Source organism: Rhinoderma darwinii, chromosome 12 (assembly GCF_050947455.1).
Source record: "Rhinoderma darwinii isolate aRhiDar2 chromosome 12, aRhiDar2.hap1, whole genome shotgun sequence".
Classification (NCBI taxonomy): Eukaryota; Metazoa; Chordata; class Amphibia; order Anura; family Rhinodermatidae; genus Rhinoderma; species Rhinoderma darwinii.
In genome coordinates this window covers 81,141,514-81,285,692 of record NC_134698.1, presented here as the reverse complement: position 1 = coordinate 81,285,692, position 144,179 = coordinate 81,141,514, and the positions used below count along the sequence as shown (strand labels likewise).

Genomic DNA, 144,179 nt, shown 5'->3' with positions numbered 1-144,179 from the left:
CCCTTATCATAGAGCACCCCCTTATCATAGAGAATTCTCCTTATCATAGAGCACCCCCTTATCATAGAGTATCCCCCTTATCATAGAGAATTCTTCTTATCATAGAGCACCCCCTTATCATAGATCATCCCCTTATCATAGAGTATCCCGCTTATCATTGAGAATTCTCCTTATCATAGATCATCCCCTTATCATAGAGCACCCCCTTATCATAGATCATCTCCTTATCATAGAGCACCCCCTTATCATAGAGAATCCCCCTTATCATAGATCACCCCCTTATCATAGAGAATCCCCCTTATCATAGATCATCCCCTTATCATAGATCATCCCCCTTATCATAGATCATCCCCCTTATCATAGAGCACCCCCTTATCATAGAGAATCCCCCTTATCATAGAGAATCCCCCTTATCATAGATCATCCCCTTATCATAGAGAATTCTCCTTATCATAGAGTATCCCCTTATCATAGAGTATCCCCCTTATCATAGATCATCCCCTTATCATAGATCATCCTCCTTATCATAGATCATCCCCTTATCATAGAGCACCCCCTTATCATAGAGAATCCCCCTTATCATAGAGAATCCCCCTTATCATAGATCATCCTCCTTATCATAGATCATCCCCTTATCATAGAGAATCCCTCTTATCATAGAGCACCCCCTTATCATAGATCATCCCCTTATCATAGATTATCCCCCTTATCATAGATCATCCCCTTATCATAGATCATCCCCTTATCATAGATCATCCCCCTTATCATAGAGCACCCCCTTATCATAGAGCACCCCCTTATCATAGAGAATTCTCCTTATCATAGAGCACCCCCTTATCATAGAGTATCCCCCTTATCATAGAGCACCCCCTTATCATAGAGCACCCCCTTATCATAGAGAATTCTCCTTATCATAGAGCACCCCCTTATCATAGAGTATCCCGCTTATCATTGAGAATTCTCCTTATCATAGATCATCCCCTTATCATAGAGCACCCCCTTATCATAGATCATCTCCTTATCATAGAGCACCCCCTTATCATAGAGAATCCCCCTTATCATAGATCACCCCCTTATCATAGAGAATCCCCCTTATCATAGATCATCCCCTTATCATAGAGAATCCCCCTTATCATAGAGAATCCCCCTTATCATAGATCATCCCCTTATCATAGAGAATTCTCCTTATCATAGAGTATCCCCTTATCATAGAGAATCCCCCTTATCATAGATCACCCCCTTATCATAGAGAATCCCCCTTATCATAGATCATCCCCTTATCATAGATCATCCTCCTTATCAGAGAATTCTCCTTATCATAGAGTATCCCCCTTATCATAGATCATCCCCTCCAATACTTGTGAGCTATGAAATTCGTTAGCTCAGTCCATTACATGCAATCTACTAGACAGTATGGTTCGGTTAGCTGCCGATCAGGTAGCAGAGGACCCCTTTACCTGCTGGGCCCCTGTGCTGCTGTATAGGTCGCACATATGGCATATCCACCCCTGCTCTGTATAGCAGGATGACGATCTTAGTGCAAATATAACAACTTACACCCTGGTGTTCCTTCTTATGGTTGTGATTTCCTAGGCACCTGGGTGGACTCTAGGTGTTGGGTCCAGTTGGAAGCCAAATATTGTTCCAATTTGTCAAGCATTTCAATAGGTTCACTCCCCCCCCCCCCCCCACGTTCAATCAATGGGTGAAGCTCGTCTGTACCATAGCGGAATTTTAAGTCTTTGTCCCTGTTTGGCTTTGCAGTTGTTTTCGCTGCTTAGTAATCACCAGGATCTGACTATTAGGGAAGGAGGAATCAAACTAATTAGCAGCAAACGACTTAGAAACCCATTATTACAATCTGCAGCATATCTAAATAATCAGGAATGAAACCAGCGCACGGAGTACACAGCGCCCAGCAAAGCGAGGAAAAAACCGGCGAGAGCAAAGTAAATAAAGGAGACACCGACATTATCATCCCCTGGGGAGCTCAAAGATCTCACATATTAACAGAATCTAATGAAATTCTGATACTGCTCAGTGATTTATCCAGAAACGTCTCAGCGGAATATTACATCTAATCACAAACTAAAGAGTGTAACAGTTATATTCTAAACATAGGGGGCAGTATTATAGTAATTATACTCTTGTACATAGGGGCAGTATTATAGTAGTTATATTCTTGTACATAGGGGCAGTATTATAGTAGTTATATTCTTGTATATAGGGGGCAGTATTATAGTAATTATATTCTTGTATATAGGGGCAGTATTATAGTAGTTATATTCTTGTATATAGGGGCAGTATTATAGTAGTTATATTCTTGTATATAGGAGGCAGTATTATAGTAGTTATACTCTTGTACATAGGGGCAGTATTATAGTAGTTATATTCTTGTACATAGGGGCAGTATTATAGTAGTTATATTCTTGTATATAGGAGGCAGTATTATAGTAGTTATACTCTTGTACATAGGGGCAGTATTATAGTAGTTATATTCTTGTACATAGGGGCAGTATTATAGTAGTTATATTCTTGTATATAGGGGGCAGTATTATAGTAATTATATTCTTGTATATAGGGGCAGTATTATAGTAGTTATATTCTTGTATATAGGAGGCAGTATTATAGTAGTTATACTCTTGTACATAGGGGCAGTATTATAGTAGTTATATTCTTGTACATAGGGGCAGTATTATAGTAGTTATATTCTTGTATATAGGGGGCAGTATTATAGTAATTATATTCTTGTATATAGGGGCAGTATTATAGTAGTTATATTCTTGTATATAGGGGCAGTATTATAGTAGTTATATTCTTGTATATAGGGGCAGTATTACAGTAGTTATATTCTTGTATATAGGAGCAGTATTATAATAGTTATATTCTTGTATATAGGGGGCAGTATTATAGTAGTTATATTCTTGTATATAGAGGGCAGTATTATAGTAGTTATATTCTTGTATATAGAGGGCAGTATTATAGTAGTTATATTCTTGTATATAGGGAGCAGTATTATAGTAGTTATATTTTTGTATATAGGAGCAGTATTATAGTAGTTATATTCTTGTATATAGGAGGCAGTATTATAGTAGTTATATTCTTGTATATAGGGGCAGTATTATAGTAGTTATATTCTTGTATATAGGAGGCAGTATTATAGTAGTTATATTCTTGTATATAGGGGGCACTATTATAGTAGTTATATTCTTGTATATAGGAGCAGTATTATAGTAGTTATATTCTTGTATATAGTGGGCAGTATTATAGTAGTTATATTCTTGTATATAGGAGCAGTATTATAGTAGTTATATTCTTGTATATAGGAGGCAGTATTATAGTAGTTATATTCTTGTATATAGGGGGCAGTATTATAGTAGTTATATTCTTGTATATAGGGAGCAGTATTATAGTTGTTATATTCTTGTACATAGGGGGTAGTATTACAGTAGTTATATTCTTGTATATAGGAGCAGTATTACAGTAGTTATATTCTTGTATATAGGGGCAGTGTTAAAGTAGTTATATTCTTGTATATAGGGGCAGTATTATAGTAGTTATATTCTTGTATATAGGGGGCAGTATTATAGTAGTTATATTCTTGTATATAGAGGCAGTATTATAGTTGTTATATTCTTGTATATAGGGGGCAGTATTATAGTAGTTATATTCTTGTATATAGGGGGCAGTATTATAGTAGTTATATTCTTGTATATAGGAGCAGTATTATAGTAGTTATATTCTTGTATATAGGGGGCAGTATTATAGTAGTTATATTCTTGTATATAGGGAGCAGTATTATAGTTGTTATATTCTTGTATATAGGGGGCAGTATTATAGTAGTTATAGTCTTGTATATAGGGAGCAGTATTATAGTAGTTATATTCTTGTATATAGGAGCAGTATTGTAGTAGTTATATTCTTGTATATAGGAGCAGTATTATAGTGGTTATATTCTTGTATATAGAGGCAGTATTATAGTTGTTATATTCTTGTATATAGGGGGCAGTATTATAGTAGTTATATTCTTGTATATAGGGGGCAGTATTATAGTAGTTATATTCTTGTATATAGGGGGCAGTATTATAGTAGTTATATTCTTGTATATAGGGGGCAGTATTATAGTAGTTATATTCTTGTATATAGGAACAGTATTATAGTTGTTATATTCTTGTATATAGGGGGCAGTATTATAGTAGTTATATTCTTGTATATAGGGGGCAGTATTATAGTAGTTATATTCTTGTATATAGGGGGCAGTATTATAGTAGTTATATTCTTGTATATAGGGGCAGTATTATAGTAGTTATATTCTTGTATAGAAGGGGCAGTATTATAGTAGTTATATTCTTGTATATAGGGGGCAGTATTATAGTAGTTATATTCTTGTATATAGGGGCAGTATTATAGTAGTTATATTCTTGTATATAGGGGCAGTATTATAGTAGTTATATTCTTGTATATAGGAGGCAGTATTATAGTAGTTATATTCTTGTATATAGAGGCGATTTTTATTAGTAAAAAAACAAACAAATTTAACATTCCATTAAAATTCCAAAGCAAATGATCATTTAACAGAACTCATACATGACGATGAAAAATAAACTAGAAAATAACTTTAACTTAACAAGAGTCCATTGCTGTTAAAAAGGAAGGAGGGAGAAAAACCAACAAGTTTGCATTATACAGAGAACTAGCATTATTCCATATATACATTCCTCCATAATGCTGTGTTTTTCTCATTTTTCCTAATTTCTAGGGATTTGATCCACCTTAGTTCTGACATGATCAGGTTCACGGCTGACATATGGTGAAATGGCTCGTTATAAATGGACATTCTGGTTCTTGTATGCCACTGGTAATATTTGACTACATTAATTATCAGATACAAGGTCCCCCGGTCAATGTTATTTACATTAGCTGGTACTCCATAAATAATTTCTGGGTATTTTAGAGACTAGTCTTGGGATTTTTAACTTGTAGGATATTTCTTGCCATATATTTTGTCCTCCCCAGCACTCGGTTATAAAATGCTCCATTGTCTCCTCCTGTTGACAACCCAAGGGACACTTCCGATCTGACACACTCAAATATTTTAGATTCCCTTTAACATAAAGTTTCCCATACAGTGACAGCCATGCAATGTCAAAAAGTTTACCCGGGAGTCTTGCTCCATTGAGAAACCTCAGACTCTCCTGTAAGGTTGCTGTTGTGCAATCTTTAAGTGCCGGCTGTAAAGAAAAGAAAGTCCTACATACGGTGAAATATAGATCTCTCCTGGTCTTACTCTCAATATAGGACTTGTCTATTCCCCATCTCCTCAGACATCTAAGACCATAATCCAGATACTGGGAAGGAAGTCTCGTGTCAATCGCCCCCTTTTGAGACTGCCGCCCCGTATCCAAGACTCTGCAAAAGGCAATATCCAATCCCTGATACTGTTTACCCACAGGGCACTGTTATTTACGTCCAGGTTGCCAAAATTTGTTTTAAGAAACAAGGAGTAAAAAAAAAAACCTTGGATTCAACATACCCAACCCACCCTCTCTCCTCTGTAGGTAAGTAATCCCTCTTTTTACTGGGTTCAACCTGTTCCCCCAAAAAAGTTGGAAGAACAGGCTAAAGAGCCTAGCGGAGAAAGATTCTGGCAAAGGAAAAATGACAGAAACATACAAGAAGACGGGGACCAGGTAAGTCTTCAACATTTTAACCCTCTCACTATAGGTCAGCCTCCAATTTCTCCATCGCTGAACCTTTGCATTTCCGGCTTCCAATTTAGTTTGGCATTATCATCCCTCCCAAATTTAATTCCCAGAATCTTAATATCGGTGGAGGCTTTCGCAAATTGTGGCAGATCAAAGTCTGGATCACTGTGCAATACCCAGAAAGCTTCACTCTTCTCAAAGTTGACCAGAGACCCAGAGGCCTCAGAGTAGCTTCTGATGGCTGCAGACAACATCTGCACCTCACTAGGCTCAGATATCACTACCGTCACATCATCCGCGTAGGCGACAACACTCAGGGGTGAGCAAAGCGGGATCGGTACGCCTCGAAAATCACACTGCTGCAGTAACCGCAGAAATGGGTCTATGGCAAAAACATACAGAAGTGGACTCAACGGGCAACCCTGTCTCACCCCCGACTCAACCCCGAAATTGTCGCCCTGCCAGCCATTGATCAAAGGAAAGCTCTCTGCCTCACAATACAAAGTTTTAAGCCAATCAATAAATTGTCCCGGAACACCGTACTTTAACAAAGTGGCCCATAGATAATCCTGATCTACTCTGTCGAAGGCTTTAGCCTGGTCTAGAGCAACAACATATCTCCCACACCCAAGAGCTTTACATCTCTCAAACATTTCCCTGATGGAGATAACGGCCCCAGAGATGTTCCGCCCTTTTACTGTGCCGAACTGGGAGCCTGCCAACAGTGCTGGGGACAGACAGACCAATCTAGAAAACAGAATTTTTGCCAAAATCTTTCTGTCAACATTCAAGAGGGCAATTGGCCTCCAGTTCTTGATCTCACCAGGGTCTTTACCCTTGGACAGCAAAATCAACGAAGACACTCTCATGGAGGAAGGCATCAGGTGGTTTTCTAGGCAGCTTTTGTACACATTCACCAGAATTGGTGCTAAAAGGTTTTTAAATTTCTTATAAAATTCGGCTGTTATACCGTCCGGACCTGGTGCCTTCTTTTGATGCAAGTTGTTGATGGCCTCAATAACTTCCTCCACTGTCAATTCTGCTGTCAAGGGTGAAAAATCCACATTAGCAGTATCAGGGCTTGGAGTTGCCCTTAAAAATTGAGTCATTTTCTCTTTATCCAATATCTTCTTCTGAAACACGACAGAATAGTAGGATTTCACCACACCCAGAATGCCCTCCCGAGATTCCTGAAGAACACCCTGGGAATCCACCAAACCTGTGACCACTCTGTTTTTTACCTGGTCTTGGCAACTTTCAAACGGATCAGGCTTCCCTAAACGCCCATAATCCCTCTCCAGAAGCAGGGACGTGTACCTACTATACTGATACTGCTTGATCTCAGATTTCAGCCGATCAATCTTTGCTCTGTCATCCTTATCCTCTGAACAAAGTGACTCCAGTTCCCTACGCAGCTTCAGATACTGGCTGTACTTACCCCTGCCTCTATTAATGGACAGTCTCTTTAAGAGCGATGCAATGTTCTTCTTGACATCCTCCCACCAGTCAGCAGCACCATCGTAAAAATCTACTCTCTCCAATTGACTTTGCAAAAGGGAGACAACACAACTCTGCACATGACTATCGTCCAAGAGACTAGAGTTAAGTTTCCATAGCCCCCTACCAATGTCTGGCCGTTTAGTGGCTCCTAAGCAGAAACACAGTGCCATATGGTCTGAATAAGGCACCACTTTTTCACTTATCCCAGTAACCATCTCTGTAGCGTTGACAAAAGCCAAATCGATCCTACTGTTCCTGTCCGCACAACAATATGTGAATTTTGGCTTCCTACCACCCTGTGTGAAGACATCACTCAAGCCTGCCTGTAAGATCATTTTATTTAGGACATTCGAGTCCCTGGTCACTGCTCTGCCAGAGGATCTGTCACCTGATGTCCTCGTGACATTGAAATCCCCAGCCATCACCACAGGAACAGAGGTAAAGACATATGGTTTCACATCATTAAAAAGCTGGACCCTGTCGGTCACTGTCTGTGGGCCATATATATTAATGAGTCGGAGCCTTACATAGTTACATAGTTACATAGTTAGTACGGCTGAAAAAAGACACATGTCCATCAAGTTCAACCAAGGGAAGGGAAAAGGGAAGGAAAAATTTCTACACATAGGAGCTAATATTTTTTTGTTCTAGGAAATTATCTAACCCTTTTTTAAAGCCATCTACTGTCCCTGCTGCGACCAGCTCCTGCGGTAGGCTATTCCATAAATTCACAGTTCTCACTGTAAAGAAGCCTTGTCGCCTCTGCAGCTTGAACCTTTTTTTCTCCAGACGGAGGGAGTGCCCCCTTGTTTTTTGAGGGGGTTTTACAAGGAACAGGATTTCACCATATTTTTTGTATGTGCCATTAATATATTTATATAAGTTAATCATGTCCCCCCTTAGTCTTCTTTTTTCAAGGCTAAATAGGTTTAATTCTTTCAATCTTTCCTCATAACTTAAATTCTCCATGCCCCTTATTAGCTTCGTTGCTCTTCTTTGTATTTTTTTCCAACTCCAGGGCATCCTTTCTATGAACTGGAGCCCAGAACTGAACTGCATATTCTAGATGAGGCCTCACTAATGCTTTGTAAAGTGGCATTATTACATCCCTGTCCCGCGAGTCCATGCCTCTTTTAATACACGACAATATCCTGCTGGCCTTTGAAGCAGCTGATTGACACTGCATGCTGTTATTGAGTTTATGATTTACAAGAACACCCAGATCCTTCTCAACAAGTGAATCCGCCAGTGTAGCTTCTACCGTGGATTGTAACTTCTAGGACCAGACACCGTCCAATACACACCTCCGTTAACCTATGTACAGTCACATCATTGGTGTTAAACAGTATAGCGACCCCGGCATAAGGCTCCACAGCCAGTGACCAGAAAGAAGGACCGGACCTCCACTCTCTCTCCGCCTCACGTATAAGCCCTATTGTGGTTAAACGAGTCTCTTGTAAGAAGATGACATCTGCATCCAGATATCGGAGATTATCATAGACTGTAAACCTCGTCTTCCTCACTTTAATACTGTTTACATTGCTAGAAGCAACTTTTAAGGAAAACCCGGCCATCAGAGCACAACACAAAAAGAAAAGCAAATAAATGACCCCCATCATAATGGCTAAGAATTGGGGTCACTCTGCCGACCACCTGTTTCCATATCTAACGGTCCTGGGGTTTCTACAGTGCAAGGTTTCTTTTTTATTAAGGGATGGTCCCTTGTGTCTTCTTCGTATTCACCATCTATTTTTAATAACTCTCGTTCAAAATCCCCATCTGACTCTGACAGGACACTGAATCTATTAGATACGACCATTACTTCTGGTCTGGTCCCTTTCTTCCTGCCTCTTTCCTCCTCTCCCTCAGGCTTACGAGAGGACGTGTCTTTTTTTTTCCTCTTATTCTGCATACCCCTCCTTTCCTCAGATGGTAATGCAGAAGAAGAGGCTGCCGGTGGCTGGTCACGAGGGACAACTTCCATGGTCTCCTGTGTACTGTCCGACTGCTGGTGTTCTGGACCTGGATGACCTGACTCCTGCTGGACCTCCTGTCTGGTCATTATTGACCCTGACATTAGAGCCTCCTCCTCTACAGCGTCCGTCTCAGTCATAAACTCCTCAACCGGAATCTGTTTACAGATATTGTGCCAGGCGTCAGGACAGTCCCTGTGCGGGTGACCTACCCTCCCACACAGATTACATCGGACATTCTGACAGTTGGAACTTAGATGGCCAACTTCACCGCACAGGTTACACTTTACCACGGTGCAGATGTTTGCCAGGTGACCGGTCTCACCACACTTGAAGCACTTTCTGGGTTGACCAGGATAAAAGCAAACACCCTTTTCTCTCCCAATGAAGAAGGAATTGGATAAATGTAAAGTCACATTGTTATGCTGGCGCAGTTTTACCAGAACCCTCCACCCTCCAGTCCAGATACCATCAGCGTCTCTGTTCTTGGTCAGGTTAGACACCAGGTCACAGTGTCGCCTGAGCCAGACCACAATATCCTGGGGAGGAACAGCTTCATTCCAAAAAATGATGTTGACACCAACGGTATCTGGCTTGGACACTGGAATAAAGCTAAATTTGTCCCAACCGGTTTTGTCCCTGAACTTGGAAAAATGTGCCCAGAATCTATCCAAGTCAGGCGTAAGCTTAAAGCTGACATCGTAGCCCTGTCTGTCTGGTAGATTTATTACTGCCATGACCTGCCTAGGTAGAGTCGTGTGTTAACCTTAGACCATACTATCCCCCACCCCCATTTAGTAACGACACATGACACCGAGGTTGGATGTGAAATGGCCACAGCAGCCGTTTATTAATTTCACAGTTTTATAAAAACAATTTAAATCCGAAACATTCGGATAACTAGTTAGGAATCCACCCGAGAATTCCTCCTAATAATTCACATGACCCAACATGGGTCAGAATCATAAATAACAATTAAACGTTAACATTAACCCGAGCAGAGGAAGTCCTTGAAGCCCCTTCAGATGTTCCTTTCAAGAACACACCGAATTAGCCATCTGCAAACCACTAATTACCTCCAGCCGTAAACCAGCTCGGAAGCACCGTTCACCTCTGCAGATGGCTCCAACCACTAGAAGTCCACTTCAAGGGGATAACACCCGATGAAGCCCTCAAGTGATATACCGACCACTAGAAGTCCACTTCAAAGGGATAACACCCGATGAAGCCTTCAAGTGACATACCTTCTACCAGAAGACCACTTCAAAGGGATAACACCCGATGAAGTCTTCAACCATGTACCTTTTTTGGGGGACGCATACCCCCGATGCGACCCCCCCACCATTTTGTACTGACTGGCCTCAAGGACTCCCCCCGCCAGATGCCATGACAACAGAACCTACTCCGGAAAAAAGAAAAACATGTTAAATAAGCACACAAAATAACACACAACGCTCATAGACGGACGTACATAAGACCTAAGGAGTAACAAAACAAGGGTGGGAGGGTGGGAGCTTTGCTTAGTGTGTGTTACTCCTCCCGCTGCTTCCGGCTCAATGCCGAGAAACAGCGGGAAGCGCAGTAACGGCCCCCCCGTCCCCCTTAACTCCTCCCCGTCCCTCCTTCAGCTCCTTCAACTTTCCCTCACCTCATAACATTAACCCTTTCCCTACCAGGACGGTCATGTCGGCTTCCCTTAAGCCTGCAGCTGCGTCCAGCCTCTTCTTGACCTGCCTAGGTAGAGTCGTGTGTTAACCTTAGACCATACTATCCCCCACCCCCATTTAGTAACGACACATGACACCGAGGTTGGATGTGAAATGGCCACAGCAGCCATTTATTAATTTCACAGTTTTATAAAAACAATTTAAATCCGAAACATTCGGATAACTAGTTAGGAATCCACCCGAGAATTCCTCCTAATAATTCACATGACCCAACATGGGTCAGAATCATAAATAACAATTAAACGTTAACATTAACCCGAGCAGAGGAAGTCCTTGAAGCCCCTTCAGATGTTCCTTTCAAGAACACACCGAATTAGCCATCTGCAAACCACTAATTACCTCCAGCCGTAAACCAGCTCGGAAGCACCGTTCACCTCTGCAGATGGCTCCAACCACTAGAAGTCCACTTCAAGGGGATAACACCCGATGAAGCCCTCAAGTGATATACCGACCACTAGAAGTCCACTTCAAAGGGATAACACCCGATGAAGCCTTCAAGTGACATACCTTCTACCAGAAGACCACTTCAAAGGGATAACACCCGATGAAGTCTTCAACCATGTACCTTTTTTGGGGGACGCATACCCCCGATGCGACCCCCCCACCATTTTGTACTGACTGGCCTCAAGGACTCCCCCCGCCACCGCGAAACAGGCCTTGACCACCTTAAGCCTGTGAGTTCCTCCACACCACCACCGCCCTTTCTATGCCTTCTGCTATAGCCAAGCTCCAAATATCAATGCCAACCTCGGTCAGATGAACCCCGTCACTTCTCCAGAAATTCCCCAATCCTGACTCCAAATCCCTATGCCTCACGCAAATGCCCCCGTTCTTCGCCACAAAACGGGACACCGCCCGGTTAACTTTTATCCGAGCCTTATTGACTCTCTCCACCGATCTAGCTAACCGCCAATGCTTCCTTGGGACTATGTCCGACCACACTACCACCAACTTGGGATAAGATACCCACAAACACAACAAATCATGTTTGATATCCCGCACCAACTCACGAAAAGGGCGGACTCCTAAGTCATTCCCACCCACGTGCAACACTAAAACCTCCGGAACCCTATCAAGCCGCACATATGTCTGGAATTCCGCCAACACCCTGTTCCACGACATACCTCTAAACCCCAGCCAATGCACAACCGCATCCTGTCGCGGAATGCGCAACTGGCGACCATCCGGGCGGACGTCCGCCCTCAAAGCCCCCCAGTGCACGTACGAATGACCCATCAACCACACCAGACAAGGAGGCGAATCTGAAACGGAAAACACAGTTAGGCACCACCATAACATTCGCAAGCATAAACAACAAAATTACAACATATGGGGGCGGACATAGGACTTAAACCTTTTAGACTCCCAACGACCAATACGCCTCACCCCCTCATCATCCAACCCCCAGCGCCCTGCTTCCGTTGCTGCGCCAATCCGGAAGAAATGAGATGAATATGAGCCTGCCGCAACCCCCACCGCCGTCAAACATTTTTTAAAAACAGCTCCAAACTGAAACCTGGACAAGAACGACCCGTCCACATGACGTAACAAAGGCAAATCTGGAGACCCCCTGTTTTTTGTAAAACCCCGCATGCACTCTACTGGGCACATGACCGACCCCGGGAGAGCGAACAAAACTATCAGTTTTCCCTTCCCTAATTGGTCAGTTTTTGATCTACGCAACCATACCTCCAGCCGATCTGCAAAAAGGCTCACCTCCCCAGATCTCAGCCCCCCTGCCTGTTTAGTACTTGGCGACACCAACTCACCTATTCTAAATGCTCCGAAGAACGCCAACGAAAAAGCCAACCGAAACAAATCCCTTTCATCTGAAGAACGACATACCGATGCTAATGAACCGCCCAACAAGCCAAGCAAAGCAAACGACACCGGCCTTCTACTATCCGCCTCCAACCTACCTCTGCGCAACCCCTTCAAAGCCTGCGATACCAGAAATTCCTTCGATACATCCCGCAAGCCCCGCAACTTAAGCCCAAACGCCACCGCGGATATGAACCGGTTCACCTTCGCTACTGAAAACCCCACCTCCCAGGCATCCCCTAACCAATACAAAAGTGCCACCAACCTGTCTCTATCCGTATTGACATCACCCAACTCTCTTACCCACTCCTCCCACTGCCTCCAACAAGCAGCATAAGCACTCCACGTCGTGCGCGCCAAAGACCTTTGTAACAGCTGCTCTACGGGACCGATACCAGATCCCATAGATGATCCGGACAAGCCAAACCGAGACGTTCCGCTCCCGGGGCCAATTGCCGAAACCGGTCCCACTGCGAGCGAGAAAGAGCATCAGCAACACAATTCCGTACACCCGGGACATGCACCGCCACCACCCACGCGTTCAACGACAAACACACCAACACTAAATGTCGCAACAATTGAACTACCGGAGGAGAGGACGCCGTGATGTTATTAATGGCAAGCACCACCCCCATGTTGTCGCAGTAAAAACGGACCTTCTTATCCCTGAGCCTGTCCCCCCAAATGGTAGCTGCCACCACGATGGGAAACAGCTCGAGCAGGGCCAGATTCCGCGTCAATCCACTGGACACCCAGCTAGCCGGCCATTGACCTGCGCACCACGGACCTCCCCCGTAAGCTCCAAAGCCACCCGCCCCAGCCGCATCCGTGAAAATATTCAGATCACTCGTATCCTGCGCTGGGGCCATCCATAGCGAGCGACCATTGTACTGGCCCAAGAAGTCATCCCAAACCTGAAGATCAGCTCGGTGCTCCTCCTTGAGCCGCACAAAATGATGCGGCGCCCGCACTCCCGCCGTTGCCGCCGCCAACCTTCTACCAAACACCCTCCCCATCGGCATAATCCGGCATGCGAAATTCAACTTCCCCAGCAGCGACTGAAGCTCCCGCAGCGACATTTTCTTCCTTCTACAAGCCCGTCGCACCTCCAGCCTCAAAGCACCCAACTTATCCGCCGGGAGCCGACACTCCATTGCCACCGAGTCAATTTCGATTCCCAAGAAACAAATCGTCGCTACCGGGCCCTCCGTTTTTTCCGGCGCCAAAGGGATCCCAAAATCCCTCGCCACCTTCTGCAGGGCATGAAGCAAGTTACCGCAAACCGGCGAACCCCCCGGGCCAACGCACAAAAAATCATCTAAGTAATGGATCAACGAATCGACCCCGGATACTCCCCTCGTAACCCACTCCACGAAGCTACTAAACGCCTCGAAGTATGCACAAGAAAGAGAACACCCCATCGGAAGGCACCGATCCACGTAAAAGGCCCCATTCCAAAAACAACCCAACAGCCGTTGGCTTTCTGGATGGACCGGCAACAACCTGAACGCCGCCTCGATGTCGGTTTTTGCTAGCAGCGCCCCCTGACCCGCAGCCCGCACTAACTCCACCGCCTTATCGAATGAGGTATAAACTACGGAACACAACTCGTGATCAATCCCGTCATTTACCGACGAACCTTTGGGATACGATAAATGTTGAATCAAACAAAACTTTCCGGGCTCGCGTTTAGGGACAATACCCAAAGGGGACACAACTAAATCTTTCACCGGCGCCTCCCCAAATGGCCCCGACATGCGCCCCAACGAAACTTCTTTTAACAACTTTTCCGACACGACTTCCGCCTGCAAGTAAGCCGATTTTAAATTTCTCCGCGTAACCGGAACCTCATAAGGAGGCGGAGGAATAACAAAACCAACACTAAACCCTTCATAAAGCAACTTAGCTGCCGCCCTATCCGGATACTCACTTAGATAAGGGGCCATCCTTTCCACCCTCACCGGCGACACCCCCTTGACCAGCCCCGTGCTGGTTCCCTGACCTCTTTTTTCGCAGACATTTTGCCGCCCCGTGTGATGCACCATTACACTCGGAGCACACGTGCTTGAACTTGCACGTGGCCCCGAACTTGCACTGGCCTTCATTGAATTGCCAGCAAAACCCCGCCTTTCCCCCGCCGCTTTGTCCACTCTAACTAGACTGGCCTCCCTGGCCACCGCTCCCGGGAAAGGGCTGCCTAACCGGAGCCGTAACCCGTAACCAGAGAGCAATATCCTTCTGGTCCCACCGAATCGCCGGCCGAACCGCCTTCCGCTGACGGAATTGCTCATCATATCGCAGCCACGCCTGACCCCCATACGCCCTATGAGCCTCCCCAATAGCATCAAAATAACAAAATAACGCCGAACAATTTTCCGGCGCCTTTTCCCCTATCACACTAGCCAATATGGCGAACGCCTGCGACCAATTAACGAACGTCTGCGGGATAAGCCTATACCGCCGCCGTTCCTCCTCGTCCTTTTTACTCTCATCCCGCTTGCTCTTATCCAAATTAAATTTAGCCAGCGGCAAGAGAGAAAAAATTTCAACATATTCATCTTTCCAGATCCGATCACGCACCTCCTGCTTTAAATGCGCCCCCAACGGACCCTCAAAACAAACATACACCTCCCCCCGAGCACGATCATCCATGCGCACTCGATCGCCGTCCTTCTGTGCCTCAGTCTGTACCGACACCGCGACCGCCTCTCTAACCGCCACCACAGGACGCGCCTGCAACGATCCCACGTCCCTGGGGCCTTCCCAAACTACCGCAGGGGACACTTCCGTTACTACCGGCGCCGCGGCCCTATCCAGGCGCCCCACCAGCTCCCGTAAGCAACCCACTAAATCTGCCAAACCCGCTCCGTCGCGTCCGCCCGCGCCACTACCGGCCCCCGATGCTATGCTAGCAGCCCCCCCGCCGACACCCGACATAAAAATCGCTGGATAAGACAATAATGGAGTTATACACTCACCGGGCTGCACAGGCGCTGTGTTCCCGTCAGCCGGACCATCCTGACCTCGACGATACACGTCCAGTTCACCTTCCTCCAATTCTTCTCTCGCCGACGACTGTCCCTCCCAACGACATCTTCGGAAAGGGGATGAGGACGCGCTGACCGATGGGCCGGCAACCTGCCGCCCGACCGCCGGGACCCAGACTTCCGACCGGACCTGTTGCCTCGACGTCGCTGCAGATCTAGTCGCCCGTCTAGACGATCCTGACGAAGCCTGCCCCCTGGCCGGAACATCACCATGCGGGGCGGCCGTACCTTGCTCTCGACATCTTCCATCTGATGGGGGAGGGGTGACAGGGAGCCCAGCCTGCGACTCCCTGCTTACCGCCGGACCCCGTCGCGGCCTGGGATTCCTGCCAGGACGCAGGGCCTGGGAAGGGGCGGTCCTCCCAGCTGCCTGGCCTGCAGCGTCCGGGATCGGGCTCCCTCTGCGACGCCGTGTCCGCGGGACTACCTCCGGACTAAGGCGCTCTGGAGGTCGGGACCGCCGAGAGGGACGGGTCGACACAGCCTGCATCGCCGTCACCCCTGGCACCGCTCTCTGCCTGCCCAGCGCAGGAGCGGTTGTTGCCGACTCCCCCCCCGCCGCCATAGCCATGCTCGTAAGGGGGCCGGGGGAGGGGAGCCTGTCCCTTACAACAGACCCCGAACGCCGTGCCCGGCGTGGCGAAACGGCGTCCGGGATCCGCGTTAATGCAGCCACGGTCTCCTCCAGCCATCCGGGACCGTGGTGCACAGCAGCGGCACGCAGCCGCTCTAAAATCAGGGCCTCTGCCATTACTAAAAAACCGGGCAACGGGGAGCTTTGCTTAGTGTGTGTTACTCCTCCCGCTGCTTCCGGCTCAATGCCGAGAAACAGCGGGAAGCGCAGTAACGGCCCCCCCGTCCCCCTTAACTCCTCCCCGTCCCTCCTTCAGCTCCTTCAACTTTCCCTCACCTCATAACATTAACCCTTTCCCTACCAGGACGGTCATGTCGGCTTCCCTTAAGCCTGCAGCTGCGTCCAGCCTCTTCTAGATATTTGCTGGCACAAAACCCATCTGGTGACACAGAAGTTCTCGGACCACAAACCTCCTATCTGGAAGGTCCTCCTTGGCGCCCTTGTGCTTGAACCTCACCACATTCCTCCTTTTAAAGGCCTGGCCTGTATAGCTAGCGCCAGAGGTAAAAGATGGAGCACCGCGGCTCCAGGCATTTCTGGGAGGAGGGTGGCGGGTCTCACTGTCCTGACTTATAGGGCGAGTGTCTGCTCTAGAGGGGTCTGTCACACCTTGTGTACTTACAATTAGAGGGGGAAAATCAAGCACATTATTCTGAACATCTTCTGACCCATCAACCTCTATGTCATCATCAGATAAACCTACATCATACACAAGCCGTGCGTTCCCTCCAACCAACAACCCTTCAGGTACATTCCCACTCCCCCCAGTCTGTGCCCCAGCAGTACAGCTCTGCTGTGTCAGCGCATCATCCTGACCCATGGATGAACGTCCACTGTCCTGTTGTGCTGAGCATCCTGGGACTTGTGGTGCCTGTGCTAGTATCCGACTTCCATGCCCCTGTTCAGACACAGCTGCAGATTTTTGCCGTTTTTCTTTCTCCTCTTTCTGTGCGTCCGCTTCTAGAAATGAGAACCTTGCAGGTTGCAGCACTAGTCTGGTCTCTGGCCGGGGATCATCTGGGAAAATATCTGACCCCGAGTCCGCATCAGAGAATCTGAACTCTGGATCAAAGTTCTGTCTGTCGGTCATAGTAGAAAAGCGTTCCTTGTTTTTATAGGATTCTGCGAGTGGCCCCATCCTCTCCAGGACACCGTCCATCTCCCCCACCACTTGTGCGAGTTGCATCCCGAGTGAGTAAAGCTGAGCAGCATATACGGCTTCATTCTTAGGATTGGCGTTCTTCAGTTTATATTCACAGTCAATTTGTATTTGCAGCATTTGTTTTTGGCTCTGTAACTCTCCCATCCTCCTCACCAGAGCAGGGATTTCCTCCGCCAGTTGCAGCTCAGGCGCACGCTCTGTCTCTTTAGACTGTGGGCTCTGCTGGTGCAGGATCTCAGGCTGTCTGAATGCCGCTGACCCCTCCAGATTAACCGTCCCAGCTCCACTGGTCTCACACCCTGCTGGATCACACTCTCCAAGGCTTGTAACAGTTGTAGAAACACCTTGAGTATTCCTTGCAGGTTTTGCCTCCACAGACTTTTCAATGTTTTTACTGCTGCTAGACCTTGTGCGGTCTGAGCACGCCACGCTGGCCACCCATTCACTCTGCTGCAATGTCAGTCTCTCCAGGGATGTTCTCCGCTGTCTGGATGCTGGAGGGGTGAGCTGCACCACAGGTGCCTGTAATGTGCTCTGCCCCACCAGTGCTTCACTCTCACAAGTACTTCTTACTGCTGCAACATTAGCTTTACTCACTTTACATTCTTCATCTTCCTTCCTTGTGCCGCTGGTGCTTCCATCCTGAGTGTTACAATGCTCAACATTCACTTTGGGACTTGTATCCACATTAGAAAGAGCCTGGGAGTTTTCTCCCAGTAGAGGCCTGGAAGCCTGGGCCTTGCGTGGGGAGAGTCCCCGCCCGGGGTGGCCCCGCCCTGGGCTATCTCCAGACATGAGGAGAGCTACAGACACACAACCTCACAGCAAGGAGGCAGTACTATAGTAGTTATATTCTTGTATATAGGGAGCAGTATTATAGTAGTTATATTCTTGTATATAGGAGCAGTATTATAGTAGTTATATTCTTATATATAGGGGCAGTATTATAGTAGTTATATTCTTGTATATAGGGGGCAGTATTATAGTAGTTATATTCTTGTATATAGGAGCAGTATTATAGTAGTTATATTCCGGTATATACGTGGCAGTATTATAGTAGCTATATTCTTGTTTATAGGAGCAGTATTATAGTAGTTATATTCTTGTATATAGGGGGCAGTATTATAGTAGTTATATTCTTGTATATAGGAGCAGTATTATAGTAGTTATATTCTTGTATATAGGAGCAGTATTATAGTAGTTATATTATTGTATATAGGGAGCAGTATTATAGTAGTTATATTCTTGTATATAGGAGGCAGTATTATAGTAGTTATATTCTTGTATATAGGGGGCAGTATTATAGTAGTTATAGTCTTGTATATAGGAGCAGTATTATAGTAGTTATATTCTTATATATAGGAGCAGTATTATAGTAGTTATATTCTTGTATATAGGAGGCAGTATTATAGTAGTTATATTCTTGTATATAGAGAGCAGTATTATAGTAGTTATATTCTTGTATATAAGGGGCAGTATTATAGTAGTTATATTCCTGTATATAGGGGCAGTATTATAGTAGTTATATTCTTGTATATAGGGGCAGTATTATAGTAGTTATATTCTTGTATATAGGGGGCAGTATTATAGTAGTTATATTCTTGTATATAGGAGGCGGTATTATAGTAGTTATATTCTTGTATATAGGAGGCGGTATTATAGTAGTTATATTCTTGTATATAGGGGGCAGTATTATAGTAGTTATATTCTTGTATATAGGGGCAGTATTATAGTAGTTATAGTCTTGTATATAGGAGCAGTATTATAGTAGTTATATTCTTGTATATAGGAGGCAGTATTATAGTAGTTATATTCTTGTATATAGGAGCCGTATTATAGTAGTTATATTCTTGTATATAGGGAGCAGTATTATAGTAGTTATATTCTTGTATATAGGAGCAGTATTATAGTAGTTATATTTTTAGCTACGCTTTGCTCCTGGTTTTGGAACAATTTTCCCTTAATCCAGTACATTTAGCATAATACAATTGTGTCATATCCTTGGTCAATGGAAATAAATCAACTGTATAATATGATATTAGTCCAAAGCTTAATATCACAGGAAGATTCTGGAATGAAAAATCTATTTAATATAAAACGTGTCATGCAGCATTTATGATTTAGCCATGAAAGATATTTTCTGCTGAAACAAATTTATAATCTTAGAGACATTCATGGACAAGTCACAACCTCACTGGCCTTTTTCATTGCTGCTTTCTATGGCAGATGTATGCAAAAGAGAGAGACACACGGTAGCAAACCTCACAAAATTTATAATTTGTAGGCGCAACCGAGGCTACAATGTTTTCAGCACAGAGTATTTAAGAAAAGGTGTTTGCTGTTTGTAGTGAAGACAGGGCTGCATGTGACAGAAGCAGTGTCATTATGTGAGAAGTGTTATAAAGACAAGCAGCAGATCACAGACAGAGTTAATTATTAAGCCTATGCAGTAGAATGAGAATGGTTTTCCAGGATCACAGAGTATTTCAGGAGAGGAGTGCGCTAAACTTTCAGGTCACAGACTGAGAGTTACACAGTGAAAGGAGAAGAGTCCACAGCAGCACAGAGTGTTTCAGGAGTGGAAATGGCAGATCATTTGGGAGGTCTATGGTGGAAAGTGTCAGGTCTTACAGTACAATAAACTTTAATATTTCAATTTCATTTAACCTTTTAATGGGAGTCAGAGATAAATCACATTTTAATCTTTATAACATTGTTACATTTTTATTATAATTATTTACATAGAAATTAAATAATCAACAAACAATAAAATGATCAATTCATTAATGTTTATTAAAAGTTACACAGTAGTCAGTCTCATGCAGCACCAGTCTGAGGCATTAAAATGTGCTACGTTTTCTAATCTAGTCGGGTAAAAAATCCATGATCATTTGGGCTCTGTTGGGGGTAGTTGTCATAGTAGAGTCACAACTGTGCAGCTCGAACAATGGACATAATAAAATCTGCTACATCGACTGGGTCATAGATACAATTCAACACACAAATGCTGGTAATCTCAGGGGTTCATAGAGATGAGGGGGACCAGTAACAACTAACAGGGGTGCCCCTTTCCGGTTCTGGTTTATCTGATTGCACCCTCAATTAAAGGACAAGAGGGCCCGATATAATTCTTCGCCTCCCTTGTAGGAGAACCGAAATGACTGACCATTAGTTGATTCCCTAATTTCTTTATTAATGCATCTGCTCAAATTCACATCATCCATTTGGAAGGGGACCTGATTTAGGGAACCCACTATCATTAGTCCCCACAGCAGCACCCACTCTCATTAGTCCCCACAGCAGCACCCACTCTCTAGTCCCCACAGCAGCACCCACTCATTAGTCCCCACAGCAGCACCCACTCTCATTAGTCCCCACAGCAGCACCCACACTCATTAGTCCCCACAGCAGCACCCACTCTCATTAGTCCCCACAGCAGCACCCACTCTCATTAGTCCCCACAGCAGCACCCACTCTCATTTGTTCCCACAGCAGCACCCACTCTCATTAGTCCCCACAGCAGCACCCACTCTCATTAGTCCCCACAGCAGCACCCACTCTCATTAGTCCCCACAGCAGCACCCACACTCATTGGTCCCCACAGCAGCACCCACTCTCATTAGTCCCCACAGCAGCACCCACTCTCATTTGTCCCCACAGCAGCACCCACTCTCATTAGTCCCAGCAGCAGCACCCACTCTCATTAGTCTCCACAGCAGCACCCACTCTCATTAGTCCCCGCAGCAGCACCCACACTCATTAGTCCCCGCAGCAGCATCCACACTCATTAGACCCCGCAGCAGCACCCACTCTCATTTGTCCCCACAGCAGAACCCACTCTCATTAGTCCCCACAGCAGCACCCACTCTCATTAGTCCCCACAGCAGCACCCACTCTCATTTGTCCCCACAGCAGAACCCACTCTCATTAGTCCCCACAGCAGCACCCACTCTCATTAGTCCCCACAGCAGCACCCACTCTCATTAGTCCCCACAGCAGCACCCACACTCATTGGTCCCCACAGCAGCACCCACTCTCATTAGTCCCCACAGCAGCACCCACTCTCATTAGTCCCCACAGCAGCACCCACTCTCATTAGTCCCCACAGCAGCACCCACTCTCATTAGTCCCCACAGCAGCACCCACTCTCATTAGTCCCCACAGCAGCACCCACTCTCATTAGTCCCCACAGCAGCACCCACTCTCATTAGTCCCCACAGCAGCACCCACTCTCATTAGTCCCCACAGCAGCACCCACTCTCATTAGTCCCCACAGCAGCACCCACTCTCATTGGTCCCCACAGCAGCACCCACTCTCATTAGTCCCCACAGCAGCACCCACACTCATTGGTCCCCACAGCAGCACCCACTCTCATTAGTCCCCACAGCAGCACCCACTCTCATTTGTCCCCACAGCAGCACCCACTCTCATTAGTCCCAGCAGCAGCACCCACTCTCATTAGTCTCCACAGCAGCACCCACTCTCATTAGTCCCCGCAGCAGCACCCACACTCATTAGTCCCCACAGCAGCATCCACACTCATTAGACCCCGCAGCAGCACCCACACTCATTAGTCCCCACAGCAGCACCCACACTCATTAGTCTCCACAGCAGCACCCACTCTCATTAGTCTCCACAGCAGCACCCACTCTCATTAGTCCCCACAGCAGCACCCACTCTCATTAGTCCCCACAGCAGCACCCACTATGATACATTAATAAAGCAGGACAGATACAATATAACTATAAAAACATAAATTCTTACAAATTAATTAGAAAACATGAAACCCACGATTAAGATGATTACAGCGACCTCTGGAGAGAAGGAGCACTCCCCTATGGTATGTGGTGGAATGACAACCATTAATATTCGCATCGTCCGCTCATCTACTTAATGTAAGAGCTCTCAAATCCTAGGAGAAGGTAAAGTCCATTATAAAAGCCATCTGTGAGCCGGCCATGTCTGAGGGCGAACATAAGCAGCGCTAATGGACAGCGCAGCCTCAGTGACCCCAATATAATTCCAGCAGTTTAGTGATATCTGACTACAACTCTCATCAGACTGGGGGAAATCTAGTTGTCTATTGCCAACTTAGCCAAAAATAGACACCAGAAAACAATAGACGGCAATGAGGTAGATAACAGTGAGAAGTGGTTCTTAGAAGTGGTTCTTTTTGCTTTGTGGTATTAGCCCTCCTGCAAGTTTTACTGCACATATTATATTACTAGGAGTTTTCCAAATTCTGTTTATCGGTTTCTTAGATATATCTGCTTCTGGGAAAGCTGGGTGACAACAATTTTGTAATCTGTTAGATCATAAGAATCATCACTCAGCCTTCCTAGTTTCCTGGGCAGTAATGTATCCAGGATCAAGGGATACATTACTGTATAACCAGGTTAGATGTGAAAATCAGGAACCTGGAAAAGCTGGGTGACAACAATCATGCCAGATGTTACAACTTACACAGGGCCAGAGTTTAGTCTGGCAAACCAGCCCAGGGAATGTGTTACTGCATAACATGCCTTATCAGGAGCCTGGAAAAGCAGGGTGACAAAACGTATGGAAGTTTAGAGTGGTTGTCACCCAGCTTTTCTAGGCTCCTGATGGGTATATAAGCTTTCCCATGTACTGAATATCTACATAGAACTACAGATAAAAGGATAATACAGGATCATGTGCAGAAAAAGTTACAATAAGGTGAAAACAACACAAACATTGACACAAAGTCACCTGGAAGTTTCCTTAAAGGGACACGTTACATTCCTTGATACTTGGAGTATTTGTATCCCAGGGTAGATGAGCTGCAAAGAAAATCCTTGTTCCTGTAACAGGGAAAGTAGGGGGTGGCGCATTCATCGGGACCTTGTCCCAGCTCATCATTTTCTGGGTAGTCGTTGGGGGTCCCGTTATATCTCTGCAGCCACTCTTCAAATATCCTGCAAGACGATAGTTACACTTCAATGCATTGTTGCAAATATTACACGTGGGCTTCATATAGTGTCTCCAGTAAAGTCTAGTCTAATGTATATAAAGCTGAATCATTCAGCTTTCTAATATACTTTATGTTTATGCATCACTATCTCTGCTTGCTGTCAGTGAATGTAACCTTTCAAACCCCTTTTTTTTTTTTTACCTTGTCCTGATCACACAACTTCAGTTAGTTACAATGTATCAGTGCAGGTAAGAGCCCTGGAGCCTAGAAAGATTTCTACTGATGATGTGTTTAGCTCACTAAGGATTGACTGCTCCGATACAATGTAACAAACTGCAGCTGTGAGAGCAGGACCAGGTTATTAAGTATATATTTTTTTCTCTGTAACCACAGTAGCCAGGCAAACCGTTAAGGTTTACAGTATTAGATGGTGGTTACATTCTGCCCCTTTATCTGTTTCTGGGTAAGATGGGTGACAACCTCTATGGCTGCCATCACAGCTTGCGCCAGGGTTGTCAGACAGCTTTCCCAAGTTCCTGAATGGCAAATCTGCCTAGTTGTGCGGGTATACAGGAGCAAGGGATTTATCACTGCATAACAAGATAGGATTGACGTTCAGGATTCTAGAAAAGATGGATGACCAGTCCTCTGCGGAGGGCAATGAGAGTCATATTGGTTTTTAAAAGTGATTTTGAAATGTTTAATTTTAATAATTTTATAAATAAAATGGAAACAAAGGAACTTACTTGTCAATAAAGCCGTGATGCAGCAGGAAGATGGGGTCATTGCTGGAGATGGGGACCTGGGACATTGTTCCCCCAAAGTAAATGTGAACCAAGTTGTGCATATTACGCTCCAGTGTCATCCCATCTGACGACCTCAGAAATCCTGAAAAACGGATCAAACACCCGGAGACTTAGTGATCACACATATAATAAGCCCTTAGCAGATGGGAGCCCAGGAACGGATTTTAGGGTCCAGGATCTTCCCTTATCCACAATATCCCCATCCCCCCCCCCCCCCCATACATCATATTACTGTGGGCCAGGAATCCTACATACATACTGCTGTTTGCTGTGCTGCTTTAGTGGCCCCATGACCTGCACCACCAGGAAGCTCAGCAAACAGCACCCCAAATCTTAGCTTCCCTTTTAGTACAACATGAAGAAGATACATTGATTGTGACCTGTATAACCCACCTTCTAAAGCATTCCGGAAGCTCCTCCGGGATGTCACATTGTACGGGGGTCTATCAAAGTCTTTCCATTTGAGGGTGTTCTCCACATCTTGGAAGGAGGGGAGTGCTTTGACCCGGGGGTCTGCGCCAGGCTTCCTGTGCAGTCTCTCCATCTGGCACTCGTCACCAGCAGTTTGGCAAATGGCGTCAGCATAATTGAACCCACTGCAAATAGACTGATGCAGGGGAATAGAGTATTAGCCTTACCACAGTAATGGGGGGCACCAGGGGATGAAAGGGAGTTGGGGGCTCTCCAGTTGTAGGAGCTTCTACTATGTCTATGAATTGTGACGTTTGCATTATGCATTGCTCCTGGACCTTCCCTTTAAATCAACACATCAGGTTTATTACTTTTGGATTTTTTTTTGCTAATCCCGATTTGCATCATATGTTATACTCCAGTCACATCCGGAGCTGCATTTACAATACCAATGCTTACCACTAAGAGTGTCGCAACTTAAATATACAGATACGCGTTCTGCAGCAGGTCATTATGGCATGTTTTTTTTTTTTTTTTTTTTAAATAAGACTCTTGTATCTGGGGTCTGGTTTAAAACCTACATCACCCACAATGCAATACAGCAGTGCATTTTCTAAGCAGATACTGAACCATTAGGGCGGGTTCACACATGGCGGAATTTCACTTAAATTCCGCTGCGGACACTCCGCAGCGTTATTCCGCAGCGGAGCCGTTTCTCCATTGACTTTCACTTTAATTTAGCAGTGTTCGTTTACACGATGCGTACAATTCCGCTGCGGAGCATAGGCTGCGGAGCGGAATTTGGTGTCCGCAGCATGCTCTGTCTGTTGCGGAGCAGTGGCGGACTCATGGCGGAATTTCTCCATTGACTTCAATGGAGATTCAAAGTTCCGCAATGAAGTCCGCAGCTGTCATGCACATGTTATGTGTGCTGCGGATGCGTCTTGCTTTTTTAACTTGACATTTCTTCATTCTGGCTGGACCTATGTATTTCTAGGTCTACAGCCAGACTGAGGAAGTCAATGGGGCTCCCGTAATGACGGGAGCGTTGCTAGGAGACGTCAGTAAATAGTCACTGTCCAGGGTGCTGAAAGAGTTAAGCGATCGGCAGTAACTGTTTCTGCACCCGGGACAGTGACTACCGATCCCAATATACATGTATCTGTAAAAAAAAATGAAGTTCGTACTTACCGAGAACTCCCTGTTTCTGTCTCCAGTCCGGCCTCCCAGGATGACGTTTCAGTGTAAGTGACGGCTGCAGCCAATCACAGGCCAAGCACAGGCTGCAGCGGTCACATGGACTGCCGCGTCATCCAGGGAGGTCGGGCTGGATGCCGAAGGAGGGACGCGTCATAAAGACAACGGGCGGTAAGTATGAATTTCTTTTACTATCACTAGGGAAAGTGCTGTCCCTTCTCTCTATCCTGCACTGATAGGGAGAAGGGAAGCACTTTTCCCGCAGTCCGCAGCAGCTAGTCCGCATCAATTTTCTGCACATTTTGTGCAGATCCGCAGCCGTAATCCGCAACCCGGATTAGGTGCGGCATTGATGCGGACAGTTGCGGAGGAATTCCGCCATGTGTGGTCATGCCCTTAGGGAGCAACAGGGAGGTATGAACCTGAATTGTTAAAAGAAAACCTGCGGAATTATGAATGCAGCTCTGGATGTGACTAGAGGAGGATGAAATTAAAGATGATAAGCAAAGCAAAGGGTTTACAAAGACGCCACTCATGGATACTCACTTTCCAAAAAGCAAAGTGGGAGTTGTCATCCAGGAAGCCCTGTTCATTACTCGCTCCCAGGAATTCATTGGTGCAGATGGAGCAGTTTTTTTCTCCCCTCCAGTCATAATAAGGAATAGCGAAGTCTTCGTCTCCCGTCAGGAGCTGGATTTGCCTCTCCAAGAACATGAGACCCAGACGATGCCAACCAGGGAAGGCCGGACCCTGGTGAGCGTAGTTTTTGGAATTATCAAATGTGCCATTGATCAGAATGGGCTTCATGGAGTAATAATGGATCCAAGAAAAAACGTCAAAGATGGAGGCGTCCACAAAGCGGTACGTGTCCCTGTGGTGTCTGTCCCCCGTGGTCAGGATCACAAAATCCACACTTTTTGTGACTTTGGCCAAAGCCAAGTAACTGAAGAATCTCTTCCTTTCCAAAAACGAGAGCTGGCGAATCTCCTTCCGGACCACGGTATTCTGGCGATCGCACTTGTCTCCATAGTAACCGTATTTGCACCGGCCACAATTGTAGCCGCTGTAGTTTCCAAAGCATTTGCAAGTGTTGTCGAAATAATAGCGCGGCCAGTCCAGACGATCATCATAAGACTGGCGAACTTTTCCCACAGCCAGTGACGTAAAAACAACATCGTTCTTGCACCCGCCACGTCCGGATAGTGACCCGCATGGGCTGCCATCCTCCCATAGTGGGCAGCACGTTTTTGTCCGAAATGCTGCAGTTGTGGTACAGGATCTGGGGAACTGACTGTGGACCGCACCAAGGAAAAGAGCAAATAATGTACACAGTGTAAACATGGTGCCCAGCAGATGTACCCCCTATGGGAAAAACGAAAAGAATCACAATATTACATAACAGTAACAATGTATCAGAGATAAAGATAAGGAAAAAGTTCTAACAAAAATGCCCTAACACTTTATATTCTTATATATAGGGGGAACTATTATAGTAGTTATATTCTTATATATAGGGGGAACTATTATAGTAGTTATATTCTTATATATAGGGGGCAGTATTAGGCTGGGTTCACACGTGGCGGAATTTCACTAAAATTCCGCTGCGGACACTCCGCAGCGTTAATCCGCAGCGGAGCCGTTTGTCCATTGACTTACACTTTAATTTAGCAGTGTTCGTTTAGACGAGGCGTAAAATTCCGCTGCGGAGCATAGGCTGCGGAGCGGAATTTGGTGTCCGCAGCATGCTCTGTCTGTTGCGGAGCAGTGGCGGACTCATGGCGGAATTTCTCCATTGACTTCAATGGAGATTCTAATTTCCGCAATGAAGTCCGCAGCTGTCATGCACATGTTATGTGTGCTGCGGATCCGTCTTGCTTTTTTAACTTGACATTTCTTCATTCTGGCTGGACCTATGTATTTCTAGGTCTACAGCCAGACTGAGGAAGTCAATGGGGCTCCCGTAATTACGGGAGCGTTGCTAGGAGACGTCAGTAAATAGTCACTGTCCAGGGTGCTGAAAGAGTTAAGCGATCGGCAGTAACTGTTTCTGCACCCGGGACAGTGACTACCGATCTCAATATACATGTATCTGTAAAAAAAAATTAAGTTCATACTTACCGAGAACTCCCTGCTTCTGTCTCCAGTCCGGCTTCCCAGGATGACGTTTCAGTCTAAGTGACGGCTGCAGCCAATCACAGGCTGCAGCGGTCACATGGACTGCCGCGTCATCCAGGGAGGTCGGGCTGGATGCCGAAAGAGGGACGCGTCACCAAGACAACGGCCGGTAAGTATGAAATTCGTTTACTTTCACTAGGGAAAGTGCTGTCCCTTCTCTCTATCCTGCACTGATAGGGAGAAGGGAAGCACTTTTCCCGCAGTCCGCAGCAGCTAGTCCGCATCAATTTACTGCACATTTTGTAGGGGCAGTATTATAGTAGTTATATTCTTGTATATAGGGGCAGTATTATAGTAGTTATATTCTTGTATATAGGTGCAGTATTATAGTAGTTATATTCTTGTGTATAGGAGCAGTAATATAGTAGTTATATTCTTGTATATAGGAGCAGTATTATAATAGTTATATTCTTGTATATAGGGGCAGTATTATAGTAGTAATATTCTTGTATATAGGAGCAGTATTATAGTAGTTATATTCTTGTATGTAGGGGCAGTATTATGGTAGTTATATTCTTGTATGTAGGGGCAGTATTATAGTAGTTATATTCTTGTATATAGGAGCAGTATTATAGTAGTTATATTCCTGTATATAGGGACAGTATTATAGTAGTTATATTCTTGTATACAGGAGTAGTATTAGGCTGGGTTCACATGAGCACATTAACGTCCGTAATGGACGGACGTATTTCGGCCGGAAGTCCCGGACCGAACACAGTCCAGGGAGCCGGGCTCCTAGCATCATAGTTATGTACGATGCTAAGAGTCCCTGCCCCTCCGTGGAACTACTGTCCCGTACTGAAAACATGATTACAGTACGGGACAGTTGTCCTGCAGCGAGGCAGGGACTCCTAGCATTGTACATAAGTATGATGCTAGGAGCCCGGCTCCCTGCACTGTGTTCGGTCCGGCACTTGCGGCCGAAACTCGTCCGTCAATTACGGACGTAATGTGGTCGTGTGAACATACCCTCATAGTAGTTATATTCTTGTATACAGGAGTAGTATTATAGTAGTTATATTCTTATATATAGGGAGCAGCACTATAGTAGTTATATTCTTATATATAGGGTGTAGTATTATAGTAGTTATATTCTTGTATATAGGGGGCAGTATTATAGTAGTTATATTCTTGTATATAGGGGCAGTATTATAGTAGTTATATTCTTGTATATAGGAGCAGTATTATAGTAGTTATATTCTTGTATATAGGGGCAGTATTATAGTAGTTATATTCTTGTATATAGGAGCAGTGTTATAGTAGTTATATTCTTGTATATAGGGGCAGTATTATAGTAGTTATATTCTTGTATATAGGAGCAGTATTATAGTAGTTATATTCTTGTATATAGGAGCAGTATTACAGTAGTTATATTCTTGTATATAGGAGCAGTATTATAGTAGTTATATTCTTGTATATAGGGGGCAGTATTATAGTAGTTATATTCTTGTATATAGGAGCAGTATTATAGTAGTTATATTCTTGTATATAGGGGCAGTATTATAGTAGTTATATTCTTGTATATAGGGGGCAGTATTATAGTAGTTATATTCTTGTATATAGGAGCAGTATTATAGTAGTTATATTCTTGTATATAGGGGCAGTATTATAGTAGTTATATTCTTGTATATAGGAGGCAGTATTATAGTAGTTATATTCTTGTATATAGGGAGCAGTAGTATAGTAGTTATATTCTTGTATATAGGGAGCAGTAGTATAGTAGTTATATTCTTGTATATAGGGAGCAGTAGTATAGTAGCTATATTCTTGTATATAGGGGAAGTTTTAGGGCATGACCACACGTGGCGGATTTCCACCGCAACTGTCCGCATCAATGCCGCACAGAATCTGCGTTGCAGATTCTGCTGCGGATCTGCACAAAATGTGCAGTAAATTGATGCGGACTAGCTGCTGCGGACTGCTGGAAAAGTGCTTCCCTTCTCCCTATTCAGTGCAGGATAGAGAGAAGGGACAGCACTTTCCCTAGTGAAAGTAAACGAATTTCATACTTACCGGCCGTTGTCTTGGTGACGCGTCCCTCTTTCGGCATCCAGCCCGACCTCCCTGGATGACGCGCCAGTCCATGTGACCGCTGCAGCCTGTGCTTGGCCTGTGATTGGCTGCAGCCGTCACTTAGACTGAAACGTCATCCTGGGAGGCCGGACTGGAGACAGAAGCAGGGAGTTCTCGGTAAGTATGAACTTATATTTTTTGACAGGTTGCTGTATATTGGGATCGGTAGTCACTGTCCAGGGTGCAGAAACAGTTACTGCCGATCGCTTAACTCTTTCAGCACCCTGGACAGTGACTATTTACAGACGTCTCCTAGCAACGCTCCCTTCATTACGGGAGCCCCATTGACTTCCTCAGTCTGGCTGTAGACCTAGAAATACATAGGTCCAGCCAGAATGAAGAAATGTCATGGCAAAAAAGCAAGACGTATCCGCAGCACACATAACATGTGCATGACAGCTGCGGACTTCATTGCGGAATTTAGAATCTCCATTGAAGTCAATGGAGAAATTCCGCCATGAGTCCGCCACTGCTCCGCAACAGACAGAGCATGCTGCGGACACCAAATTCCGCTCCGCAGCCTATGCTCCGCAGCGGAATGTTACGCATCGTCTAAACGAACACTTCTAAATAGAAGTGGAAGTCAATGCAGAAACGGCTCCGCTGCGGATTAACGCTGCGGAGTGTCCGCAGCGGAATTTAAGTGAAATTCCGCCACGTGTGAACCCAGCCTTATAGTAGTTATATTCTTGTATATAGGGGCAGTATTATAGTAGTTATATTCTTGTAATGTAGGGGCAGTATTATAGTAGTTATATTCTTGTATATAGGGGGCAGTATTATAGTAGTTATATTCTTGTATATAGGAGCAGTATTATAGTAGTTATATTCTTTTCTATAGGGGCAGTATTATAGTAGTTATATTCTTGTATATAGGGCAGTATTATAGTAGTTATATTCTTGTATATAGGGGCAGTATTATAGTAGTTATATTCTTGTATATAGGAGCAGTATTATAGTAATTATATTCTTGTATATAGGGGCAGTATTACAGTAGTTATATTCTTGTATATAGGGCCAGTATTACAGTAGTTATATTCTTGTATATATGGGCAGTATTATAGTAGTTATATTCTTGTATATAATGGGGCAGTATTATAGTAATTATATTCTTGTATATAGAGCAGTATTATAGTAATTATATTCTTGTATATAGGGGCAGTATTACAGTAGTTATATTCTTGTATATAGGGCCAGTATTACAGTAGTTATATTCTTGTATATATGGGCAGTATTATAGTAGTTATATTCTTGTATATAGGGGCAGTATTATAGTTGTTATATTCTTGTATATAGGATGTAATGATGGGGTAGGAAAACAGACAAGTGAGCCCTAATCTACCCGCCACTCAGTCCCTGCCTACTTGCAATGACCCGCCCTTGGCGACGGGGTACAACTGGGCGACAGTCCCTACGCTCAATAAGTGCACGACAGACAAACAGACAAGGGAACACAGAAGCTAAGGGAAATGGGGCAGTTGCCCACGGCAACACCGTGAGCAACAAGAGTAGTGAACGAGCCGAGTCAAACCAGGAGTGTACGAGGTACCAAACGCAGAGCAGGAGAGTAGTCAGTAAGCCAGGGTCAATATGAAGCAGGGACAAATAGTTCAAGAAGCTGCAGCAGGGCCAGGAAACCAACAGAGAAGAATCACAAGCAAAGGAGGAACAGGAAAGGCAGGTATAAATATACAGAGGGCGGGAGCTAGCTCCGTCTGGCCAGGCTGTGATAGGCTCTCCCACTCCTAAGCCTGCCATCCTGAGTGGTGGAAGATGGAGTCAGTCTCACAGACATAGAAGCAGGTGCAGCCTGATTACCTATGGGCGTTGACAAAGAAGATGTGCCTGACAGATTCTTTACATAGGAGCAGTATTATAGTAGTTATATCTTGTATATAGGGGCAGTATTATAGTAGTTATATCTTATATATAGGGAGCAGTATTATAGTAGTTATATTCTTGTATATAGGGGCAGTATTATAGTAGTTATAATCTTGTATATAGGGGGCAGTATTATAGTAGTCATATTCTTGTATATAGGAGCAGTATTATAGTAGTTATATTCTTGTATATAGGAGGCAGTATTATATTTGTTATATTCTTGTATATAGGGGGCAGTATTATAGTAGTTATATTCTTGTATATAGGGGGCAGTATTATAGTAGTTATATTCTTGTATATAGGGTCAGTATTATAGTAGGTATATTCTTGTATATAGAGGCAGTATTATAGTAGTTACATTTTTGTATATAGGAGCAGTATTATAGTAGTTATATTCTTGTATATAGGAGAAGTATTATAGTAGTTATATTCTTGTATATAGGGGCAGTATTATAGTAGTTATATTCTTGTATATAGGGGGGCAGTATTATAGTAGTTACATTCTTGTATATAGGGGCAGTATTATAGTAGTTATATTCTTGCATATAGGAGAAGTATTATAGTAGTTATATTATTGTATATAGGGGGCAGTATTATAGTAGTTATATTCTTGTACATAGGGGGCAGTATTATAGTAGTTATAGCCCTGTATATAGGAGCAGTATTATAGTAGTTATATTCTTGTATACAGGGGCAGTATTATAGTAGTTATATTCCTGTATATAGGAGGCCGTATTATAGTAGTTATATTCTTGTATATAGGGGGAAGTATTATAGTAGTAATATTCTTGTATATAGGGGGCAGTATTATAGTAGTTATATTCTTGTATATAGGAGGCAGTATTATAGTAGTTATATTCTTGTATATAGGGGGCAGTATTATAGTAGTTATATTCTTGTATATAGGGAGCAGTATTATAGTAGTTATGTTCCTGTATATAGGAGGAAGTATTATAGTAGTTATATACTTGTATATAGGAGCAGTATTATAGTAGCTATATTCTTGTATATAGGGGGCAGTATTATAGTAGTTATATTCTTGTGTATAGGAGGCAGTATTATAGTAGTTATATTCTTGTATATAGGGAGCAGTATTATAGTAGTTATATTCTTGTATATAGGGGGCAGTATTATAGTAGTTATATTCTTGTATATAGGGGCAGTATTATAGTAGTTATATTCTTGTATATAGGGGGCAGTATTATAGTAGTTATGTTCCTGTATATAGGAGGAAGTATTATAGTAGTTATATACTTGTATATAGGAGCAGTATTATAGTAGCTATATTCTTGTATATAGGGGGCAGTATTATAGTAGTTATATTCTTGTGTATAGGAGGCAGTATTATAGTAGTTATATTCTTGTATATAGGGAGCAGTATTATAGTAGTTATATTCTTGTATATAGGGGGCAGTATTATAGTAGTTATATTCTTGTATATAGGGGCAGTATTATAGTAGTTATATTCTTGTATATAGGGGGCAGTATTATAGTAGTTATATTCTTGTATATAGAGGCAGTATTATAGTAGTTATATTCTTGTATATAGGGGCAGTATTATAGTAGTTATATTCTTGTATATAGTGGGCAGTATTATAGTAGTTATATTCTTGTATATAGAGGCAGTATTATAGTTGTTATATTCTTGTATATAGGGGGCAGTATTATAGTAGTTATATTCTTGTATATAGGGGGCAGTATTATAGTAGTTATATTCTTGTATATAGGGAGCAGTATTATAGTTGTTATATTCTTGTATATAGGGGGCAGTATTATAGTAGTTATATTCTTGTATATAGGGGGCAGTATTATAGAAGTTATATTCTTGTATATAGGAGGCAGTATTATAGTAGTTATATTCTTGTATATAGAGGCATTATTATAGTAGTTATATTCTTGTATATGGGGGTAGTATTATAGTAGTTATATTCTTGTATACAGGGGGCAGTATTATAGTAGTTATATTCTTGTATATAGGGGCAGTATTATAGTAGTTATATTCTTGTATATAAGGGGAGTATTATAGTAGTTATATTCTTGTATATAGGAGGCAGTATTATAGTAGTTATATTCTTGTATATAGGGGCAGTATTATAGTAGTTATATTCTTGTATATAGGAGGCAGTATTATAGTAGTTATATTCTTGTATATAGGGGCAGTATTATAGTAGTTATATTCTTGTATATAGGGGCAGTATTATAGTAGTTATATTCTTGTATATAGGAGGCAGTATTATAGTAGTTATATTCTTGTATATAGGGGCAGTATTATAGTAGTTATATTCTTGTATATAGGGGCAGTATTATAGTAGTTATATTCTTGTATATAGGAGGCAGTATTATAGTAGTTATATTCTTGTATATAGGGGCAGTATTATAGTAGTTATATTCTTGTATATAGGGGCAGTATTATAGTAGTTATATTCTTGTATATAGGGGTAGTATTATTATAGTAGTTATATTCTTGTATATAGGGGCAGTATTATAGTAGTTATATTCTTGTATATAGGGGCAGTATTATAGTAGTTATATTCTTGTATATAGGGGCAGTATTATAGTAGTTACATTCTTGTATATAGGGGCAGTATTATAATAGTTATATTCTTGTATATAGGGGCAGTATTATAGTAGTTATATTCCTGTATATAAGGGTAGTAATATAGTAGTTATATTCTTGTATATAGGGGCAGTATTCTAGTAGTTATATTCTTGCATATAGGAGCAGTATTATAGTAGTTATATTCTTGTATACAGGGGGCAGTATTATAGTAGTTATATTCTTGTATATAGGGGGCAGTATTATAGTAGTTATATTCTTGTATATAGGGGCAGTATTATAATAGTTATATTCTTGTATATAGGGGCAGTATTATAGTAGTTATATTCTTGCATATAGGAGCAGTATTATAGTAGTTATATTCTTGTATACAGGGGGCAGTATTATAGTAGTTATATTCTTGTATATAGGGGGCAGTATTATAGTAGTTATATTTTTGTATATAGGGGGCAGTATTCTAGTAGTTATATTCTTGCATATAGGAGCAGTATTATAGTAGTTATATTCTTGTATACAGGGGGCAGTATTATAGTAGTTATATTCTTGTATATAGGGGGCAGTATTATAGTAGTTATATTTTTGTATATAGGGGGCAGTATTCTAGTAGTTATATTCTTGTATATAGGGGCAGTATTATAGTAGTTATATTCTTGTACATAGGGGGTAGTATTATAGTAGTTATATTCTTGTATATAGGGAGCAGTATTATAGTAGTTATATTCTTGTATACAGGGGCAGTATTATAGTAGTTATATTCCTGTATATAGGAGGCCGTATTATAGTAGTTATATTCTTGTATATAGGGGGGCAGTATTATAGTAGTTATATTCTTGTATATAGGGGGCAGTATTATAGTAGTTATATTCTTGTATATAGGGGGCAGTATTATAGTAGTTATATTCTTGTATATAGGGGGCAGTATTATAGTAGTTATATTCTTGTATATAGGGAGAAGTATTATAGTAGTTATGTTCCTTTATATAGGAGGAAGTATTATAGTAGTTATATTCTTGTATATAGGAGCAGTATTATAGTAGTTATATTCTTGTATATAGGGGGCAGTATTATAGTAGTTATATTCTTGTATATAGGGAGCAGTATTATAGTAGTTATATTCTTGTATATAGGGGGCAGTATTATAGTAGTTATATTCTTGTATATAGGGGCAGTATTATAGTAGTTATATTCTTGTATATAGTGGGCAGTATTATAGTAGTTATATGCTTGTATATAGGAGCAGTATTATAGTAGTTATATTCTTGTATATAGAGGCAGTATTATAGTAGTTATATTCTTGTATATAGGGAGCAGTATTAGGGCGGGTTCACACATAGCGGAATTTCACTTAAATTCCGCTGCGGACACTCCGCAGCGTTAATCCGCAGCGGAGCCGTTTCTCCATTGACTTTCACTTTAATTTAGCAGTATTCGTTTACACGATGCGTACAATTCCGCTGCGGAGCATAGGCTGCGGAGCGGAATTTGGTGTCCGCAGCATGCTCTGTCTGTTGCGGAGCAGTGGCGGACTGGTTGCGGACTCATGGCGGAATTTCTCCATTGACTTCAATGGAGAGTCAAAATTCCGCAATGAAGTCCGCAGATCTTATGTGTGCTGCGGAGCGTATTGTTTTTACTACCATGACATTTCTTCATTCTGGCTGGACCTATGTATTTCTAGGTCTACAGCCAGACTGAGGAAGTCAATGGGGCTCCCGTAATGACGGGAGCGTTGCTAGGAGACGTCTGTAAATAGTCACTGTCCAGGGTGCTGAAAGAGTTACGCGATCAGCAGTAACTGTTTCTGCACCCGGGACAGTGACTACCGATCTCAATATACATGTATCTGTAAAAAAAAATATAAGTTCATACTTACCGAGAACTCCCTGCGTCTGTCTCCAGTCCGGCCTCCCAGGATGACGTTTCAGTGTAAGTGACGGCTGCAGCCAATCACAGGCCAAGCACAGGCTGCAGCGGTCACATGGACTGGAGCGTCATCCAGGGAGGTCGGGCCGGATGCCGAAAGAGGGACGCGTCACCAAGACAACGGGCGGTAAGTATGAAATTCTTTGACTTTCACTAGGGAAAGTGCTGTCTCTTCTCTCTATCCTGCACTGAATAGGGAGAAGAGAAGCACTTTTCCTGCAGTCCGCAGCGGCCAGTCCGCATCAATTTTCTGCACATTTTGTGCAGATCCGCTGCAGAATCTGCAACGCAGATTCTGTGCGGCATTGATGCGGACAGTTGCGGAGGAATTCCGCCATGTGTGGTCATGCCCTTATAGTAGTTATATTCTTGTATATAGGGGGCAGTATTATAGTAGTTATATTCTTGTATATAGGGGCAGTATTATAGTAGTTATATTCTTGTATATAAGGGGCAGTATTATAGTAGTTATATTCTTGTATATAGGAGGCAGTATTATAGTAGTTATATTCTTGTATATAGAGGCATTATTATAGTAGTTATATTCTTGTATATGGGGGTAGTATTATAGTAGTTATATTCTTGTATACAGGGGGCAGTATTATAGTAGTTATATTCTTGTATATAGGGGCAGTATTATAGTAGTTATATTCTTGTATATAGAGAGCAGTATTATAGTAGTTATATTCTTGTATATAGGAGCAGTATTATAGTAGTTATATTCTTGTATATAAGGGGAGTATTTTAGTAGTTATATTCTTGTATATAGGAGGCAGTATTATAGTAGTTATATTCTTGTGTATAGGGGCAGTATTATAGTAGTTATATTCTTGTATATAGGGGCAGTATTATAGTAGTTATATTCTTGTATATAGGAGGCAGTATTATAGTAGTTATATTCTTGTATATAGGGGCAGTATTATAGTAGTTATATTCTTGTATATAGGGGCAGTATTATAGTAGTTATATTCTTGTATATAGGGGTAGTATTATTATAGTAGGTATATTCTTGTATATAGGGGCAGTATTATAGTAGTTATATTCTTGTATATAGGGGCAGTATTATAGTAGTTATATTCTTGTATATAGGGGCAGTATTATAGTAGTTATATTCTTGTATATAGGGGCAGTATTATAATAGTTATATTCTTGTATATAGGGGCAGTATTATAGTAGTTATATTCCTGTATATAAGGGTAGTAATATAGTAGTTATATTCTTGTATATAGGGGCAGTATTATAGTAGTTATATTCTTGTATATAGGAGCAGTTCTATAGCAGTTATATTCTTGTATATAGGGGGCAGTATTATAGTAGTTATATTCTTGTATATAGGGGGCAGTATTATAGTAGTTATATTCTTGTACATAGGGGTAATATTATACTAGTTATATTCTTGTATATAGGGGCAGTATTATAGTAGTTATATTCTTGTACATAGGGGTAATATTATACTAGTTATATTCTTGTATATAGGAGCAGTATTATAGTCGTTATATTCTTGTATATAGGAGCAGTATTATAGTAGTTATATTATTTTATATAGGAGGCAGTATTATAGTAGTTATATTCTTGTATATAGGAGCAGTATTATAGTAGTTATAGTCTTGTATATAGGGGGCAGTATTCTAGTAGTTATATTCTTGTATATAGGGGCAGTATTATAGTAGTTATATTCTTGTACATAGGGGGTAGTATTATAGTAGTTATATTCTTGTATATAGGGAGCAGTATTATAGTAGTTATATTCTTGTATACAGGGGCAGTATTATAGTAGTTATATTCCTGTATATAGGAGGCCGTATTATAGTAGTTATATTCTTGTATATAGGGGGCAGTATTATAGTAGTTATATTCTTGTATATAGGGGGCAGTATTATAGTAGTTATATTCTTGTATATAGGGGGCAGTATTATAGTAGTTATATTCTTGTATATAGGGGGCAGTATTATAGTAGTTATATTCTTGTATATAGGGAGCAGTATTATAGTAGTTATGTTCCTGTATATAGGAAGAGGTATTATGGTAGTTATATTCTTGTATATAGGAGCAGTATTATAGTAGTTATATTCTTGTATATAGGGGGCAGTATTATAATAGTTATATTCTTGTATATAGGAGGCAGTATTATAGTAGTTATATTCTTGTATATAGGGAGCAGTATTATAGTAGTTATATTCTTGTATATAGGGGGCAGTATTATAGTAGTTATATTCTTGTATATAGGGGCAGTATTATAGTAGTTATATTCTTGTATATAGGGGGCAGTATTATAGTAGTTATATTCTTGTATATAGAGGCAGTATTATAGTAGTTATATTCTTGTATATAGGGGCAGTATTATAGTAGTTATATTCTTGTATATAGGGGGCAGTATTATAGTAGTTATATTCTTGTATATAGAGGCAGTATTATAGTTGTTATATTCTTGTATATAGGGGGCAGTATTATAGTAATTATATTCTTGTATATAGGGGGCAGTATTATAGTAGTTATATTCTTGTATATAGGGAGCAGTATTATAGTTGTTATATTCTTGTATATAGGGGGCAGTATTATAGTAGTTATATTCTTGTATATAGGGGGCAGTATTATAGTAGTTATATTCTTGTATACAGGAGGCAGTATTATAGTAGTTATATTCTTGTATATAGAGGCATTATTATAGTAGTTATATTCTTGTATATGGGGGTAGTATTATAGTAGTTATATTCTTGTATACAGGGGGCAGTATTATAGTAGTTATATTCTTGTATATAGGGGCAGTATTATAGTAGTTATATTCTTGTATATAGGGAGCAGTATTATAGTAGTTATATTCTTGTATATAGGAGCAGTATTATAGTAGTTATATTCTTGTATATAAGGGGAGTATTATAGTAGTTATATTCTTGTATATAGGGGCAGTATTATAGTAGTTCTATTCTTGTATATAGGGGCAGTATTATAGTAGTTATATTCTTGTATATAGGGGCAGTATTATAGTAGTTATATTCTTGTATATAGGGGCAGTATTATACCAGTTATATTCTTGTATATAGGGGCAGTATTATAGTAGTTATATTCTTGTATATAGGGGCAGTATTATAGTAGTTATATTCTTGTATATAGGAGCAGTATTATAGTAGCTATATTCTTGTATATAGGAGGCAGTATTATAGTAGTTATATTCTTGTATATAGGGGTAGTATTATTATAGTAGTTATATTCTTGTATATAGGGGCAGTATTATAGTAGTTATATTCTTGTATATAGGGGCAGTATTATAGTAGTTATATTCTTGTATATAGGGGCAGTATTATAGTAGTTATATTCTTGTATATAGGGGCAGTATTATAGTAGTTATATTCTTGTATATAGGGGCAGTATTATAGTAGTTATATTCTTGTATATAGGAGCAGTATTATAGTTGTTATATTCTTGTATATAGGGGGCAGTATTATAGTAGTTATATTCTTGTATATAGAGGCATTATTATAGTAGTTATATTCTTGTATATGGGGGTAGTATTATAGTAGTTATATTCTTGTATACAGGGGGCAGTATTATAGTAGTTATATTCTTGTATATAGGGGCAGTATTATAGTAGTTATATTCTTGTATATAGGGAGCAGTATTATAGTAGTTATATTCTTGTATATAGGAGCAGTATTATAGTAGTTATATTCTTGTATATAAGGGGAGTATTATAGTAGTTATATTCTTGTATATAGGGGCAGTATTATAGTAGTTATATTCTTGTATATAGGGGCAGTATTATAGTAGTTATATTCTTGTATATAGGGGCAGTATTATAGTAGTTATATTCTTGTATATAGGGGCAGTATTATACCAGTTATATTCTTGTATATAGGGGCAGTATTATAGTAGTTATATTCTTGTATATAGGGGCAGTATTATAGTAGTTATATTCTTGTATATAGGAGCAGTATTATAGTAGTTATATTCTTGTATATAGGAGGCAGTATTATAGTAGTTATATTCTTGTATATAGGGGTAGTATTATTATAGTAGTTATATTCTTGTATATAGGGGCAGTATTATAGTAGTTATATTCTTGTATATAGGGGCAGTATTATAGTAGTTATATTCTTGTATATAGGGGCAGTATTATAGTAGTTATATTCTTGTATATAGGGGCAGTATTATAGTAGTTATATTCTTGTATATAGGGGCAGTATTATAGTAGTTATATTCTTGTATATAGGAGCAGTATTATAGTAGTTATATTCTTGTATATAGGGGGCAGTATTATAGTAGTTATATTCTTGTATATAGGGGGCAGTATTATAGTAGTTATATTCTTGTATATAGGGAGCAGTATTATAGTAGTTATATTCTTGTATATAGGAGCAGTATTATAGTAGTTATATTCTTGTATATAGGGGCAGTATTATAGTAGTTATATTCTTGTATATAGGAGCAGTATTATAGTAGTTATATTCTTGTATATAGGGGCAGTATTATAGTAGTCATATTCTTGTATATAGAGGGCAGTATTATAGTAGTTATATTCTTGTATATAGGAGCAGTATTATAGTAGTTATATTCTTGTATATAGGGGGCAGTATTATAGTAGTTATATTCTTGTATATAGGAGGCAGTATTATAGTAGTTATATTCTTGTATTCTAGTAGTCATTTTCTTGTTGGGTAGGTAGAAGGCATTGGAGCTTCAGATTGTAGATCAGACTTCCTACATTAAGGCCGGATTCACACGAGCGTGTTCAGTCCGTGATATACTGTCCGTAGGTCGGCCGCATTTCCTGGACTGAGCACAATGCAGGGAGCCGGGCTCCTAGCATCATCGTTATCTATGACGCTAGGAGTCGCTGCCTCGCTGCGGGAAAACGGTCACGTACTGAAAACATGTTTTCAGTACAGGACAGTAGTTCCGCTGAGAGTCCGGAAGAGTGCTTAGTCCGGGAAATGTGGCCAACCTGCGGACCGTATATCACGGACTGAACACGCTTGTGTGAATCCGGCCTTAGTCTTCTATAACAGCCTATTATGTGTTTCTAGCAGTACGGGGCACAGTTGCACCTAGGTCTTCCCCTCTGTCTACCTCATAACAGCAGTAATATAAATGCCATTTATCAGTTATGGGGGCCCTGGTAAAGATTTTACATTGTGGCCTAGAAGCTTCAGGGCACATTCAGACGTCGTGGACAGTCCGCAGTGGAATTCTGCAGCGGCCGTTTTTTTACATTTCTTTCTATATATTTTTAGGAAACTTAGTTCAGACGTTGCAGAAAATAACTGTGCGGAAATCAGGCTGCGGTGCAGAATTTTCCCTCCGCAGCAGCTCATGACGTTGCGGAGAAGAAGCGGAATTTCACTGCGGATTTCAGCCTTTGAATTGCAAAAACTGAAATCTGTGGCAAGTCCGCTGTGATATCTGCAACATCTGAATTACCTGTCAAATATGCAAATGTTGGTGCAGATTCGCAAAAAATCTGCGGCAACATTTTCAGCTGAAAAATTGTGCCACGTCTGAACATGGTCTGATACTTCCTCTCTGCTATTGAGTAGATGAGTGTCCTGGGAAGAAATAAACTTATCAGCCTAGTAGAGTAGAAGTCGGGTGTGGGATTGTTACCTCTCAGGTCAGGACGTCTTTTGCTTTTCTTGGAGTCCCTGTGAGATGTAATGATGTTTGGCTGCCGCTCGGCTCGATGCTCTAGGACTGGCACCTATATATACACCTATATATATATACACCTGCTATTTATGTCACACAGGAATGTCTGCCTATTATTACTATTCGGGTGGCATCTTCTATAATCATTTTCCTGGTATGACTTAAGACTGTGAGTGACTTCTTAGTAATGTAAAATTCATTGCTAGAAAAATTAATCTGTGATGCAATGCCATGATGTGATTAATGTCGTAAGAATGGCCACACTGGCATAAGGAACGCTGCGGGGAAACTCATCAGCAATTAGTTCTCATTTGGCACAAGAGCTTACTCTCTGATCTGGCATTAGAACAACAATAACTTTGCATTTTCAGTGTCCTTTCTATTCATGGTGGAATCGATCACCAGGCTCAAGATCTACAGCAAATCATTGGAACATGGTCCAATAATGGATTTATTTTGTGCAGATCCGTAATACGGCGCCCGCAGCCTCCTCTCACCCCTCACTATGGATCTCAGTGGGATTTTGATCAGGATTCACATCTGGTATTCAATGCAGGAATATAAGTTATTCAGAGTCTATAAAAAGATCACATCAAGAAATCTTCTTTTTTTGATTGGCGCCAGCTCAGGGATCAGTCGTTTGCAGCCAATTATACAATATCCCTGTAGGAGACGTGTGATATTACATGACAAATGAATAATACGCATAATAATGTAGGGGTAAGGCCACACGGTGCGTCGTTGACGCGGTTTTGTTGCGTTTGAAAACCTCATGCGTTTTTGTCTCTGTAATGCTGCAGTTCTGTTGCATTTTTAAAGGAAATAGTTTATGGACAGTTTTCACTGGTGTTGAAGTTTGTTAGGTGCTTCCTGTATATAGTTCATTACAATACGTTGCAGAACTGTTAGGCTGGGTTCACACGTGGCGGAATTTCACTTAAATTCCGCTGCGGACACTCCGCAGCGTTAATCCGCAGCGGAGCCGTTTGTCCATTGACTTCCACTTCTATTTAGCAGTGTTCGTTTAGACGATGCGTAACATTCCGCTGCGGAGCATAGGCTGCGGAGCGGAATTTGGTGTCCGCAGCATGCTCTGTCTGTTGCGGAGCAGTGGCGGACTCATGGCGGAATTTCTCCATTGACTTCAATGGAGATTCTAAGTTCCGCAATGAAGTCCGCAGCTGTCATGCACATGTTATGTGTGCTGCGGATGCGTCTTGCTTTTTTGCCATGACATTTCTTCATTCTGGCTGGACCTATGTATTTCTAGGTCTACAGCCAGACTGAGGAAGTCAATGGGGCTCCCGTAATGACGGGAGCGTTGCTAGGAGACGTCTGTAAATAGTCACTGTCCAGGGTGCTGAAAGAGTTAAGCGATCGGCAGTAACTGTTTCTGCACCCGGGACAGTGACTACCGATCCCAATATACATGTATCTGTAAAAAAACATATAAGTTCATACTTACCGAGAACTCCCTGCGTCTGTCTCCAGTCCGGCCTCCCAGGATGACGTTTCAGTCTAAGTGACGGCTGCAGCCAATCACAGGCCAATCACAGGCTGCAGCGGTCACATGGACTGCCGCGTCATCCAGGGAGGTCGGGCTGGATGCCGAAAGAGGGACGCGTCACCAAGACAACGGCCGGTAAGTATGAAATTCGTTTACTTTCACTAGGGAAAGTGCTGTCCCTTCTCTCTATCCTGCACTGATAGAGAGAAGGGAAGCGCTTTTACCACAGTCCGCAGCAGCTAGTCCGCATCAATTTACTGCACATTTTGGGCAGATCCGCCGCAGAATCTGCAACGCAGATTGTGTGCGGCATTGATGCGGTCAGTTGCGGAGGAAATCCGCCACGTGTGGTCATGCCCTTAGGGCATGCCCAGACGTGGCGTATTTCTTCCGCCACTGTCCGCATCAATGCCGCACAGAATCTGCGTTGCAGATTCTGCGGCGGATCTGCCCAAAATGTGCAGTAAATTGATGCGGACTAGCTGCTGCGTATTGAGGTGAAAGTAAAAGAATTTCATACTTACCGGCCGTTGTCTTGGTGACGCGTCCCTCTTTCGGCATCCAGCCCGACCTCCCTGGATGACGCGGCAGTCCATGTGACCGCTGCAGCCTGTGATTTGCCTGTGATTGGCTGCAGCCTGTGATTGGCCTGTGATTGGCTGCAGCCTGTGATTGGCCTGTGATTGGCTGCAGCCTGTGATTGGCCTGTGATTGGCTGCAGCTTGTGATTGGCCTGTGATTGGCTGCAGCCTGTGATTGGCCTGTGATTGGCTGCAGCCGCCACTTAGACTGAAACGTCATCCTGGGAAACCGGACTGGAGACAGAAGCAGGGAGTTCTCGGTAAGTATGAACTTCTATTTTTTTACAGTTTGCTGTATATTGGGATCGGTAGTCACTGTCCCGGGTGCAGAAACAGTTACTGCCGATCGCTTAACTCTTTCAGCACCCTGGACAGTGACTATTTACTGACGTCGCCTAGCAACACTCCCGTAATTACCGGTGCACACACATAGTCACCCGTAATTACGGGAGCCCCATTGACTTCCTCAGTCTGGCTGTAGACCTAGAAATACATAGGTCCAGCCAGAATGAAGAAATATCATGTTAAAAAAGCAAGACGCATCCGCAGCACACATAACATGTACATGACATCTGCGGACTTCATTGCGGAATTTTGAATCTCCATTGAAGTCAATGGAGAAATTCCGCAATGAGTCCGCAACAAGTCCGCAACAACCATTGTATGCTGCGGACACCAAATTCCGCACCGCAGCCTATGCTCCGCAGCAGAATTGTCCGCAATGTGTAAACGAACACTACTAAGAAGCTGTGGAAGGCAATGGAGAAACGTCTGGCCATGCCCTTGGACTTTATTGACATGAAACCCTGTAAGTTCTGTATAATGAGACACTTTGAGTCTTCTTGGTTTTGAGCAGAAACTCACATCATATTTAAGTCATTAAATCAGAAACATTTCATCTCGTTCACTTCTCCTGTATGAGGAAATTCAGCATGTAGAAATCCAAGAGCGCGGTCACCATTGTAAGTATTAGGAAGTAGGTCACCGAAACTCGACCTGTCAATATAATGTTCAATATCCTGTAGAAACTTCACAATCCCATCATAGATATATTTATAGGACATTCCAGGCGGAGAATGAACGGAGAGGAGGCCGTACACGGCTCTGTCCAGTGTATGATGGGAGTTATAGTACAAAACTGAGCAAGAATGCTCAACTATTTCAGTAACTCCCATAGAAGTGAATGGGCAGAGCGTGTACGGTGATCTCTCCGCTCATTCTCCGCCTGGATGCAGCAGACACCTCACCGGGTGGGACAGAGGTCGGGGGGACCTCAGTGCTCGACATGGGTGTGGGTCACAGTGGTCAGACCCACATCTTTTAAACTTCTATGGCATATCTTGTGGATATGCCATTATCGTATGTGAGGGGAATACCCCTTTAAGAGAACTCAATATACAAGTTTTACTTTTACATGACTGTTACTTTTCTTATTAGTTGTATATAAAATATAAAATTGCAGATATAAATCAGCTCTTCTTAACAGGGGTTTCTTGTTCTGCAGCTTCTTAATATAATTTGCGTTTCAAATCCTCACCATTTTAAAGATCTCTGCTCGCTGTCAGTGAATAACAATATTGTTTACATCTAGAGGCTGAAAACCTGCCCTGATTTTATATTTCTAATAGATGAGGGTTTGTTACAATGTATCCAGTCAGCTCAACATCCTGGACTGCACACTGATACATTTTACTGCACTGATACATTTTACTGCACTGATACATTGTAACAAACTATCAGGACAGGAAAGATATTTGTGTTGGTGATGTATTTAGCTCACAAAGGATTGTCTAGACCGGATACTAATGTAGCAAACCCTCAGCAGTGAGAAATATTAGGTCAGGGATTTAAATATTGAACTCCTCCATCACCAAGTAAGGGGGCACCACCCTAGACCACCAAGGATAAGAGCATAAACCCTTCCATCTATGACCCTATACCACTAGGTAAGCAAATATTAACCCCTTAAAGAGGCTCTGTCACCAGATTCTCAAATCCCTATCTCCTATTGCATGTGATCGGCGCTGCAATGTAGAGAACAGTAACGTTTTTGTTTTTTTAAAACATTCATTTTTGGCCAAGTTATGAGCAATTTTATATATATGCAAATGAGCTTTGAAATGGACAACTGGGCGTGTTTACGTGTATGACGCTGACCAATCAGTGATCAATCAGCGTCATACACTCCTCTCCATTCATTTACACAGCAGCATCACGTTCTTACTAGAATGATGTGCAGCCACATACACAAGTGTCCTGATAATGAATACACATGACTTCCAGCCTGGACGTCATGTGTACTCAGAATCCTGACACTTCTGAATCTTTTCTGTGAGATTCCAGCAAGCCACGCGTAATCTCGCGAGATTACGAGGTAAACGAGATTTCGCTTCCCTTGCTAGAATCTCACAGAAAAGATTCAGAAATGTCAGGATTCTGAGTACACATGACGTCCAGGCTGGAGGTCATGTATATTCATTATCAGGACACTTGTGTATGTGACTGCACATCGTTCTAGTAAGAACACTATGTGCTGTGTAAATGAATGGAGAGGAGTGTATGACGCTGACTGGTCACTGATTGGTCAGCGTAATACACGTAAACACGCGCAGTTGTCCATTTCAAAGCTCATTTGCATATATATAAAATTGCTCATAACTTGGCCAAAAATGAATGTTTTAAAAAAACAAAAACGTTACTGTTCTCTACATTGCAGCGCCGATCACATGCAATAGGAGATAGGGATTTGAGAATCTGGTGACAGAGCCTCTTTAACTACCCTAAACCACCAAGGGAGGGGGCATTAACCCCCTCCACTATCTTAAACCACCAGATAAATCGACATTAACCCTTCATCTACGCTGGCTAGTGGAATTAATCTCTTCACAACCTAAATTAGTCTGTATTTTCTGTTGTCTAAGCCTGGGAATTTCTTACAGTATAAAAAAAATACAATATCTATTAGTCTGAAGCGGAAATGCAACAATGTAACAAACATTCACAACCTTCTTGCTATGTCATAATAAACTTCCCAGCAGCGTTACATCGTCGTCTTACAAGACAAACTGGAATTTTCAAGGAACGAAGATAACAAATATTTAATAATTACGTCTAATTATAGACTCTCGGACGAGTGACTAATATGATTACGCGTCTGTGTCATCTTGTTTTACACGTCTATGCCGTACATTTTATGTGGATTTCCCCTTAGGGCAAGAGTAGTAGTTTCACATTCTCATGAGCTGCCATTATCACGTTCTGACCCCATGTGGCTTGTCCAGCTGCCGAGCTAAGAAATAAAAGGTTGAAAGCAAAAGCTGATATCATACGGCTCAACCCAAGCACCTACAGACCAACTATAGAGATTCCATATACTAAAGTATTAGTTATAGGTGTTAGCAGAGCTGAGGGGGTCACATGGAGAAGAGAAAAGCTCATCCAATGAAGCAGAACTCATTTTGTTAAATGTAGCACAACTGAGTTTGTTTGATGTAATAATGTTGTTTGTCCTGTGCAGAACAGATGAGTTTGACTGCACCGTAACACAGGATGTAACTCAGGATCAGTAAAGGATAAGTAATGTAATGTATGTACACAGTGACTCCACCAGCAGAATAGTGAGTGCAGCTCTGGAGTATAATACAGGATGTAACTCAGGATCAGTACAGGATAAGTAATGTAATGTATATACACAGTGACCACCAGCAGAATAGTGAGTGCAGCTCTGGAGTATAATACAGGATGTAACCCAGGATCAGTACAGGATAAGTAATGTAATGTATGTACACAGTGACTCCACCAGCAGAATAGTGAGTGCAGCTCTGGAGTATAATACAGGATGTAACTCAGGATCAGTACAGGATAAGTAATGTATGTACACAGTGACTCCACCAGCAGAATAGTGAGTGCAGCTCTGGAGTATAATACAGGATATAACTCAGGATCTGTACAGTATAAGTAATGTAATGTATGTACACAGTGACTCCACCAGCAGAATAGTGAGTGCAGCTCTGGAGTATAATACAGGATGTAACTCAGGATCAGTACAGGATAAGTAATGTAATGTATGTACACAGTGACTCCACCAGCAGAATAGAGAGTGCAGCTCTGGAGTAAAATACAGGATGTAACTCCGGATCAGTAAAGGAAAAGTAATGTAATGTATGTACACAGTGACTTCACCAGCAGAATAGTGAGTGCAGCTCTGGAATATAATACAGGATGAAACTCAGGATCAGTACAGGATAAGTAATGTAATGTATGTACACAGTGACTCCACAAGCAGAATAGTGAGTGCAGCTCTGGAGTATAATACAGGATGTAACTCAGGATCAGTATAGGATAAGTAATGTCATGTATGTACACAGTGACTCCACCAGCAGAATAGTGAGTGCAGCTCTGGAGTATAATACAGGATGTAACTCCGGATCAGTACAGGATAAGTAATGTAATGTATGTACACAGTGACTCCACCAGCAGAATAGTGAGTGCAGCTCTGGAGTATAATACAGGATGTAACTCAGGATCAGTACAGGATAAGTAATGTAATGTATGTACACAGTGACTCCACCAGCAGAATAGTGAGTGCAGCTCTGGAGTATAATACAGGATGTAACTCAGGATCAGTACAGGATAAGTAATGTATGTACACAGTGACTCCACCAGCAGAAAAGTGACGGCAGCTCTGGAGTATAATACAGGATGTAACTCAGGATCAGTACAGGATAAGTAATGTAATGTATGTACACAGTAACTCCGCAAGCAGAATAGTGAGTGCAGCTCTGGCGTATAATACAGGATGCAACTCAGGATCAGTACAGGATAAGTAATGTAATGTATGTACACAGTGACTCCACAAGCAGAATAGTGAGTGCAGCTCTGGAGTATAATACAGGATATAACTCAGGATCAGTACAGGATCAGTAATGTAATGTATGTACACAGTGACTTCACCAGCAGAATAGTGAGTGCAGCTCTGGAGTATAATACAGGATATAACTCAGGATCAGTACAGGATCAGTAATGTAATGTATGTACACAGTGACTTCACCAGCAGAATAGTGAGTGCAGCTCTGGAGTATAATACAAGATGTAACTCAGGATCAGTACAGGATAAGTAATGTAATGTATGTACACAGTGACTTCACCAGCAGAATAGTGAGTGCACCTCTGGAATATAATACAGGATGTAACTCAGGATCAGTACAGGATAAGTAATGTAATGTATGTACACAGTGACTCCACCAGCAGAATAGTGAGTGCAGCTCTGGAGTATAATACAGTATCAGTACAGGATAAGTAATGTAATGTATATACACAGTGACTCCACCAGCAGAATAGTGAGTGCAGCTCTGGAGTATAATACAGGATGTAACTCAGGATCAGTACAGGATAAGTAATGTATGTACACAGTGACTCCACCAGCAGAAAAGTTAGTGCAGCTCTGGAGTATAATACAGGATGTAACTCAGGAACAAGGCAGGATAAGTAATGTAATGTATGTACACAGTGACTACAGTGAATGCAGCTCCGGAGTATAATGCAGGATGTAACTCAGGAACAAGGCAGGATAAGTAATGTAATGTATGTCACTTTATTTTGACTCAACTGTTGATATGGGTCATGGGTTTTGAGGTGCCAAAATCTATAGGTATGAAGATTTAGCCCTATGGACATATTTTCCCCTAACAGGATGCTGGAAACAGTTTTTACTGTAACAAATACCATTCCTGCAGTATTTTTTGGCCATTCTGTGGCAGTATTATATGGGTATCGGATGGTTGTATTTTTGGGTACTATATAGCAGCATTATGTGAGCACAGTATTGCAGTATTATATGAGCACTGTATGGCACCATTATTGGGCACTGTATAGCAGCATTATGCGCACCCTCACTAAATGTTTTGATCATAGAATCAGTAACTCAAAATTTGCAGCTAAACATGTGAACCTCGTTTCTAAGCACGGCATAGGCTTTACTGCAAAAGTGTGAACATATCAGTGTAGCAGGTGCCAATCTCTCCATCCTGCTTCTCCCCTGATATACACAGCCTTGGTTATAGCAGGACAGAAGGGGCAATGACCTGGGGTCTCAATCATCCCAACCCCACCATGTATGGCCAATTCAAACTTTCTCCATTGCTGCTTTATTATGTGGGAAAGATATGGCCCAATGATCTGGACAGTAGGGGCCCTTTTACAGGGGCCATTATGGGCCATGAAAATGAGCGCCGATCAATGAGACAGTTTGTTCATTGACGCTTGTTTGCTCCTTTCATTGCCTATGTATGGGGACGAGTGATAGTTATTCCGATCGCTCGTCCCCATACATTTCTATCATGTCGGCAGAACATCTCCTTGTTTACACAGGGCAATGATCGGGAACAATCATTCATATGACCGCTCATTTGCCCAGTAATTGGCCCATGTAAAAGGGCCTTAAGAATAAGCAGTAGGCATTTTCCAGGCACTGTGTAGAATTATGTGAGCACTGTATGGCAGCTGTTTCCATAGATCCAGCAGAGGTAAATTGGATTTACGGAAGTCAGGGAAGTCCTATGCAGCAGGAGAGATCGGTATACAATCACTCCTATCACCGATCCCTCCGCAGCTGCACCTCACCAATAAGTGGGGAGGGGGGTCCCCACAATTTCAGAAGAAATTATTTATATCTACACTCTTATGGAACAGGGTGGTTATTTCATCTTATTTTCACAAAAGCAATCAAATGTTTTCCTACAAGCTGCTCAGACCAACAATAAATAAATAAAAAGTGAAAATATTATGTTCTGTTTTTGTTATTGGATTCATTGTGCAACATTTACTCACAGGCAGCTGGGAACTAACAGTAATTGATACATATTCTGTTCTTTGGCTCCACCCTGTGGTCATCTTGAGTATAGGCTGTAAACTGGAAATTAGTCTCCCAGTAGAGCCTGCAGCTGAGATAAACAACCCCCACACAGCACCGTTTAAAAAAAAAAAAGTGACTGATCCTGAGCTACATCCTGTATTATACTCCAGAACTGTACTCACTATTCTGCTGGTGGAGTCACTGTACATACATTACATTACTTATCCTGTACTGATCCTGTATTATACTCCAGAGCTGCACTCACTATTCTGCTGGTGGAATCACTGTGTACAGACATTACATTACTTATCCTGTACTAATCCTCAGTTACATCCTGTATTATACTCCAGAGCTGCACTCACTATTCTGCTGGTAGAGTCACTGTGTACATACATTACTTATATCCTGTATTATACTCCAGAGCTGCACTCACTATTCTGCTGGTGGAGTCACTGTGTACATACATTACATTACTTATCCTGTACTGATCCTGAGTTACATCCTGTATTATACTCCAGAGCTGCACTCACTATTCTGCCGGTGGAGTCACTGTGTACATACATTACATTACTTATCCTGTACTGATCCTGAGTTACATCCTGTATTATACTCCACAGCTGCACTCACTATTCTGCTGGTGGAGTCACTGTGTACATACATTACATTACTTATCCTATACTGATCCTGAGTTACATCCTGTATTATACTCCAGAGCTGCACTCACTATTCTGCTGGTGGAGTCACTGTACATACATTACATTACTTATCTTGTACTGATCCTGTATTATACTCCAGAGCTGCACTCACTATTCTGCTGGTGGAATCACTGTGTACAGACATTACATTACTTATCCTGTACTAATCCTCAGTTACATCCTGTATTATACTCCAGAGCTGCACTCACTATTCTGCTTGTGGAGTCACTGTGTACAGAAATTACATTACTTATCCTGTACTGATCCTGAGTTACATCCTGTATTATACTCCAGAGCTGTACTCACTATTCTGCTTTTGGCATCACTGTGTACATACATTACATTACTTATCCTGTACTGATACTGTATTATACTCCAGAGCTGCACTCACTATTCTGCTAGTGCAGTCACTGTGTACATACATTACTTATCCTTTACTGATCCTAAGTTATATCCTGTATTATACTCCAGAGCTGCACTCACTATTCTGCTGGTGGAGTCACTGTGTACATACATTACATTACTTATCCTGTACTGATCCTGAGTTACATCCTGTATTATACTCCAGAGCTGTACTCACTATTCTGCTGGTGCAGTCACTGTGTACATACATTACATTACTTATCCTGCACTGATCCTGAGTTACATCCTGTATTATACTCCAGAGCTGCACTCACTATTCTGCTGGTGGAATACAACATATCTTTTTAGTTTTGTTGCTTTCAACCACTAGAATATGGAGCACATGATCCTTTGTCTGTTTGCTCACCTTTATTTGTAGTGCCTTTTCTAGATTTCCTAATGACAAATCTGCCATATTTAATAGATTCACACAGGAGCACGGGTTGGATCTACGGTACATATTGCAGTATAAGCAACAGATTTGCATTCAGGAGTTCAGGAAACAGATATAACTGCAGACTAGAATCTTCAATAAATGAAGGACTTATATTTACTGGTGATTTTTTTTATTTGAGGGGAATTGTTCTGTAGGAGGGAGAGTGGAGGCGCTGATGGAAAGTATTTCTCTCTTTTACCGTAAACGCCATGTTTCTATCTACCGCCGAATGACATGATTTATTTTTTATCAGCCGTGCCACCATAACTATGGATATAGATCCAAGTCAACGAAGATGTTTGGCCTCTAGGGACAAGATTCACACAGGTTTAGTTAACTATTAATCCGGCTGCAGCAGAGCAGACCTCAGTGAAATAACCTGCAGCGAAGCAGATCCAACCGTCATTCCTGCTGCGCAGATTTCTCCATGTGGATCAGTTATGGCAGAGCTGAGGGCGCTGGTAACTCTGGCGGTATTATTATTTACACAGATTCATAGCCAGAAGATTCTGTCAGACAGGAAAAAATGTGGGGACCCCCAGTGCGAAAGTAAGTGTACCCCATGACAAACTCTTCTATAGACTACAGACTCAGGGACAAGGATGTGATCAGATGACAGTTCCAGTATGTATCCATTATCAGAATCTCCACGTATAACTCGCGTTACGTACATACATGGATAATGGGAAAGTTGTTCCAATCGTAGTCAACGTTAATGTAATCCCTGAGCCTGGAATGTATGGGCCACACGCGATTGTTATGTCCCTAAAGATCTACTAGTTATAAGTATAGGCGCCCCTGTCACTCATTATATCATTGAGACTGATATTTTATATTACACTGTATGAGAACTTCTAGTGGTTTTATGTTGTCGGGATAGAGGCTTTTCTGCAGGTGAAGGACGCAGCGGAGGGGACAAAGGTCGCGCCGTGTGTTTATGGCAGGTGACAGATAATGGAGTAAACTGAGGACTCCACGCCTGGAAGGATTAGTAACGGCTTAAAGGGAATGTCCACTCATGCAACCTCTTTCCATATGTCCGGGCAGGTATATGTATCTGGTTCAGGTATAAATAAAGGACATAGGTATAGGACCTAATACTTGTCACATCTGGTTTTCTACAAGTCCTTTCCACATTCTGCCTCCTTCAGCTCAAAAACATTTCTGAAACCCGCTCTTTCACCATAATGCTTGAACGTGCCCTCATCATCTCCCCCCTAGACTACTGCAACATACATTTCTCTAGCCTCCCCTCTTGCACTCCTCCACACCATCCTCCGCTCCGCAGCCCAGTTAATCTATCTATCCCCTCACTCCTATCTGACAGTCCCTTCATTGGATCCTTATCGCACAGGTTAATGTGGCCCCTTGGGCAACATAAACTTAGGAGGCCCCTTTGCGGGGGAACTCACGGTGGCAGTAAAATGGCAGAAAACTGCATATTGTGCCCCCGTATAGAAGTTAGGCCCCCAGTTTGTGCCCCCATATATACAGTGCCCCCTGTAGGTAATGCCCCAGTGCCCTCTGTAGATAGTGCCACACACACACACACACACACACACACACACACACACACACACACACACACACTCCCTGCAGATAGTGCCACACACCCCTTGTAGATAATGCCACACAACCCTTGTAGATAGTGTCACACACACCTGTAGATAGTGCCACACACACCCCATTGTAGATAATACCACACACCCCATTGTAGTGCCACCCAGGGACGGACTGGCCATCTGGTAGTTCTGGCAAATGCCAGATGGGCCCGTGAACAGTGGGCCACCTGCTGGCCGCCCAAACAATAAGTGCCGACGTCCTACTGCCTCTCTGAGTGGGCGGCGGTGCCACTGAAACCAGCCGCCGCCACCCCCTCCTGCCCTAATTGTACCAGCCTTATGACGCTGATTGGCAGGACAGAATGACTTGCCCCGCCAATCAGTGCCTTTCAACGATGCTAGCGGCGTGATGATGTCATCGCACCGCTTCCGTTGTTGAAAGGCGCTGATTGGCGGGGCAAGTCACTCTGCCCTGCCAATCAGCGCCGTTGTTCAGCCGCAGTAGACCTGCTCAGAAGAGAGCAGGCCTGAATTGACACAGGACGGCGCGGGAACGGGATGAAAGTGAGTATGTAAAGTTTTGTTTTCTTTCCACTTAAAAGTGTGAGTGGCATTATCTACAGGGGGGGCTATATATGGGACACTATAGACAGGGGAGGCTATGTGTGGCAGAGTCTACAGGGGAGGCTATATGTGGGAGACTAAGAGGGGGCTATATGTGGGGCACTGTCTATAGGGGAGGCTATATGGGGCCTTATCTACAGGGGAGGCTATATGTGGGACACAACCTACAGGGGAGGCTTTATATGGGGCCTTATCTACAGGGGAGGCTATATGTGGGACAGTCTACAGGGTAGGCTATGTGTGGGGCAGAGTCTACAGGGGAGGCTATATGTGGAATACTATCTACAGGGGGGCTATATGTGGGGCACTATATACAGGGGAGTTTATATGTGGGACACAATCTACAGGTGGGCTACATGTGGGGCACTATCTACAGGGGGGCTATATGTGGGCCCCATACACTGTGTGTGTGGGAAACAGTGTATGGTGCTATTATAATCAGGGACACAGTGCATGGTGCAATTATAATTAGAGGTGCAGTGTATGGAACTATTATATTTAGGGGTGTGTTTCACATTTACAGTGTGTGTCACCATGAGAATTTTATCTTCGTTTAAAGGTGCAGAAATGTTTAAATAGTGAGAAGCTGAAGACATCTGAGTGGCAAACTGCAGAAATGGGTCGTGGCCGGGAGAAGTCATCATAGAGGTCTGGACCCCATTGGAGAAGAAAAGAGAAAAAGAACAATTAGAATCTGTGATGTCACCGGTGAGTCACTTAATGTAAATGTTTATTCTGCCTCTAATCAGCACTGTAGTCACTGTATGATCTGCAGTGAGAGGATGGGTGGTATAAGATTTTTTTGGTGAAACAGCAACTCCCAGCATATCCTTACCATTGTTCGATCCATGCTAGGAGCTGTAGTTTTACGCTGTACAAACCTATACGGCAGGTGTTGCACTAAATTGAGCTGTATTTGTGCTGGTGCTGTATTTATGTACTGAGCTTGGTTCTGGTGCTGTATTTATGTACTGAGCTTGGTTCTGGAGCTGTATTTATGTACTGAGCTTGGTTCTGGAGCTGTATTTATGTACTGAGCTTAGTTCTGGCACTATATGTACTGAGCTCAGTTCTGGTGCTGTATATATGTAATGAGCTCAGTTCTGGTGCTGTATATATGTACTGAGCTTGGTTCTGGCACTATATGTAATGAGCTTTGTTCTGGTGTTGTATATATGTACTGAGCTTGGTTCTGGCACTATATGTAATGAGCTTGGTTCTGGTGTTGTATATATGTACTGAGCTTGGTTCAGGTGTTGCATATATGTACTGAGCTTTATTCTTGCACTGTATATATGTACTGAGCTTTGTTCTGGTGCTGTATATATGTAGTGAGCTTTGTTCTGGTGCTGTAAATGTCAGAGTTTGGTTCTGATGCTGTAATTAGTTAGAATATATTAATAATAACAAAATTGCAGGGCAGATGGAGTTGATTTCAATTCATTGTATATTTAATGGAAACCTGCCTGGTAGTTTTAAAGGGAACCTGTCACCAGCATTTCACCTATTCAACTCTACTCACCCCTCACTGGCCGCTGCTGTCAAAAGTTCATTGCCGATATCCCCTTTCCTAAAAACTTCCTCCGACTGTAAATAATGGTATGCAAACATTCTGCGCCGTGTATGGTAATAATCCGGTGTCCCTTTGTGCGCACACCAGAAGAGGACATCAATGCACAAGCGTAGGATTTTGTGTGTGCTGGGGGAGATGTGAGGAGCCTTCTCGGAAAGACTTGAGGAATGAAGACGTGCTTCATTAGCATACGGTGTGGGAACACTAAAAACGGAATACTAAAGGTACAGAGCTACTTAGAAGATAAAGATAGGTTACATAGAAATGATTTTTTTACCCACTTCCACCAGGTATTGATGGTTTAATAGGTGAAATGCTGGGGACAGGTTCCCTTTAACCCCTTGAACCGCCACCATGCGGTAATACATGACCTGACAATATTTCCAAACATTCCCCTGTATGTTTTTTTCAGATGCAGAAAAATCTATAAAATCAACTTTTAAACCAGCGCACACTATATGCTAATTACTTAAAGGGTCATGGGGCGGTGCCGCTATCCTGAAGAGTCAGAGTTCTGCCACCAAACCCACCTTTCCATGCTTGATTGACATCCCCCCGGCTGTTATTCATCACTTCCAGTCTCCTCCAACTTTCTCGGATGCGCCATTGCCTTGTACTACTTGGGCCCGCACCGTGCAGCGAGGTGTACTCTGCCCGGCTGCACCGCGCATGCCAGTACAAGGCAACGGCGCATCCGCAAGAGTTGGAGGAGGCTGGTAGTGATGTATAACAGCCAGGGGGATGTCAATTAAAATCTGGGGGGTGCCATTTCAATTTTCGCCTCAGGCAGCAGGAAAGCTGGAATCGGCCCTGCGGACAGTGGTGAACACGAGCATCAACATTACAATAACTGCTGCCTCCCGGTGTTTATAACCACATCTCTCCGGTGATTTATTGCTGTGTACTCTGCAATGATGGGAAGGAGCGCTGCAGAAATGAAGTACAGCGCTTGTTGGCCGAGCCGCATCTAATCAGCTCTAGATGTGCTTTCTGCACTGACGCCGCGCCCATTAGCGCACGTCTCTGGCGCCGCAGAGGAAAAGGAGAATCAGTACCTGCCCGTTCTGCATGTACAAATCAAACCTAACGCTGGTTGGCTGAGCATCAGCCAATCAGTGATGGGCTTGCTATTATCACTGAGATGATAAATCGGAGCACTGAGATGATAAATCGGAGCACTGAGGTGATAAATCGGAGCACTGAGGTGATAAATCGGAGCACTGAGGTGATAAATCGGAGCACTGAGGTGATAAATCGGAGCACTGAGGTGATAAGTCGGAGCACTGAGATGATAAATCGGAGCACTGAGATGATAAATCGGAGCACTGAGATGATAAGTCGGAGCACTGAGATGATAAATCGGAGCTCTGAGATGATAAATCGGAGCACTGAGATGATAAATCGGAGCACTGAGATGATAAATCGGAGCACTGAGATGATAAATCGGAGCACTGAGGTGATAAATCGGAGCTCTGAGGTGATAAATCGGAGCTCTGAGATGATAAATCGGAGCACTGAGGTGATAAGTCGGAGCACTGAGATGATAAATCGGAGCACTGAGATGATAAATCGGAGCACTGAGGTGATAAATCGGAGCACTGAGATGATAAATCGGAGCTCTGAGATGATAAATCGGAGCACTGAGGTGATAAGTCGGAGCACTGAGATGATAAATCGGAGCACTGAGATGATAAGTCGGAGCACTGAGATGATAAATCGGAGCACTGAGATGATAAGTCGGAGCACTGAGATGATAAATCGGAGCACTGAGATGATAAGTCGGAGCACTGAGATGATAAATCGGAGCTCTGAGGTGATAAGTCGGAGCACTGAGATGATAAATCGGAGCACTGAGATGATAAGTCGGAGCTCTGAGATGATAAGTCGGAGCACTGAGATGATAAATCGGAGCACTGAGATGATAAGTCGGAGCACTGAGATGATAAATCGGAGCACTGAGATGATAAGTCGGAGCACTGAGATGATAAATCGGAGCACTGAGATGATAAATCGGAGCACTGAGATGATAAATCGGAGCACTGAGATGATAAATCGGAGCACTGAGGTGATAAATCGGAGCTCTGAGATGATAAATCGGAGCACTGAGATGATAAGTCGGAGCACTGAGGTGATAAGTCGGAGCACTGAGATGATAAATCGGAGCACTGAGATGATAAATCGGAGCACTGAGGTGATAAATCGGAGCTCTGAGGTGATAAATCGGAGCTCTAAGGTGATAAATCGGAGCTCTGAGGTGATAAATCGGAGCTCTGAGGTGATAAATCGGAGCTCTGAGGTGATAAATCGGAGCTCTGAGATAAGTCGGAGCTCTGAGATGATAAATCGGAGCTCTGAGATGATAAATCGGAGCACTGAGATGATAAGTCGGAGCACTGAGATGATAAATCGGAGCTCTGAGATGATAAATCGGAGCTCTGAGATGATAAATCGGAGCACTGAGATGATAAATAGGAGCACTGAGATGATAAGTCGGAGCACTGAGGTGATAAGTCGGAGCTCTGAGATGATAAGTCGGAGCTCTGAGATGATAAATCGGAGCTCTGAGATGATAAATCGGAGCTCTGAGATGATAAGTCGGAGCTCTGAGATGATAAGGGGGTGCCAGTGCTCTTCTGTAGGATATTACATTGTGTCACATACTCCTCCTTTCTCTTTAAGGTATGATGATGAGAGTTTCAGCAAAACAAGATTACTCCGGCCCCGACTGCAGATTCTTAACTTTTAAACCAGGAGATGAAATTAATGTTTATTATAAACTGACTGGAAGGAGAGAAGACCTGTGGCAAGGAAGCGTAAGTTACCCAGTGTGATCCCTACCAGCCCTGCCCCAGGGCACAGCGGGTAGTTACTGACTGGTGCCCAATTTGACTGATTTCCGACCACCTTCTATGGCCAGCTTCAAGGAGAACAATTAAAAGGTCTATATTACAATCCCTTTAAAGAGCTTCCCTACCTGTGACCCCATGATAACACTTCCTGCCCCTGTATTTTTTCAGGTCAATATAGAAAGAATTGGCCTCATAGCAGCCAATCAGATCATAGCTTTTTATTAGTAAGCACTTCCCACCGGACACTTGTAAATGTAACCAGCAGCAAATAAATATATTTTTTAATAGTCATTTTTATAATTATATTGTATCACAAGGAAATCATCTGAATGTGATAATAATTAATAGTTGTTCATTATTACTGTGATGTTTGTGTTTATATAACACTTTATTTCATATATTTCAGAAAGGAAAAGCGTACGGCTTCTTTCCCAAAGACACAGTCATCATTGAGGAGGTTTTTCTAAGTGAGGAAATAGAGATCCCTGCGCAGGTAACAATATTTATCTACTAAAAAACTTTGCCGCTTTTTAGCTCTTCTCCATTAGGACATGGCTATGACTAGTGACTCCAGCTTAGCTGCATTGTCTATTGGAGTCTAAAGTAGTCCAAAATCCACCTCTACCTGTCTCATCAGAAGCTCAGGCTGCTACTTTGTACCTCCCACATGCTTTACACTGCAGCACTGCTACATAAGGGCAAAGTTATGATCAGTGACTCCATTTTAGCTGCATTGTCTATTGGAATCTGAGGTAGTATAAAATTCACCTCCTATCTCATCAGAGGCTCAGGGTGCTTTTCTGTACCTCCCGCATGCTTTACACTGCAGCTCTGCTCCAATCAGGCACAGCTATGATTAGTGGCACCAGTTTAGCTGCATTGTCTATTGGTAGTAAAAAATTCACCACCTATCTAATCAGAGGCTCAGGTTTCTGCTTTGTACGCCCCTCATGCTTTACACTGCAGCTCTGATCCTTTAAGGCACGGTTATGATCACAGTTTAGCTACATTGTCTATTGGGGCCTAGATAAGAGACAGCCAGCTGTAAACTTCCTTCCTGGTAGAATCTCTCAAACTTGTGCTCTTTAGACGCTGTATGGCGCTGCTTCCCTGTATGGTGCTATGTAAAGTCCTTGGCACTATATGGTAGAATTACATGGCACTACTATTTCTTTCCATTTCCTTCCTTGATAAAACATGGGAAGAGGACATTTCCTAATTTTCATATATTCATAATCCTTGCAAAATACATTTCTCCCCAGGAAATTGACTTTGTGTGTCTGGACGGCGGTGAATATTTTTTTGAAAATGAAGACAGTGTTTTGAATAATATTAAGAAAAAAAAACCTTCAGACCATATCCTACCGGAAGATACGAGTACAGGAGGTAAATAAGGCCATTGTAATGTATATGGAACGATTAGGAAAAAGCGTCTATTATTTTTTCCAGAAACAGCGCCATCTTCTCCATGGGTTGTGTCTGGTATTGCAGTTTAGTCTCATTCATTTGAAACAGGATAAGCTGCAATACCAGAGACAGCCCATAGACAAGGGTAGCGCTGTTTTGGGGAAATAATAAAACAACCTTTTTTTTTTTTTTTTTTTTTAGGATCCGGGAGAATCCCTTTAAGAGATTACATTTATAGTAATTCCCAAATATTATTTGAATTAATCTCTTTACAAGCAGGATTGGTCCCATAAACCCTCCAGGGAAACAGCAAATTTTCAATGTTTCCCTCGCAGCCCATTACAATTGGCTGTTTTATGATGACCTGTATATGCAGGGCCATACACATCCATACAGGCTGCCATAAACTGCTGATCCATTTGCAGGGCACTGGCAGAAAATATGAATGTCGCAGATCTAGAAACTTATTACATGGGTGGTAGATTGAATAAATCCAATGATAAGGGAGGATTCTAATACATTAACATGGGTTTGTCATGTTCATATACAATATATAATATCAGAGATACATTGTTTCATTCAACAGGTGGACATCTTCCTGAAGAGTCTCCAGACGTCACCGTCCAGGAGACACCAGATCCAGAAGCCCCAGACAAAGAATCTTGGGGTCCCTCAGGCATTGCAGGGTGGTTTGGTCTGGGAAAAACCAATGAAAAGAAAGAGACGGAAACTGATGCTGAAAACATAAACAAAGAAACTGTCAATGAAGAAGCTGAATCTGAAAAACAACCGGGGAAAAGTCCCCCAGAAAAGTCCGGCTGGCTTGGAGGCCGACTCAAAAAGTTCCTGCCCTTTGGAGAACAAAGAGATGAACCACAATCAATGGATAATGAGGCCAATGGAGAAAAAGCTTCCACTCCTACCCAACAGACTGACCAAGACCAAAGAAACCTAAATAAGGACGGTGAAGACTCCAAGTCAAAGTGGTTTAACTTTGGAATTAAAGATGTTTTAGGTTTTGGGGTCAAAAACGAGAAGAAAGAAGAAACAATCGAGAATGTGGATGAAATAGACAATGAGATGACACCAGAGAATCCGAGTCCATCTCAGGACAGACCAGTGGATAGTAATCCGGTGCCCGACCAATCAGACATCTCAGGAACGGAGAAAGTGGACAAGACAAAGGACATTGATGTAGAAGATACAACTGTAACCAACGCACCAGAGAAAGGTGGGTCTGATGATTCTACAAAACAAAGGATAGACGTGAGATTGAGTCTTAGGGACCAAGAGATAATAAGTAGAATATCTCAAAAAGAAAATACCAAAAGTCCCAAGAGTTCCAAAAATCAAGAGTCTTCCCCAAGTCAAGGAACAACATTATGGTTCAAGTCCGTTGTGTCAAATGTTCTAAATTTAGGCAACAGTCATGATAGTGTCCAGACACAAGGGAAGGGAGAGATAGAATTTGGGGGGGCAGAACTTTCCATACAAATGTTTAGACATAAATTAGTAAGCAATGACTTCAATAGAGACCTTGATACATTGTCACAGCAGAGTCAACTAAATGGACTTGGTTCTATTGTAGATGTCCATGCTAAGGTTGAATTCAATAATCTTAAAGAGGTCCATCAACCAAACATTGAGACATTTCAAGACAAAGGAGGTGAATATGAAGAGAAACCAAGACTTGAAGAAGAAGAAGGGCAATCTGGAAAGACCTCAGAGTCAACCCAGGCTGATGACTCCAAGGAACATGTAGACAAGAACATTGATGTCAATGAATATTCTGACACATTGTCACGAGAGACTGAGGTAAATGGACTCCTACCTGAAGTCAGATCTGTTGTAGTTGATCAAGCTAAGGCTGAAGCCCATTATCTTAAAGAGATTCATCAACTAGAGGTTCATCCTGAAAATACATTGACAGAGGACAGGACATTTCGAGATGAAGGAGGTGTATATGTAAAGATATCTAGACTTAAAGAAGGAGAACAGTCCACACAGTGCTCTGATTTGGGTCAAGTAGATGATTCCAGAGAAACTATAGCGAGGAACATTGACATAAATGAATATTCTGATACATTGTCACAAGGGATTGTAAATGGACTCAAACATGGAGGTGGTTCTGTCATCATAGGGGAGGCTGAAAGCATAAATCTTGAAGAGATAAATCAGCCAAAGATTTTTCTTGAAGATAAATGGACAATGGAAGAAATCTTCAACACAACGAAGGTTGAAGAACAAGATGAAGACCAATTTCCTACAGAACAATTGTCTACCATGAGCGATACACAAAATCTTGATGATCATAATCAGAAAAGTCCAAACACAAAGACTGGAGAAGATCCAGTGGAAGAGACAAGTGAAGAACTTACGATAGAGACAATGGGGTCAATGGAAAGGAAAGACAAACCTGTGTGCACCACAAATGTGGATCATGAAGAATCAGATGAACGTCATCGCCTTACAACCGGATCTGTCTCCACACCCGATGATGAGTCCACCAATGCACCAGCCCACCATGAATCCACCATTGCACCAGCCCACCATGAATCCACCATTGCACCAGCCCACCATGAATCCACCATTACACCAGCCCACCATGAATCCACCATTGCACCAGCCCACCATGAATCCACCATTGCACCAGCCCACCATGAATCCACCATTACACCAGCCCACCATGAATCCACCATTGCACCAGCCCACCATGAATCCACCATTGCACCAGCCCACCATGAATCCACCATTGCAACAGCCCACAATGAATCCACCATTACACCAGCCCACCATGAATCCAGCATTACACCAGCCCACCATGAATCCACCATTGCACCAGCCCACCATGAATCCACCATTGCACCAGTCCACCATGAATCCACCATTGCACCAGTCCACCATGAATCCACCATTGTTAGGGAGCAGAGAAGCGTTGTGAGTGCATCAATGGGACCTGAAGTCAATGGGGAGGAAAAAGATGCTCAAGGACAAGGTGATACGTTGGGTTCTGCAGATCAAGTCAAGGGACCTACAAGTCCCCAACCCAAGAGCCAAGAGAACAGAGAGAATATTGGGAGTGGGACTGATACCCCTGAATCAAGTGAAGGTGATAATGATGAAAAGGAGTCTTACTAAAGTATTATAAGGAAGGGAAGAAAAACATCTACTTCAGCTGAGACAACATAAAAAGGCTTAAGAACATAACAAAAATTCTCTTCAGTCGTTTCCTAGTTATAGTTGTTCCTGGGAAAGCTGAGTGACAACCAATATGGTTGCCCTTACAGTTCTCAAAGGTGTTGTCACCCAGCTTTACCAGGCTCCTGAACAACAAGAAGCCTTCCAAGATATGGGATGAATCACAGCATAACCCTTCTTGCACATGACCGAGTGCCGCTTCATGGCATCCGAGTGACATGTCATCAGTGGGTGAATCGGGTCCGGAGATGAGGACAGTGCAGAATTTAGGATTGCCCCTGTGAACCAAGGACACTTGTAAGACATCACTGAAGGGGGACTTGACCCTGCACCCACCTTTTCTTGCCCCGACCCCAATATCTTTGCTCCAGTCCTACTCCCCCCTTTGTACCAAGGTCAATGTCGTTGTATTTGTATATCTACCGATCCTCATAAATGATAAAACCCGTTCAACTTACTTTTTAGAGGAATTATCTCCACACTGTGACGCCGAGGAGGCCGGGACCGGAGGACGCTGCGCAATCACGAAATCTCCGCACCGGCCCTGGAAGCGACCACAAGAATCAGAGGAGAACCCTAGGGCCAATGTACCCATACAACCCAATCCTGGGGGGCTGCCATTCACAGGTGACCTATATAGACAATTTTCTCAAAAACACCCAACTTTCCCAGATTCCTGAATAGCAAATCTGTCTCGTTAGACAGCAATAGAGTTATTGCTTATCACCCAGCTTTCCCAGAATCTGATATAACTCAATTTTAACAATCTGACGGGATTTTTGGGGATTGTAGAGTAATTTCATGTAAGGTATATATATATATATATATATATATATTGTAACTACAGCGCTGAATGTGCAGGAATATCGTTACAATGTATCATGTCTTTATTATAACAGTGATGCTGAGGAAGATATCTTCAAGATACACTGAAGTCTACTCCAACTATCTCACTGCTGTCAGGTCCCTGGTTACAAGAACAATCAGCAAGGTACAGTACAAAGCAGTCTGCCCTCTCTTCACTTGCTGGGCACTTGAATGTCTCTATTTCTCCCTGTTATCAGCCATTCTATAAATTGCCTGTAGTGTTCTTCAATGGAATGACTGATGGGGAGTGTTGAAATCTCCCTGCTCCTGTGATCATTATTTTATATCACTACTCCAGTGCTGAGAACCTCCAGGAACATTTACATCCCTAGAGATGTAGCAGAGCTGACTTTGTCAATGCAGAAGATCTGAGATTATCATTTGGGTTGATAAACAAGGGAACCCCTCTTCCCCTCCCCCTCTATGATGTCCATAGGCCCTAATAGGTTGTCTACAGAGGGGTTGTTGTCGTTGTGAGATAACTCCTTTTAATTCTTCTTTTGTCTTTCTTCTCCTGCACTGCTTGTGTGTCAGTCTTTTCTGTAGCTCCCACATTTTATTCATGAACCAGGAAGATCCAAATGAACAGACTATAAATCTTTTCTAGAATTTAAAAGTGAATATTTGCCATTCGGTGGTAAATTCAGCTCTGCTACATCTGCGCTGTAAGTAAATAAGAAAACAAACATTAAATGTAACAGGCGCCATTTAGAATCTGTTTGCAGGAACAGATAAGGGTCTGTGTCAGAGGCGTAGCTAGCAGGGGGCAGAGGGGGTGGTGGCCCCGGGCCCACTGAGATGGTGGGGCCCAGGGCCGGTCCCCCAGCGATGGCATGTCTCAGTTTCAACTGTATCTGTGTTCTCAGGATGCAGATAGGCTCTGATCACACGCTTAACAAAAAACATCTGAAAATACCGCGCTGTCTTCAAGGGAAAACAGGCCCTGATTTTCAGCCGTTTTTTAAGCAACTCGCGTTTTTTGCTGCGTTTTTGGAGTTGTTTTTCTATTGAGTCAATGAAAAACGGCTCCAAAAACGGCTCAACAAGTGACATGCACTTCTTTTTAGGAAGCGTTTTTTTTACGTGGCTGCCTAAAAAACGCCCTGTGGGAACGGGACGCCATTTTTCCCATTGAAATGTATGGGCAGATGTTTGTAGGTGTTCAGCCCCCGCATTTTCAGCCGTTTTTATGGTGTTTACGGCCCGAGAAACAGCTGAAAATAGCCTGTGTGAACATACCCATACAGTTGAATCCAATGCTGGAGCAGGGAGCTGACAGCTCCTTGCTCCAGCATTCACTATGTAATGGCCGCAGTGAGCAGCTCGACACAGAAAGGTGCGATGTAGTGACGTCATCTATCTGGGCCGAGCCACACACTGCACAGAGCGGAAGAGCAGAGGGATCTCCTACACTCGTTGTGGGAACAGGGCTAGGTGAGTATTTATTTTATTATTTTTTTATTAGGCACTATGGGGGGCATTATACTGGGTATGGGGGGCCGCAAAGGGGAAATATACTGTGTAGGGGCAGCTGTGGCAGGAAGGGCAGCTATGGGGCATTATACTGTGTTGGGGAAACTATAAGGCATTATACTATGTGGGGCACTAAGGGGTCTTTATACTGTGTGGGGGCCACTAAGGGGTCATTATACTATGTGGGGGCACTAAGGGGTTTTTATACTGTGTGGGGGCACTAGGGGGGGTCATTATACTATGTGAGAGCCACTAAGGGGTCATTATACTATGTGGGGCACTAAGGGGTCTTTATACTGTTTGGGGGCTACTAAGGGGTTTTTATACTGTGTGGGGGCACTAGGGGGGTCATTATACTATGAGGGGCACTAAGGGGTCTTTATACTGTGTGGGGGCAATAGGGGGGTCATTATACTGTGTGGGGGCACTAGGGGGGTCATTATACTATGTGGGGCACTAAGGGGTTATTATACTGTGTGTGGGGGCAAACAATAGCGGCATCATCCTGTATCGGGGCAGCTATAAGGGCATTATCCTGTGTGGGGGCCACCAAGGGCTCATTATACTGGGGGGATCGCTGGGTTGGGGCCCACTCAGATGCCCCTCCCCCTGTGCTAAACCCCTAGCTACGCCTCTCGTCTGTGTTGTTTGTCATTAAACCCCCTGTGACACCCCCGGCATCGCACAGGTGTCCAGCAGGATCACTTTACAGCAGGGTGTAATTTGCAGCAGTGACCCCCCCCCCCTGTGTACGCAGCCATGTCCGTCATGTCCCAGCTGCTACCGTGAACCCCGAAACCTGTCAGCAGGGTGTAATTTGCAGCAGTGACCCCCCCCCCCCCTGTGTACGCAGCCATGTCCGTCATGTCCCAGCTGCTACCGTGAACCCCGAAACCTGTCATTCTATATTGTTCCGATGGAGCCTTCAGTCGCCGTAGAGGAGGAGGAGGAGGTAGGTGCAATGAGACGAAATTACCGTACAGACCATTTATAATCAATATCTATGGACGCTTCGCTACTAATAGAAGGGCGCGGCCACAGGTGATATGGGGCAAGAAGTTCCCATACAGCTCTGCTACATGTGGGTCACCGGTCTAGTATTTATTTTAGGGTATGTTCACACGGCGGGGGTCCGTAACGGCTGAAATTACGGGGATGTTTCAGCCTGAAAACATCCCCGTAATTTCAGCCGTACCGGCATGTGCAGGCGCTTGAACGCCGCGTCAATTACGGGCGTAATTAGCGCCGCTATTCATTGGAGTCAATGAATAGCGGCTCCAATTACGGCCAAAGAAGTGACAGGTCACTTCTTCTACGCGGGCGTCTATTTACGCGCCGTCATTTGACAGCGGCGCGTAAATATACGCCTCGTGTGAACAGACAAACGTCTGCCCATTGCTTTCAATGGGCAGATGTTTGTCAGCGCTATTGAGGCGCTATTTTCAGACGTAATTCGGGGCAAAAACGCCCGAATTACGTCCGTAAATAGGCCGTGTGAACATACCCTGAGGGTATGTTCACACGGCCTATTTACGGACGTAATTCGGGCGTTTTTGCCCCGAATTACGTCTGAAAATAGCGCCTCAATAGCGCTGACAAACATCTGCCCATTGAAAGCAATGGGCAGACGTTTGTCTGTTCACACGAGGCGTATATTTACGCGCCGCTGTCAAATGACGGCGCGTAAATAGACGCCCGCGTAGAAGAAGTGACCTGTCACTTCTTTGGCCGTAATTGGAGCCGCTATTCATTGACTCCAATGAATAGCGGCGCTAATTACGCCCGTAATTGACGCGGCGTTCAAGCGCCTGCACATGCCGGTACGGCTGAAATTACGGGGATGTTTTCAGGCTGAAACATCCCCGTAATTTCAGCCGTTACGGACCCCCGCCGTGTGAACATACCCTGAGGGTTTGCTACAATTGTTTCCATTACATCAATCCTATACATTTTACCTGCACTGATACATTGTAACAAACCATCAGGTCTGGAGAGAGATTTGTGTGCAGAGGATTGGTAGAAATGTATCCATAATGAAAGTGATGCGGCTTTCTGATATGCTTTGCGCTTCAATTCCTCTCCATTTTCAAGATCTCTGCTAGCTGACAGTGAAACGTTGCTGTTTATTTCCTGTTGAAAACTGCTCCTGACCTAGTCCTGCGCTCACAGCTACCGGGTGTGTTACAATTTATCGGTGCAGGCAATAATCTGCAGTGCAAAACACATCAGCGGCACATATCTCTTTCCTGTCCTGATCGTTTGTTACAATGTATCGGTGCAGGTAAATGTATCAGTTTGGAGTCCGGGCTGATTAGCCGCTGATCAGACAGTTTGGCGACATTCAGACATTGCGAGTCCGCACCGAAAATCTGCATCAAAGTACAATGTATGTGAATAGGGATTTTTCATGTATGGCATTTAGCGCGGAGGGTTCGCAGTAAGTCTATTATTTTGTGAATTTTCGTGGATTTCACAAATCTGGAGTCCAAGGCGTAAAATATCAGTTGCGTCCAAACGCCATTCAAGTCAATATGTAAAATAAATCTATAGAATAAATCAATGATTCACCCTTAAGACATGTTCACACAGCGCTCAAAAAATACGACATGTAAACGTGACAAATGCGCTAGCGTTTCTTGTAAAGCGCTTTTTAAAATACAGGCGTATTGACGCGTTTTCAGCATTTTTTTTTCACGTTTTATGTGCACTTTTTGCGAGTTTTTAGGCGCGTAAGTATGACTCCCATTGACTATGGGAAAACTTGGCGCATTTCGGTGTCAAAGAATTGATCTGACGCTTTTTCTTTACACGACGCGTTTTATAAAATACGTTTGCGTAAAAAAATGCATTGTATGCACTAAGGGCATGTTCACATGGCGCTCAAAAAATACGACGTGTAAAAGTGTCAAGTACTCTGGCGTTTTTGTAAAGCGCTTTTTAAAATACAGGCGTTTTTGATGCGTTTTCCGTGCCTTTTTTGGCGTGTAATTAAGACTCCCATTCACTATGGGACTATACGGCGTGTTTTTGGGACATTTTACGCCCCAATGAATTGACCTGATGCATTTTTTTATGCGACGCGTTTTTAAATACGCCTGCATAGAAAGACGTGTTGTTTGTCCTAACGGCGCACTTTCTCATTACATTGAATGGGAAGCTTAATTAAGCGTTTTTTGGCGCATATTTCGGCATGTAAATTACGTCAAATACACGCCGTGTGAACCGGGCCGTAGTGAACCCTTCCTTGTATATTAGGGGACTGTATACACAGCAATTCACAGCTCTGCTACAAACAGCACCTCATATCTCAGCTTCCTGCACCAGTGCGTCTAATATTGGGGGGTTGGGTACTGGGGTAATGTGCTGCAGTTTGGGGTTTGGATGGATTTGGTTGTGACTTATGGGTTTAATGATTAATAACTCACTTGCAGTAAGGAGTGGAAATCGCTTTTGTCTCGCAGCGGCCGCGCTGGTTGTTATCAGGCTGGAGGAGCGGTGGCCGGAATAATACAAGGATGTGGGAAGATAAAGAATGGGGGACATTAGCTGTGAATAGAAGCTGCTGATCTGCACCGTCATTTCTTACTAGAACCTCTATGGGAATGTTTGGAAATTACAGACGACACAATTCCCAATAAACAGGAGCAAATCCCATAATAGAGAAAAGAAACGTGAGGAGATCAAATTCCCACAGCTTTCCTGCTGCAGACTGAAGCTGATTTACCACGTCTGCCCCTAGTCCATAGACGCAATACAGGCTGCCGTGTACAGAAGAGCCTGCATTCTGCTTATGGACCTGCAAGTCCTCCCCTGTAGGCCTGATGTCAATTCTTATATTAGGGCGTTAATACTTTTGCAATTTCCTAATATATTAGAAAATATTTACGGAAGAGGACAATGAATTGCTTATAGCAAGCTGGAAGCCGGTAAAAAATGATGAACTGTAATGCTGATGAATGTAAAGCGATGCGTCTAAGGCCACGTTCAGACGTGGCGTCGTTTTTCCACTGCAAATGTTGGTGCAGATTTGGGGCAATTACGCAACGAATCTGCAGCAACATTTGCATATTTGACAGGTAATTCAGACGTTGCAGAAAACACAGCGGACGCCACAGATTTCAGTTTTTGTATTGCAAAGGCTGAAATCCGCAGTGAAATTCCGCAACGTCATGAGCTGCTGCGGAGGGAAAATTCTACATCGCAGCCTATGGTTCGCAGCGGAGTTTTCCGCAACGTCTGAACTAACTTGCCTAAAAATGTATTGAAAGAAATGTAAAAAATGGCCGCTGAAGAATTCCACTGCGGACTGTCCGCCACGTCTGGCCGTGCCCTAAGCCTCGGGAATAGTTTGGCTGTGAGGACATTAAGAGGGATACAACTGGGGATAACAGAACAAGTGAAGAACTTGTGTATACTAGAAACCAGTAATCTAAGCAGCAGCGCTCAATGTCAAGCAGCAGCTGCTAAAGCAAATACAATTTTAAGCTGTGATTCAAATGCAATGCTGCCCCTCTATAAATCCCTTTCAAGGTCTCATCTTATGGAGGGAGGTTTTAGGTTACATCCTGTATGGAGAATTATAGAGGGGTCAAGGGTCGGTGATTGGATTAATAGATAGGATGGGAAGTGTTTCCTTTAATCCATGACTGGAAAAATTGGGTTTATTTAGGAAGAAAAAAAAAAGACAAAATATAATTAACAAGGGAGCAGATTGATGTTATATCGTTCCAAGGAAATTATCCGACTGCTAGGAACACTTTGTTTTCCATTGTCCGATATTGCTGCATCCGTGTGTAAGCGATATCATTATTTTGATGATGTTTTCTATGTAGTGACAAAGTTCTGTGCAATTTCTCATTTATAAACGATAGTATATTGTATACATTATATGAAGGTGTATATATTGGCTATGTCCTTGTGGCTATATATGGGCGAGAGGTGAAAAGGTGGTGGCAGGCATTTATAACCGCCCTTTAATGTGTCCGCCAAGGTTGTCACTTGTCACTACTCTTCACAGCAGTGCAGGAAAACAAATTTTAACAGAAGCTCCGCCCAGACTAGGTGAATCCAGAGCATGGTGTAAAGCATTTTTGTACTGAATATTGAAGCCATAAAAGAGCATTTACATGTATGTATTGAATTGTTTTGTTATTACTGTCTTTATACTTGGATCCTGATTAGCTCTATATATTAATACACTTTATGGAATAACCCTTTAATTTTTCATGATTTGGTATTGCCAGTCAATATGGCCGCCGCGGCTTCATAGGCCACGCCCCCTCCAGTGACACGTACTGCTCCGCTCTTTCCTTTTCCCCTGACGCTCGATTGGATTAAACCAAATGAAGATGTAGGTGGGGGGGGGTCTTCTCGGTTTAGCTCTATAGACTCGCAGAAGACGACTTTTATATGGCAACGAAAGCCTGGAATGAACATATTAATATAAATACAATTCTTGGGTGGATATTCGGCAGGTCTAGATAGTGAATAGTACGACACCTACTTTATTGTGCAGATGGTAGCGTCCAGCCGGTCACTGAGAGCTACGGGATGCGGCTTGTTTAGTTACATGACCGGGGATGGCGGAGTCCGGGGGTTACGTGGCGGACACGGTGAGGCAGGTGAGTCGGGGAGCAGTGTGGGGATATTTATGAGCCTGACAGGCCGCTGTGGACCCCATAATATTAGGCAGTGACCCTATAATAAGTAGTGACCCCATAATATTAGACAGTGATCCCATAATATTATGCAGTGACCCCATAATAGGGTTTGTGTTGCTTTTATAAATGTGGACGTCCCTATGTATGAACACGGCACAAAGTTGCGCTGGCAATATGGCGGCGTGCGTCCCATATATCTTAACATTGGCGCACAGTTACGGCCGTCCTGAATAATCAGACACTTGCGCTATTTTAACGAAGCCACATATTAGCCGATTGCACACCCAAAAGCGGTCTGTAACCTAGCAACGCTGACGCCGCGTCGTAATAGTTGCCGCCTACGGGTGGGTAACGCTCTGTTCACACCAGCGCCATGACTTCCGTTTATTACTGAGGCATGACCGCGATGCTGGATCCATTTATAGATAATCCAGACTTCTATTGGGGTCTGCCAGGATTACGGAATTTTTTTGCGACGAGAATAGCGCCGCAGACTGCTTTATTTTTGCCCTGACGGACTGACAACAACAACAACAACACAAGTGTGAACGACGTCCAAACGAACGCCACGTTCTGTGTGAGCGCGACACAGCAGCAGCAGCACAAATCTCTCCTGTAACTATTTGTTACATTGTCTCAGTGCAGGTGAAATGTATCAGTCTGGGTAGTTTAGCTCACAGAGGATAATCTAGACTGGATACAATTGTAACAAACCCCCAGTTCTGTGAGCAGGACTAGATCAGGATGAGTTTTCTGCCTCTGGGTATAAACAATGAATATTCATATTCACATTCACTGACTGGGTGCAGAGATCTTGAAAGTGGTAAAGAATTGGAGCACAAAGTTTATGCGAAAGTTGCAGAATGTTTGTTTCTAATGTGTATCGGTTTTAAGAAAAATAAATAAAACCGTATGATTGGCGCAGAACCCGATAATAGACCAGTAAGGGCTCGTTCAGACGAGCGTGTGGCGTTAAAACAACGGCTGTCACGCAGATCCACGTATTTCAATGTGGCCGTTCACACGACCGTTGTTTCGACAAACAGTGTGAAGGGTCCGTGAAAAAATAGGACGTGCCGTGTCCCGCGTGCCTCCATAGGCTCTAGGTTACGGAGGGGGATCCGTGACAACGCGTCCCGCACGGGTGCACCTCCAAGGTTAGCGACGCTCGTCTGGATGTAGCCTAAGGCCCTGTTCACATCTGTGTCATTGTTCTGCTCCGTCAGAAGCGCTGAACAAAGGAATGCCGGACGCGACAGTTCCGGTGCATCATGGGCACCAGCGGCTGCCGGCGCGACCCATTGACTTTAATGGGTTCCGTCAGCTTTCCGTCGCGGTGTCCGTGGTTTTACCGGTGCAGCATGCCGCGCTGTTGTTTCCGGTAATGTTTGCCGGATCTGCGGCGGATTCCCTTAACGGATCTCCAACGCCGATGTGAACGCGAAGAAGGAAAAATAACGCCCCCCTCCCCCCACCGTGTTCCGGGATATGATATTTTGTGATACTTTGCGTTACAATTTGAAGAATAATTATACGTTGCGATACGTAGAGCAAAAAATGTTTCTTCTCCTGTACGTTCCGCCTAATGGTCCGAGAAAGCACGAGGGCGGCCGGAGTCGACCACCTCTATATAATGAAACGGAGGGGGGGGGGGGGGTTTAGGCCCCGTCACATCTCGTGATTGCGCTATGTATGATGTATCCGCCAGGAAAAGCTCCCGACATGTACGTAAAACATGGACTGCGACTGATACAGAACAGCGGCGACCGCCACCGCAGACCATAATGGAATCCGTTAAACAAATCCGCAGTGAGCTTGTATATACGGCGTGTAGGTTACGTGGGTATTGTTATAGTCTATAGGTGACGGATGACGCTATTCGCTTCATCCGTATCTGCGTTAGAGGCTCCGTCACAATTGCGGTAAACGTGCCGGACGTAATAGTGCAGAATACTTCGCTATTTTGTCTGGTAAGACGATGGGAACCAGACGGAAACTATTTAAGTCAATGGGTTCCATCGGCCGATGGCGTCTAAGGCTGGGTTCACACGACCATGTTACGTCCGTAATGTACGGAACGTATTTCGGCCGGAAGACCCGGACCGAACACACTGCAGGGAGCCGGGCTCCTAGCATCATAGTGATGTACGACGCTAGGAGTCCCTGCCTCTGCGTGGAACTTCTGTCCCATACTGTAATCATGATTACAGTACGGGACAGTTGTCCTGCAGCGAGGCAGGGACTCCTAGCGTCGTACATCACTATGATGCTAGGAGCCCGGCTCCCTGCAGTGTGTTCGGTCCGGGTCTTCCGGCCGAAATACGTTCCGTCCATTACGGTCGTAACATGGTCGTGTGAACCCAGCCTTAATGACCGATAATCCGGAATATCTGCTAATCTGGCACCTGTCGGGTCACATGATGCTGGAGCGGCGTTCTATATATCCGGATCTGTGTAATTAATTTCTCGTGTCACGTCATATGATTTGGTTTCTGATGCAACTTTCAGTTTGGGGAACTCAACCCCCGACTCTAACCGCCCCTCCCCCACTAGTCTTGTGTAAGGACGTCCGCTATCAGAGGGGAGAACGTTGAGAAGAGCCGTAGAAGTGTCTTTTCCGGTGCAGATCAACGTCTAAAAATCCCAAGTGTGCGCATGTAAATCACCGTATAGTGAAAAATAGACAACTTTGTTCAATTTCTTACCATTCTCTGCTTGCTGTTAGTGAATAAAAACACTCGTATTCAATTTCGGAGGCTGAAAAACCTGTACGGACATAGTACTTCTCACAGCTGAGGGTTTGCTACAATTGTATCAATAATAGACCATCCTCTGTGATCTAAACACCCTTGATTCCAAGACTGATACATTTTACCTGCACTGATACAGTGTAACAAACTATCAGGACAGGAGAGAGATTTGTGCTGCTGATGTATTTTGCACGCAGAGGATTGTCTAGACTGGATACAATTGTAACTCACCCGGTAGCTGTGTGAGCGGGACTAGGCCAGGAACGGTTTTTAACAGAGATTGTCAGCTAGCAGAGATCTTGAAAATGGGCAGAAACTGAAGCACAAAGTTTATACATAAAACCCTTTAAATATTTGTAGAATTTTTTTCATTCTATCGGATTCTGGGAAAGCTGGGTGGCAGCCAATATGGCCGCTATATCGGAGCTCCTATAAGGGTTGAGACCTGAAATCAGCCGAGTGATGCAGCAGTATATGAGAGGCAAGTTTATCTCTGCACAATAAGATTTGCTTTTCAGGGTTCTGAGAAAGCTGGGTGATATGTCTTGATAGGACGTTCTATTGGTTGTGACTCCACTTTCCTTCCAGGGTTTCTCTGCACGGCTCGTGTCTATTGATTCTCTTCCCTTCCCTCTTGTAGGTCGTGTCCCTGTTACCGGACGACCTCCGACCCGGCGCAGATTTTTACGGCTGTTCCTGGGATGTGGTGGTTTTCACTGCGCTCCTCGGGTTCCTCTCCATCTTGATGTTTACGTGCAGAACCGTCCGATGCGTAAGTGCGTTTTGTACCGGCTTCTAAATTCCTGGCGGGTATTAGGATCGAGGACTAGATTTACTATTCCCTTATAGTAACATTCCGATAATCCAGAAAACTCTGAACCGTCAGATGTACTTGCATCATCCTCCCTGCAGAGGCTCCTCATCATCTGGGGAACCAAATGGCAGGTGGCGGGCACGGGGCGCCATTCATCAGCATCTGCGCTGTTCAGCCCCAGATTTTGTGGATCCCTCTGTTGTGAGGCGATGGTTTCCGTGTAGCTCGAGTTTACGAAATTCTTCCAGAAACAGCTCCACTCTTGTCCTACAGGTTGTGTGTGGTATTGCAATACCAGGCACAACCTGTGGACACGTGTGGTGCTGTTTCTGGAAGAATTCAGCCAAGTTTTCCTAATCTCATTTAACCCCTTAAATATGAGCGGATTTCTGATATTTTACCGTTTCACTTTTTCTTTTTCAGATTAAAAGCAGGTTTTATGCCGGTAAGTGCCCCCCGTCCCGCTCTCTACTTTGTATGTGTTTTATAAACTGTACTTTTCCCCCTATTGCTTTATTCTCACTTTAGAGACGAAAATCCGGTGCAAACTTTTCTCATTGCGATTATTTATTAATTATTTATCCATTTTCGTACAATCGCTACTTGTTAGACGGATCCCTTGACAATAAACTGATTACAAAGTGTCCTCTGCTGAACCTGTAATGATCAGCTGTGATCTGTGGGAGGAACCTGGTAGTAAGTGTTCAGTTTCCCTGCAGCGCCACCACAGGAGAAATTAAGTATTACACATTGTCCATTCATATCAATGTGTTGTCTATGTAATACAGGACGGGTCTACAGGACAGGTCCTCCAGAGAGACGCTCTATGTACCCGCTCTCCACTCCGCCCAAGAGATGAGGATCCTGAACAGAGGACCCCCCCTCTTAACTATTGAACCCCTTTGAGGAGTCTTTAGATTCCCAAATTATTAATCTCCTTATTTTTGCTGATTAATAAGCAGTGATCTGATTGGGTTTAGTTTCTGAAGGCGGGGCCAATGGGTGACCACACTAGACTCCCTGGTCTCGTGGTGATCTGCAGGTGTCACCTGTTTTTACATCGATCAGAGTAACGAGTGCTCCTCCCCATCCATAGCTCCGTGTGACAGGAGCAAACGAGCGCCGATCAATGATGTCTCGTTGATCGGCGCTCGCTGCGCCGGCCGCTTATGGGCCGGTGTAAAAGCGCCTTTAAACTATTACTCCCATCGTGCCCTGACAACCAAAGACTTTAGTATTCCAGCCAAAAGCTGTCAGGGCGTGCGGACAATTGTAAGTTTACATTCGCTGGAGAGCCGAAGGACACTGACCCCTGCTTTACAGTGTCTCTCCTCTCTAATAGTCCACTCCATGACACCCCAATAGGGCTTATTTTTGTGGTCAACCCCTTTAAATACTATAGCAGCTCAAACGTGTGAACATTCCCTACAATTCATATGTTGTCACAGTCCCGCCCATTTCTGAAAGTCCTAGGATTCCCTGACACCCCTATGAAGATGTGCGTTCAGCCCGGCTCAGCATGCATGTTATTTCACTAGGGGGGAGGGGGGTTTGGTAAGTGGCTGCCAGTCCCCTCTGGCGCTGCTTATCTTACAGGAAAACAAGATAAATACGCACCCGCCCCTCCACCTTTCTGATTTCACCATAGAAATGATTTTTCTCGTTTTCAGGTCGTGAATGTAAACTTGGGGATCGGGTTGCTGAAGTTCTGAGCAGTAAAAGGGAAGTCCTGGAAAAACTCAGCATCGTACAGAAACAGGTACAGCGGTGACTCTCGCCATTCACCGCCAAAACGTAACTAAAGCCGGGCAGGGCGCCCCCTTACTAAAGCTTCAGGTGTCATATTATACCCCGGAGTGTATGAACGCTGCTCATCCTGATGTTTTATATCCTGGATCTGCTGTGAGTTTTAGGTTCTGCTGGGGTCAGACATTTAGCCACTAAGGCCCCATGCACATGACAGCAAAAAACCTCTGTTTTTGCGGACCGCAATTGCGGTCTGCAAAAACGGAGCCATTCACTTTCATTGAACACTGACACCTTTCAGTAGCACTACGGAAGGGTGTCAGTGCCGTGGAAATGTTCCGGGAATTATGGAACATGTCCGTTCTTTCGCATTTTGCGGGCCGTGCTCCCATACTTTGTATGGGAGCACGGCCTGAAAATGCGACTGTCAGTCAGCGGCCGGCCGTGCCCGCAATCGCGGGCTGTAATTACGGGCACGGTCGTGTGCATGAGGCCTCAGACTGCGTTCACATCTGTGTCAGGGTTCCGTTCTGGCTTTCCGTCAGAGCTTCCCAACAGGAGGGGACCCTGTCGGAAACAGGAGGGGACCCTGTCGGAAACAGGAGGGGACCCTGTCGGAAACAGGAGGGGACCCTGTCGGAAACAGGAGGGGACCCTGTCGGAAACAGGAGGGGACCCTGTCGGAAACAGGAGGGGACCCTGACTGCATCACCATTGATTTCAATGGTGACGGATCCGGTGCAAATGGTTTCCGTTTGTCTCAGTTGTGTAAGGGTTCCGTCGTTTTGTCGGAATGAATAGCGCAGTCGACTGCCGTATTGATTCCGGCAAAATTACGGAATCCTTACACAATGGAGACAAACGGAAACCATTTGCACCGGATCCGTCACCATTGAAATCAATGGCGATGCAAACAGAAAGTTACGGTTTCCGTTTGTTTCAGTCAGGGCTCCGTTCTGATGGTAAGCTTAGACGGAATGTCAGAACGGGAACCTGATGCAGATGTGAACGAAGCCGAACATGACTTTTTGCACTTTGCTTTTAAACACCATTAAGCTTTGATGCAAAATTGCAGGAAGGCGCCCATGAATGTAAATTGCCAGGTGGCATTCTTACATTGTGCCGGATCTCTACTTGCAGAAAATATAGGGTTATGGGTCGGGTCTTCTAGGATTTTTTTTTTTTGTATTTCTATCATTGAGATTTTCTTTATATGTCAAGTGTGAAAATCATTGCGGCAGCAAAACTTTTAAAGGGGAAGTCCACTCGAGAGAGGGGCGGGGCATCCGTAAAGGAGGTTGTCCTAGCTTGACCACCTTTTGCGGGCGAACACTCTGGGCGGATACACCGCGGATTTTTTACAACAAATTTCATTGCGGAAAATCTGCAGAGTAACAAAGTAGCAGCAGCGTGGGTGACATTTCAGCAAATCTCCACATACAGCGGAACAATCGGCCACAAAAAAAATCATAAATTGACCTGCGGTGCGGCTTCTTAATCCACAGCATGTTAATTTATGCCGCAACAAAGAGCCGTGTGTTGCGACTTTTGCGTCGGAAACGGTGCAATTCCAACACAAAAATCGCAATTGAGAGAACAATAAATAAATAAATGAAAATTGAAATGAATAAAAAAAAGCTTATACTTACCCCGGCCGTAGTCATGGCGACACGATCCTCTCTTCTGAGCACAGCCCGGCCTCCTGGGATGCCGTTTTATCCCATGTGACTGCTGCAGTCAATCAAAGGCTGCAGCAGTCACATGATGGACTATAACGTCATCCCAGGAGGCCGGGCTGTGCTCAGAATAGAGGCACGCGTCGCCATGACTACGGCCGGGGTAAGTATAAGCTTTTATTTCCACAGCGGACATGCCGCCTGATAAACTGCACCACAATTTGGCACAATTTCCCTACATCTGCCTGCCCGGATACACTGTGTAGTATTAGGCACCGGATCCTCCTAGTGTGTTCCTACCCTTTAAAGGGAACCTGTCCATTTTTACCCCTGTAAACCTTCACCATTATATAGGCGCTAGAGATGTTTCTACATATACCCCTGTGTGCCAGCAATAATACAGCGCACCTTGTTTAAATATCTCCTGCGCCATATGCAAATTACTATAGAAGTGTCCTCCGATCCCGGTGCTGGCCCCTCCCATCTCGCCTTGATTGACGTGTCTGACTCCTGCGTCATCCAAATCGAAATCTCGCACGTGTGTCTTCGCCACTTCTGCGCGTGCGCTGCTCTGTACAAATACTCCGATCCGTCTGCGGATGACGATATATATATATACACGTGTAGACGTTTCCGGCTGATTTTGTGTTCTTGTCCCCCGCACAGTATGAAGACGTGCAGCAGACATTACAGGAATCGGGTCACCAGAAGTTACTGACCGAGATCTCCGAGCAGAAGGTACGTGGAGAGAAGCGCGTCAGTCCCGGCTCCGTGGATCTGAAAAGAATTAATTTGTTAAAGGGCCGGTAAACCTAATAATGACAGCGTATAATCGTGCTGGAGCGGTATAAGAGGAGCGGCAGATATCCGTCACATATAGGGATGTAAAGGTCTCCGCACCGAGATTTAGTGATTATGGGAATAATAGATCACAGATAATTGTCAAAGCACCCAGACTATAGTTTGTATTCGCACAGGACGCGCTTTGCATCACTAGGACGCGCTTTGCTTCGTGCCCCCGGGACATATCCCTGTATCATATTAAATGGGTCCCCTGTCACCGGGAGGCACGGACGCGGAGCTCCTCCCTGGTATCCCGGTATTGCAGCATAAACCTTACATTTACTTGTCGCTTTATCCTTATTTTAGGCTCTACAGGAATCTCTGCAGGCGTCGAACAAGGAACTGGGAGAGAATATTACCAAACTGGAGCAGGATCTGGAAGAGGAGAAACAGCGAGGATCGGAGCTGGACAATACGGTAATACACATATGATGTGGACACACTGGAGGATTCTTATCATGGCACCAGTAAGGCATAATGGTTGAAGGGGTTGGCCAGGATTAGAAAAACATGGCTGCTTTCTTGCAGAAACAGCACCACACCTGTCCACAGGTTGAGTGTGGTATTGCAACTCAGTCACATTCACTTAAATGGAGCTGAGCTGCAATACCTGACACAACCCATTAACAGGTGTGGCGCTGTTTCCAGAAGAGATACGTTTTTCTAATTCAGACAGCCCCTTTAAAGTTTTTGGTGGGTCTGGAAATTAATGTAAATGTCACAATTTATTTTTTCTAAACTTCAGCTTACAGAGTTAAATGAGACAATCAAAGCTCTAGAAGAGAATTTCAAGAAGGAAAAATCACAGAAAGAAGAGGTAAGAACAAGTCTGTAGGATCAAACCTTGGTTGTTCCTTAAGGGTGCAACTTTATACCTGTAATGCATTGCCTTGTTTAAAGGGATTGTTCATTTTGGACCAGACAGGTCCCTAGTGGGGGTGCACTGGTGAGATGGGGGGCTGTATATCCGTGTCACATGACCTCCTCTTATTCTGTAGACTCGCACAACACAGAAGGTGTTTGACATTAACAAGGTTCGTTTGGAGTCGTCTCTTCAAGATGCAGCGGAGGAGCAGTCCCACCTGGAGGAGAGCATCAAGCAGGTATAGATTTGTAATATATTACAGTTTATACAGAGATATAATCTAGAGAGTAACTTTACAAAAGATAATACATTGTACTAATAATCCTGAGTTACAACGTGTACTGTAGTCCAGAGCTGCAATCGCTATACTGCTGATTGTAATTGGAAACAGTCGGAAAGCTTAACAGCAGACACCCCCTTTAGGAGCTTAGCTGAGTTCGTATCATGCAGGTAGCAGTTAGTTTTGTCTATATCAGATGATTGTACAGTGCCTGGCGTAAAGACAACACTTCCCAGGATGCAAATTGCCAGAGCAAGCTCTATGCAGAAACTGAACAAGCAGAGAATACAGCTCTGAAACCTGCAGCTCTGGAGTATAATACAAGATGTAACTCAGGATCAGTACAGTATAAGTAATGTATGTACACAGTGACTCCACCAACAGAATAGTGAGTGCAGCTCTGGAGTATAATACAGGATGTAACTCAGGATCAGTACAGGATAAGTAATGTAATGTATGTACACAGTGACTCCACCAGCAGAATAGTGAGTGCAGCTCTGGAGTATAATACAGGATATAACTCGGGATCAGTACAGGATAAGTAATGTAATGTATGTACACAGTGACTCCACCAGCAGAATAGTGAGTGCAGCTCTGGTGTATAATACAGGATGTAACTCAGGATCAGTACAGGATAAGTAATGTAATGTATGTACACAGAGACTCCACCAGCAGAATAGTGAGTGCAGCTCTGGAGTATAATACAGGATGTAACTCAGGATCAGTACAGGATAAGTAATGTACGTACACAGTGACTCCACCAGCAGAATAGTGAGTGCAGCTCTGGAGTATAATACAGGATATAACTCAGGATCAGGACAGGATAAGTAATGTAATGTATGTACACAGTGACTCCACCAGCAGAATAGTGAGTGCAGCTCTGGAGTATAATACAGGATGTAACTCAGGATAAGTAATGTAATGTATGTACACAGTGACTCCACCAGCAGAATAGTGAGTGCAGCTCTGGAGTATAATACAGGATGTAACTCAGGATCAGTACAGGATAAGCCATGTAATGTATGTACACAGTGACTCCACCAGCAGAATAGTGAGTGCAGCTCTGGAGTATAATACAGGATGTAACTCAGGATCAGTACAGGATAAGCCATGTAATGTATGTACACAGTGACTCCACCAGCAGAATAGTGAGTGCAGCTCTGGAGTATAATACAGGATATAACTCAGGATCAGTACAGGAGAAGTAATGTAATGTATGTACACAGTGACTCCACCAGCAGAATAGTGAGTGCAGCTCTGGAGTATAATACAGACCACTACACAGTGTATTTTATAAATAAGCTAGAATAATGGGGTTCACACATGGCCAAACTACAATTGATAAATGGATGTTTTATTTGCAGCTTTCAAAAGAAGCGGAGGGCTGGGAAGAAAGATTTAGTGAACTGTCGGAGAACACCAGATTACTCAGCTCCTCTGTGGGAGTGATGCAGGAAGATATGAGCAGCAAACAGAACCAGATCAAGGTGAGTGGTAAATGGAGGGATCGCAACAAATACCTAAGGCTACGGGGGCGACTTTGGCCGTGACACAGATCGCCCCAACATCGCAGTAATATTAGTGAATGTCGTCCCTCTAGTTACTGATTGACAATTTGCTGTCGCTGAAAGACTGGAGCTCAGGCCTGGACGAAGTCTATGATGAGGAGGACAACGACGTCCTGTCCAGCATTAAGTGGGATTTTGAGAACGGCGAGCCCCTGGGTACGAGACCTCCGGTTAATTCAATGAGGAATTCTTGTTTTTTATTTTGGCTGATTTCTTTTTTTCTGTTACACGTAGGGGATCCCCAGAAACAAAGGATTAAAAAGCTGATCTACGCTGCCATGGTGAGTCTTCCGCGGTCATTCCGGTAACACGTGGTCACTGCGCGGTTTCTATCGTTGCGGACATGGTTGATATTTTCAGCTTTTCACGATGGAATTTTTTTTCTTTTTATGTATTTATTTAACGGAGGCCGTTTTAGGAAATGTTCCTAGCACTGATTCTATAGGGAGCGCAGTCCACCCTCATTAATTTTGCTGCAAATCTGCCTGAAATCCGCAGCAAAATCTGCACAGCTTAAGCACCATTCACACGACCGTAGTTTTCATCCGTAATTTCGAATGAATTGGTGGACCCATTGATTTCTATTTGCCATGGACACCTTTCCGTATACTTACTGATGAGTGTCCGTGCCGTAGAAATGATCTGCAAAATATAGAACATGTCCTATTCTTGTCCGCAAGTGCGGCGCAGACTCGCACATAGAAGTCTATGGACGCTTCCGCAATTGTGGACGGCTATGGATGTGTAGCCGTCCGTAACTTGCGGAAACGTTACTATGCTGCGGCAGGAGATTCACCATGGAGACCTTTTCAAGGGGTTGGCACATGTTGGTGACCGCATTTGCAGCGTGACAGTTATGCGGATGACTACGGATCCGTATTTGGACTGTAAAAACCCTTCCGGTCATGTGAGGCCATATGTGTTCAGATTTTGCTCGGATTTGCTGTGGATTTCACCCTTTGCATTGCATTTGCAGTCCACATCAAAAACCTGCTACATGTGAATAGGGTTTTAAAAACAGCCAGAACACCGGTCAAGCGCGATGTATGAACAGGCCCAAATAAAGTTTTTTTGTTTTTTTAAGGAAGAGCAGCTGAAGTACGATCATTATTGTGTACATGGATCATTTATAGATCATTTATTGGCTCAATAGGTGCTGCAGTTAGGGAGCTCCCCCTAGTGGTGGCTGCAGGTAGCAGAATATTATGTAACTCTATGCAGGGGATTGGAGCTCTGTATCAGAAAAAGGGGAGCTCCGACCACTAATAAAGATATACAATGAAATTGATCAGCTCGACGTTTTGGATCTATTTAGATGAAATATCACGTCCACTTTCAGCTTCTTTTTGATATACATCCTGAGATCTTAGTGAGATGTTGCTGTATCTCTCGGGCTGTGTTATATCCTCATCTTTGTGTTGTAGCTGAACGCATCTCTGAAAAGTGTCGAATCCGAGAAGAAGCATCTGTGTGATAATCTCTCGGATGAAATGAAGGCGAAAGAGCAGCTGACAGGTAGTGGCCCTAATCACAAGGGGCAAATACAAAGATTGGAGCCCCATGTTTACTGCTTTATGTTTGGCGATCCTTCAATCCGTCTGACCTGGTTTGAGGCGCCATTTATTTATCCTTTATTTATTCTTTATTGTCTTCTCATTTCTCTTTATTTGCAGAATGTATCACAAATCTCCAGAACAGAAGCCAGTCTCTATCACACGAGAAGGGCCAATTGGAGGAAGACGTGGAGAAATTAAAGCAGAAAATGAGTGTGATGATGGAGGTGTATCAGGAGAATGAGACGAAGCTACACCGGTAACAGAACTAATGTCATCATTGGCCGTTTATAACTATTAGTACAGGATAAGTAATGTATATACACAGTGACTCCACCAGCAGAATAGTGAGTGCAGCTCTGGAGTATAATACAGGATGTAACTCAGGATCACCTCAGGATAAGTAATGTAATGTATGTACACAGTGACTCCACCAGCAGAATAGTGAGTGCAGCTCTGGGGTATAATACAAGATGTAACTCAGGATCAGTACAGGATAAGTAATGTAATGTATGCACACAGTGACTCCACCAGCAGAATAGTGAGTGCAGCTCTGGAGTATAATACAGGATGTAACTCAGGATCAGTACAGGATAAGTAATGTAATGTATGTACACAGTGACTCCACCAGCAGAATAGTGAGTGCAGCTCTGGAATATAATACAGGATGTAACTCAGGATGAGTACAGGATAAGTAATGTAATGTATGTACACAGTGACTCCACCAGCAGAATAGTGAGTGCAGCTCTGGAGTATAACACGGGATGTAACTCAGGATCAGTGCAGGATAAGTAATGTAATGTATGTACACAGTGACTGCACCAGCAGAATAGTGAGTGCAGCTCTGGAGTATAATACAGGATGTAACTCAGGATCGGTACAGGATAAGTAATGTAATGTCCACAGTGACTGCACCAGCAGAATAGTGAGTGCAGCTCTGGAGTATAATACAGAGTATAACTCCGGATCAGTACAGGATAAGTAATGTAATGTATGTGCACAGTGACTCCACCAGCAGAATAGTGAGTGCAGCTCTGGAGTATAATACAGGATGTAACTCAGGATCAGTACAGGATAAGTAATGTAATGTATGTACACAGTGACTCCACCAGCAGAATAGTGAGTGCAGCTCTGGAGTATAATACAGGATGTAACTCAGGATCAGTACAGGATAAGTAATGTAATGTATGTACACAGTGACTCCACCAGCAGAATAGTGAGTGCAGCTCTGGAGTGTATATATTTCTTTATTTTAAAAAGGTAACAAAGCATCTTTGCAAATAGTCTTAATTTATAAAAATATCCTAGTGTTTTGTGTATACAGCTCCTAGACAGTCCTATGTTTCTCAATAGTTGCAGACTACAAACCTTGCTCCTCTCCTCCTGCCTCCTATTTTCTTCTAACCTACAGACAGTAGAAGAGGAGGTAGAATAGGACGAGTAATCTACTTTCCAAAGAAAAAAAAAATGGTGCGGTGAAATTCATCCAATTATTTTCATTCTCCAGGAAACTTACAGTTCAGGAAAAGGAGCGGAGTCAGAAAGAAGCAAAGCTGTCTAAAGCAGATGAGAAGATGAACATGGCGGCCAGCGAGCTTTTCACTGTCAAGTAAGAGCAGTCCTCCGGTCGGTCCGGTCGGCGCAGTCGTCCGGTCGGCGCAGTCGTCCGGTCGGCGCAGTCGTCCGGTCGGCGCAGTCGTCCGGTCGGCGCAGTCGTCCGGTCGGCGCAGTCGTCCGGTCGGCGCAGTCGTCCGGTCGGCGCAGTCGTCCGGTCGGCGCAGTCGTCCGGTCGGCGCAGTCGTCCGGTCGGCGCAGTCGTCCGGTCGGCGCAGTCCTCTGGTTCCAGTTTCTCACAAGTCTTGTCCCTTCTAGGACCAGAGTCTCAGAACTGGAAGAGGAAATGGACAAGACGGCCTCCTCCTATCAGAACCAGGTTAGTTTTATTCTTGTCATATATATGTGGCCTGGTAAATATTCACAAGAGAACCCAGAAAATCATTGTGTCGAGCAAAGGAGAAAAACTATATTTTCCGATGCCAAAATCAATAAACCTATAAAAAAAAAAGTAGTGCACAAGAGCCAAAGAATTAGTTTCTGGTCTCCTATAAGTTTTTGTTGATCCTTCTTTTTCCAGGTTACTTCATATGAAAAGAAATCTCATGATAACTGGGTAAGTGGCGGAATCCAAACCCCATAGTCACTGACTACCGCATCGTATTTACGGTCCTGCTCCTTTAAATGAGAAAACCAACCAACTTCCTATTTATAGAAGAAATCATTTTGTTTTTTTAAAATGTAGCTCACTGCGAGGGCGGCTGAAAGATACCTGAGCGACGTCAAAAAAGAGACGGCGCACCTAAGACAGAAGTAAGTGAAGTGCTGTAAAATTCCACTTTTTTTTTCCCTGATTAAAAATCGATATAAAAATGGTGTAAATTTGCAAATATTTTTCTATAGCGCTTTCTCCAAAGCGGACTTTAAAGTTACGTTACGTTGGTCGCTGTAGGAAGCAGGCAGCAGTTTATCTCCATATTGCTGTCAAATACAGACATGTGACCTATTCATCTGAGCTCCCATAATGCACTGGAAAACATTAGAATTCTGAATACGGCTTTGGATGTGACTAGAGAATAAAAACAAATAATAATGTTTAGTTTAAAAGGATCAAAGCGGAGAATTTAGCTGAGATCCTTCCCTATTAACTGTCAAAATGTATGGGTCTCCAGCACTCCTCTCTTGGGGCATCATTTTAAGGGACCCTTTATAGTCTTCTGACATTTTTATATTTTTTCCCTCCGTTCCTTAAATGTTTTTGCGATCTCTTTATTTTCGGTTAATAGGTTAACAGAGGCCGAATATAAACTGGAACTCCTAGAAAAAGATCCCTTTGCCCTGGATGTGATACAAGCAATTGGTAGAGGTAATATCACTGCCTATACCCTATTATTGGGATGCCGAGATGTATGGGCACTATATGACCGTATTATTCAGACACTGTATGGGCACTATTATTTAGACACTGTATGGGCACTATATGGCGGTATAATTCAGACACTGTATGGGCACTATATGGCGGTATTATTTAGACACTGTATGGGCATTATATGGCGGTATTATTTAGACACTGTATGGGCATTATATGGCGGTATTATTTAGACACTGTATGGGCACTATATGGCGGTATTATTTAGACACTGTATGGGCATTATATGGCGGTATTATTTAGACACTGTATGGGCACTATATGGCGGTATTATTTAGACACTGTATGGGCACTATATGGCGGTATAATTCAGACACTGTATGGGCACTATATGGCGGTATTATTTAGACACTGTATGGGCATTATATGGCGGTATTATTTAGACACTGTATGGGCACTATATGGTGGTATTATTTAGACAATGTATGGGCGTTATATGGCGTATTGTTCAGACATTGTATGGGCACTATATGGCGTAGTATTCAGACATTGTATGGGCACTATATGGCGGTATTATTCAGACACTATGGGCACTATATGGCGGTATTCAGACATTTGTATGGGCATTATATGGTGGTATTATTTAGACACTGGGCATTATATGACGGTATTATTCAGACACTATGGGCACTATATGGCGGAATTATTTAGACACTGTATGGGCACTATATGGCGGTATAATTCAGACACTGTATGGGCACTATATGGCGGTATTATTCAGACACTGTATGGGCACTATATGGTGGTATTCTTCAGACACTGTATGGGCATTATATGGCGGTATTATTTAGACAATGTATGGGCGTTATATGGCGTATTGTTCAGACATCATATGGGCACTATATGGCGTAGTATTCAGACATTGTATGGGCACTATATGGCGGTATTATTCAGACACTGTATGGGCACTATATGGTGGTATTATTCAGACACTGTATGGGCATTATATGGCGGTATTATTTAGACACTGTATGGGCACTATATGGTGGTATTATTCAGACACTGTATGGGCATTATATGGCGGTATTATTTAGACACTGTATGGGCACTATATGGCGGTATTATTTAGACAATGTATGGGCGTTATATGGCGTATTGTTCAGACATCATATGGGCACTATATGGCGTAGTATTCAGACATTGTATGGGCACTATATGGCGGTATTATTCAGACACTATGGGCACTATATGGCGGTATTCAGACATTTGTATGGGCATTATATGGTGGTATTATTTAGACACTGGGCATTATATGGCGGTATTATTCAGACACTATGGGCACTATATGGCGGAATTATTTAGACACTGTATGGGCATTATATGGCGGTATTATTTAGACACTGTATGGGCATTATATGGCAGTATTATTCAGACACTATGGGCACTATATGGCAGTATTATTCAGACACTATGGGCACTATATGGCAGTATTATTCAGACACTGTATGGGCATTATATGGCGGTATTATTTAGACACTGTATGGGCATTATATGGCGGTATTATTTAGACACTGTATGGGCATTATATGGCAGTATTATTCAGACACTGTATGGGCACTATATGGCGGTATTATTCAGACATTGTATGGGCACTATATGGCAGTAATGAGCAGAGGGGCTCTACCTCACTTGTTGCCAAGGGCCCCATTTTTCATAGTAACCGGTCTGTCTATAATTGCTCATAGATTGTTCCTTGGCAGAGGGTGGGCAGTGAGACAATGTTTCCTGGGTTGTGGTCGGGGGCAGATGTTTTGCGCTTTGTTTCTGCTGTAATCTCTGTTCTTTCTCTCCTGGAAGCTTATGCCGATGCTTTTATTAACCATCAAGGTATATTTATCCCATTTTCTCCAGTCTCGTTGCACGCTGTGACATCATGTGATACATGAGCCTCCATGTTCTCCTGATTAATAAGCTTGCATGTTTACATCACTTTAATTTTGTTCATACAGTAATACTACATGGGCAAAAGTATGTGCACCCCCACCCATCCGGCTCAGTCAGTGGGGTTGATAGCGGAGCTCCGTGCAGGGCAGTCAGGTTCTTCACACCAAACTCCACATAGTGGGGGGGGACGGACGGGGACATATTGTCTGCTGAAGCAGGAGAGGGTCTTCTCGAGGCGGTGGCAACATATTTGGAAGCTCACATCTCCTCCTGTACAATTCATTAGGACGTCATTGTTGCTGGAGGTGCTTAAACCTGCAACAAAAAGTGGTATTGCGACATTTGTGGCAGAATCACAGCGATTCCGCCACAAAAAATAGTATGGAAGAAAAAATTTAATAAAGTTATACTTACCCAGAGTTCCCTGCTTCTTCTCCAGTCCAGCCTCCTGGGATGACGTTTCATCCCATGTGACCGCTGCAGCGGTCACATGACCTGCATCATCATCATCATCCCAGGAGGCCGGACTGCGAGCAGAGAAGAGGGAGGGGGTAAGTATGAATGTTTTGGTTGTTTTTTTTTTTTCCGGTGCGGCTTTACTCAACAGAAATTCCGCCACAAAAGCACACCACTAGGTGGCGCGGTTTTTTGGGCGGATACACTGTGGGGCTTGACGCAACGTATCCACCCAGAACACGCCGTGTGTTCCTACCCTACGTGTGAGCTGGGAATACCCCTTTAAGATTTCCCTTCATGGAGCCAAACTAAAAAGAGCAGCCCTGACTATTATCCCTCCCACCAGACTCTACAGCGGACACGGCACCTTGCGGCAGAAGGGGGCACATACTTTTGGCCATGTACAGAATACTTGTGTTTGCTCCATACTCTCCTCTTGTGTGACATGCGCTCACCTGTCTGTTACTTTTGCCATTTATAGAGAACTCGCCGTTCGGAATATCTCCAATCAATCGTCACCCTGAAAGTCGAGCTTTCCTCTCGCCTCCCACCCTCTTGGAAGGTCCTTTGAGACTGTCCCCGATGCTCCCTGCAGCAGACAGAGGTATACTGGAAGCCCCCTCCCCTCTCCATGCAGAGAGAGTGTCACCGGCCATGTCATATACTATCAGTTTGTGACACGGCCGGAGGGGGCACAACTTTTCTGTGCAATGTAGTCACATCCAGAGCTGGTTTGCTGTTTCTGATCTCTCGGCATTCCCTGCTGGTTCAGTATCTGTTAACGGTGTAGTAATTATATTGTAAGAAACAAAAAATACTCCCAGAATGCAGTGCTTCAGGCTGATATTTATTAAAGGAGTTAAGTTCTGGGTCTGTCAGCACTGTGCTGATGGATTCTAAGGCTATGTTCACAAGCTTAAAGAGGCTCTGTCACCAGATTTTGCAACCCCTATCTGCTATTGCAGCAGATAGGCGCTGCAATGTAGATTACAGTAACGTTTTTATTTTAAAAAAACGAGCATTTTTGGCCAAGTTATGACCATTTTTGTAGTTATGCAAATGAGGCTTGCAAAAGTCCAAGTGGGTGTGTTTAAAAGTACAAGTCCAAGTGGGCGTGTATTATGTGCGTACATCGGGGCGTTTTTAATACTTTTACTAGCTGGGCGTTCTGAAGAGAAGTAACATCCTCTTCTCTTCAGAACGCCCAGCTTCTGACAGTGCAGATCTGTGACGTCACTCACAGGTCCTGCATCGTGACGGCCACATCGGCACCAGAGGCTACAGCTGATTCTGCAGCAGCATCAGCGTTTGCAGGTAAGTCGATCTTACCTGCAAACGCTGATGCTGCTGCAGAATCAACTGTAGCCTCTGGTGCCGATGTGGCCGTCACGATGCAGGACCTGTGAGTGACGTCACAGGTCTGCACTGTCACAAGCTGGGCGTTCTGAAGAGAAGAGGATGTTACTTCTCTTCAGAGCGCCCAGCTAATAAAAGTATTAAAAACGCCCCGATGTACGCACCTAATACACGCCCACTTGGACTTGTACTTTTAAACACACCCACTTGGACTTTTGCAAGCCTCATTTGCATAAATACAAAAATGGTCATAACTTGGCCAAAAATGCTCGTTTTTTAAAAATAAAAACGTTCCTGTAATCTACATTGCAGCGCCGATCTGCTGCAATAGCAGATAGGGGTTGCAAAATCTGGTGACAGAGCCTCTTTAACAAAAAACAGCTGTAATTCAAAGGAAAACAGCCCCTGATATTCAGCCGTTTATGGAGCGGTTTTGCTATTGAGCCAATGAAAAACTGCTCCAAAAACGGCTCAAGAAATGACATGCACTTCTTTACGGGGCGTTTTTTTTTTTACGCACTGTTTTTAAAAACGGCCTCGTGGGAACGGAATGACGTTTTTCCCATTGAAATCAATGGGCAGATGTTTGGAGGCGTTCAGCCCCCGTATTTTCAGCAGTTTACAGCCCGAAAAATGGCTGAAAATAAGCCGTGTGAACATACCCCAAGTGTAAGCCAGCAGAATTGTAAACTCCGTTCCAGGTTATCCGGTCCGAAAGTGCTCCAGATTTATCTAAGTGGTGCACACTGTATGATAAATTTGGCGCATCTAGCTGAACAGGTTAGATACTTTTCTCTTTATACTACCTCTTGGCTGGCTTGGTTTGGCGTAAAAACTCTGGCGCACAGATTTACATTTTAAGCCACACCCCCTTCTGCTGGACCGCACCACTTCTTTGCTAAGCCCCACCCCTGTGTCCAGCGTAGCACGAAGCGTCTAAAGTAATTTATAAATGTGGCTCGCGGCTTATACACCAGAACTCTGGATCAATTTGAACAGTAAATCTGCCATTATAATCTTATTTAAAATTACATCTAACCGTATTATTTCCCCAAAGTCCTATGACGAGCGGTCTGCATCACTATCTCCCATGGTGCACGTGGGCGGTCGTGTGAGCATTCCTAATAAAGTAGACGACCTCCTGTACTAATCAAAGAAACCACACAAGCCGCAGAGGCACGACTACGGGTGTAACGTATACGATATTGACAGGAAGTGAGGAGAACTGTATCTATACGTGTAAGCGGCTTCTGTGACTGGGTGACCAAACACCGCTGTCCATTACCTTCAAAATGGCTGAACCTTCAATTACATAGGTTTTATTGAAAAAAAAAGTGAAAAAAAGATTATCCTCTGATGACAGGTGTGAGACTACCAGGATATTATCCAGGATACCCCGGCCCTAAAGAGCGAGGGGATGTAAACTCTGACAGAAGAGCGGACCACCAGCGTACCTTATCAGATGCGGGCTCCTTGTCACCACCCTGGGATAGAGAACAGAGAAACAACATCCCTCCACCAGGTAACCGGTCTACCCGGTGCTGCTGCCAGATACATATATACCGTTCATTTCATCATGCATTGTAGAGTGTGACGCTACTCTCCCTCATTTCTGGCCTTCAGGTTATTACAGGGAGACCCCCCCCCCTCCCCCACTTATCTTAATAGTTCCAGTTCAACATCCTTTTAAAGTTCAAAGCTACATATAATGGTAACTCAGCCAATCCCTTATTCGAATGAAGTCTCCTCTAGTTACATCCAGAGCTGCATTAAGAATTTTGGTTCCTTAGCTCACGTGCTGCAGGGCCTCATACTGAGGAGGGTGTCTGTAGACTGCTGTATTGTAAGTCACATCCAGCAGAATTGTGACTGCAGCTCTGGTTGTGACTGGAGTATAAGCCATGGTGTAACACAACTCCAGTACAAGATAAACTAAGCAAAGGATTTGTAAAGTTACTCGACACTCTTTGTTGATTTGAACATTTTAATGGTGACCCCGAGGCAGCAATCAGGACCGCGTGCAACTTCATGATATAAACGTCCTGCATTATGCCTCCTGGCACTGACTTTAGGGCTTACATGGGGGCAGCGTCAGGTAGTGTATACATAGGGCAGTGGCCTCCAGCTGTTGAGAAACTACAACTCCCAGCATGCGGTTACTGCTATCCCCATACCTCTACATTCTCACAAGCCCCAGGCTCGGTACCAGTAGCCAGAATCAGGGTGAGGTGAATATTAGAAATTGTCCCTTGTCCTGATCGCTGCCTCCAGGGGATCATTTAATTATAGTGCAGTATCCCTTTAAGCAGTTACACATTTGCTGCCCTGTTCGTTCCAGACCTTACCCTGAGATGACGGAGACCTGCAGCGAGGTGTCGTACATAATGTCTGTATGTTTATAGTCTCTCTACCTGCAGGTCTGCCGTACCCCGAGCCCCCTTTCCCACCCAGACGGGCAGAGAGATTTTATCATTACCCGCCATCAGGAAGGTTCTCGGGACCGGCAGAACTAACCAGGAATCAGGGCAAACCCTTCATGGACTCGCAAGGTAAGTTGTGTGAAGGAAGACCTCCCATTCCAGCAGGGGGCAGCAGCTGCATTATCCTCCTGTCTGATCGATGACTTGTAGTGTGCGCCCTGAGAATCAGCGCGTGACCAATCGTCTCCCGTCTAGAGAATTCTGTTCAGCTGTTTCTGGAAAAGCTGAGTGATAACAAATAGGGCTGCGCTTAGTTTGGTCACCCAGCTTTCCCAGAAACTGTTATAACCAAGAAAGGCTGATTAAAATATTTAAGCCCTTTGATAAAAGAAGAAAACTAGTATTTATAGGGGAATGTCTTCATCCACAGACGATCGATCATCTCCAGAATATAAGGCGAGAATAAATACAAGTAGGAATGGAGAGGACGAAGCCGATGTGAGTACAGTGAACCCGCCGTCTATCTTCTCGCCAGTTGCTATGTAGTCAAATTGCTCCCTGTTATCAGCCACTTCAGCAGAGGCCGGCACTAGTGTCCTCAATTCTATCACTACTTGTCATATCTACAGCACTATTATATCCTCCAGAGACATTACATCATATGTGACTGATATCAGCCGCTCCTCTTATATCACTCCAGTACTATTATATCCTCCAGAGACATTACATCATATGTGACTGATATCAGCCGCTCCTCTTATATCACTCCAGCACTATTATATCCTCCAGAGACATTACATCATATATGTGACTGATATCAGCCGCTCCTCTTATAACACTCCAGCACTATTATATCCTCCAGACATTACATCATATGTGACTGATATCAGCCGCTCCTCTTATATCACTCCAGTACTATTATATCCTCCAGAGACATTACATCATATGTGACTGATATCAGCCGCTCCTCCTATAACACTCCAGCACTATTATATCCTCCAGACATTACATCATATGTGACTGATATCAGCCGCTCCTCTTATAACACTCCAGCACTATTATATCCCCCAGAGACATTACATCATATGTGACTGATATCAGCCGCTCCTCTTATATCACTCCAGTACTATTATATCCTCCAGAGATATTACATCATATGTGTGACTGATATCAGCCGCTCCTCTTATATCACTCCAGCACTATTATATCCTCCAGAGACATTACATCATATGTGACTGATATCAGCCGCTCCTCTTATATCACTCCAGTACTATTATATCCTCCAGAGACATTACATCATATGTGACTGATATCCGCCGCTCCTCTTATAACACTCCAGTACTATTATATCCTCCAGACATTACATCATATGTGACTGATATCAGCCGCTCCTCTTATATCACTCCAGCACTATTATATCCTCCAGAGACATTACATCATATGTGTGACTGATATCAGCCGCTCCTCTTATAACACTCCAGCACTATTATATCCTCCAGAGACATCATATGTGACTGATATCAGCCGCTCCTCTTATAACACTCCAGCACTATTATATCCTCCAGGGACATTACATCATATATGTGACTGATATCAGCCGCTCCTCTTATAACACTCCAGTACTATTATATCCTCCAGAGACATTACATCATATGTGACTGATATCAGCCGCTCCTCTTATAACACTCCAGTACTATTATATCCTCCAGAGACATTACATCATATGTGTGACTGATATCAGCCGCTCCTCTTATATCACTCCAGTACTATTATATCCTCCAGAGACATTACATCATATGTGACTGATATCAGCCGCTCCTCTTATAACACTCCAGCACTATTATATCCTCCAGACATTACATCATATGTGTGACTGATATCAGCCACTCCTCTTATAACACTCCAGCACTATTATATCCTCCAGAGACATTACATCATATGTGACTGATATCAGCCGCTCCTCTATCACTCCAGCACTATTATATCATCCAGAGACATTACATCATATGTGTGACTGATATCAGCCGCTCCTCTTATAACACTCCAGTACTATTATATCCTCCAGACATTACATCATGTGTGACTGATATCAGCTGCTCCTCTTATAACACTCCAGCACTATTATATCCTCCAGAGACATTACATCATATGTGACTGATATCAGCCGCTCCTCTTATAACACTCCAGTACTATTATATCCTCCAGAGACATTACATCATATATGACTGATATCAGCCGCTCCTCTTATATCACTCCAGCACTATTATATCCTCCAGAGACATTACATCATATGTGACTGATATCAGCCGCTCCTCTTATATCACTCCAGCACTATTATATCCTCCAGAGACATTACATCATATGTGTGACTGATATCAGCCGCTCCTCTTATATCACTCCAGCACTATTATATCCTCCAGAGACATTACATCATATGTGTGACTGATATCAGCCGCTCCTCTTATATCACTCCAGCACTATTATATCCTCCAGAGACATTACATCATATGTGTGACTGATATCAGCCGCTCCTCTTATAACACTCCAGCACTGGTATAATCTACAGATATTCGGTGTGGCGGCCGTTTAACATGAGACCTTTTCCTTTCTGCAGAACATTTCTGCTGCATCCAATCAGGATAACGAAGTAACAGACGGTCCACCTGGAGAGTTCCCCCTGCACCCGCCTCCACCCATGAGGATTCCCCTGTTACCACCGTTTTTCCGAAGACCTTTTATGCCCCCTCCTCCAATGGAGATGTACGGACCACCAGGCTATCCAGGCATGCCACCGCCCCACATCCCAAGTAAGTGATGTCGGTTAGCAGACACATCCTGAATAGATCAGCTACAGCTTCTCTGCAGACCTACATGTCTCCATGGTAACAGACAACAAGCTCTGTGTAGTCTGATTCTGCAGTCTGATTCCCTTTTACCAGTCCTCTTCCATCTGATCGCCTATCAGGTTATCAATAAGTAGAGAATGACTGCAGGATCAGACTACAGAGTTTGTTACAATGGAGACAGGTTTTCATGGTAGCTTTTATACATCAAATATTGAGATTTTTAATCAAAACTGTTTGCAAAGTTGCGTCACTATTTATTTTAGATGCATTGGAGCAATATAAAAAAAGTTGTCTGCAACGAACCCTTTAATTATTGTACAATGAAGTTATGGAACTTTGTTACTTTTGTTTTTCAGTTCCTCAATAAATATATTCTCAGATTGCTGTCAGTGAATGGGAACATTCTTCTTTACAACCAGAGGATTAAAACCCTATAAAAACCTCACAGCTGAGGGTTTGTTACAATTGTATGTAGTCAACAGAGTCTTCTATGAGCTGAACAGCCTGAATTCCAAACTGATACATTGTAACAAACCATCAGGTCAGAATTTTTTTTTGTGCTGCTGATGTGTTTAATTCAGAGGATTGTCTAGACTGGCTACAATAGTAACAAGGTCAGGATGTTTTGTTTTAACCCATCAGGGTCAACCACAATTACCATTCACTGAAAGCAAGCGGAAATCTGGTGAGGATTGTTTCAATTACTCATTAGAGCTCTGCTTGCTGTCATGTATTAGAATGTATAAAGTTTTGAAACAATGATAGAGCTTCTTTTACATAAAACGTTTGTGCTTCATTTCTGCAGTGAGAAGCCCGTTGCCCCCTCCGCTGCAGCATCACTACCCCGTTTACCCGGTGCACGGCGAGGCATACTTCCCTCCACAACCCATCAGACCCCAAACAAGGAACAATCCTGCCTCGGACTCTGCTCCTCCCCCCTCCGGCCCCCTCCCTCCCCACTCCGGCCACCTCCCTCCCCAAGACAAGTTACCAGAACCGACAACTTGATGCAAGAGGAAAATAAAAATCTGATTTCAAAGACTCCGCAGCTGCAAACGGAGAAATATTTATAGTTTTTGTTCAAACTGAAGATATTTTAGGAAATTTTAATTTCTGAAAAGCAAAAAGCCGACTTACCGGTTGTGAATAATCGCTCCTTGTACCGCGGCTGGAGGGTGCATGCTTCCTGACGCTCTTTATCTGATTTTGTTTTAGAAATGGAGGGGGGATTTTTTTTGTTGCGGATTTTAGGGCATAACCAGGGTGTATCTGAGGCTGCTATGAATAAAATCCAGTCTTTGTACATAAGACCCTATAGACAAAGTTTGAGACTTCTCTTTTGTATCTATATATTTATGTGGACAAAATCCTTTAATCCGGCACTTTACGCAATGGAGATCCTGATAATCTGGCATGTAACTAAAACAAGCCCATGCCGGATTACCAGGAAATGACCCACTCTGTGGGTTCCTGAAGACCATGGGGAAAGTCCAATGGATTAGAACAATCTTCCCCAACCTCTGACTCTCCAGCTGTTGCAAAACTACAATTCCCAGCATTCCCTGACAGCCACTGGCTAATCACAGCATACTGGGAGTTGTAGTTTTGCAACAACTGGATTACAACATTTGCTATATTGTCTACAGTGCCCAGTCAGCATAGGTCACAATGTGACTACAATAATAGAAAAGTATCTGGCAGTAAGGTTTGTGCCAGAAGTGGACTTCTCCAGTCACCTGACCCAAGTCACATGAGGTCAGGTGACTGGAATATTCCTGGTCCGTCACTGACCTCACTCAGACCTGCTCCAAAATGTGGCACCATCTTCGGGGGGAGGGACTGGCGCATGGCACCATCTTCGGGGGGAGGGACTGGCGCATGGCACCATCTTTGGGGGGAGGGACTGGCGCATGGCACCATCTTCGGGGGGAGGGACTGGCGCATGGCACCATCTTCGGGGGGAGGGACTGGCGCATGGCACCATCTTCGGGGGGAGGGACTGGCGCATGGCACCATCTTCGGGGGGAGGGACTGGCGCATGGCACCATCTTCGGGGGGAGGGACTGGCGCATGGCACCATCTTCGGGGGGAGGGACTGGCGCATGGCACCATCTTCGGGGGGAGGGACTGGCGCATGGCACCATCTTAGGGGAGGGACTGGCGCATGGCACCATCTTAGGGGAGGGACTGGCGCATGGCACCATCTTAGGGGAGGAACTGGCGCATGGCACCATCTCCGGGGGGAACTGGCACATGGCACCATCTTTGGGGGCGGCGGCACCATCTTCAGTGGGAGGGGGTGGCACCATCTTCAGGGGTTGGGGGGGCACCATCTTTGGGGGTGGAGGGCGTGGCGGTACCATCTTCGGGCGGGAGACTGGCGCATGGCACCATCTTCGGGGGGAGGGACTGGCGCATGGCACCATATTAGGGGAGGGACTGGCGCATGACACCATCTTAGGGGAGGGGCTTGGCGCATGGCACCATCTTCGGGGGGGGAACTGGAACATGGCACCATCTTTGGGGGCACCATCCACGGAAAGGGGCGGGCGGTCACGCGTGGCACCATCCACGGAAAGGGGCGGTCGGTCCGTCCACGGAAAGAGGCGGGGGTCCACACGTGGCACCATCCGCGGGAAGGGGCAGGGGTCCACGGGTGGCACCTTACACTGAAAGGGCGGGGCCACGTGTGGCACAATCCACGGAAATGGGTGGGGGCCCACGCGTGGCACCATCCACAATCGGTGGGGGTGGAGGGCGTGGCGGCACCATCTTCGGGGGGGACTGGCGCATGGCACTATCTTCGGGGTGGGGGGGCACCATCTTGGGGGGGGGAGACTGGCGCATGGCACCATCTTTGGGGGGGAAGGGACTGGCGCATGGCACCATCTTCGGGGGGACTGGCGCGTGGCACCATCTTCGGGGTCGGGGGGGCACCATCTTCGGGGTGGGGGGGCACCATCTTTGGGGGGACTGGCGCGTGGCACCATCTTTGGGAAGGGGTGGGGGGCCACGGCGTGGCACCATCATTGGGGGCGGGCACGACGTGGCACCATCCACGTAATGGGGTGGGCGGTCACGGCGTGGCACCATCCATGGAAAGGGGTGGGCGGTCGGTCACGTGTGGCACCATTCACGGAAAGGGGCGGTCGGTCGGTCACGTGTGGCACCATTCACGGAAAGGGGCGGTCGGACACGCGTGGATGGTGCCACACGAGGACCCCCACCCCTTTCCGTAGAGGGGAGGGACTGGCGCATGGCACCATCTTAGGGGAGGGACTGGCGCATGGCACCATCTTAGGGGAGGGACTGGCGCATGGCACCATCTTAGGGGAGGGACTGGCGCATGGCACCATCTTAGGGGAGGGACTGGCGCATGGCACCATCTTAGGGGAGGGACTGGCGCATGGCACCATCTTAGGGGAGGGACTGGCGCATGGCACCATCTTAGGGGAGGGACTGGCGCATGGCACCATCTTCGGGGGGGACTGGCGCATGGCACCATCTTCGGGGGGGACTGGCGCATGGCACCATCTTCGGGGAGGGGGTGGCACCATCTTCAGGGTGTGGGGGGGGCACCATCTTTGGGGGTGGAGGTCGTGGCGGCACCATCTTCGGGGGGCGGCGGTCGTGGCGGCACCATCTTCAGGGGGAGGCACCATCCACAGAAAGGGGCGGTCACGCGTGGCACCATCCACGGAAAGGGGCAGGGGCCCACACATGGAACCATCCACGGAAAGGGGTGGGGCACACGCGTTGCACCATCCACGGTAAAAGGTGGGGCCCACGCATGGCATCATCCACAGAAAGGGGTGGGGCACACACACACACGTTGCACCATCCACGGAAAAAGGTGGGGCCCACGCGTGGCACCATTCACAATCGGTGGGGGTGGAAGGCGTGGCGGCACCATCTTCGGGGGGCGGCGGTCGTGGTTGCACCATCTTCGGGGGGCGGCGGTCGTGGCGGCACCATCTTCGAGGGGAGGGACTGGCGCATGGCACCATCTTAGGGGAGGGACTGGCGCATGGCACCATCTTTGGGGGGGACTGGCGCATGGCACCATCTTTGGGGGGGACTGGCGCATGGCACTATCTTTGAGGGGGAAACTGGCGCATGGCACCATCTTCGAGGAGGGGGTGGCACCATCTTCAGGGGGGCGGCGGTCGTTGCGGCACCATCTTTGGGGGGGAGGGACTGGAGCATGGCACCATCTTCGGGGTCGGGGGGCACCATCTTCGGGGGGACTGGCGCGTGGCACCAGCCACGGAAAGGGACGGGCGGTCACGCGTGGCACCAACCGCGGAAAGGGACGGGCGGCCACGCGTGGCACCAACCGCGGAAAGGGACGGGCGGCCACGCGTGGCACCAACCACGGAAAGGGACGGGCGGCCACGCGTGGCACCAACCACGGAAAGGGACGGGCGGCCACGCGTGGCACCATCCACGGAAAGGGACGGGCGGTCACGCGTGGCACCATCCACGGAAAGGGACGGGCGGTCACGCGTGGCACCATCCACGGAAAGGGACGGGCGGTCACGCGTGGCACCATCCACGGAAAGGGACGGGCGGTCACGCGTGGCACCATCCACGGAAAGGGATGGGCGGTCACGCGTGGCACCATCCACGGAAATGGGTGGGGTCCATGCATTGCACCATCCACGAAAATGGGTGGGGCCCACGCGTTGCACCATCCACAGAAAATGGTGGGGCCCACGCGTGGCACCATCCACAATCGGTGGGGGTGGAGGGCGTGGCGGCACCATCTTCGGGGGGCGGCGGCACCATCTTCGAGGGGAGGGACTGGCGCATGGCACCATCTTAGGGGAGGGACTGGCGCATTGCACCATCTTCAGGGGGTGGGGGGGCACCATCTTTGGGGGTGGAGGGCGTGGCGGCACCATCTTCGGGGGGCGGCGGTCGTGGCGGCAGCATCTTCGGGGGCAGCGGTCGTGGCGGCACCATCTTCGGGGTACGGCGGTCGTGGCGGCACCATCTTCGAGGGGCGGCGGTGGCGGTACCCTCTTCGGGGGGCGGCGGTCGTGGCGGCACCATATTCGGGGTGCGGCGGTTGTGGCGGCACCATCTTCGGGGGGGGGACTGGCGCATGGCACCATCTTTGGGAGGGGGACTGGCACATGGCACCATATTTGGGGGGGGGACTGGCACATGGCACCATATTTGGGGGGGGGGACTGGCACATGGCACCATCTTCGGGGTGGGGGTGGCGGCACCATCTTCAGGGGGAAAGGGCGGCACCATCTTCAAGGGGTGGGGGGGGCACCATCTTTGAGGGGGAAACTGGCGCATGGCACCATCTTTGGGGGGGGGGGGCACCATCTTCAGGGGGTGGTGGGGGCACCATCTTCGGGGCGGAGACTGGCGCATGGCACCATCTTTGGGGGGGACTGGCGCATGGCACTATCTTCGGGGTGGGGGGGGCACCATCTTTGAGGGGGAAACTGGCACATGACACCATCTTTGGGGGGAACTGGCGCATGGCACCATCTTCGGGGAGGGGGTGGCACCATCTTCAGGTGGTGGGGGGGCACCATCTTTGGGGGTGGAGGGCGTGGCGGTACCATCTTCGGGGGGCGGCGGTCGTTGCGGCACCATCTTCGGGGCGGCGGTCGTGGCGGCACCATCTTCGGGGGGTGGGGGGGGCACCATCTTTGAGGGGGAAACTGGCGCATGGCACTATCTTCGGGGTGGGGGGGCACCATCTTTGAGGGGGAAACTGGCACATGACACCATCTTTGGGGGGAACTGGCGCATGGCACCATCTTCGAGGAGGGGGTGGCACCATCTTCAGGTGGTGGGGGGGCACCATCTTTGGGGGTGGAGGGCGTGGCGGCACCATCTTCGGGGGGCGGCGGTCGTTGCGGCACCATCTTCGGGGCGGCGGTCGTGGCGGCACCATCTTCGGGGTGGGGGGGCACCATCTTTGAGGGGGAAACTGGCGCATGACACCATCTTTGGGGGGGGAACTGGCGCATTGCACTATCTTCGGGGTGGGGGGGGCACCATCTTGGGGGGGGGAGACTGGCGCATGGCACCATCTTTGGGGGGGAGGGACTGGCGCATGGCACCATCTTCGGGGTGGGGGGGGGCACCATCTTTGGGGTGGGGGGGGCACCATCTTCGGGGGGACTGGCGCGTGGCACCATCTTTGGGGGGGGGGGGGACTGGCACATGCGTGGCACCATCCACGGAAAGGGACGGGCGGTCACGCGTGGCACCATCCACGGAAAGGGACGGGCGGTCACGCGTGGCACCAGCCACGGAAAGGAACGGGCGGTCACGCGTGGCACCAGCCACGGAAAGGGACGGGCGGTCACGCGTGGCACCAGCCACGGAAAGGGACGGTCGGTCACGCGTGGCACCAGCCACGGAAAGGGACGGTCGGTCACGCGTGGCACCAGCCACGGAAAGGGGCGGCACCAATCGGTGGGGGGGTGGAGGGCGTGGCGGCACCATCTTTGAGGGGAGTGACTGGCGCATGGCACCATCTTAGGGGAGGGACTGGCGCATGGCACCATCTAAGGGGATGGACTGGCGCATGGCACCATCTTCGGCGTGGGGGTGGCGGCAACATCTTCAGGGGGAGGGGGCGGCACCATCTTCAGGGGGAGGGGGCGGCACCATCTTCATGGGGAGGGGGCGGCACCATCTTCGGGGTGGGGGGCACCATCTTTGGGGGTGGAGGGCGTGGCGGTACCATCTTCGGGGGCGGCGGTCGTGGCGGCACCATCTTCGGGGGGCGGCGGTCGTGGCGGCAGCATCTTCGGGGGCGGCGGTCGTGGCGGCACCATCTTCGGGGTACGGCGGTCGTGGCGGCACCACCTTCGAGGAGCGGCGGTGGCGGTACCCTCTTCGGGGGGCGGCGGTCGTGGCGGCACCATATTCGGGGTGCGGCGGTTGTGGCGGCACCATCTTCGGGGGGGGACTGGCGCATGGCACATCTTTGGGAGGGGGACTGGCACACGGCACCATATTTGGGGGGGGGACTGGCACATGGCACCATCTTCGGGGTGGGGGTGGCGGCACCATCTTCAGGGGGAAAGGGCGGCACCATCTTCAAGGGGTGGGGGGGGGCACCATCTTTGAGGGGGAAACTGGCGCATGGCACCATCTTTGGGGGGGGGGCACCATCTTCAGGGGGTGGTGGGAGCACCATGTTCGGGGCGGAGACTGGCGCATGGCACCATCTTTGGGGGGGGGACGACTGGCGCATAGCACCATCTTCGGGGTCGGGGGGCACCATCTTGGGGGGGACTGGCGCGTGGCACCATCATTGGGGTGGTCACGCGTGGCACCATCCACGGAAAGTGGCGGGCGGTCACGCGTGGCACCATCCACGAAAAGTGGCAGACGGTCATGCGTGGAACCATCCACGAAAGGGTCGGGTTCATGCGTGGCACCAGCCACGGAAAGGGCCGGGGTTCACGCGTGGCACTAGCCACGGAAAGGGCCGGCACCATCTTCGAGGGGAGGGACTGGCGCATGGCACCATCTTAGGGGAGGGACTGGCGAATGGCACCATCTTCGGGGGGGACTGGCGCATGGCACCATCTTCGAGGAGGGGGTGGCACCATCTTCAGGTGGTGGGGGGGCACCATCTTTGGGGGTGGAGGGCGTGGCGGTACCATCTTCGGTGGGCGGCGGTCGTTGCGGCACCATCTTCGGGGCGGCGGTCGTGGCGGCACCATCTTCGGGGTGGGGGGGCACCATCTTTGAGGGGGAATCTGGCGCATGGCACCATCTTTGGGGGGGACTGGCGCATGGCACTATCTTCGGGGTGGGGGGGCACCATCTTTGAGGGGGAAACTGGCGCATGGCACCATCTTTGGGGGGGGACTGGTGCATGGCACTATCTTCGGGGTGGGGGGGGGCACCATCTTTGAGGGGGAAACTGGCGCATGGCACCATCTTTGGGGGGGGACTGGCGCATGGCACCATCTTCGCGGAGGGGGTGGCACCATCTTCAGGTGGTGGGGGGGCACCATCTTTGGGGGTGGAGGTCGTTGCGGCACCATCTTCGGGGCGGCGGTCGTGGCGGCACCATCTTCGGGGGGTGGGGGGGGCACCATCTTTGAGGAGGAAACTGGCGCATGGCACCATCTTTGGGGGGGACACCATCTTTGAGGGGGAAACTGGCGCATGACACCATCTTTGGGGGGGGAACTGGCGCATTGCACTATCTTCGGGGTGGGGGGGGCACCATCTTGGGGGGGGGAGACTGGCGCATGGCACCATCTTTGGGGGGGGAGGGACTGGCACATGGCACCATCTTTGGGGTGGGGGGGCACCATTTTCGGGGTGGGACTGGCGCGTGGCACCAGCCACGGAAAGGGACGGGCGTTCACGCGTGGCACCAGCCACGGAAAGGGACGGGCGGTCACGCGTGGCACCAGCCACGGAAAGGGACGGGCGGTCACGCGTGGCACCAGCCACGGAAAGGGACGGGCGGTCACGCGTGGCACCAGCCACGGAAAGGGGCGGCACCAATCGGTGGGGGGGGTGGAGGGCGTGGCGGCACCATCTTTGAGGGGAGTGACTGGCGCATGGCACCATCTAAGGGGATGGACTGGTGCATGGCACCATCTTCGGCGTGGGGGTGGCGGCAACATCTTCAGGGGGAGGGGGCGGCACCATCTTCGGGGGGGGCACCATCTTCAGGGGGCGGCGGTGGCGGCACCATCTTCGGGGTGGCGGCACCATCTTCAGGGGGAGGGGGCGGCACCATCTTCGGGGGAGGGGGGGGCACCATCTTCGGGGGTGGAGGGCGTGGCGGCACCATCTTCGGGGAGGGACTGGTGCATGGCACCATCTTCGGCGTGGGGGTGGCAGCACCATCTTCAGGGGGAGGGGGTGGCACCATCTTCAGGGGGTGGGGGGCACTATCTTCAGGGTGGGGGGCACCATCTTTGGGGGTGGAGGGCGTGGCGGTACCATCTTCGGGGGGCGGCGGTCATGGCGGCACCATCTTCGGGGGCGGCGGTCGTGGCGGCACCATCTTCGGGGGTGGTGGTCGTGGTGGCACCATCTTCAAGGGGCGGCGGTGGCGACACCATCTTCGGGCGGCGGTACCATCTTTGGGGGGCGGCGTTTGTGGCGGCACCATCTTCGGGGTGCGGCGGTCGTGGCGGCATCATCTTCGGGGGTCGGCGGCAACATCTTTAGGGATGGGGACTGGCGCATGGCACCATCTTCGGGGGGCGGCGGTGGCGGCACCATCTTCGTGGTGGAGGTGGCGGCACCATCTTCAGGGGGAAAGGGCGGCACCATCTTCAGGGGGTGGGGGGGGCACCATCGTTGAGGGGGAAACTGGCACATGGCACCATCTTTGGGGGGGGGGGGGACTGGCACAAGCGTGGCACCATCCACGGAAAGGGACGGGCGGTCACGCGTGGCACCATCCACGGAAAGGGACGGGCGGTCACGAGTGGCACCATCCACGGAAAGGGACGGGCGGTCACGCGTGGCAGCATCCACAGAAAGGGGCGGGCGGTCACGCGTGGCACCATCCACGGAAAGGGACGGGGGTCGACGCGTGACACCATCCACAATCGGTGGGGGGGGGTGGAAGGCGTGGCGGCACCATCTTTGAGGGGAGTGACTGGCGCATGGCACCATCTTAGGGGAGGGACTGGCGCATGGCACCATCTAAGGGGATGGACTGGCGCATGGCACCATTTTCGGCGTGGGGGTGGCGGCAACATCTTCGGGGGGGCACCATCTTCAGGGGGCGGCGGTGGCGGCACCATCTTCAGGGGGAGGGGGCGGCACCATCTTCGGGGTGGGGGGCACCATCTTCGGGGGGTGGAGGGCGTGGCGGTACCATCTTCGGGGGGCGGCGGTGGTGGTGGTCGTGGTGGCACCATCTTCAAGGGGCGGCGGTGGCGACACCATCTTCGGGCGGCGGTACCATCTTTGGGGGGTGGCGGTCGTGGCGGCACCCTCTTCGGGGTGCAGCGTTTGTGGCGGCACCATCTTCGGGGTGCGGCGGTCGTGGCGGCATCATCTTCGGGGGTCGGCGGCAACATCTTCAGGGGGAAAGGGCGGCACCATCTTCAGGGGGAAAGGGCGGCACCATCTTTGAGGGGGAAACTGGCACATGGCACCATCTTTGGGGGGGGACTGGCACATGGCACCATCTTCAGGTCAGGGGGGCATCATCTTTGGGGGGGACTGGCATAGTCTTCGGGGTCGGGGGCACCATCTTGGGGGTGGGGGGCACCATCTTCAGGGTGGGGGGGGCACCATCTTTGGGAAGGGGTGGGGGGCCACCATCATTGGGGGTGGGGCACGGCGTGGCACCATCCACGGAAAGGGGCGGACGGACACGAGTGGCACCATCCACGGAAAGGGGCGGTCTGTCACGCGTGGCACATCCACGGAAAGGGGCGGTCGGTCACGCGTGGCACCATCCACGGAAAGGGGCGGTCGGTCACGCGCGGCACAAGCCACGAAAAGGGGCGGGGGTCCACACGTGGCACCATTCACGGAAAGGGCTGGGTCCACGAGTGGCACCATCCACGGGAAGGGGCAGGGGTCCATGCGTGGCACCTTACACGGAAAGGGGCAGGGCCACGTGTGGCACCATCCACGGAAATGGGTGGGGCCCACGCGTGGCACCATCCACAATCGGTGGGGGTGGAGGGCGTGGCGGCACCATCTTCGGGGGGCGGCGGTTAGGGGAGGGACTGGCGCATGGCACCATCTTCGGGGGGTACTGGCGCATGGCACCATCTTTGGGGGGCGGCACCATCTTCGGGGAGGGGGTGGCACCATCTTCAGGGGGTGGGGGGGGCACCATCTTTGGGGGTGGAGGGCGTGGCGGCACCATCTTCAGGGGGCGGCGGTCGTGGCGGCAGCATCTTCGGGGGGGGGGCAGTCGTGGCGGCACCATCTTCGGGGTACGGCGGTCGTGGCGGCACCATCTTCGAGGGGCGGCGGTGGCGGTACCCTCTTCGGGGGGCGGCGGTCGTGGCGGCACCATATTCGGGGGGGGGGGGGACTGGCGCATGGCACCATCTTTGGGAGGGGGACTGGCACATGGCAACATCTTTGGGGGGGGGGGGACTGGCACATGGCACCATCTTCGGGGGGGGGGGGACTGGCACATGGCACCATCTTTGGGGGGGGGACTGGCACATGGCACCATCTTTGGGAGGGGGACTGGCACATGGCACCATCTTTGGGGGGGGGACTGGCACATGGCACCATCTTCGGGGTGGCGGCACCATCTTCAGGGGGAAAGGGCGGCACCATCTTCAAGGGGTGGGGGGGGGCACCATCTTTGAGGGGGAAACTGGCGCATGGCACAATCTTTGGGGGGGGGCACCATCTTCAGGGGGTGGTGGGGGCACCATCTTCAGGGGGGAGACTGGCGCATGGCACCATCTTTGGGGGGGACTGGCGCATGGCACCATCTTCGGGGTGAGGGGGCACCATATTGGGGGGGGGAGACTGGCGCATGGCACCATCTTCGGGGTCGGGGGGCACCATCTTTGGGGGGGACTGGCGTGGCACCATCCACGAAAAGTGGTGGACGGTCACGCGTGGCATCAGCCACGGAAAGGGCCGGGTTCACGCGTGGCACCGGCCACGGAAAGGGCCGGGTTCACGCGTGGCACCGGCCACGGAAAGGACCGGGTCCACGCGTGGCACCGGCCACGGAAAGGACCGGGTCCACGCGTGGCACCGGCCACGGAAAGGACCGGGTTCACGCGTGGCACCGGCCACGGGAAGGGCCGGGTCCACGCGTGGCACCGGCCACGGGTAGGGCCGGGTCCACGCGTGGCACTAGCCACGGAAAGAGCCGGGTCCACGCGTGGTACTAGCCACGGAAAGAGCCGGGTCCACGCGTGGCGCCATCCACGGAAAGAGCCGGGTCCACGAGTGTCACCGGCCACGGAAATGGCTGGATCCACGCGTGGCACCATCCACGGAAAGGTTGTGGGGCCCACGCGTGGCACCATGTACAATCGGTGGCGGCCGTGGCGGCACCATCTTCGGGGGCGGCGGTCGTGGCGGCACCATCTTCGAGGGGAGGGACTGGCGCATGGCACCATCTTAGGGGAGGGACTGGCGCATGGCACCATCCTCGGCGTGGGGGTGGCAGCACCATCTTCAGGGGGAGGGGGCGGCACCATCTTCAGGGGTGGAGGGCCTGGCGCATGGCACCATCTTCGGCGGCGCGGCCCCATCCACAAGAGGGGGCGCGCGCGGCCCCATCCACAAGAGGGGGCGCGCGCGGCCCCATCCACAAGAGGGGGCGCGCGCGGCCCCATCCACAAGAGGGGGCGCGCGCGGCCCCATCCACAAGAGGGGGCGGCGGGGGGGGCGCGCGCGGCCCCATCCACAAGAGGGGGCGGCGGGGGGGGGCGCGCGCGTCCCCATCCACATGAGGGGGCGGCGGGGGGCATGTGTGGCCCCATCCACAAGGGGGGGCACGTTTGGCGAGGACATTTTAGTGGCAGACATATTGATTTTCAGCCAGCGTTCATTAGTGAAACTCCACCTTTCATTAACGTCAGTCAGCAACCATAAAATCTGTTGGAAACCATCAACAAATTGCTGTTGACAGATCTTATATTCTTATTACATTTATACCTACTACTATTTGTATAACTGTGTTCTGTTTTGACTTGGCTGTGGGTCTGATTGACTCAACTCTCTAAGGCCTAATTCAGATGTCCTTAACGCGGATGCAATTCCCAGCCCGACTGTGGGTTTCGTGGATCTATGGATGCGGTTAGTTCGGGTCGTAGAGCTACGCTCGGTCCAGAACTTGCGGCTGTAATATGAATGTTAATATGCGGTTGCATTAGGGCCATCTGAACGAAGGCGAAGGTCCAGGTCATTAACCCATGAATACCCAGTGCAATTATTAAAAGAAAATAGTCAGAATATCTGAAGGTTCACGTGCTACTGAGACGAGCTACAGGGTGCAGATACACAAGCCGTATGAAGACTAAGAATAAAAGTCAAGCCATAGAAGGATCAGCAGCAGCTCGCCTACTTGCTGATGGTTTCTAAGTTAATCAAAAAGTGAAATCATAAAAAAGGCAATGACGTCATATGACACAGATGTTGGCTTTTACATTTGACTATAGAGTCGATGTTAATTAAAAAAGGTGGAGTCAATTTTAAGGGGCTCCACAGCAGAGCTCCTACCTGTAGGAAGTCCTGAGCGGCGGCAGACGTCCAGTTGATGGAGGGGAGGATCTGGATCCGGTAAAAACTTAATCTGGAACTTTTGAAAAACATCAGTTCACACTGAATTTTACAATACGAAAAGTAGTAATTCTGAATAAATTATTATATAATAAAAAGTTCTCCAACTTTCTAATATACTTGGATTCATTCCTTTCCTTTCTCAAGATCTTTGCTTGCTGTCAGTGAATGGAAGCCTTGTTTACTTAGTCTGGAAACCCCTTCTAACACATGCTCACATGACCGATGCGGTTACAATGTAGGTAGAGACTTGTGGTGCTGCTGTGATTAGCTGACAGAACTGCCTGCGCTGATACATTGTATCAAATCCTCAGCTGTTTGCATAACCTCATCACAGAGGACAGATGATACATTGTTGTAAACAGGATTTTAATTTTTTTATTCCTCATCCTCCACGACTTTGGCATGGTGGGTACCCATTAACTTAAAAGCCGGAATGAGTGATAACCTCATTGAACATTTATCGAACACTAAATGTAAAGAACCGTAAGGCTCTATTCACACGTTGACGTCACATTGCGTTTTTTTTTCTTTGCAAATTTGCAGGACAATAACGCTGTGTTTTGCCACGATTTCTCAAAAATCCTAAGCCGAGTGTGCAAGTTATGGGGGACAGACTACAGCTCAGATTAGGTTCCTCTCCATTATGCAGAAGCTCTGGGGTGATCGGTTACGGTGGAGTCACCACTAGGGGGAGCTCACTACATATGGAATTTAACACCTAGTTTAGAACTGTATAAACTTGTTTGCAAAAACAGCACCACAGCTGTCCACAGGCTAAATGTGGTATTGCAGCGCAGCCCTTTTCTGCAATACCAGACACAACCCAAGGACTAAGCCTGTACAACCCCTTCAAATGGCAACTTCTATGAACCCAAAAAGGGCAATCAAAACCAAAACAAAAAAAAGGGAAAAACCAGTCCAGGCCGCTGCAGTATTTGAATTCTTTATTCATCGATTAAAAGAATATACATTGAACATAAACCAAACAACATCAGTCGTCGCTAACATTCGGCTGTTTCCTCTTTTTTTTTATTCGCCTGTCAGGAATTCCTGAATTAGTTTCCCCCGTTTTATTCTGACCTCGTTGATAAAATACCACCGCCGCCATCGTAACCACCACATCTGGCATGTATGTTGTTTCCCGCCCCGCCCTCCCCCCCACACAGCGTGCCAGTGGACCCTCTACACTGATGTACATCATATAAAATCATCCGCATGGTATGTGCTCGCTGGAGACGAAAAAAAAATAAACAGCGCACACCTGTCCGAGAGCAGCAGCGTCTTTAAATATAAGATGGTAAAACCATTTGTAAAACACATAGAAACTTTTTTTTTTTTTTCTTAATATATTTCCATAAATAGAATTCGCATCCGGACATCTGTGAACATAGATCATCGGATTCTCGAAGTCGCGGCCCGGGTGCGGTCAGCTCTGCTGGACACCCTCCCCCACACTTCGTCGGCCGTGGCGTACGCTCGGCTATTGTTTCATTATTGCAGACTGTCCATATATATATATTTGTTTTCTTTTAAATCGTTAAATGCACAACATTCGTACCACTTAAAACTGGGGTCAGATGGAAGTCTCACAGAGACCACGTCCGTACCGCGGTTGCCCTGAAACGAGATAAAGTCGGCTTTTAAAGCCTCTCGGATAGAACGAGATATTAAAACAAACGTCATGGAATGTTTTCTTCATAGTAACGCGTGATAGCAGCTTAAACCAGCGATATCTCTTCTCGTTTTTACATTCGCTAGTCACAGTGAAAACAGGTGTGTGTTTCTTTAAGAATTCTGAGGCGTTGTTCGCACTGAACCACAGCACAGCTGCGTACCGCAGGTCGAAACCCGACCTTTTTTATATTACAATCTAGCAGTGTCTCGGCCGGCGCCTCCCTTGAAGCCGGCGCAGCCCGCCCCCCCCCTCCCCTCCTGCCAGGATGTGGGCACTTCTTTTAAAGTTTTTATGTTTTGAATCTATTCTTTGGCAGCTGAAACAGGCGCTGACAGAGAAAATCCAGTGACTTGTCGGGTATCTCACGACTAAAAGCTCACGAGCGTCTAACATTGAATTCTGATTGGTTGCATTAGATATTTCAAAAAAATTATAAAAATAATAAAAAAAAAAAAAAAAAAAAAAAAAAAAGTAGGAACCCCGATGGAACAATCAAAAACGACAAATAAAGTTATTGATATCAGCAAATTCGAAAAAACTAAAAACAAAGGCTCGCACCAGGGCGCCGACGCGCAATAACAGCGACACCCCCGGCCATGTAACAGTTGCAGTTAGCGGCTTTTGACAACTGGGGCGCGGATATGATGGAGATCACAGCGATCGCCCGGCATGAGCCCATTTTTTTTGGAGCGTGACTGCTCCCAGTGGGGCAAAAAAAACAAACAACTATACTGCGTGATCCAAAAGGGGACAGAAGGAAAAAAAAAATCATGTGACCTATCTCCCGCCTCAATTGCGGGCCTATAGCAGTCGCCTAGTTTCTGGCTTTCCGTAAATTGACTTATCAGCCACGCCGAGATTTCCCTTACTACGCACAATCTCAATTCGAAATACGATCAGCGCACATTGTATACAGAATCGCTGGCGTAGAAATATAAAAATGGTACACGATACCAAAAAAACAAAAAAAGTCTTAAAGGGTAACTTTACTTTATTAAAAAAAGACTTTTGACATGTCAGAAGTTTTGATTGGTGAGGGTCCGTGTGCGGAGAACCCCACCGATCGCTAAAACGAAGCAGCAGAAGGGCCCGGCTGAGCTCTGTGCCGCTTTCTTTCCGATCGACTTTCATCGGAGCGGCGTACGGGCTCAATAGAAAGTCTATGACCTCGTACACCGCTGGCTCGGTTTTCCACGGAAGGACGATCAGAAACTTTGTTTTAGCGATCGGTGGGGGTCTCCGTGCCAAGATGTCAAAAGTTTTTTTTTTTTTCTTAAAGTTTAGTTACCCTTTAAAGGGCATTTCCCCTAAAATCAATAAATTCCCCCGCGTATCCTGGAGTCGTCTTCTGTTAACTTGTTAGAAGTTACAACGACTCAAAGACTTCTATTGACCAGGGAGTTTTTGACCTCAGGGGGGTAAATGCCCTTTGGCCAGTCACCAGTTTCCATACACAGGCCCCACAATGGAGTTCATGCAAAGGCAAAAGTCGTCTATGTAGAAGGGAGAAAAAAAAAAACAAAAAAAAAGTTAAAAGACGTTGGTCTGCACAAAAAGTTTCTGCGGTAAGTGCTCCTGTTCGTCGTTACTCGCGCGTTTTTTCCGGTGCAGGTAGTGGAAGGTTCCTCAGATCTGGGAAGTTTTCGACTCTCCGCCCATGACCCGCCGAGCTCCAGAATCGCTTTTAACCGTGAAAAGACCCTCAACGGCGTCACTTTCAGCTTCTGAACCAAGACCTGACGTTCCTTAGTTTGATAAAGTAGATAAACACGTACAATGTTTCTATAGCGCTAATACTGATTAAACACAGCACAAAGGGTTAACTCACTACCGAGGAAACATGATAAAGACCCTATTTGCATATTGTAACCACAAGGGGGAGGGGGGGGGGGGGGGAGAAAAAAATAATTAAATGCCTTCACTGAAGTTTTGCATCTCTCGGTAAAAGTGGCGGGCCGGTTCAGTGAAGACGCTGAGCAATTCGATGTCCATGACGGCGCGCCAGGGCCGGGCCAGCCCGATGGACACCTGCTCTATGAGGTTGTGCACCGGGTCCACATCCTGGTCGGCCAGCTCGCTTTGGTCAAAGTCTATGCTTTCTTCTGTCACTTCCAGGACTTTTAGGTCGGGCCCTCGGAGACGGGCGATCGCGATCAGGTTGTGGGCCCAGAGGGTGTAACCTATGAGAGAAAGAGCGTAGACGAGGTTATTACAGGGGCACAAACTGACGGCATCAACAAGAAAAACGAACGTTACTACTGGGATCACATGGGCAGGATTTGGGAATATCCCGGATGTTTTTGCAGCTCCCTCTTGCAGTGTGGCAAGAGAGATCAGGACACTTTTTTTTTAGCTTCTGGATGTAAACAATATTCTCATTCACTGACAGGAAGCAGAGATCTTGTAAATGATGAGAAATTTAAACAAAGTACATTAGAAAGTTGCAGAACTTTACATAACACATTTAAGGGGGTTTCTCATCTCGACAAAGCCCTCTCAATATTTCCATGGCGTCCTATTACGGCACAGGAGGGGGTCCTCCGCTCAGGACCACCCTCTACGAGTCAGTGCTGTGAACAGACAGCAGCTCTCACACTGGCGGACCAGGCCCATCCATGTATTACAGACAGCCACATAACTGAAGCATGCAATACTACATTTCGCCTGCGGGGGCAGTACAGGGATATGACGATTTCTATTATAGGAGGGATCGGCCATACTTGCACAGAGGGGACTTTTTGTGCCAGGCCTTTTCTCCAATGTGGGTTTCAGGTTTTCCTACCCACACTGCATTGCTCCATGAACATCATGTTTCAGCCTCATTATAGGGTGTAGGGTGGGATGTATCAGCTATGTGATAACATCCCGGGCCCCCCCCACCCCGGCGTCACATTGTGGCCCCCGCCTTACAGAAGCCATGAACTTCCAGCAGAGCAGGTGCAGCATCGACAGGATAGAAACCCCATAATGGGAAATATTCTGCCCCATCCCATTCATTGTAGAGCCGGGTACAAAGACTTCTGCACGAGCCGCGAATGTCAGACACCGACGCAGCGTTTTATCCTCTGACCCCGTTCAGAATGTGCTGACGATGACCCCGGAGCAGCTTCATTGTGTCCTCCGGATACCGCAGCGACGACCATTCCCACCGCACACAACACAGGGAACGCTTATGTCATTAACCCCGTATGCTCCAGACTGGAACAAACTGAATGGAGAACAGGACATTCTCTAGATTTCCCCGTAAGGCCGAGTTCACACGTAGCGTAAATACTGCGGATTTTTCCGCAACGCAGTTCGCTCAGAAAAAAACGCTCAGAACTTGACCGGCGGTGCGGAGTTTTACTCCGCAGCACGTCAATTGTATTTGCGGAATCGCTGCTTATTTGTTTCGGGTTTTCCCCATTGAACGGGGAGCTCAATCCCACAACAAAGAGCAGTTGTTGCGTTTTTTGCGGTGGGTTCGCAGCGATTCTGCAGCAAAAAACGCAACCCTATAAAAAAAAAAATCTGATACTTACCCAGAAGTCTGCGTTTCCTCCTGGGAGGACGTTTCATCCAATGTGACAGCTGCAACCAATCAATCACAGGCTGCAACCAATCACATGGGATGAAACGTCCGCTCTGCTAACAGTGGACATTCCGGGCAAAAAACTCCACCACAGTTTGGTGCGGTTTACCGCCCGGAATTTCCTGCGGCGCACAGGACGGATACGTTGCGTGCTTTTACGCAGCGTATCCGTCCCGTGTGAACTCAGCCCAAGAGCGATGAACCCACTGGAGCAATTAGAAATAACTGTATATATCCTCCTGAGAGGGGAGTGCACAAAACCCAAGCACCCTAGAATATCTCCGCAAATAGAGACCACGTGGGGGGAGGGGGGGGGAGCACTGGATCGGCTCTGTAAGGTGGACGCCAAGTGTCCACCTTACAGAGCGCGCAGGAAAAGCCCTAAAAGCAGCGGCCGACTCTTTCCGTAGCTCCCATAGACTTCAATATAGAAGGTCATACAGAAGTGCGGCCAACTATACATATAGAGAGAATGCGTCACCAGACCCCCGACCTCCGGAGATGGGACCCTCACCCATCAGGCATATCCTGTAGATAAGGGGCAAATACCCCTATAAACAGAATTGTATAATAGAGAGCGCTGCATCTTCTAATGGACTTGGTTTCAAATCAATTTAAAGAACTCTGCTAGTTCATCTCTAGATGCTGAAAAACTCAGCTGAGGATTTGTTACAATGTATTAGTATAGGACAGGAACATGTTTTAAAGGATAAAAAAAAATTAAAACGCGTGTGAAAAGAACGATCAGTGTCAAATTGCGGTATCACAACGAACACCGGCATCTTAGTCTCGAGCAGGATCCTATAGACCGGAGGGGGCCGATTTCCACAGTAACTTTATATTATGTCATCTATAAGGGGAGCCCCAACCATAATGCTACTCAGAGGAGGGGCAGCCGCAAAGTCCTAACCTTAACCCCTTAGTGACCAGGCGATTTTTTGCGATTTTCAAAAAAGCTGTAACTTTTTTTTTATTTTTTTGCGTCGACGCAGCTGTTTAAGGTCTTGTTTTTTGCGGGACAAGTTGTATTTTTTAATAGCACTATTTTGGGGAACAAATCATTTATTGATTGCCTTAACTTTTTTGTTGTTGGGGAAAGGGGGGAATAGTAAAAAAAACCAAACCAGCAATTTCGCCCCTTTTTTGCGTCCTAGATTTACGCCGTTTACTGTGTTGTATAAATAACACAATAACTTTATTCAGCGGGTCGTTACGATTGCGGCGATACCAAATTTATAGAGTTTTCTTATGTTTTACTACTTTTGCGCAGTAAACACTTTTTTCCCAAAAATTATTTGTTTTCGTGTTGCCGTATTTTTTTAATTTTTCCGCCGATGAAGCCGTGTGGGGGATTTTTTTTGCGGGATGACATGTAGCTGGTAATATTTCGGAAGACATGCTACTTTTTGATCACCTTTTATAGCACATTTTCTTTGAAGGCAGAATTCACAGAAAACAGCAATTCTTGCATTATTTTTTACGGCGTTCACCCTGCGGGTTAAATAATGTACTAACTTTATAGTTGGGGTCGTTACGGACGCGGCGATACCAAATATGAGTAACTTTTTTTTTTTTCATGATAAAGCATTTTGGAAGGGGAAAAAGTGGAGTTTATTTTTTTTTTTTACTTTGAATTTGTATTTATTTAATATAAAAACTTTTATTAAACTTTATTTTTCCTTTATGGGTCCCACTAGGGGACTTCACTGTGCGATCACCTGATTGCTTTTATAATACACTGCGATACTCCTGTGCTGTATTACAGCCCATCAGTATAAAACGGACAGGCATCTGCTAACAGGCATCACCTAGAGACAGACCTGGGGGCCTGTTAGGCCCCCGGATGTCATAGAAGACACCGCCACCCTGCGATAGAATAGCAGTGTGCCAGTAGGCGCCCCCTCCATCCACAATTGCTCAGACGCGGCGATCGCTATTGAGCGGCGTATATGAGGGGTTAAGCGAGCAGGATCGATACGGATATCGATGCCGCCCGTTAAATTAGGTCTGCTCCCAGCCCTCAGCTCCCGGAGTTAGATGAGCAGGAAGATTTAACGGCTCGCTGCTTTGTTTACTTATTCCGATGCAGCGCCGTAAAAAAGGCTACTGCATCGGAATAAAGCCCGTTAGTGGCCGCTGTAAAAATACTAATGGGCGGTCACTAACGGGTTAAGCAAGTAAACTCTCTGTTCAGCCAATCAGCAGCACAGAGATGGATCACGTGACTGACACCTTTACAATAGTTTTATAGGCGACTCGACCGTCCCCTGCTTGAGCAATGGGAAAAAGATGCAAAAGTTCCCCATTCACTTGAGCTGCAGTACCAGGCACGGCCACTACCAGATGTATGGCGCTGTGTCTGGTAAACAAGGAAGATGTTGCACTCGCTGGAACACAGTGGCCCCTTCAGTCAGCAGATCAAGGCGCGGGTGCCGGAATGGAGACCCCCCCCCCTCCCCCTATCTTATATTGATGGCCATCAATATTAAAGTCCTGGAAAACCCCGTTTAAAAATCTTCACCGGGAGCCCACAGTACAGTGGGGATGAGAAACAGCCTCTCGTCCGTCTCAATGAGTCACATACTTTTGGTAAATTGCAGTCCTGTGCTGGACTATCAGATGCCAGATTGTATATTACATACAAGGATGTATTTATAGAGAGGGATCTGTAATTTATTAGATAACCAGGAATGTATTACTACAATGAAACGATCAGATCACGACCGATCCTGTGGGTAGGTGATTAATTATGATTTGGGGAATACCCCTTTAATTTCAGTAATATAGTCTAATACAAGTAAAATTCCTTTAATCCAGAAAGTCTGAAAATTCAGCACAGACCTGCAATAGAACGTGAAATGACGCCGGGAGCCGAGGCGACCAATGGCGAGAGTGACGGCAACAGATTTTGTGGTTTTATTTTGGGCTACTGCTCTTCTGGAAGCTTCTCTAGCCCAACAAGTGAGCTCCAGGGACTATTCTGATAATCCAGAAGATCTGATAATCCGGCAGCGGTCAGGTATCATCAATGCCATATTAAAAGTATTTTGCTGTAGATAAAGATGATATTTATTCTAATATCGAAATAATTATATATCACATATACAGCACGACCCCCTCCCCCGCTGCTAGTGTTATCCTATTGGCCTTCCCTGCTGCGGAGACCCCGAGAGATCAACTGTAATCTGCTAAATGGGGTATTCCCATGTTATAAAGCGTGGTAAATTGCTGAAATCTGCCATCACTAATAAGTGGGGGTCTGACCAATCCAATCCTGAGAATAAAGGGGCCCCAGCTTCTTCGCTCTCAGGATGTGGAGGTTGGATTCCCGCCGATCATAAAGCGTTGGCAGATCCTAACAATTTACCATCACTTTACAAGATGGGAAAACCCCTTTAAACCTTGCAGCAAGTGATCAATTTGCCTGCAGCGCCACCACAGGACAAATAAAGCATTACTTCTTTGCCATTGAAATCAATAGCCGATCTGTGTAATGCATGGATGAGCCGAGTCCTCCAGAGTGAGAGACGCTCTTTGTAGCCGCTCACTATTTCAACCAATAGGACTTTGGAGTTTTTCTAAACCGGATCCCCCGAATGAACAGAGCGGCAGGTCACGCATGCACAACGCCACTCCATTCACTGACTATGATAGAGTACAGCGAGCAGCTATTTCTGGCAGAGTCAAAGAATTAATGTAGCAGAAGGCCTTCCGCTCCATTCAATCGCAGGAACGGGACTCCTGTTCTCGTGATCGGTGGGGGTTCCAGCAGTCGGACCCCCACCGATCAGCACGTAATCAGCTGGTTATGAGATAAACTTTTAATCTTGAGACAACTCGCACAACGTTGTCTATTTCTGGTAGTTTCAGCACATACAATTCGCCAGTGTTCCCACAATGCTCCTTACCATGGATAGCCAGCAGCGACAGCCTCATGCACCTCCAAGCCAAGAGAACCAAAGGGTCTTCGTTCCTATTGTCACTGAGATCTGGAAAGCCAGACATGTCGTTGACGTCATTCATGAGGATGAAATGCGTGAGGAATGTGTCGTACTGCCTGGAGATGAGGTCCACCACCGCCCCGGACACGCACGTGATATAGCTGTCAAAGTGAATCCTCTCCAGCGGTATGCCGGGCTTGAGTATTCGCAGCATGTCGTCGCTCTTCACGTCAAACGCCATCATGTAAACCCGAAGGTTTGCGCTGTTCCGCGTCAAGGCTTTCCAGTCCTCGTCCTCCGGCATCTTGTCCAGGGTTTTGCTCTTGAGGGACGTGTTGTGGACCAGGAGAGAGAGTCGATGCAAAGGCACGTGGTTATTGTTCGCCAACACCCGCGTCATTTCTGCCGTGAAGTCGCAGAAGTCCAGCGCCAAGGAGCGCAGGTTGACGAACCGCTCCAACTCGATGGCCGTCACCAGGGTGGTGCTGGCGGACGTGTGGTTGTCCAGTAAGCTCAGGTGCTCGATGGTATTGGCCACTGGATTAGACAAGGACGCCAGAGAGGTCGGCGTCACGATCTCCAGCATAAACCCGCAGGAGAGCCACTTCAGCTGCCGGCTGTTTGCCAGGATCTCCTCAAACAACTGCTGGATCCTGCAGAGAGAGACTTATATAAGTGCACGGGTTTTGCAAAACAGATAAATGCACCGCCTAGACCCCCCCCTCTAAAAATGACCGGAAAATGTATTGTAATACATGAATGTGTCAAGTGAGAAGAGTGTGCGTGTGGTCAGCATGAGGTGATGCGGCCAGCGCTGTACCGTCACTGAGGACAGAACATGGCGGGCACACTGCAAAATACCCTTATGTTTGGTCTTCGGTGCCGCCGCTCAATAATGCAGCATCGGCCGCATCGCCACATGCTGACCGTGCGCAAACTCGTCAGGAGCGGGGCAAGGGATGTATAACACAGCCCCACTCTAACGGCGGAGATCAGAGAAACCTCTGATCTCCGCCGCTGACCCCAACATTTAAGGGGAAAATGAGAAGGGAGGGGGGCGATGCCTTTTGGATTGTGTCACAGGGAATCCCTGTGAGGTACATGCCATATATGGGCAGACAGCCCAGGGTCCATTGGGGGACCCCAGGGCTGCCTGACCAGATTTCCTGTTAGGACATACTGAGGTAACAGCTGCCTGTGTAATATCAAAATAAAGTAAAAAAAAATAAATAAAAACAACAAAATCAAAACACATAATTTCCAATAAACATTCAAATAAAAAAGTCTAAATACATAAAATATACAAATTCGGAATAGTCGCGACCGTAACACCACATTTATAGCTTAATTTATGATATTTACACTGTAAAAAAAAAATTACGACTTTCTTTCTCTTATTAATGTGAGGCGCGAAGAATTCTGAACCTCCCTGTGCCTGACATTAATAGTGATTAACCCCATCATGTACCGCACACATTAACCCAATGTTGTCCATTATGACTGAGGTACATGATGGGGTTAATTACTATTAATGTGAGGCACAGGGAGGTTCAGCATTGATCGCGCCTCATCAGAAAACGGAAGAACTTTTTAAAAATATATTATTGTTGGTAAAGTATCGTTTCGGTATCGAGAATCGCAACACTACACAAAGTATTGGTATCAAAGTCCAAATTCTGGTATTGTGAAAACCTTAATGGGGAGGAAGCACCCATTGTCAGGACATGCTGGGAGTTGTAGTTCCGCAATAGCTGTAAACCGCTGCAATAAGGAACGTCAGTAAACCCAATGCAGCGGTATGTGGCTGCTGCAGTGGATTATGGGAGATTGGGCATCAGGTTATAGAACTTTCTTAAGACACTGGTTCTGATTGGACAGTAATAAAATAGATAAATATAAGTAAACGCCACATAGGACGACTTACTGCAGCATCTTTTTGCCGCCCGGATCCACTTTGTTTAGGTAGGTGCTCGTTATGGTGCCGTTTTGTTGCAGAATACTGATGTCCCCAAAAAGACTCAACTTCTGGAGATTCCTGGAAGAAAGAAAGAAGTCAAGATTAGTTTTATAGGGTTTAGTATGAGGGTTTCCCAAGCCCACAACCCTGTGTGATGACGTCCGCACATTTCCTGGAGTTCCCTCCCTCCTCCTGCACCGGCCAATCATCATGAGTGTCCGCTTGTTCTCATGCCCCTCGTTTCATATTGGTTGCATTAAAAAATGGACAGAGGGACAAGGAGAGCCGACCCAGTATGATTTAAAAATGGCCATGCCCCCCCCCCCCCGAGTACTGGGAACGGTAGTTCTGTGGTGATGTCACTGAGGTGGAAGGTCCTGGCAGGGCAGTAGTGGATACTTTTTATTACAATGTCTGCAGGAATCAGTGGAGCGCTCACATTATATACACTATGTAACGCGCCCCCTGACTATTCCCTGTGAATGACGTCATGGCTGAGCCCTACATCTCCTATAACCGATGCTCCGGGACTCTCATCCTCCGGCCGTCACCGCAGACGCTTCTGTATTATCTGCCTCATCACAAACAATAAACAGCGACCGAGCTCCACCAGCAAATCGCAGACTCCCTGTAAGCAGCAGATTCCCTAAGTGGCCGCTCCAACGTCGCCATGTGTACGATCACATGGGGCGAAGATGATGAAACGCGGCTCTGTGTCCCGGGTGTCGCTAGGGAGACGTGTTTGTATCATCTCTCGCTGCAAAAGAAGAGTCACCAGGACTAAAACGAAAGACTAGAAAACGGCATATCTGTAATCCGGAATCAATAGGATCTGATAGACGCCGGATTGTCAAATGGCCATAGACATGGGCAGCAGGATGGGGGGGGGGAACGACAACGACGGGACATGTAAACACTTATATGACCACTGCGTCTGTGACGTCCCCTGTACGCGTGCCAGCTGGAGGCGCTATAGACGCAGCAGTGACCTCATACATCATGTGACCTCTGCCTCTGGAGAACCACGCTGCAGCAGGGAGACCGTGTCCTAGGGGTCAACATGGGGCAGATCACTAGGGGACAGAGGCGTGGGCTCAAAGGGCCCCTCATTGCACAGTAAACAGCAGGTCTGGGGTCATAACTTACAGAAAGTACGCCCGGGCACCAGGTATATGGCCGCGACATTGTACTCTATTCCCCACCCCCCGTAGTGGAAATAGACCCCACTGCTGCACGATAAACAAGACATCCAATGCGGCAGGGGGCGCTGTACAGAAAACCAATGGGGAGGGCCCTGAATAATAAACACAGGAGGGGATGTTGTCAATGGGGAGGGGGCACTAAACTGTAAGAACCGGGCACACGGAAGTTGGGAGTTTTACTGTGATGCTGGGGAATCACAGAATGAGGACTGTAAATAATGTGAGGACTGTACAGGGGATACAAGGCTGAGCAGTGGTGATATTGGGGTCCCCTGTACAGTCTTAGGGAAGGGGGATAGGACCCTGCGCATATACATATATATGGGGGGGGGGGGGGGGTCACTGCACTGTGTATATATATGGGGGGTCTCTGCACTGTAAATGTATATATATATATGGGGGGGGGGTTTGTGCACTGTACATATATATACGGGGGGGGGGGTCTGCTCTGTGTGTGTATGTATATATATATATATATATATATATATATATAGGGGTCTGCACTGTACACATATATAGGGGGGTCTGCACTTTACACACATATATAGGGGGTCTGCACTTTACACATATATAGGGGGTCTGCACTTTACACATATATAGGGGGTCTGCACTGTATATATATATATATATATATATATATATAGGGGTCTGCACTGTACATATATATATAGGGGTCTGCACTGTACATATATATATATAGGGGGTCTGCACTGTACATATATATATATATATATATATATATATGGGGGTCTGCACTGTACATCTATATATATATATAGGGGTCTGCACTGTACACATATATAGGGGGTCTGTACTGTACATATATAGATATATATATATACGGGAGTCTGCACTGTACACACACATATATACACACACAGGGGGGTCTGCACTGTACATCTATATATATACACACACACACACACAGTGCAGACCCCCCTATATATGTACAGTGCAGACCCCCCCTATATGTATGTATAGTGCAGACCCCCCGTGTGTGTGTGTGTGTATATATATATATATATATATATATATATACACACACACACACACACTGCAGACCCCTATATATATATATATATAGGGGGTCTGCACTGTACATACATATAGGGAGTGTCTCTGCACTGTACATATATAGGGGGGTCTGCACTGTGCATACATATATAGGGGGGTCTGCACTGTGCATACATATATAGGGGGGTCTGCACTGTACACACACACATATATATATATATATATATATATATATAGGGTCTGAACTGTACATATATATATGGGGGTCTCTGCACTGTACATACATATAGGGAGTGTCTCTGCACTGTACATATATAGGGGGGTCTGCACTGTGCATACATATATGGGGGTCTCTGCACTGTACATATTGGGGTCTTTGTGGGCGGGGCTCTGAGCTATCACTCACCTGTTGCCCCGGACACTGCTCAGCACACACAGCACCAGCTCCAGGTACGTCCTCAGCACCTCCTGCCACCTGCTGGAGGGCTGCGAGTCCCCGTCCCCGGTGTCCTGTGTGGAGCAGGAGGGGGGAGAGGCGCCGCTGGGTTCGGCCGAGCTGGACAGATAATTCTCGGCTGCAAATTCCACCCGCAGCTCCCGCACGAAGCAGCCGCATTTCCGCATGAGGAATTCCAGGCGCGGCCGTTCAGCCAGGGACACCCGGAGACTCAGGCGCAGCTCCGGCCACAGCGCCGGGTAGAAGAGACACTCCCGCCAGTGAGAGCAGGCAGCTGAGGCCCGCAGCCGGTCTGTTGCCGGGAGGAAGGAGAAAATATGCACGACGAGCTCGCTGGGGAGGGACGAGGCTCCCACATCCCCGCACAGAGCCATGGAAGAGACCGGGAAGCGAGCGCCGCCACAGGCCGAGTGTCCGCTCCGGACCCCGGGGAACAACAAGCGGAGGTGACAGGAAAGGCGGGACCAGCTCACACTGCGCTGCGGGATCTACCAACCGCAACTATCCCGGGGGGGACTCACTAATCCTAGCGCTCTCTCTTGGGAAGCGGAAACCGACAGATAACAGCGAAAGACAGCGCGGATACTAAAGAGACAGCGGAGTAGACATGGCCGCCCAGACTCATTGGTCATTACTCACTGACAACTTTTCTCCCTCTGCAGCAAAATGGTATATTCCAGTGGAAGCAATTGCGTATCTGGGTCGTACTATAATGTATGATGGGGTTGATTGAAAATGCTAAATGTGATCACACTTATGTTACATCGGAACGCTGCTAATAATGTCATCCCGCTTTTATGACGTAACTGGACAATTAAAATTGGCCGTTTTGATTTTTATATTTGCAGTCAGGGGTCAATGACAATACCAACCCGTGCACAGAGATGGTAGCTTCCGGTCTAAGCAATGGTACTGCGCGCCTGGATTGTACCACCTTGAAGGTATACGAAGGGGTGCGCAGTTAGTGTTTACAGATAAGCGGGATTCTTGTGCGAGGGGAACCGGGTATGATAGAGGCTGGAAGTAGGAGGAAGCGGAAGGGGGTGTGACAGCAGTGCTACCCTATAAATGGATGGTATGGTCCAGGGACGCTGCAGTTATTTTGAGTTCTGCTACTTCTATGGTGGAACTGGAAGCCGAACAGTCAGAGGTAAAATATATTCTATGGACAATGGAAAAATAACGAATTTTCCTATTTGAATTTCTCATTCTACATGTAATGTAACAAACTCACTGCATGATGATTAATAAAAACTATTCTATAATGAAATTAAAAGGTGTGAACGTTTTTCTATTATCTGTTTCAATTCCTCACTATTTTAAAAACGTTGCTTATTGTAAAATATAATTTTACACTTTGTATATGAAACAAATCTACATAAAAAGTTGAGTCCCTGTGTACAGACGTTACATTACTGATCCTGAGTTATATCCTGTATTATACTCCAGAGCTGCACTCACTATTCTGCTGATGGAGTCACTGTGTACATTACATTACTTATCCTGTACTGATCCTGAGTTACATCCTGTATCATACTCCAGAGCTGCACTCACTATTCTGCTGGTGGAGTCACTGTGTACATGCATGACATTACTGATCCTGAGTTACATCCTATATTATACTCCAGAGCTGCACTCACTATTCTGCTGGTGGAGACACTGTGTACATACATTACATTACTTATCCTGTACTGATCCTGAGTTATACCCTGTATTATACTCCAGAGCTGCACTCACTATTCTGCTGATGGAGTCACTGTGTACATACATTACATTACTTATCCTGTACTGATCCTGAGTTACATCCTGTATTATACTCCAGAGCTGCACTCACTATTCTGCTGATGGAGTCACTGTGTACATACATTACATTACTTATCCTGTACTGATCCTGAGTTATATCCTGTATCTCTTTATTTTATATAAATTTACAAAACATAAACTGAAAAACAAATACATAACTAATTCCATATAACCAAAAAGTCACAACCAAATTCTTATAAACAAATTTTCTTATATACATCTCTGTATATGAGAAGAGAAAACTATACCAGACCCGGCCACATACACCCCACTCTTATATACTTACATCTACACTTCATCCGAAGCTAAACAATAACTAGAATATATACAAACATCATATAAACGTAATCCAAAGTACTAACAGAAAATCCCCCGACCCGCGTCAACCAAGGGCCTAAAGAAACAACATAATAATGATGATAATAATCAAACAACATGATAATAGCAAATAAAATAATAATAATAATAATAACAAAAACAATCCAAAATATAATAATACTAATCCCAATTTTTTTTTTTTTTTTTTATCTTTTTTATTTTTACATTTTTTTTGTTTTTTTTTTTTTTATTTTTTAATCACACTATACACATCCTGACTTTCCTTAACCTTACCCTTCTTACCTAAACTCCACCACCCCAGCCGGCATCTCGCCTCATGTCCTCTCACGTCCGCATAGTCCAGATGCTGGCCCCCACCACCACACCCAACACCCCAGCCCAGCCCCCCGCCCCATGTCCTCCCATGTCCGCATAGTCCGGGGCTGGGTCAGGCAAACCCCCCCCCCCCGACCCCTCCCAACCTATCTATTAACCCCCTTAAGTCTATCCCTATTCTAACAACATTTCTACAATATAATACAATACACGTCACCAACCTGTCCAAATACCAAACCATATACAAAATACACCGTACCCGAAAGCACCAAGTTCGGTCGCTTGTAAACCTTTTTCCTGCCATTTCAATCCTAAACAAAACAAAAATCTTCCTGTGCTTACCTCGCCCATCACCAGATAGAGAGAAGGGAAAGCCCCCCCCAGCTCCCCCCCAGAGGCCAAGGTACCACGTCCACCGCTGCACCCTCCCTATCGCTTGCCCTATCTCCTTACCCTATTACTAGCCCTTTCTTGACCCTATTGAAAGCTGACCCTATGCTGACCCTCACCTTTCCCTTATTCCGAGCCCTATCGCTATATTTTTTTATTGGTGCCTCAGCGGAACGCAGACCCCCACCTCCAGTTGAGCACCGGTGACGACTCCCCCTCCCTCATGAAGGCAGACACATTAAGGCACCCAAAAGGAAAAGCCCCTCCAAAGACGAGAGGCTTTGGATGCTCCCAATCTGCCAACCTCCAAAGAATGCACCTTCACCAGGTCACCCATGATATTGCTAACAACCTCATCCACTAGGAGGATTTTCTTCTGGGTAGAAACTAGACATCGTGCATTCCACATAAAGTGCCTGACCACTATACTGACTAGAAACAAGGTGCAATGGTCCCTACCACCGAGGTCTCCGAACACTCCATAGGCCCACCCAGCATAGGAGAGGCTGGTTAGGCCTGGCCAACCAATGGAGGCTCCCACCCTTTTGTATACCTCTGTATTGAAAGGGCAATGAAGCAGGAAATGCTCCATGCTTTCCAGCACTCCGCCGCACTCCTCCCGGGGGCAATCCCGATCATCAGAGCTTCTGCACTTTAGATTGCCCCTCACATACAGTCTCCCATGGAAGCAACGCCAAGCCAGATCCCAAAACTTCTGGGGAATCCTCGCTGAATTTAAAAGTTTTAATCCCACCCCGAGGTCACTACTTGGGCAGTCTTTGAGCGCCAGGGGCTTCTGGAAGTGGGTCATCAGGACCCTCCTGTCAAGAAATTTTCTCGACATGGTCCTGATCTCCCACACCTCCAGACCCCACCGGCGAACAATCTTCAGCGCCAGGGTGGCATAAGCCGGGAGATGTCCGTGAGGTGTACGCAGGTCTTTCACTTGCCCTCCTCTCTCCCATTCCTGGAAGAAAGGCCGAAACCACCCCCTGCAGGAGGATATCCACCAAGGAGCCCTCTCTTGCCAGAGGTTTGCCAGGTTGATCTTAACAAAGGTGTTCACTAGGAACACCACCGGGTTAACCATACCTAACCCGCCTAGTGTCCTTGGTAGGTAAGTAACCTCCCTCTTGATTAGGTTGAGCCTGTTCCCCCATAACAGCTGGAAGAACAGGCTATAGACCCGAGTCCAGAGAGGTTCTGGCAAGATGCACACACTGCCCAGGTAAAGCAACATGGGCACCAGGTAGGCCTTGGCCAAGTGAACCCTTTCCCTCAGGGTTAAGGACCAACCCTTCCATTGGTCGACCTTCTGGGCAACTAGATTCAGCCTATCCTCCCAGTTCTTCTTGGGGTAATCACCCGGGCCAAATTCGACTCCTAAGATCTTAGCAGACCCCTGAGGCTCTGGAAGGGTGTCCGGGAGATCAAAACCAGGATCTCCTCCTCCCAGCCAGAGACTTTTGCACTTATCCCGGTTGATCTTGGACCCAGATGCCAATGAGTAACGCTCCACTTCCGACATCACCCACTCTGCCTCCCCTCTCGAGGAGACAAAAATGGAGACGTCGTCTGCGTACGCAACCACCCTCTGAGTGGCCTCCGGCCCCTCCAGGCCGGCCCCGACTCCCGCCAATGGCCCACGATCGATCCTTTTAAGAAAAGGATCAATTGCGAACGCATATAGCAAAGGGCTCAAGGGACAACCCTGGCGGACACCAGACCCAACCTCAAAGGGGGTTCCAACCCAACCGTTCACCAGCGCAAAAGTCTCAGCCCCAGTGTATAAGGTCTGTAGCCAATTGACAAACCCCCCCGGTAGGCCGTACCTCAGAAGGACCGACCAGAGGTACTCGTGGTCCACCCGGTCAAAAGCCTTGGCCTGGTCCAAGGACAGGATGTACCCCTCCCACCGACCAGAATTTCCCTGCTCCACTGCCTCTCTGACACTGAGGACAGCACTAAATGTGCTGCGGCCTGGAACAGAGCAATGCTGGACCGGCGAAAGGAGCCGGGATGCAAACTTCACCAGCCGATTAAACAGCACCTTTGCGAGAACCTTTCTGTCCGTATTGAGCAGCGCTATGGGACGCCAATTCTCAATACGGGTCGAGTCTTTACCCTTCGATAAAACGATCAAGGCCGACCTCCTCATTGACATTGGCAAAGTACCCGAGGAAAGGCACTCATTAAACACCTCAGTCAAGAGGGGAACTAGGGTTCCTTTAAAAGTCTTATAAAACTCGGATGTTAAGCCATCCGGCCCTGGCGATTTTTTGAGGGCAAGCCCATCAATCGCCAATCCAACTTCCTCTTCCTTGATCGAGTCTATCAAAACACCGAGAGAGGGGTCTACCCCTGGTTCAGGGATGGTTTCAGCCAGGAAAGCCGACATCTCGTCTCGGTTTGGATCTTGCTTCCCCAAGAGGTGCGAGTAGAAGGATCTGACGACCTCCAAGATCCCTGATTTGGATCTCTTCAGAGATCCTGTACTATCAATCAGTCCTGTCACAACCTTACGACTCACTGACATCTTACAGTTCCTGTAGGGGGTCGGGCGAGCGGTACTTCCCGAAATCCCTCTCAAGAACTAAAGATGTGTGCCTATCATACTGACACCTCCTGAGCAAAGCTTTCACCACGGAGATCTCCTCCCCACTACCCCCGGTTGAGACCAGATGTTCGAGTTTCCCCCTCAGTTCCTGATATAGGCGGTACCTACTCATGGACCTGAGGCTTGAGAGCCTGCGGAAAAATCCTGCCACCCGGACTTTAAACAACTCCCACCACTCAGACTTAGTACCACTGAGATCCAACAAAGGTACCTGGCTCTGAAGAAAATCCTCAAAGGCCTGTCTTATCTCCGCTTCTTCCAAGAGAGTAGAATTCAGCCTCCATATACCTCTGCCCATCTGGAGGGACTCTGCAATGTTCAAAGAGAAAATAATCATACAGTGATCGGAGAACTCCACCTCAACAACGGACACTGGTGAAGAGATGGCTTCCTCCTTCAAGAAAAACCTGTCTATCCTAGACCTACAACTACCTCTACGATAGGTGAAACCCGAGTGGCCTGGGGTATGCCTGATGTGGATATCCACCAGGCGAGCATCGCTAACTATATTTTTTAATGCTACACTATCATAGGTCAATTTTTTATCTCCGGAACCTCCTCTATCTCGGGGCCTCACGACAGTATTGAAGTCCCCTCCAAAGATAACTTGTCGACCTGAAAAAAGGAAAGGCTTAATCCTCATGAAGAGACTTTTACGGTCCCATTTGCTCTGGGGTCCGTATATATTGATTAGTCTTAATTCCTGTCCCCTCATGAGGACATCTAAGATCAAGCACCTCCCCATTTCTAACTCAATCATCCGTCGGCATGTTACCGGTGCGGTGAAAAGGACCGCCACTCCGCTATAGGGCTCAGCCGCAAGAGACCAGTAGGAGGGCCCGCGTCGCCACTCCCTCCTAGATTTAACGACGTCTGCCAAAAGTGACAGCCTGGTCTCCTGCAAAAACAAAATGTCGGCTTCAACTCGGCCAAGAAAATCAAAGGCTGCAAATCTCGCCCTATCTGACTTAATGCTGGCAACGTTAATTGATGCCAGCGTCAACGGAGTGGGTGCCGCCATCATGGATGTTTGAGTTAGACGGCTTTCTTCTTCCCACCCCCTCCTCTATCTGATGAGGACCCCCCTTCTTTGCCTCGCTTCTTGCAAACTGAGGAGTCCATACTCACCACCCTATTCCCATCTTCATCCCCAAGTTCCGGGTCAACCTCCCCCTCTGGGGGCAACGGCCCCTGCAGCAGGGGAGGCTCAACGACTCTAGGGTGCCCTACCATGCCCTCCCTCTTAGTATGAGAGGCTGGAATGTCCACGAGAGCATGGTATCGATCAGTAGAGCGCACCAGGGGGGTACAGGATTTACCTTCCTGGGCCAGGGCGGGGCCAGATGTATTTGGCCCTTGGGTTTTGCCCGGTGTCCCTTTTGCTGTAGGCTGAGTCCTCTCTTCCTCTCCCACACTTTCATAGTGGGAGGACTGAGAGTCCTCAGCCCTCTGCTCCCTTTGGATCCTCCTCATCTCCCCGTTCAATTCGGCCTCCCCAGGGGCATCAGCTTCAGGGGGGGCATCCAGATCCGAATCAGAGGTCGTCCCAGTTTCCTGGAGCGCCCTCCAAATCCTCTCCTTCCTTCGCTTCTCCGCCCTTCTCTGGCGAGAAGGGGGACCCTTCTTTGCATTCTTCCCTTGCCCCTGTGCCCCATCGTCCCTGCCCGCACCCTCACCCACGGAGGCCTCCCTCCTTTCATCCTCCGCAGGTTTGGAACAGGCATTGACAACAGAGCGAGGACACCGACTGAACGGGTGACCTAAGTCACCACACAGGTTGCAGCGAATACGGTCACACGATGCGGCTAGATGACCAATCCCCCCACAATGAGCACACTTCTGCACCTTGCAGCCTGCACTCAAATGTGAGGGGTCGCCACACCGGTGACACAACTTCGGCTGCCCCTGGTAGAAGACAAGGATCCGATCTCTTCCCAGGAAAGCAGACGATGGTATGTGGGACACCGTCTGTCCCAGACGCTTTAGTTTAACCATGAACGTCCAGGCCCCTGACCAGATGCCAAACTCATCCATGTTCTTCCGTGGCATCTCTACTACCTCTCCGTACCTTCCCAACCAGGTCATGATATCAATACAAGAGAGTGACTCGTTACGGGTAAGAACGGTCACTCTCTTGGGACCACTTTGGCGAGAAATTGCTTGTGCAGCAAAGTCTCGCCAGCCAGGCTCGTCCTTCATCAGCTCGTAGTTCCCCCAGAAGACCTCAAGGCCCCCTAGGTGAACAAAGCTGATGTCAAACTCGACCGAGCCATGAGGATGTATCAAGGCAAAGATGTCACTCGCCTTGAAGCCCATCCCCAGCAGCAGCTCCACCACCCTCTTTCTGGGAGGGCACGCATCATTGCCACGCCACCGGAGACGGACCACATTCCTCCTGGCTACAGCCTGCCCGGCTGTTGGGAGCGACCACTGATCTCCTCGTTGCTCTCGGAAGGCATTTAGACCATATCTGTCTATCCAGAAAGACAGGTCCTTCTGCACTCCCCCTATGGTTAGGGTTTGCTTTCCCTCTCTTAAAGCGTCCAAGAGACGTTGTTGCAAGTTACCGTCCCCGGACCTTGAGGATGAAGATGGGTGGGCCCGCTGTCCCCCCGCTGCCACACCAGCATAAGACCTGCCGGATGTCACAGCAAGAGGAGCGCCAGGCCCATTGCCCCTGGTTGATACCCCATCCCCACCACCCACCACCTCACCACCTACAGACACAGCACTCAACACCCCATTACCAGCAGACACTCCAGCATCTTTATTTACAGACACCTGCATACCCCCAGCAGTTCCCACATCCACAGCCGCAACTTTTTTATTTAACCCACCAGGTCCCCCTGCAGTCATCCTTCTGGCCAGGCCTGGTCCTATGTTATGTATTTTTTCTGTGCATTTTGTGTGGGTAGACACTGCTTCAGTCTCCGCATCATCAGGCACCTTTGCAGGGACGCCACCAGATGTTATAAGCGGTGTCCCCGCTGTGCCCTCCGCCTCATTAACCTCCATCTTTTCTATGTGCGGAACATTTTTGGGAAAGGGGCCACCGCCGCCCCCGACGCCAGCAGCCCCCTTCTCGCCTACACCACTTTTCAGTGATGCGGACGAAGGAGCCACTGACGTCACTGGAGCCGCCTCCGGCGCCGGACCACTCCCCCCTCCCACAGAGGAGTGGCCAACAGAGCCGGAGCCCCCTCTGTGACCGCCCTTGTCCGGAACGTCTGACGGCTTGACACCGACAGACTTCCGGCTTTCAGACACCACATCCGGTTTCTGGTTTACCCGTTCTCCAGACCGCTGACTCGCATCAGAGACCAGTTTCCCGGGCTCGCCATTAACCGGACACGGGGACACACCCCCTGGCGTCACCAGGCCACCAGTACCGCCCCCTTTGCAGGGGTTGGCGTCCGGCGCCATTTTGACCACCACGTGTTCTAATGCCGGACCCGTAACACTCTCCCCGCATTCCCGCTCCAGCCCCACTGCAGAGGCTTGAGCTGGGGGTCTTGCGGGACCTGCGCCCTGATCCTGACTTGCATCTGGCTCAGAGCACAGGAAGGATCTTGCTGTATACACCATTTTAAATGAACCTTCAGCAGATTTTTTTTCCTTTGTCTTTTTTTTCTTCTTAAATTTTTTTTTCTTTTGCTTTTCCTCCTCTGCGGGTAACTCCGCACTGAAACAGAATCCCTGGAAGGATACCGGCGACTCCACATTACGGATCTGTGTGAGTAATCCTGGAGGCCGCTCACTGTCAGTATCAAAACTCTCCTGATTTCTCCCAGCTGTGAGTCCACCCTCCTCCTCCTCACTGCTCCTGGGTGCCTCAGAATCTGAGCCTTCTCTGGACTTTGCATTCTCATGCTCCATTTTCTCCCCCACAATTTCCTTTGTTGTGTCTGGGGCTCTGCTGTCTTCCTCCACACTTTCTATTTTTATAGGTTCTGCCATCTCGGCAAACCTCTCTTCATTTTTTAATTTTTCACCAAACACCCCTCCGCCTGCCAAAATCTCCTCACGTCTCTCTTCCACTTCTTTTATTTCCTCCAACAAGGATTTCACATTTAAAAGGTATCGGGACCTCTTACCTCCTGAGGCTTTTGCAGCTCTTCCTCTGGCGACCGCCAAGTCCGCACGGAGCCGTTGCAGCGACTTCCTGAGGTCCCGATACTCCTCCAACCGCACAGCCAGACGGGAGCTGAAGTTCTCCACCGTCTCTCCGGTCCTCAGCTGTCCCCATTCCTCCACACGACCGTCATCCAAATGTCTGGACGGCGCTGGTCCTTCTCCAGATGACAACACCTCGATCACCCTGCCGGACCGCGTCTCCATACCCTTATCCAGGGTTCCAGCCTCAGGGGGAGCCAGGACAGCCTTGCCCCGAGATGTTCTCCTCACCCCCGCGACTGTTTGCATATTCCCAGCCAGCTGGGATGACCCTCTACCCCCCGCTGGCATGCTCCGGGAGGTAGAGGTCTGAGGCTCCATCCTAGGATGGAACCCCCCTCAGGGTACTTTCCAAGCCCAGGCAGATGGTATGAGGCCTGGGCAGATAGAATAAGGAAAGTCCCTGGATCCAAGGCCTGCACGGAAGTCTCAGCAGCTCTCTCCACACCTCCTACTCCACCCACTCCAGAGCTGCACTGACTATTCTGCTGGTGGAGTCACTGTGTACATACATTACATTACTTATCCTGTACTGATCCTGAGTTACATCCTGTATTATACTCCAGAGCTGCACTCACTATTCTGCTGGTGGAGTCACTGTGTACATACATTACATTACTTATCCTGTACTGATCCTGAGTTACATCCTGTATTATACTCCAGAGCTGCACTCACTATTCTACTGGTTGAGTCACTGTGTACATACATTACATTACTTATCCTGTACTGATCCTGAGTTACATCCTGTATTATACTCCAGAGCTGCACTCACTATTCTGCTGGTGGAGTCACTGTGTACATACATTACATTACTTATCCTGTACTGATCCTGAGTTACATCCTGTATTATACTCCAGAGCTGCACTCACTATTCTGCTGGTGAAGTCACTGTACATCCGGGTTAGAGCCGGTATAATGCTCTAGTTCTGCGTGGTGATGAGGATGATCGGAGAGGATGAGACATTTACATGCACATTTTGTGGTGATATTGGCAGGTAGATCTCTCGACACTGCTAGGATTGTGTTCATTATACTGACGTTCTCCATTGATGGATTTTGACCATTGGAGCATGTTTACATTTTCCATTTTTCCGGTGGTTTTCAGATTGTATAACGACTGGTACCAATTCTGCAGTATCACATCGCCCTCTAGTGGCCGCATTATAGTGCTGCGGGTTGATGTAATTTTGGCAGTTTACCTGTCGCAGGTTTCAGTTCTCATCCTTTTGTTCCTGCAGTTTTAGCCATAACAGGTTGTAGATGCAGCAGTAGAGGGTAAGGACATGTATGACCGACAACTATGGGTTTTATGACTACCTTTATTCTATGTTTTAAAGCAGATTTCCATTTGAGGTCTAAAAAATATATTTAAACCACGGGTGGTACTTATCCGCTATTCTTTTTCTTGATGTTAGCTTTTTAGCTCTGCTTCATCAGGGCACAGCTATGAACAGTGACTCTAGCTTATTTGCATTGTCTATTTGAGTCTAAGGTAGTCCTGAAATCCACTTCCTGTCTCATTAAAGAACCATGGTCCTCCTTTGACTCTCCCCCATGCTTTAAACTGCAGCTCTGCTTGTTCAGATTGGCTGCTGTGTATAAGCACACGCTAAGCAGGAAGTCAGTACACAGATAGATTATTACGTTACAGTGAGGAGACAATTATTATAAGCTACAAGTAACAAAACCGCCCGTGAGAAACATATGAAGTGACCACCGTGCATAAACTGAGGGGGAGGAGCAGCAACAAGGGGGAGGAGCCTGGAAATGTCATTTTCATTTTTTTCTGGACTCTTTTTAAAACTGTCTAGGAATGTGAAAGTGTCTTAAACACATAATACGTTTTCCGCACACCATGTACGCTGATTTTTTGGCTAAACTGTTCTAGAATTCTGGCACATTTTCTTAGTTCATCTCCCCATTGTCTTCGTACAAGTAACTTTCTTATTGATATACGTAAATCCTGCCACTATACAATACAGTCCCCAGATATAGTGTCCACATTGCCTGGACATCGTCATCCCCCACATACACAGGGCAGGCTGTTGTCATATTTTGCCCAGTTAGTGTCATACAGTACCCACATAGTGTCACACCTTGCCCACATTGATCCATATAGTCACACCTTGCCCACATTGATCCATATAGTGTCATACCTTGCCCACATTGATCCATATAGTGTCACACCTTGCCATATTGATCCATATAGTGTCACACCTTGCCCACATTGATCCATATAGTGTCACACCTTGCCACCTTGATCCATATAGTGTCACACCTTGCCCACATTGATCCATATAGTGTCACACCTTGCCCACATTGATCCATATAGTTTCATACAGTAGCCACATAGTGTCACGCCTTGCCCACATTGATCCATATAGTTTCATACGGTACCCACATAGTGTCACGCCTTGCCCACATTGATCCATATAGTACCATACGGTACCCACATAGTGTCACGCCTTGCCCACATTGATCCTTATAGTGCCATACTTTGTGCACATAGAACCTAGGTAAGTATTGCATATAGTGCCCATCTAGTACCTAATATTCCCAGTAACTTCATATCATTTATAGTGCCTCCATAACAGGCACAGTGACTACTTACCTCCTCCACGTTTCTGTGCTGACTGAACCAAGTCCTGGACGTCTTCCAAGTTGTTGGAACTTTAAGGGTATGTTCAGACGCAGTGTTTTCGGGGTGTAAACGCCTCGAAAAGCGCCTGAAGAAACGGAAGCTGAACGCCTCCAAACATCTGCCCATTGATTTCAATGGGAAAAACAGCGTTTTGTTCAGACGGGGCGGTTTTTTACGCGGCCATTTGAAAAAACGTCCTGTAAAAAGTATTGCATGTCACTTCTTGAGCCGTTTTGCTGCCGTTTTTCATTGTGTCAATAGAAAAACGGCTCAAAAAAAACGCATCAAAAAACGTTTGATGCTTCAAAAACCGCAGAAAATCAGAGGCTGTTTATTGAAAAGATCTCCGTATTTTACAGCCGTTTTTACTTTAGCGTGTGAACAGAGCCTAAGGGCTAGATCAACTTTGTAGCCTTTTTCTATGAACTGTCTGTGTAATGTGATTAAAAACATTTTTCAAATTTACATTTATTAAAAATGTTCTTTACTTTTCGCGCTGCAGCTTCTATGTATGCACTGTTCATAGAAGCTGCATAGCGCCACTGCAAGCCGAATCCGTCAGTCTGCTGGACCGACAGCTCTGCTCCTGCATACCACTAACCCCTAGTACCTAATCTCTATGCCAGTTGTGTATATATTGTGTTGTGTATATGTATCATATGTCAGTTCTGTATATATTGTGGACCGGCGTCAGCCCCCCGACAAACCCAAGCAAGTGCCGGGGCCCACTACCCTTTGGGGAGCCCACTCGGCCGCTGGGTGCTGACGCTGCCGTCATGGTTCCTCCTGGAGTTAAATCCCTGCCCAGAGTGTTGCCGAGGGGATTCCGGTTCTAGAGGGAACCCCTGTCTAGAAGGCGGCGTAACACCCATAGCGGCTGCTACGGGGCCTGCGGCATGAGGGGGCCTGTGCCGCCTACCGTTATGGCCCCCCCATGCCCAGTGGCCCCGCTAGTAGCCGCTATGACTGCCCCTTGACTCTGGAACTCTCTTCCTTGCTGAATGAGACTCCAACCCTCATCATGCTGCGTACCGCTTTCCAGTTGGCTTCATTTCCCATCCTGTAATCTTCTCACTACCTTCTAAATCTTGTGCACTCTCTCCTCTTAGCCTTTACATGGGGTTTTAGGGTTCTACGGAAAGCTTAATCATTGAAGTTCTGCCGCTTTTTAATAGACCTTTTTCTTACAATATTCTCCATTTTCAAGATCTCTGCTTCCTGGAACTCTTGTAAGTGGGACATGGGGAGAATTAGGACTCTGGCTCTTGTGTATTCTGCTTTTTATCCAGCAGATGGCGCTGTTGTACTGTCATTTACAATTCTTCCAGTTATTCCATCCCAGGAGCTTCCACAATATTTTTTGGGATTTTGGCTTCAACTTTCCCAACTTTTCTCTGTTTGTGTCACCGTTTATGACAAACATTTTCAGCGCCATTGATTTATATGTCCTTATAACAGCACATAAGGCAGAGCATTGGGACATTGTATGCAGTGCTGGAAATGGCAGCGGTCACAATAACAATGGCGCAGGAATGGTGTAAAATTCTAATATTTATGTGATTGATGCGGGCGATGAAATCCGGAAGGGCCGCAAGGAATAAAAATCTCAAATAATAGCGCTTGTAATTATACTGATTGCGTTTCTAGAGCTGTGCTGAGGGAACTACAGCTCCCAGCATACTGCCGGGCCCCAGAGCATGCTAGGAAATGTAGTCTGGAGACCTGGTGAGAGACCGAAACCACAGAAGGGTGATGAGGGGGAGGTTACAAGGATCTACAGACTGATGTATTTTTCCTGCACTGATACATTGTAACAAACTATCAGGACAGGAGAGAGATTTGCGCTGCTGGAGTGGCTCACAGATTGTCTAGACCGGATACAATTGTAATTACTATCAAAGTCCATGACAGACAATGGGGGAATATATTGGGATCGGCGTTTCAATCGCCAGTCTAAAGCTGATTTACGTAGGTGTAAATGCGCCAAATATATTAAGAGGCGCACACCTCTTAATAAATTTAGCGCATTTTTGACTGTAGATTTGCACCATATGTTACGCCAGATTCTGGAGTTATTTCTGATAAATCTGCTGTTCCGTGAAGGCTCCGCCCATTCATCCAATCTCCGCCCCTTTTCTAGTCACTTTGGGAAAGTGGCGATAAAAGTAAAAAGTTACAAAGTTTAGCTCAACCGTGATGTGTGTTAAAATGGGCAACGTTTTTACGCCACAAAACTGGCATAAACCTCTTGATACATTCCCCTTTGTGTTTAAAGTTCTCGCCATTCTATGACCACTGCTTGCTTTCAGTGAATAGGAACATTCTTGTTTAGATCCATAGGCTAAAAACCTAAGGGTATGTTCACACAACCTATTTTCAGCCGTTTTTCGGGCCATAAACACCCCGAAAAAGGCTAAAAATGCGGGCGCTGAACGCCTCCAAACATCTGCTTGATTTCAATGGGAAAAATGGCGTTCCGTTCCCACGGGGGTTTTTTTACGCGGCCGTTTTTAAAAACGGCTGCATAAAAAAAACGCCTCGTAAACAGAAGTGCACGTTTTTTGGAGCCGTTTTTCATTTGGTCAATAGAAAAACAGCTCCAAAGACGGCCGTAAAACACGCAGCAAAAAACGCCTGAAAATCAGAGGCTGTTTTCCCTTGAAAAGCTCTGTATTTTACGCGTGTGAACATACCCTAATACTTCTCACAGCTGAAGTTTTGTTACATTTAGATCTAGTCTAGGTAATGCTATTGTAGGAAAAAACAACCTGCACTGCATTTTACATGCACTGATACATTGTAGCAAACTATTACCACAGGAGAGAGCTTTACTAATTGTGAGTAGGACTAGAACAAGAGAAGTTTTCAGCCGAGATTAGTCTCCGTTCACACCTTGTTTCCGCTGTATGTTTAGCGGGAGATTCTGCGGAGAGCCCAAATGTCTCCTTTTGGCATCCGCCGGGCAGGTGTACGCGCTTTTCTCTCAAAGTCTTCTGCACTTTCCTATACAGTTGTTCACCTCAAAAAAACGTATACTGCGCGGTATGCATTTTTTTTTTAATATGGGGACCTACGGGTGAAATATCAACGTTGTGATTTGGGGCGGGTGAGACTTTGGCCCTATATATTTGGGATATATGTCTGGAGACTTAGGGAAAAATGTGATAAGAACATAACCTAAGGATGTTTCCATTCACTGACAGCAAGCGTGTGAAAAACCCCCACAAAGTCTATTAGAAAGTTGCAGATCTTTTAATTGTACAATAAATAAGTGTTATTTATATCCTGAATTAAGGTGACCGATCCTGACCGTAGTTTCCCTTTAAACCTGGCGGCGGCGGCGAGCAGATGAATTGATATTCCGCAGCTTCCATCTTCCCTGCCCTCTTATGATGGATGGCTCTACTGAACACTTGGAATTATTCCCCAGATGGCGGGAACGCATTCTTATTCTGTCAACATTTTTCGCTTTGGCTTTTGAGATAAACCCGGTGGAGGAGCGCGGAGACGAGCTCTTTACAGGTGGAGAAGCGGCGGCAGATAATACGCTTCAATTCAAAGCAGCCAATTATTTCCTCCACTACTTTGGAAAAGCTGACAAAACAAATTATGTTCTACGGGCGACTCCTGTCTCCGGAAACAAAGCGCCAGAAACAACCGACCGGCTTACGGGGAGAGGAGAATGTGGTGATCGGGGGGCGGTTGGGGGAGGGGGAGTTTATCAATGTAACGCCATTTCCAAATCACAATATAAAATATGTTTTTATCGGAGATCAGAGCGGCCGCTGACAGTGATGAATGAGGCTCGCGATGCAAATGGAAGGATCGCGAACCTAATATATCTGTGTGTACGGAGAGCGACGCGGAGGATCCGCGGGCTGCGTGGCCTCAGGCCGGCGCTTGTTAACCGTTTAACGGCCGCAAACTTACCATTTGTATGAGGTCGGGATTTTACTGCGACCAAATGTCGCTAATCCTAATACACACCTCTGCTGCTGCGGAACCTCTTTCTGAGTAGAAACTTTGAAAAGGTTGAGCGATTTGTCTGATAATGCCGCAGTGCTCCCATAACAGTGCCAGGTACCCCCATATCAGTGCCCCACAGAGCCATGATGTCCCATAAAGAAACAGCTGCAGTGACCCCCAAATGTTTGCAGACACATTGCACCCCATAACAGTGACATCTAAGTAGCCTCCCAAACACAGACAATCACTTGAGGTCCAATTGATTGTGGAATTTTTGAATCTGTTTTTTTTTTCTAATGATACCACAGTGCCTCCACAACAGAACCATCTACAAAGCATTGATAGCCGTGCCAACCACAGTGCTTCCATAACATTACCAGCCCATGTTCTGATAACAAGCCATGATGCCCCCATAACCGTGTCAGCAACATCGCATCAATAACGGTGCAAGCCATAGTGCCCCTATAACAAGGCCAGCTATAGTAACCTGTGCTAGCCATGATACCCCATAACAGTTGTCCTCAGTGTTCCCATATGAGCTCCAGCACCTGTGCCCTTATAACAGCACAAGCCATGCTGCCCCATAACAGCCACAGTTCCTGTATAACAGTTCTAGCCACAGTGCCCCCATAACAGTACCAGCTATAGTAACACAAACTAACATGGGAGTTATCTTCAGAGCGTCCAGGACAGTGCCAACCCCTGTGTTCTGATAACAGTACAAGCCACGATGCGATGCCCCCCATAAGACCATCAGCCACAGTGCCCCCATAACAGTACCAGCTATAGTAACACAAACTAACATGGGAGTTATCCTCAGAGCGTCCAGAACAGTGCCAACCCCTGTGTTATGATAACAGTATAAGCCACGATGCGATGCCCCCGTAAGCGCATCAGCCACAGTGCCCCCATAACAGTACCAGAAAAACAAACAAGAGCAGTGCCAGCCATGATGGCTCTTGGGAGTCATTGCTCCAGAATGTTTTTAGTGTCACATGACTGGGGGGGGGGTCACATGCAACGCGTCCCCTGATAAACCCCTTCATCACAGAGGTCGCAATAATGGGCTGGAGAATGGCGCTTTAGGATGGGACGGTCACTACACCAAACATTATTTATTAGCAATGCAACGCGTTTTGGGGGAAACTGACCCCTACCACAAACTTGAAGGGATCGTTCCGTCCTACAGTGTCGTTCTTCATCCCTTAAAGTTTTTTTTTGGAAGTATAACGTGATTAGTGGGGGTCCGACTCCTGGCACTCCCACCGATCAGCTGCTCGAAGGGGCAACAGCACTCACAACATCCCCTTTATTGTTTACCCAGGCACAGCGCCATACATTTGGTTGTGGCTCTGCCTGGTACTGCAGCTCACAGTGAATGGGACTGAGCTGCAGTACCAGGAACAGCCACAACTAAATATTTAGCACTGTTCCTGACTAAACAATGAAGAAGACCCTGATTGACAGGGGTGCAGAGAGATAAACCCCCTCTGATCAGATACTGATGACCTATCTTATATATAAATTAATATTACATTCCCCTTTAACGACAATATATCTGAAGACAGGGGCCCGTTTGATCCAAAACGCGTCGCACTCTTAATAAATTATGTCTTTGTTCCACTTTTCCTGATTATTTCTCCCTAGATGTTTGGATGATACATCGTACAGTTCTGCTTATGATCATGTAACTTCCATTCTCAGCGCCATTTACATTTTCACGGCTGAATACGTCCAGATATTGTTTCATTAAACGCGCCTCTGTCTTGAATCGCGCTTTGAACTGGGCTGTGATGTGGGATCTCTTTGTATTAGCCGGCGGTTCTGGCGTTGGCGATACTTGAGGTATGTTTAGTCTAGATAAGCAGAACTTTCTTTTCTTAGACGCTGACGCGTTACACGTTTGTTTCTTGTTTTGTGTTCCAGTCTTTGAAATTCAGGAACCGCTTCTATATATAAAATGAAAACGACTGCTGAGGCGGCAAATTCACGTATCGTGTGCGGCGCGTCCTCTGTACCGGATCACACTCATCAACCACCCGACAAACAGACAAACTTGTGTTATTTCTGCATATAATTAGGACTCAGGACTCTCATTAGTTCCATGCAGAATTCTTCATCTGAATTGTGTCCCAGGTCCCCGGGGGGAGGGAGGGGCACCCTCATTTACATGTTACATTGTTCTTCTGCGTGTGCAACAATATTAGGGGTGAAGTAGCCATACTGTTCTATATAGACACTGATGGCCACTGTACTGCACCATATAGACACTACAAGTCTCTACACTGCCCCTTATAGATTATTCCAGTTGTTGTGGTGCCCCTTATAGATACTGGCAGTTTCTATACTGCCCCTTATATATGTCAGCCGCTATACTACCCCATAGAGATGGTACCAGCCTCTAAACTGCCCCTTATATAGGTCAGCCGCTATACTGCCCCTTATAGATAATATCAACTGCTATACCGCCCCTTCTAGGTACTGCCCCTTATAGATTATACCAGTGGTTATGGTGCCCCTTATAGATACTGTTAGTTTCCATACTGCCCCATTGAGGTACCAGCCTCTATACTGTCGCTTATAGATGATACCACCCTCTATACTGGCCCTCTATACTACCCCCTTATTGCTGTCAGACACAATTTTAAAACTAAACTGCCCCTGATAGATACCGCCAGCCTCTATACTGCCATTATACGTGTGCCAGCTGCTATACTACACCATATAGATGATGCCAGCCTCTATACTACACTTTATCGATACTGGCAGTCATTATACTGCCCCTTAGAGATTAAGTCAGCTGCTATACTGCCGGATATAGATACTGCCAGCTTCTATGCACAGAGCAGCATTCACAATTCTGCAGGATTCCAAGCTAAAATATGCCAGCATTGACTGCTTGTTCAGTGTCTGCACAGAGCTTTCTCAGGTCATTTGCATTCTGGGAAATGTAGTCTTTACATCAGGTACTGTGCAGTTATCTCATGTAGGGAAAACTTACTGCCCCCCTCGATTATAAGAGCTCAGTCAAGCTGTTAGGTAGTGTTTGTTCACAAGGTTGCTGTTTGCAATAACAACCAACAGCATAGGGAGTACAGCTCTTGAGTATAATACAGGATGTAACTCAGGATCAGTACAGGATAAGTAATGTAATGTATGTACACAGTGACTCCACCAGCAGAATAGTGAGTACAGCTCTGGAGTATAATACAGGATGTAACTCAGGATCAGAGCAGGATAAGTAATGTAATGTATGTACACAGTGACTCCACCAGCAGAATAGTGAGTGCAGCTCTGGAGTATAATACAGAATATAACTCAGGATCAGTACAGGATAAGTAATGTAATGTATGTACACAGTGACTCCACCAGCAGAATAGTGAGTGCAGCTCTGGAGTATAATACAGGATGTACCTCAGGATCAGTACAGGATAAGTAATGTAATGTATGTACACAGTGACTCCACCAGAAGAATAGAGAGTGCAGTTCCGGAGTATAATACAGGATGTAACTCCGGATCAGTACAGGATCAGTACAGGATCAGTAATGTCATGTATGTACACAGTGACTCCACCAGCAGTATAGTGAGTGCAGCTCTGGAGTATAATACAGGATGTAACTCAGGATCAGTACAGGATAAGTAATGTAATGTATGTACACAGTGACTCCACCAGCAGAATAGTGAGTGCAGCTCTGGAGTATAATACAGGATGTAACCCAGGATCAGTACAGGATAAGTAATGTAATGTATGTACACAGTGACTCCACCAGCAGAATAGTGAGTACAGCTCTGGAGTATAATAAAGGATATAACTCAGGATCAGTACAGGAGAAGTAATGTAATGTATGTACACAGTGACTCCACCAGCAGAATAGTGAGTGCAGCTCTGGAGTATAATACAGGATGTAACTCAGGATCAGTACAGGATAAGTAATGTGATGTATGTACACAGTGACTCCACCAGCAGAATAGTGAGTGCAGCTCTGGAGTATAACACAGGATATAACTCAGGATCAGTACAGGATAAGTAATGTAATGTATGTACACAGTGACTCCACCAGCAGAATAGTGAGTGCAGCTCTGGAGTATAATACAGGATATAACTCAGGATCAGTACAGGAGAAGTAATGTAATGTATGTACACAGTGACTCCACCAGCAGAATAGTGAGTGCAGCTCTGGAGTATAATACAGGATGTAACTCAGGATCAGTACAGGATAAGTAATGTATGTACACAGTGACTCCACCAGCAGAATAGTGAGTGCAGCTCTGGAGTATAATACAGGATATAACTCAGGATCAGTACAGGATAAGTAATGTAATGTATGTACACAGTGACTCCACCAGCAGAATAGTGAGTGCAGCTCTGGAGTATAATACAGGATATAACTCAGGATCAGTACAGGATAAGTGATGTAATGTATGTACATAGTGACTTCGCTGTTTATGTAGATTAGATATAGAGATGTAAATTGTTTTTGAAGCTTGTACATACGCTTTAAAGTGGTGAGTGGGTCCCTTTAAATTTGTGAATTGCTGGGAATACTTGAATTGTCAAATGAAAAACAAATTGTCGATGTTATACAACACGTTGTTCCTCCAGTAAATGGCTCTTTTGCATTACATTGCATTAGCATCTTCAATCTAAGAGCCGCCATCATTTTATGTGGAAATCACGACATGAGCCAAGGATGCGGGAACGTCACTGCGATTGCCTTTTTTTCCCGCTGACTGAATACCAGCTGTTATCACAAAAATGATTAAGGAGAACAGAAAGCAGGTTGTAGTGGGAAATGAAAATCTAATTTAATATTGCTAAGTGTATGACAGCGAGGCCGCTCCATAATTCATGGTCTGATTTATATTATTGAAACCTCAGTGCTCACAAGGTGTTTGCTCTGTTTTGAAAAAAAAAAAAAAAAAGGGGGATGGGACACAATGTAGTAATGTGGATCCCATAAACCCCTCATCCTCCCCACC

The 144,179-nt window shown here is 46.1% G+C and overlaps 3 protein-coding genes across 4 annotated transcripts; 1 reads left to right on the top strand and 2 right to left on the bottom strand.

The window, feature by feature from the left end:
• Positions 1 to 23,325: 23,325 nt before the first annotated feature.
• Positions 23,326 to 27,257, bottom strand: LOC142664607 (tyrosinase-like). Its single transcript, XM_075843770.1, has 4 exons — positions 26,463 to 27,257; positions 24,702 to 24,915; positions 24,249 to 24,390; positions 23,326 to 23,506 (listed from the first exon to the last, which is right to left on the bottom strand). The coding sequence occupies exons 1-4, from the start codon at positions 27,255 to 27,257 to the stop codon at positions 23,326 to 23,328; spliced, it is 1,332 nt and encodes a 443-aa protein (XP_075699885.1).
• A 25,760-nt stretch (positions 27,258 to 53,017) lies between these two features.
• Positions 53,018 to 97,216, top strand: MIA2 (MIA SH3 domain ER export factor 2). Of its 2 annotated transcripts, XM_075844289.1 has the most exons (31): positions 53,018 to 53,188; positions 59,078 to 59,211; positions 59,654 to 59,740; positions 60,510 to 60,633; positions 61,241 to 63,763; positions 64,318 to 64,479; positions 64,752 to 64,843; positions 75,243 to 75,374; positions 75,840 to 75,861; positions 77,087 to 77,175; positions 79,505 to 79,576; positions 79,988 to 80,098; positions 80,427 to 80,498; positions 80,680 to 80,784; positions 82,191 to 82,313; positions 82,427 to 82,550; positions 82,629 to 82,675; positions 83,819 to 83,909; positions 84,068 to 84,206; positions 85,455 to 85,556; positions 85,820 to 85,880; positions 86,082 to 86,117; positions 86,247 to 86,314; positions 86,788 to 86,867; positions 88,728 to 88,757; positions 89,752 to 89,874; positions 91,990 to 92,148; positions 93,044 to 93,175; positions 93,477 to 93,544; positions 95,661 to 95,853; positions 96,698 to 97,216. In XM_075844289.1, exons 1-31 carry the CDS (start codon positions 53,080 to 53,082, stop codon positions 96,898 to 96,900), a joined length of 5,613 nt encoding a protein of 1,870 aa, XP_075700404.1. In that variant the 5' UTR covers positions 53,018 to 53,079; the 3' UTR covers positions 96,901 to 97,216. The 2 variants fall into 2 exon arrangements, with proteins under 2 accessions (XP_075700404.1, XP_075700405.1); XM_075844290.1 differs by lacking the exon at positions 88,728 to 88,757.
• Positions 97,217 to 110,064: 12,848 nt separating this feature from the next.
• FBXO33 (F-box protein 33) lies at positions 110,065 to 123,577 on the bottom strand. The gene is made up of 4 exons (XM_075844287.1): positions 122,904 to 123,577; positions 120,249 to 120,359; positions 118,292 to 118,977; positions 110,065 to 112,992 (listed from the first exon to the last, which is right to left on the bottom strand). Exons 1-4 carry the CDS (start codon positions 123,326 to 123,328, stop codon positions 112,721 to 112,723), a joined length of 1,494 nt encoding a protein of 497 aa, XP_075700402.1. The 5' UTR covers positions 123,329 to 123,577; the 3' UTR covers positions 110,065 to 112,720.
• Positions 123,578 to 144,179: the final 20,602 nt, after the last annotated feature.

Bases quoted from the DNA above. Each gene is read 5' to 3' on its own strand.
- FBXO33 (XM_075844287.1), bottom strand. From the start codon at position 123,328: ATGGCTCTGTGCGGGGATGTGGGAGCCTCGTCCCTCCCCAGCGAGCTC. The intron at 120,360-122,903 runs GTGAGTGATAGC...TCTTTCTTCCAG, and splicing joins AGCAGTGTCCGGGGCAACAG to GAATCTCCAGAAGTTGAGTC. The intron at 118,978-120,248 runs GTAAGTCGTCCT...CTCTCTCTGCAG, and splicing joins GGCGGCAAAAAGATGCTGCA to GATCCAGCAGTTGTTTGAGG.
- MIA2 (XM_075844289.1), top strand. From the start codon at position 53,080: ATGGCAGAGCTGAGGGCGCTGGTAACTCTGGCGGTATTATTATTTACA. The intron at 80,499-80,679 runs GTAAGAACAAGT...CTTATTCTGTAG, and splicing joins AAAAATCACAGAAAGAAGAG to ACTCGCACAACACAGAAGGT. The intron at 84,207-85,454 runs GTAACAGAACTA...TTCATTCTCCAG, and splicing joins AATGAGACGAAGCTACACCG to GAAACTTACAGTTCAGGAAA.
- LOC142664607 (XM_075843770.1), bottom strand. From the start codon at position 27,257: ATGTTTACACTGTGTACATTATTTGCTCTTTTCCTTGGTGCGGTCCAC. The intron at 24,916-26,462 runs GTGAGTATCCAT...CCCCTGCATCAG, and splicing joins CCCACTTTGCTTTTTGGAAA to TCTATTTGCAGTGGGTTCAA. The intron at 23,507-24,248 runs GTAAGTTCCTTT...ATCGTCTTGCAG, and splicing joins CATCACGGCTTTATTGACAA to GATATTTGAAGAGTGGCTGC.